Source organism: Peromyscus maniculatus, chromosome 1 (genome assembly GCF_049852395.1).
Source record: "Peromyscus maniculatus bairdii isolate BWxNUB_F1_BW_parent chromosome 1, HU_Pman_BW_mat_3.1, whole genome shotgun sequence".
NCBI classification, from domain to species: domain Eukaryota; kingdom Metazoa; phylum Chordata; class Mammalia; order Rodentia; family Cricetidae; genus Peromyscus; species Peromyscus maniculatus.
Window position 1 is genome coordinate 99,497,547 of NC_134852.1, and position 144,179 is coordinate 99,641,725.

The 144,179-nt window shown below is 38.7% G+C and overlaps 1 protein-coding gene across 1 annotated transcript; it reads left to right on the top strand.

Moving 5' to 3' along the window:
• Positions 1–18,871: 18,871 nt before the first annotated feature.
• Rab38 (RAB38, member RAS oncogene family) lies at positions 18,872–86,477 on the top strand. The gene is made up of 3 exons (XM_006985673.3): positions 18,872–19,238; positions 41,845–42,125; positions 85,599–86,477. Exons 1-3 carry the CDS (start codon positions 19,037–19,039, stop codon positions 85,749–85,751), a joined length of 636 nt encoding a protein of 211 aa, XP_006985735.1. The 5' UTR covers positions 18,872–19,036; the 3' UTR covers positions 85,752–86,477.
• The last annotated feature ends 57,702 nt before the right edge of the window (positions 86,478–144,179 follow it).

A 144,179-nucleotide genomic window follows, 5' to 3' on the forward strand; every position in this document is an offset into this window, starting at 1 on the left:
AACAGTGGTCTCTTGACAGTTTCTATGAGAGAAGATTTAAGTTGTATTACATCCAAAGCTGGTAAGTATGTGAGATAATGCATATTTAAAATAACTCAATTTAGCCATCCTATTATATGTATGTGTATGTGTGGTGGTATTGTGTTCCCCAAAATATTGTACACCCTAGTAAACTTATCTGGGGTCAGAGACAGAACAGCCACTAGATACAAAGGCTAGAAAATGGTGGCACTCACACCTTTAATCCTAGCACTCCAGAGGTAGAAATCCCTCTGGATCTCTGTGAGTTCAAGGTCACATTAGAAATGGCCATGCATGGTGACACATGCCTTTAATCCAAGAAAGCGAGCCTTTAATCCCAGGGAGTGGTGGTAGAAAGCAGAAAGGTATATAAGGCACGAGGACCAGAAACTAGAAGCATTTGGCTGGTTAAGCTTTCAGGCTTTCGAGCACAGTTCAGCTGAGAGCCATTGGGATGAGGACACAGAAGCTTCCAGTCTGAGGAAACAAGACCAGCTGAGAAGTTGGCCAGGTGAGGTTAGCTGTGGCTTGTTCTGGTTCTCTGATCTTCCAGTTCACTCCAATACCTGGCTCAGGTTTGATTTTATTAATAAGACTCTTTAAGATTCATGCTACATGTATGTGTGCGTATTTCAAAGAATGTGCTGTCCATGATATACATATATGCTATTATATATAATTTTGTCAACTAAAATAACTTAAAAAACCAAGTTCAAGAATTTATATAGTATTAATTATTTATAATATGTCTTTTGAAAAGGAACCTATCCTCTCAGCTTGAGTTTCTACATGAATAAATGGCAATAATCATACTGTTTGTTGTTAAAGAAAGGGTGTACTTGAATTATATATAGGACACAAACATGAAAAATGTTTCTTGGCACATTAAGTGACTTCTCTGAGCTTGCACAGTTAATGAGTGCTGCAGTCTCAGTTCAAGTTCATTGATGCAAAACAGCATGTGCCACCACATGTCAGAGAGGCTAGAGTCACTCTAGTTGGCAGTACTCAGGAATGCCTCCTTAAAGAAGGAAGAATTCTTTAAGTTTTTAGCTTGACTCAGTCAAGTTGTTTTATGCTTATAAGATAGGCTTGATATTTAATCAGGCAGTACAGTATTTAGTCTATTACTTTAGTAAAGAAATTTATTGTGAGGCTAAATATTCAATAAATTGAAGAATTTATGGTATGCTCAACAGAAGAGAAATCCATACTTTACTTTAATATAGAGATTTCTTAAGCTACTATTCAGTAAATTTTCTGATTTGATTTTTTACAGCCAGAGAGAACTGTGGTATTTGCTGCTAAAATGTGAGGTTTATTCCTTCCTGGTCTTTTGGTTAATATCAAGTGTAGATTCTGAGGTTCAGAGAGGTTCAGTGACTTCCCAAGTTCATACTGCAGGCAAGGGATGGAGCTGGTATTAAACTGAATAATATTACTGCTATGGTAGAAATTAAAGTCCCTTCCAAAAAGTGAATAGCTGGCCTCCCAGAGTATGTCTCTGGAATCTGCTATAAGCATTTCCTTCTTTCAGGCAAAATGGCCATTCTTTCCTTTGGTGAGACTCATAATTAAAGCCTTTGGCAATTCCTGCAGACCCAGTGTTCCAAACCTTCTTTTTTCCTAGTTGTGCTAGCTTCTCTGTATAATGAGTGTCAGGTAGTACCATCTAATTAGCAAATGGCAGACACTGCATGTTGATACATAACTCTTACCTTCCAAAGCTCCTATTTGCTGTCTGTGACTTGTGACCTCATTGTGAACTCAAGTTGCAATAAAGCTACCACTGTGATTGGGGTTAAAGTAGCTGTAATCTTCTTAGCCTTAGTTGAAACTGTGAAAGTCTCTTTCATCTTCAATTATTATTTATTTGGCCTGTTTCCCTGGAGGGCAGGAGGCTGTCTAATCCTTTAGACTGAGCCTCAGGAGTCTGCCCCAGCAGAAAGGAATGCTAGTCTTACATACCAGGAGCTAGAAGACAAGGTCTTGACCCCAATAAGGATGGAAGTAGACATGTTTTAGAAGTTCACTTGTCCCATGGCTATTTATCAAGAGAGCTACTTTAGAAATGACTTAAGAAAGAAGTTCCTAGCATTGGAGATGATTCCTAAATCAAGAAGATTTAAAACACTGAAACCTTTATTTTCAAAACAAATGAACAATAACAACAAAACCATAGTAGAACAGAGAACAAACTGAAGTATGGTAGAGTGACTCAGAGGTGACCTACCTGATGGATGACTGATCACCCTCTTAAAGTTTCCCAGGTCATAAAAGCTAACATTATCTCTCTATATATCCACAGACTTCACTTTAGGACTATGGAGAACCTTGGAAAATGTGTCCCAGAGACCATGTGTCCAGACAGGATTAACTTGAGTGCTTAAAGAAGTGGTGACATTTATTTGCAGAACCATTGCATCAAATGGAGGATCAGCAATGCTATGACCACATTCATTAAAAATAACTGTTCTGCCAACAACTCCTGCAAACATTTGTCCTATGTGGGTCCTGGCCAGACTGTGTACAGTTCTGATCTGAGTCTTCAGATACTGGGCCTCATGCCTCTTTTTAGAATTTATCATGAGAGTGTACCTCAAGAAGCCTAGTAGACATGCCTTTTGAGGCATCTCTCTTCCTTCTGACATGAGCCTATTGTGCAACAATACACCTCACTTGCAGAAATTATCATGGGTGAACCGGCTAAGAAGGGCTGGCACCAATCATTTGCACCACAGAATCTGGTGCTACCAAAAAGATTTAAACATACCTGAGCTGAGAGACTGTTCTGATAAACAGCCAACTAAAAACAAACCCTCTCATCTTTCATCATCATTTCCATTCCACCTTTTGCATGAATATTTCTTTACCCAAAGTTCTGATGGTCTTTAATTGACTTCAAGTAAAATGACAGAAACCTGTCATCTCTCACCTGCCTTCCAAGTTGGATGAACATCAGTTTAGCTCATCAGATTTTTTTCAAATGTGTACTCAAAGGAGTTTTGATTTCCATAAATCATCTATTATCTCTATTGCAAAACATCTAGGTTATTGTTGAAACTCAGATATGTCAGGTTTGCAAATCTACAGGCAATATACAATTTCCTTTCTTTAAAATACTGCCAATGTGGCAAGATGGGAAAGTGATGTCTGTAATTGGAGGTTTCTTTCCCACCCACCTGTTCCCAAATATCTGGCAGCTGCTTCCAGATAATTTACTGGAAGTCTTAATATTACTTATAAATTTTGGGCCAATAGCACAGGCTAGTTACTAGCTAATTCGTACACTTAAAGTAACCCATATTTCTCCTTTGCTTTGCCACATGGCAGTACCTTTATTTTATTAGCATGGCACGTTTATCTCCTACTTCCCCTGCATCTGGCTGGTGACTCCTAACTCTATCCTTCTCCTTCCCATCATCTTTAGTTTGGTGGTACCTCCTATACTTCCTGCCTGGCTACTGGCCAATTAGCATTTTATTAAACCAATTTGAGTGACAAATCTTTACAGGGTACAAGAGGATTATTCCACAGCAGATGTCCTTAAGTAGTAAATTTTCCAGTTTGTTTTTTAGGAACCTGAAAGGATATTATTATCAAACATCAACACAGAAAGCTTAATGGTTTAAGCTGTAAATGTATGCGATAGGAACATATTAATTTAATAGCTGCATATGCATCTAGTTTATAGAAATAAATAATCTAGTAAAAAATTTTCTATGAAAGATGATAATCAAGTTGAGTAAATCTTTTAGAAACAATAGAATGTAAAATATATTTTAATGTCTTCATTATGGTCTAGTGTTAGTTAGATGTGAAATATTTTGAAATACTGAGGACACATTAAAATGTAGAGAAAATTGTCAAAGTACTAATGTAAAAGTTCTTTTTTAAAAAAGAAAAAGGTGAGCACTTAGAAGAAAAAATATTTAAGCCAAACATATCACTGCAAAACTTCAAAACACTAAGTGGAGATAAAAATAGAAGATTTTCTTAATAATTATGCACCAAGTTTAAAAACAATACCCTTATCTTGGTATCTTTCTTTCCAGTTATATGCACATACATATATGATAAATATAGATATAGTTAATATATATGACTATATTCTAATATATAATCATGTCCGTATGTCTATAGAATTACTATTATAATATTCATATACAGAAGAGACATGATAAATGCATCATTTAATACTTTTTCAAACTATTGTATATATATGAATGATATAATTGATACATAAAACATATCACATGTAACTTTAAATATTACATTTTCAAATAGCATAATAGGAAGTTTATCATTTCCATTAACTAAATTTTATGAGTTAAATGTTAAATGACTGTAAGTTATTAAATTTTATGGACATGATATTGTTGTCATACCAACTTTCTATTGATGTGTATTCTGGTTGCAATTAAAATTAGTGATATATGAAATATTTTGTGCCACAATTTTGAAAGATTGCTAATTTCTTTAGAGTAAATTCTTAAGAAGACATTGCTTACATAGCTCATACCATTTGTCGGATAATTGGGTCTCTGTTTCAATCCCTTGATGCACACATTTATGAAGGTCTTTATGTGTAACAGGCTGTCACACAGTGTGTGAGGTAGCAAAACTAGGTTGACACTGGAGTCAGTGACAGATTCAGAATGGAAAGATAGCCCTTAAAGCTTCTTTCCCAGCCATCTTTGGGCTTCCATCTTCCCATTGCTTTCTATACATGCCTGTTGGAATGCTCATGTCTTTGAGGCAAGCAATGACAACTGCAACAGCCACACAACCAACAAAAATGGGTATCTTAGTATACTTAAGGCTCACAGCAACAGAATACATGGCCTTTCAGATTTCCTAATTTATACTACTATTAAATGATTCTTGAGCACATGTGCAAGGCAGAAGATCATCCAACATAGCTATACCTGAGTAGTTGTGAAAAATGTCTCAGGCTTCCAGGTATGATGTGACAGGCACAGTACCATGTGCTGAGAGAGTATATGCTCATAATCTCACAAGCAGAGTCAAAGAGCAGTCAGTCAGTGTCTCCAGAAACAAAGTTTGTAGAGAGGAAATGGCGAGGAGCTCTCATGGAATCTGCTATTACACAAGTGTGCTATGGAGGGACAGAACTCTCTTTTCAGACTCAATGGCATGTATCAGTTAAGATTTAGTTTGGCTGCATACAGGGACAAACAGCCAAACGAATGGAAACATATGAACTATGAACCAAAGGCTGAGGGGCCCCCAACTGGATCAGGCCCTCTGAATAGGTGAGACAGTTGATTGGATTGATCTGTTTGGGAGGCATCTAGGCGGTAGTATCAGGTCCTGTGCTCATTGCATGAGTTGGCTGTTTGAAACCTGGGGCTTATGCAGGGATGCTTGGCTCAATCTGGGAGGAGGGGACTGGACCTGTCTGGACTGAGTCTACCAGGTTGTTCTCAGACCTCAGGGGAGGCTTTGCCCTGGAGGAGGTGGGAATGGGGGGTGGGCTGGGGGGAAGGGGAGGGGGCCAGGAGGGGGGAGAACAAGGGAATCCGTGGCTGATATGTAGAACCGAATGGTATTGTAAAATAAAATAAAAGGAAAAAAATAAAAAAAAATAAAATTGCATCACATTGTTAAAAAAAAAACCTCAACTGAACTAATGCTTAAACAAAACAGAATATATTCCCATACATAAAGTAAATCTCAAAGTAATGGAGAAAATATATACTATTTTATTTTTGAAGACTATTGATTTGAGGCTGGTGACAGAGCTCAGGCCTGGGGAAACTAAGTCAGGGAGATTTCTTTAGGAAGCAGCTACTTGGTGAGCTATTAAGAATAAAATTGGGCCAGTGAGACAGTTCAGCTGGTAAAGGTGCTTACTGCCAAGTCTGATGACCTGAGTTTGATCTCCAGAACCCGCATGGTAGAAGGAGGGAAGTGATGTTGCAAGCTGTTCTCTGACATCCACACTTACATTGTGGCATTCATGTACCCCTATTCCTTCCCCCACAAAATAAATAAATGGAGGGGTGTGGGGCGTTTACCCACCACCCCCACAGCTTCCCAGAGTTTTCTTGAGTGCGAGCAGCAGGAAATATTAGATAGAAGGATTTATAGCAGAGAATCTTGTGGAGATAAACAGATAGAAAATAAAGGATAGCCTCGAGAGGGCCTGGAACCTATTCCAACGGGCCCCGACTGTCTCTGGTCCAGGGTTTTTATAGAGACGCCAAGGGGTGGAGCAAAAGACCTCCTCCCCCAGCACAGCCAAGTGCAGACCATCTCAGACACCTGCACTCAGGCCCGTGGTCCTGATCATCCTCTATTTGGACCTGCTGGGTAAAGCCACGAGGAACCCCAGAACGGGCTCCCACAGGTCCCCCCTTCTTAATATATAAAAAAATAACTATTAATGGCTTACAGCAATCTCCATAGCTGTTACACCTCCCAGTATGGGAGTAGAGGATGATATAGATGGCATTTCTCTTTTGAATTAGGTCCAAGGTGACCACAGCAGTCTTAGCTGCCTCAAGCCCTTTCTAAACCAAAACTCTTAAGGCAACTACAAACTTAAAGAATCCCTTAGCTTCATCATTACCATTAACAGGTTAACATAAATATTGCTATACATAGTCACAATTCTCTCAATCTTACAACTCAAAGCAAACTTTTAACAGAACCATTAGAATTAGCATATATGGTGCTATATATAGTTAACAATTTTCTCCGTCTTACAACTTTAACTCACTCATTTGAATTTTCTTGTTAACAGAACATAGGAAAAACTTCGATGTATTCACATCAAACTTAAACATTTTCTTAACTCCACAAAACCAGGGTGCATTAATATCAATAGGTTTCTGCGAACATAATTCAATCTCATAACTCCTCCTTTTCTTTATAATTTTTTAAACAAAGTCTCAAACCTAGTTAGAGGAACCCAAACTTATCTGTTTGAACAGTTCCATTTGTAACACAAAACCAGTTCCATAAGTAATTCCATTTTTACATAAACAGTTCCACAAAACAATTCATAAATCTCCAGTTAATAAAGCATATACGCATACACAAAATTGCATCTTGATTCTAAGTAGAAATACATTTCTTCATTTAAACAGTTTCATTTTTAACCCAATTCCAGAAAACCGTTCCTAGGTCATTACTATAAGTAAGCTCAAAATTGTCCCATTGCAATGAAATCTCTATTGTTCATTTCATTTAAGTACCAAAATTCAAATGATAAATATTGGTACTAGTCTTCCAAATTTGAAGAAATCCATAACCAAAATGTTTTTGTAATTTTATCTCATTTTAAGTTCAAAAAGTTTAAATAAGAAATAAATTCTGGTATCAGGCTTTTACTTCCAAATATGAAGAGACTTTTTTAACCAAAACTTTTTGCAGTTAATAATTTTTGTTCAAACAAGCGTCTCTGCAACTTTTGTTCTCACAGACAGACCTTTTTAGTTATAGTAAGATTTTAAACCGCACCGTTTTTGCTGTTAGCTCAGGTTTTTCTGTGCTGCGTTGATATTCCACGGATCTCAGCTGCGGATGCCTTGTGCTGGTTCTGGCGTCCGCCATTCTTAGCTTCTTAGCGGCTTCTGGAGCTTTTGAAATCATTTAGACTGCCTACTTTGCAGTCTACTAGGACACTATCTCCTGTGTCTCAGGTGTTTTCACCATATACATTAATAGACTCACACTTAACATTTACACTTTTTCACAAACTCACATATAACATTTTTTTTTGCCTTGCAAAGCATTTAGACTCATATTCAACATTTACACATTTTTACAAACTCACATACAACATATTAACATCTACTTATTTATACTTTATAGAACTACTTTAGCAAATATATTTCCTATTAATTCTTATATACTTATCTTATTTCTTATTTAAACTTACATTTACAACTAGCATCTTACAAGCTTATTACTACATGTCTTAAGACTACCTTAGATACTTCTTACAAGCTTATATTCTTAAAGGAACTCTATTGATCTATTTTACAAACTTATATAGGCTACCATTAGCATATATCTAACTTAGCAAACACCTAAAGATTTCTTAACACAGATCTAACAAGACAGAATTTTTACAAACTCACATATCTTATATTCGTCTTTCTACTTCTTACTCTTAATTATTATCACCATCTCTATCAGAAAGATTCTCTTAACTAGACAGGAAGTACGTACATCATTTCTAAAGTTTGCAGTTTATAGTTAGCTTTGTTATAAAGCACTGGGATTTAGTGAGTGTTGTCATTATAGAGTTGTGACACTTGTTGCTAGGGGATTGTAACATTCTCAGGACAAAGCCACACCCCAAAGTTGCGAGTTCTCTCAGCCGTTCCGGACCGGCAGAGATGCACTGTCAGCGGTAGACAGTTTTTAACTAGAGGCTGTCCCTTCCCCCAAATTCATAATGGCTCCCCTAAGAACTTCAATTCAAACAAACGTTTCTATTACAGCAGTACTTTTGGTTTGCTCTACTGAAAAACTTCACTTCACATTGAGGGTGAAATTACCATATTTAGCTGCTGTAAAGCTCTTCACCAAAAACTGCACAGCTATTAGGGGGTATTTTAAGGATTTTAAAGTGACTTGTTTGCTCTTATAGGTAGCTTTTTGCCATCCAACTGCCGTAAAAACTTTGCACAGCTATTAGGGTAAATAAGGCATTTTACCAAGGGCGCCCCAAACCACGAAGCACCTAGTTCCGTATCCTTTCAATTTTTCATTGGAACTGACACTTAAACCCTCAGACGATTTTCCTCATTCTTTTAAAAGTTGTATTTTAAGTTTACCATGAATGTATTTTTGAGCTGACAAAAGTGTTTCAGGGCAATGTCGCCATCTTTAGCGGAAAAACTACCTTTCCCAGAATGCATTTCCCTTATATCAGTCCATAATATCAGTCCCTTATATCAGTCCCTTATATCATTTCCCATAGTTCTTTTTGGGTCTGAGAGTCAACTGGTTCTCTTTTACCAGACTTGCTTACAAATTCTTGCCCGGGAGGTTTGAACAAAGTTTTTTGCTTTTGCAACGGGAGATTTGAACAAGCATTTTACATTTTCAGCTATGGCACATTGGGAGATTCCTATTCTCTCCTCAGCTGGCTTCAACAGGTGTCTCTCCTTCATTTGACACTGGCCCTGGATCAGAACCGCACCTGCCTCGTTAGCCGGCATTGAGGCTGGCATTTCTGATAGCAACTTTCCTCGGGGCTTGTGTTTGTTTTAGCCAGTCAGTGAAAAACAAGATCATTTACAACAGCTTTTCCATAGCTCCTTCAGAGATTTTCTCCCACTGATTTTATTCTCATTTTGCTTGTTCCTTCCTTCCCCAGATGCAGAGCTTCAGCTATCTGTCTGCGGCTCTGTTCCTCTGCTAGCTGCCTTTGGAAGAAGGGGCTTTTTTTCTCCCCCGGAATCTGCCTCAAATTCTAGCAGCTTTTTCAGGTCACATTTTCTGGGGAGGATTATGTCCCTTCTCTGTTTCTTCAGAGTCTTTCTCCCAAACAGTTCTCAGTTTGGTCTCAGTTTATCCCCTCTACCCAGAAACAGTTTCCGACACTAGAGCGGCGACTTTCCCTGCTACTGAAGGTAGGGGCTTTTTGTCCGTTTGTTTTCGGGGTCTGTGTGGTTTGCGTACAGACTGAAAATCTAACAAGGAAGGTTTTTGCCGTTTCTAAACTCCCATTAGGACAGGTGTTTTGCCTCATCAGGCCTTCACCTGGCCCAGTCCCCCAGTGGGTTGTGTTTGCTTGTCTGGGTGCTCAGGACAGAGCTTATGCCAAAGGCAGTCACCCCTTAGGGCTACACTCCCTCATTTCATCGGGAGTCAGTTGAAACAAAGCTTTCTCAAAGAGGTGCTTTCTCTGACAGAAAAGAAAGCTTTACTCCTGGATAGTTCTGTTCTGCCCTGGCTGGGCTCTTTCCCCAGATAGCGTTTTGACTCTGCAGCACAACTGCCTTTAGACACAGTTCAGCTTTACGGTTTTCCCAGAAAGGTCCTTTCTGATAGGAAAGGTTTTTTCTCAGATTTCTTTTTGCAGTTGTGGACCTATCAACCTGGGACTTGTAGGAAAGTGGGCAACTGTGCCCTTCCCACTGGCTTTAGCTTGCTTTGTTCATTAGCAATCTTCCCCTGGGTGCTGCACCTTCCTGCCTCAGCTCTGTGCTCCAGGAAGTTTACAACTGCAGGAACCCTAGTATCCCCGAAATGCACTCCAACTCAGAGACGCTGGCCAGTCGCCTCTGGGTTTTTGGTCACAAGCGAGGATACAATGCTAACAGTTTGCATTGCTTCAGGGGACCTTTGCATTAGGAAGATTAGGAGCACCTTTCCATTCTGAAAGGCTCACTCAGAAACAAAGCACTTGATGCCTCAGCCAGGCTGTAACTGAAAAGCTTGGCTTTTTTGCTTTTCTCAGGTAAAGTTTCTGGCCCTTTTGGGCTCTCTGTAGCTGTTCACCCACACTCTCCCAAGCGTTTCCCTCAGGGTACTCTGACCCACTGTCTTTTACTAGCTTGAAGAGATAGAGCTTAGAAGAGGTTTTTAGGAACTTGTCCCAGCCTCCTGCATTGCAGGGAGGATTGTTAAAGCTTGAAAACTTAGAGGTTTTGCTGTCTGAAGTTTGTTGTTTTCCCTTAGAGCTAATCACAGGTGGTCCCCATACTAAAATCTTCAGGTGATTCTAATTTTTGTCCTTCTGAGAAAGTTAAAGGCTTTAGTTTCTAAGTTTCTTAAGAGAGAAAGATTAAGGCTTTTTAGAGAGTTTTTTTCCCCCAAATTTTCCAAGAAAGGCTTTAGTTTAAGAGAAAGATTATTTTTCCCCAGGAGAAAGACCAACTTTTCCCAAAACTTCCCAACTTTAAACTTTGACTTCTTACACCCCCATTTTTGCCTCAGGGAGAAATTACTTTCTCCTGCAGCTTGGACTTAGCATTTCAGCTGTCCCCAGGTCAAAAGCTTCCATAGGAAACTTTTTCTTCCCCATAGGCTCCAAGAAGAGCTTTTTTACTACCCGAAAAGCCCAAAGAAAGATTTTTTTTTCCCCAGTTTGCTTTCAAAGCCCCCAAAGTTAGAAAATGGAGTTTTTCTGTCTAGTTGCCTTACTTATTTTTTCCTACACAATCTTATAATTCTAAGTTTTTCCTAAACTATATTACTACCCTATACCTTATACTTATCACAGATAGAAATTGAGAAAGGGATAGAAGATAGAATATTTTGACAGAAGAGAATTTCGCTGCAGCATCGGACATCCTTCCAGTCCGCTTTCCTTTTCTCTCGAGGATAAAACCCCTGCCTCACCAAAAATATATATATATAAAAATATATATTTTCCATAACACCGGCATGCCTTTCCACTGGCAGGGCTGACTCAGCACTTTCACCAAAAACTCTGTAATAAAACTATTATTTTCCTTTATCTTTAGTCCCTGTTCATTTGTCTTTAGTCCCCCCTTTTTTTTGTTTGTCCCTTTTTTTCTTTAGTCCCTTTTTTCCCCTTTCTTTAGTCCCTTTTTTCCCCTTTCTCTTTAGTCCCTTTTTTTTAGTCCCTGTTCACGGCGCCATTCTGTGGGGCGTTTACCCACCACCCCCACAGCTTCCCAGAGTTTTCTTGAGTGCGAGCAGCAGGAAATATTAGATAGAAGGATTTATAGCAGAGAATCTTGTGGAGATAAACAGATAGAAAATAAAGGATAGCCTCGAGAGGGCCTGGAACCTATTCCAACGGGCCCCGACTGTCTCTGGTCCAGGGTTTTTATAGAGACGCCAAGGGGTGGAGCAAAAGACCTCCTCCCCCAGCACAGCCAAGTGCAGACCATCTCAGACACCTGCACTCAGGCCCGTGGTCCTGATCATCCTCTATTTGGACCTGCTGGGTAAAGCCACGAGGAACCCCAGAACGGGCTCCCACAGAGGGGTAAGGAGAGAGAGAGAAAAAAAGAGTGAGAATTGGAAAAGCTGAATGGGAGAGGCACTGGAGAGAAGAGTCAGCACACTGCTGCCCATTGGAAACTGGAGCAGGATCAGGAAGGAGACAAGGATATTATCTGATGACATCCATGAGCCTGGGAGGAATTTTAACCCCAACGGGCTCATGGGGATAGCTCCCATCAATGCTTCCTGAGCTAAGCATGGGCTGCTGTGGCAGAGTTACTCCAGGACAGCAGCCAGGCCCTGTCTGACTGGTTCTGAGTGTCACATGAAATGGTGTATTGGTTTGTGGTGAGGGAAATCTTCTCAGCACTGATAAGATCAGTGGGATGAGAATGACAAATGGTGGCTGGAAAAACACTGACACTCAGCTGAGAACTTGGCAGCAAGACTTTGGATGTCATTGTCATTGCACACTGAACCCTGAAACCTGCATTTAGAGTTGCTGGAACTCCTCGTCCGGGGCCTGTTTGTACACTCGGATTCTTATCTCTTTCAAGTCCCAGCAGTGTTGCCTGTACAGGTAACACGGAAAATTAGGAAAGCAGGAGCAGCACAGCTGTCGAAAGGCAGCCATCTCACCACCCAAGCATACACATCAGTTGTTTACAATGGTCTATCTTTTGATCTGCTTCTATGAATAGTATATCAATGGGTTTGTGTAATAAAAGTTAAAAAGTATATACTTTATTTGTAACTGGTGATTATAGGTTGTGACTTGATTTTTTTTTTGCCCATTTTTAAAATAAATGTTATGAGGAAAATATTGTGAATATATTTCAGTGTCTTGTTGGTATCTCGATTGCTTAATTTTCATTCCTTAAATTGATAGAAAATATTTTTTCATATTATTGGATTTTTGTATTTCTTGTGTACCAAGTTGTTTGTTCGCATCTTTTCTCTTTTATTTTTGGGGTTGTTTTGAAAGTAATTTAATGAAAATTTATGTATATATACCATATATATTTATGTATATATACTATTTTTCCTTTCTTAGTTGTAAATTTCCAACCAGTTTCCATCTGTCTTTTGTCATTTCCAAAGACATGCATACATACAAACACACGAATACATATACACAAGCATATACAGTCACATGTACAAAAACAAATACACAAACATGCACTAACACATGCAACCACACACATCATATACACACATCATACACACACACACACACAAATGCACACAGTTTTGCACATGCACACAGAGTATTTTCCTTTTATCATTCCTACCTTCATGTGATCCATCCTAGCAATAATATTGAATAACCACTTGCCTTTATCTGCTAATACTACTGCTGTGGTATAGAGGAAGCACACTCCGGAACTGGCCTGTGGAGAATCAGAGGGATCAGCTGATGGATGTTGGTAATAGAGAGGGAGGAGTCAAATGTGGCTGGCTTTCCAGGCTTTGTATATGATGTTAGGGTGGAACCACAGACCAAAAGCCATGAGTACAGGAAAAGGAACAAGTCTGTTAGGGTAGATAATGAATTCAGTTTTGCCCATGTTGCAGTTGAAATGACTGCCAGAAAACCTGGCAGAAATGCCCAGCAGGCAGTTTGTTAGCAGTGTATGGAATCCAAGAGTAATGCTGGGTTTAAAATGCAGCTGTGGAAACCATCAGCCAAACCTTTGTTAGCTTAACATTTTCTTTTTTGTGTATATCTTGGGCCAGGAATTATGCAAAATGCTTTATTGCATTTTCCATTTAGTCTTCTTAAAGCATTTATTATGTAAAAAGCGTTACTGTTCTCATTGTATGTAGGAAGGAACATAGCTACAGAAATTAAGTTACTAAGGTCTCACTACTAGGTAGTGGTAGAACTTGAATGAAAACTTAATCTTTGGACTAATTTGATAAACCGTAACAGAGTGAATGAGTTCAAGTAAAGAGAAGCAGGATCCAAAAGATGGAAAACAGCAAAATACTAGACAGATATAAAAGAAAGGAATTTGCTATTGAAGGAGTTTCAGAAATGGTCAGAGTAGGTAGAGGGCCATGTTGGTAGCAGAATGGGTGCATTTTGATGGTAGGGACTTTCCTACTCTTTTAGAGAGATGTGAGATCCTTGTTTTGACCTTTACCCTAAAACTGTCCATTGTATGATAGTAGTTTTTGTTCTGTTTTGTCTCTTTGTTTTGTTTGATTTTTGGCTTTTCTTTTAAATTTGGTTTTGTTTGGAAGGGGAGGTTGCAAGGGAAGAGGGCAGATGCGAGGAGATGAGGAGATAAGTGGGATTACATACATGATGTGAAATCCACCAAGAATCATAAAAATTTTTTAAAAAAGGTGTCCAATGTAGTGTTTTACGTGTAAATATCTTTGATGCTTTAATAATGTGTCAATAATTTTTCTGGCATAATTTTGTCCTTCTGGCTACATTGCATGACCTCTTATATCATTACTTGTGCAGACTTGGGACTCACTCAACATTGAATAGCCTCAGGATCATAGTGCTACTTCCTTCTCTGGGAGCAACGAAAGAAGACACCCTGGCACATATTTGCTATGGATACAAGGTTGGATCACTGCTCAAATAAAGAGAATGCTATTTGTATTTTTTGAGCAAGTATGGAATATATATTTTTATCATTAAACTTATCATTTTGTAAGCTTTGTAAACTAGGAATAGAACAAATTCTTTTCTGTATAGCCTGAATATAAGATAGTATAGCACAAAAAAAAATCTGGAGAAGAAATTTGGATCTATATTTTGTCAGATGCCAAAGAAATGTGGTACATACAAAAAGAAACAATTGTTGGAGCTATGTTGACATTCACAGTATGTTACTGTGACTCTGGGGTGATAGTTTCAGTGATTTAATGCCTAATTTGCTCAAATAAAGAGAAGGTACTTTCTCCAGGATAATTATGAGGCTTAAATAAATTCAGCTAAAAAAAAGTATAAAGAACTCTAAATTTGACTCCATTTTGAATGTTTTGATGCATGTACTTCTCACATACTTGCCTTTCCATAAGCTGTTCCATAGCTTATGTCTTCTTGTCCATGTTGAGCAGGTAAGAAAGAACAGAGGACCCAGGTCCCACAGATTTGTCCAATGCAAGCCTAACACATGTAGCTACAAACATAATTCTTTTAGTGAATCTATGACCTAAAATGATTTAAGACTGAATCAGGTTTTCCTGATGTAGACTAACTGAGAGTTCAAAATCTCATCTGAAGTTAATTTCTGATAATAATTGCTAAATGATTTTTTTTTAAGCTTTTGGAGGAAAAACATTCCAACATCAGAATTCTTACTGATGGAAATGTGTTTATTTCAAGCACTTTCAACACTAAATCCACCCGGGCCTCTCTCCAAATAATCTGAATGTTAATGTCCACTTGCAGAGAACTGCTGCATTCCTGAATCAATTCTGGATATAACTAACGCCCATTACAAGTGAGCACAGGTTTGGGAGGAACAGGTTTCAGACAAGCCTAGTGGATAAAAGGGGAACTCTTTGAAGATAACAGAGTAACAAACTGCAACCTTAACTTTGCAGCTTCATTTGTTGAAATCCTGCTTTAGGAGGTTTTCAGATGCCACTGGTAAATGCAGATTTCATCTGAGATCTTTAACTCCCTGCTTTGCCTCAGGAATGAATATACTTGAAGAGTGCCTTGGCTCATTCCTTTTATTTGGTGTAATTATTAGTAATGCACCTTTCTGTTCCCAAGAGGTCCGATTTTGGATAATAAATTATATGGTCATCTTTTCAAAGGTCCCTTGTAGAGCAAAGGTCCCTCTTCTTTATGATATCTTACTTGTGTTAATCTAAGAAAATTTAGCTTACCTTTCCTACAACAAAGCCTCTGGGACTAACTCTATCTTGCAGTCCTTTAAGTATTTCTATGATGCAATAATTAAGAGCTCACATAAGCTAACAACTAACTCCCTGTGGTTCTTTTAATGGCAAAAGCAAATAAAGTAACTTTTGGGAGCTTCATTTAATTTGGTAACCCCAGAGAGAAGCAAAAGGGACTGGCCTTTCAAGTTTATATTTGCAAAGCAATTTCCAATCATTTAAATTAGGTTTTCCATTTAATAAGTGAAAGCTTTTGTATCCACACTAGACAGCATGTGACTGGAGACAGAGACTGCTGCCACCGTGCTTTCTGGAATATCTTGAAGGCCTTGTACTGGTAGTACTTTGTAGTCTCAGAACTTTTTGACTTGAGTCATCTGCCTTTCTGTTGCTGGGGAGAGGGTGTGCAGTGGTTTGGCAAGAGGAACATTGTAACAGCATGAAAACAGTGCCAGGGATGTGTGGAGAGTCACTGAGAAAAACCGGTTTCCCTGATGCAAATACGATGTTGAGACAGTGCCCTTACAGGTTCAGGGACCTAGTTAGGTTTCACTGGACTGCTAGCCTGTACTTCCCATTCCACTGAAGTCTAAAGGGTTTAAAAAGAAACTTAGAGTAATGTTTTCCCATTATGAGGAATTGTCATAAGACTACAATGAATACCTATGGAAACAAATTACACACAAGTCCTGCCTAGTCAGAGTGCCTGATAACTCTAGTTGGGTACAGTTCCTCAGAAGGTCATCTAAACAGACATGGCAGGGCTCCTTCCATGGCCCTAGATCTACTTTTTAAGTTTTAACTTTGTGTTCTTTTGCTTAAAGAACCCCCCCCCCCATTTTCATATACATTGACTCCAGAAGTCCTGAGTCTTGTTCCACCATACATTTTCTTGTTCCAGTCATACATTTGAATATCCAGTGTCCCAAAGTGTTCCTAACCAGGAGAGATCAGATCAAGGTCAAGATGACACAGCTGCTATCTGGCTTGGGAAACAGGCCAGGGCCTGCAAATATGTTGGCCCAGGCATGATAGTGAGGGATGGGCCATATTGTGTCTCAAAATTCTACCAGCTGCTATGTTCTTCCATCAGATCTTTGCCCACAACAAGGTTGTTTTTTTGATTGTTTGTTTTCATATCTACAGAAGTGTGGTTTGGGATGTGGCAAGGGTCTTATTTTGTCAGAATCTCTGATTTTGTTGATGCTAAAAAGGTTTAAGCACTTCCAGTTCCCTAGGGCTCTTCCTGGGAAGTGAAGATACAGTATTGGACAATTCTGTCAGCAGGCAGAATGTTTCTCTTACTTGTTAGATATGATCTGCACAGTGTATATGTGTAAACCAATGGATGATGCTTACCCACATACCTATGCATTTCAACAAAGAAGCCAGAATGGTTCTACACATCTTCCCTTAGTGTTCCATTATGAGCAAAGCTTCTGAATTATCCTGTAAGGAGAAACAAAGCTGAGGAACCCCTACTGACAGAGTTAAAACTTGCCTGTCATTTCCCATTAAGAGCTGTCATTTATTCACAGTTAATCGGCACCTACTACACACACACACACACACACACACACACACACACACACACACACACACACAGAGAGAGAAAGAGAGAGAGAGAGAGAGAAAGAGAGAGAGAGAGAGAAGAGAGAGAGAGAGAGAGAGAGAGAGAGAGAGAGAGAGAGAGAGAGAGAGAGAGAGAGTGCTCAGGTCATTTAGACATTATTACTTTCTTTTGTTCTGAAAACCAAAGTTCATATAGGTGCATCACCCAGGAAAGGATCTCTCTGCTCATGAAGGGCTAATGGAGGCTGAAGGTGAAGGTATTATGTAATTTCAGAGAAGCAGAGCAGAAAGACTTTGGCCATAGCAAACTTTTCATCCACTATTTTACACAGTTTACATCTCATTTCTTATACTCTCTAGCTATATGGTACCTTGGGAGGGCAGCTCTCAATCTTGCTTTCCTCCTTTATAGCTGCACAAATTTCTCAACTCATAAAGGAATGTAAAGATGAAATAAGATTACTAAGACTGAACTCCCTTCCCTTCTGAGTGCAATGAGTACAAAAATTACCCATTTTGACAAGAAATGTTGATCCCCAATATCTGCATGTTCCTTTCCTCACTTCCTTAAGCCGCAGGGAATACTTACCTGCCCAGGGAGACCTTTTCTGGCCTCCCTAAATAAACAGCCATGCCCACACATAGTTTCCACATTCTTTTCCCCATTTTATGGGTGCATTTATCCTGCTGTGGGTCTGTGATTCTTTTTATATTTCCACAAGCACACAAATATCTGCACAGGACACACCATTACATGAATGAATAAGAAAGAAGGTGTTGATACCAGCCGGACTAGGGTTTGAAATGGGTGTTTGCTTTACACTAGTGAGTATATCCAGTTCTCGGGGCTCCTCATTTGTAAAAGAGGAAGAAGAATTATGCTGATTTTTAGGACTGCCAGGATAAATAAGTGGCGTGTGTGAGAGGATTTATAAACATTTGTTGATACTTATAACGAATGATAAGATCTCCTGTGTCTAGTCATAGCTGGGATGCCTTAGGATGGGAGTGGAGGCTGGAAGTTTAGCAAACCCTCAACATTTCATCTCGCGGGAGGGGGGGACATTAAGGTCATTAATGGTTTAACAGGTGAAAAGGTGCTAAGAGCATTACCATTTTACAGACATCCAGGCTGAGGGGCTCAAAGGGTTGCCCAATGTCATTCAGTTTCAGGGGCCTGGCTCAACCCAAACCGAAGAGTTGAGCCTTCGATGTTGGTATTTCTCATGGCCTTCCCCAACCTCACACCACAGTGTGGCTGGCAGTTGGGCTCGGTAACCTCAGAAGACCAGGGTATTTTCTGACACCCAGTTCTCTCCCTGGTAGAATAATGGAAAACAAACCCCACAGCTTACAAGTTTGTGCCCTGGACGAAAGGCGAGAAAAAATCTCTGCGAAAGGTATGAAGTGCTGTGCAAATAAGAGCTGGAATTGTCAATAGCACTCAGGTCCTTTAGCTTCTAGTCCCCGGAGTCGCTCCTGTCTCCTCCCACTTTGGAGACCGCAGTGTAGGAAGGAGGATTAACCCCGAGGGAGGAGTTCCGCCCCAGCTCCCCAGCCTGCACCAGCCTACGCTCCCAGACAGCGCTTGGGTCTCCTCCTGCGCCCAAGCCCCGGCTGCGCTTCCCAGGGCAGGCTCCAGGCTCTGCAAGTCCGACGGGCCTCCAGGATGCAGGCCCCGCACAAGGAGCACCTGTACAAACTGCTGGTGATCGGAGACCTGGGTGTGGGCAAAACCAGCATCATCAAGCGCTACGTACACCAGAACTTCTCCTCGCACTACCGGGCCACCATTGGTGTGGACTTCGCGCTGAAAGTGCTCCACTGGGACCCAGAGACCGTAGTGCGCTTGCAGCTCTGGGACATTGCAGGTGAGCGCTCTGAGCAGCGCGCGCAAAGGGGAGGGGTTGGGGGAGTGGAGAGTGACTTTTCAGCTGATTTCCAGTTCTGGGATCCTGGCGTGCAACCAAGTAGGAGATCCAGATCGCCAGAGTGGTCCACTCTAGGAAACTTTGACTAGTGGCTTGGAAACCTACTTTCAAAGAAAAAGTGTTTTCTTGGTTTTGCTGTTGTTTCTGTTGGATTCTTACCCGACCCTAGCTGCAACTTGAAGTAACTTCGCTCTCACTGGGTGTTCTGCGGCCATGGCTCAAGCTGGTTCTTCCACTTTCCTCTGGGATTCCTGGGTTCAGAGCAGTCAGTCTGTGGCTGGGACCCAGAAGGCTATAGCGCCCTTCTGTTTCCATTCTGGTCCCTTTCTGGACACAAGTAGCCCAGACTCAGTCCAGAGTTTCCCACGTGGCCTTCATTCTGGCCAGCAGAGGGGAAACCCCTAGGAAACATAAGAGGGAACAGGTTGTTTTAGGTTAACTCTTGTTTGTCCATTCTTGAGTTTCAGGAATTTAGGTTATTCCAAATTTCACTACTATGGTCATCTCTTCAGTCAAGAAAATTTGAGATTGTTGATTTCGTATACATCTAGGACAAACTATCTCTTCCCATACCACTCCTTTCTTCTCCATCCCTTTATATCTCTGGCTCTCTCTCCATAGTCTATCTCAGAAAGGAGACTGTGTATGTGTTTTAGGACAAGTGGTTTTTCTGAGACAGGGTCTTACTATCTAACTGTGACTAGCCTGGAATTCCCTATGTAGACCAAGCTGACCTCAAACTCATAGAGATCCACTTATTACTGCCTCCCCAGTGGCAGAGATGGGGGTGAAGAGGGTGGGGGGTTGTGATCATGTTCATGGCATTTGCTTTTAAGATTTCTTGATTTGATCCTGGGTGTATTGTTTGAGAAATCCAAAATCTGGTAAACGTTTTTATGGTGTTTGAAACCAGAATTTGACCAACAGGTATACCAGCTCATAGGCACAGTGAAAACTGAGGAGGCAGTTTTCACTCAAGAGTGAGTCCTACTTTTCTGCTTGTAACCTGGGCATGACTAGCCCCTTATTCTAGATGCTTAGCCACCTACCTGATCAGCAGCATCCCTGTTAAGCTGCAAGGCAGTAATGGCTCAGCATTTTCCTGTTCAGAAGTTTTAAATTCCAATGAGATTCTCCATGGTCCACTTCAAATGGCCCTACTTAATCTTTGTTCATGGTTTGGGGCACCAAGAACCCTTTGGTAGGTGCTGGATCTAAAGTAAACAATACTTGCTCAGAAAATATGTTCATTTCAGCTAGTGCATTTGACTGCAAACATTTTGTCATGACTAGAAATGAGAACCAAGGAAGAAGATTCCTGAAAGGACATTTCTGGTCTTGAGACCCAGGGCTTCTGTAACCATGAGCTTTGCCAGGTCTTATGATAAGGCTAGTGTAGACAAGTTCATAGTTTGGAGTCTTTAGCAGATTTAGAGAAACATGAGCTGTTGGAGACTTGAAGATGGCATCAACTAGAGTCTTTTGAAGTTTTCCTCCAACTCTGTGGACTCTGTTGCTGCGTGTTTTAGTGTCTGAGGTGTCTTCTGACTGCACCAAAGCCCCCAGGATCTCAGGTTAGAATAGATTACTGTTTAAAACATGGAGCTGTCACTAGCACTAATTTCAAGTCCTAGTAATATTATGTCTCCAGCCTTATTAAACATCTGTGAGTTTTAGTTTCCTCTTCTAAATGGGAGGATGAGAAAGGTATAATGATTCTGAGCTCAAATTCTAGAATGGGATACCTACTGTGGAATACCTCCTTCTGAATCTTGCTTTATTTCATATGTATTATGTGATTATTGACAAATCCCCCAATCTCTTTTATTTTTCTTATCTATAAACAGGGAGTGTGTTTTATTCCACCAAATGAGAGAAGAATAACCAATAGTTCAAGGTAAAGACAATAATGCCTACTATCCAGGAGCTCATTAAGTTACCACTCTCTGAAAAATTACACAGATGAAACAAGAGGAACATGGTATACATGTAGCAATTAAATCCTCATAAGATGCAATTCCTATACTCCACATATATCCTGTCCTCAAATGCCAGTATCATTTTTTAGTCTCACCCATTTTGCAGCAAAAAGCAGGTTAAGTTCCAAGCTTGCTGTCAGAACAATTTAACTCCCAGACTTAGGAATGCTTTCCTAAGCTATAGTTTCAGACCAAAGTTGTGGTGAAGGCTATAATCAGAGAAGTCTGTGCAAGTAGAAAGTCTGAAGGATCTGAGATCCATTTGGCAGGCAGAATGGCATTCATCCTTGTGGTAATGCCCAGTTCACTCTTTCTTTGAGAGCCTCAAACTCAAAGGCCCTGACCTACTGAGTTAGAGGCTGAAAGCTTTTTTAGGTAAAAAGCTAGGTAACTGGGGATAGGATGGTTGTAACATAAATGTTTCAAAATATATTGGGTTATACAGTAATGTGAAATCCAACCTCATCTCTTCACTCAGATTCAAGTTAGGTTAGTATGTCTTCTAGTACACTCAAGTAACAGAATGCCATCCTGTTTTTCTTAACTATGCTGTGTATCTATAAAGAAGCAAGTTTTGAGAATGTTCAAATTCTTTTCTTTTAACTTATAAACAAAAACATTATTTTATGTGTATGGATGTTTTATCTGCACATAAGTCTGTATACCATGAGTATGCATTGAACATAGAAGCCAGAAGAGAGCTTTGGGTTCTCTGAAACTAGAGTTACAGATAATTTTGAGCTACCAAATGAGTGCTGGGAATTGAACTCAGGTAGGTCCTTTGCAAGTGCAGACAGGGCTCCTAACTGCTGAGCCATTTCTCTAGTCCCTCCCCTTGTTTTGTTTTGTTGTTGAGACAGTGTAGTTCAGATTACTCTTGAATTCACTGTGAAGCTAAAGATGATTGAAACTTCTCATCTTCTTATATTTCCCAAATGCTGAGATTACATACAATTGCCACCATATTCGGTTTATGCAATATTGGGAATAAAATTAAGGGACTTGTGCATGCTAGGTAATTACTTTGCCCACTGAGATTTGTCTTCAACCTTGACACTCTTGATGAGATGGAAAGGATTTACTCTGGCCCAATATGATACTAGCTTATGATAAAGGTTTTTATTTTTTTCCCCTAGGTAGACTCTTGCGTTTTATTTGGTTCAATGATATAAGGCCTTATTTGTATTCCCGTGATATGTATCTTATAGTCACTTTGAGTAGCCAATCTGAAAGTTTCAAGACATTAGGGGCTTGTGAAACAAGATGATAATTTCCCTCAAACCACACAGGGAACAGTGTTTGCTCCAGATCTGAGCAAGTACACCACAAGGGAGCATCTGGTCAACTCTGTTCAGATGTTCTTGGTAGAGTCAAAGATGTTATTTTGTCCAAGATGAACCTGTTAACAGTGGAAAGGCAGGATTGTGCCTATTCTGTGATTTAAAATCATACTATGTTCTGCAAGTCCACCAGCCTGTGAGTACCTGACAAGCAATGAGTTCTTGCAGATAAGGCCCTCTTCCTTTCTTTGGTTGGTAGATAATCCTAGCCTTCTTCTTTCATTTTTTTCTTTTATTAAAAATAGATTTCTTCATATGATACATTTTGCTTATCCTTTCCCCTTCTCTACTCTCCCACTTGTTCCCCACCTTTCCCTTTCTTTAGTTATTTGGTAATCCTTTATTTTCTTCCATAATTTTTTGGATGTTATTAGATACCAGTATGGAGAAAATGGAAATAAATGAATGAAAAATTTTTTTGAAAATTTTATTATTGGCTCAGATGTGAGTTTATATTCCCCCTTATCTATATACATCAACCAAGAAAAAAACAGAGTTTACACTTGAGACTTCTTTTCTTACTACTCTCCAAACCTGATACCAGCAATTGCCACATTAGCCCACTCAGAGACATGAATAATTCTCTTTGAAGCATCTGATGTACTCTGGGACACAGCTTTAGGACTTAAGACAATTGCAGACCGAGCAGGTACCATCCTTTAAGCACCTATTCTTATGGTTGTCCAAAGACATTCAATTTCCTAGTAAAATAGCTGGCATATGGTAGTGTCACAATTTAAAACATGGCTGTTGACCATGCCCCTCCCCACCTTTCCTAGTAGCTTCTCTCTACTTCCTCTGGTTTAACAGTACAGTGTTTCAGATACATTCTATATGTAGTATGGATTACATATGATGAAAATATAATACTTGATATTGGTCAAGTCATGAAATCTTACTGGAGCTCAGGTGTTCCACCTATAGAATAGCAATTATTTTATTTGTCTATGATATCACATTTGGAAGATGTTCTTTCTTTCAGTCTCCACCAATGTTAATATCATAGCCTCACCTTGCCTGCACTGAAGGTAATACATGATAGTTTTCCCTAACTTTCTTAATTGTGAGTCTTGACATACAAGTTTCATATCCTCTGCCTTGTCTATAAGATGAGGGCAACAGAACCTGTATCTGTTAGAGTTGTTATAAGAAATAAATGAGTTAAATCATGACCACTCCTGATACATAATAAACACATTAGTACTTTTATTCTTATTATGATAGTTGCCATTAGTATAAACTACTTTTACATACATTTCCTGCTTGATCTTGATGTAGATAGAGAAGATAGTATCAAAGTCATTTTATACTAATGAAGGTCAAGAATCAAAGAAGCAAGGTACTTGCTCATAGAAGAGCAGAAATAGTATATTTGCCTAACAGAAATGCGTGTGTGTGTGTGTGTGTGTGTGTGTGTGTGTGTGTGTAAAACTTGACTGAGTCTGCTAGTCATCATAAGACCCAACTCCAAATTCAACAAATGTAATGTAAAACACCATATTTGCAGACAGACTGTTTCTTCACCTTGGAGAAGTTTCATTGCAGTCATCTTCTACATGACAGTGACATCTGAGAAGACCCAACTTATGAGAACAGCATTTCCATTTCCATGCAGGACTCAGCTATACTGTCTGTTCTAATTCACTTGGGTCACCATGGTAGGCTGCTTTATAGTTTCCAAACTCTCATGTTGTGAACTAAACTGAAGGAAGGGTTTGGACTGGGCCATTTCCTTAGTATTTATGTGTAAAAATAATTATCTCATGAATTTTATAAGGTTTAAGTGTCTTGGCAAGAGATATAGATATACAGAAAGGCTAACTTTTGAAAACAAGCATGTCAGGTAAAACAAAAATGAATCCAAGGATGGACCCATTTCTGCAGGAGAATTTGTTGCCTCCTTTCTGTCCTGCATAATTATAGGTTTTCAGATCACTGTGTGGAATGACATATTGTGAGCTTACAGTTAAACAGAGTGTACAGTAAGCAGAAATGGAGAATTTTCAATATTGTGCAGGAAACATAAAAACTGGGGAATGAGCTTAAATATGACTATGAAAGCTGTGATTCTTCATTTATCAAAATCTCCATAATTTGAAGTAAAATGTTACTCATTTGAAGGTCAAGTGGAAAGCTATCTTCTTTGTGATTTTTCAATATATTAAATGGAGCAATAACTTGTTAAAAGTAATTTTATAGTTACATCATCTTGTAAGTACTCATCTAAACCATGCAAATCCTTTTAGAGACAAGGCAGCTATGATTTGGAAGGGAGTTAGCACTGGATTCTCAGGCCCATAGAACTTATTAATAGTAGAAATAATTCCATGTTTACTATTGGTGCACTCTGGAGAAGTAAACCCCCCCCCTTTTTACGTTAGATGTCTGATGTTATCTTAAGCACTGAAGTTCAATGGTCATGGAATTGGATAGGCAAGAGGGGTCCGCAGTTCAGTTGCTAACCATACATCTTTTTTCTATAGTTCTAGGGATGGAACTCAGAACCTTGTAAAGGCTATGCAAGGAATATACCATGGGGCTACATCCTCAGGCACTTTAACAACAATTTTAAAATTAAAACGATCCTACTGACTATCCATTGAGATATTTATATTTCAGTCATTTTAACTCCTCGGCATTCCCTGTTTGGTCCAATGTTAATTGTCTCTATTCTTTCTTTGTCTAGTCTTCCTACAGATCTATGTGATCTTTCCTTTTTTTGTTTCCACATATCATAGTCCTTGCTAATATTTGACTCATTTGAAAAGTAACTCCTCTCCGGAAATCCCCCAGTTGTTTTTTTTTTTTTTTTTTTTTTTTTTTTTGTCAGCTGTAGCTTCTTCCTCCTTCAGTCTCATGTGACTTTTTTTTTTTGCTTTTATTACCCTGTAGTACTTCTCTTACCAAGTCTGGTATAAAAGTTATTTTGTTCTTTTGTAGATATCCTTTGCAAGTTTCAGAAGACTCAGCCATGAGTTTTTTGGTATACAATTTAATTAGATGATCGTGGTCAGCAAAGAAGTAGAGAAAGAGAAAATGCTCCTTAGGAGGGTGTCCTAGTTATTTTTCCTATTGAAATAAAATATTCCAACAGCAGCAATCCAAGTGAGAAGGGGGGTTTGTCTAGCTCACAGTCCATCAAGGTAGGGGAGTCAAGAGCAGAAGCCTGAAGCATCATATTCACAGTCAGAAAGCAGAGAATAACAAATGCATGTTAATGCTTAGCTTGCTTTCTCTGTTTTATACAGTCCAGGCAAACACACAGTCAAGCTGGGTCTTCCCATGTCATTTAACATAATCAAGATAATCTCCCACAGGTGTGCTCAGGGGCCCATCTCCCACATGCATCTAGATTCTGTCATCTCAGAGCACAATCAAGAAAAATCCTAATTATTTTAAGCTATGATCATGAATTTAAGAAGACTGAATTGTTTTAGTGTTTTGTCATCTTTTTCCTTGATTCTGTAATTTTTGTAGTATGCGTTATCCTGATGCATTAGTTAACCTTTGTTCCCTATATTTATACTCAAATTTAACTTTTAATTGGTTTACTACTCTTGCATAAAATTGCTCTCCCAGGAAGAATGATGAACTTTCTTGTTTACTTCCCGAGTCTAATACAGATGAAATATTTATAGTGTAAGGGGGATTCCAAAAATTTCTGTCTAATTCATAGGGGGAAGTTCAAAACAAATTGATTCAAAGTCCTTGCAGAGACAGCTGCTTTCCTCTACAATAAAATGTGTTATTAATAGCTCTATTTACTGAAGGTCAGGCATATTGTAGGCATATGCATCATTATATTTATTGCTCACAATGAGCTTATCTAGACACTATTACTACACGGAGACAAGAAAACTCTGCTTATTTAGGCTATAAAAATGAGAAGCACATAAAACCTTTTGAAAGACATACAGATAAGGAATTCTGCTGAGTTACGATTTGTGATTTATCTGGCCACAACTCCTATTTTCTGACTAGTCTATGATAATCCTTCCCAATATATGATGAAATGATACAATAGTTTTTAAACTCATAGATTGTTTAAATTGTGCCTATAGGGTAACTAAATTCTTTACAACCATCATCAATGAAAGCTCATGGTTACTGGCTTTAATAGCAACCATCCTCATATATGACATTTGGGCTGGAATGCTGCAGTACCTGAGAGGCAGAAGTCTCTCATTTGAGAAACATAGCTAAGAATAACTGTGCAGTATCCAAATAATAACTAATTCCTATGGTGACAGGACAATCTCTCTGTGGATATGTATTTATGTATGTGTTCTAAATTTAAGGAAAATAGACTAGTATCTAGAGGCTAAGGCAGAAAATCTCACACTCTTCGCTCACCAAATTCTTAGTGTCAAAGTAATTTCGTATTATGCCCTTCAGCCAAAAGAAATACCTAAAAATTCTGTTCCTTAAAAAGTTAACACCAGCTGACTTAATAAGCGTATGTTTTGAGGTTAGGGATATAACTCAATCAGTAGAGTGTTTACTTGGCACACATAAAGCTGTAGGTTTGATTTCCAGCACTATGTACAACCAGGCCTGGTGATGTTGCCTATAATCTCAGCACTCCAGAGGTGGAGGCAGAAGGATCTAAACCTGAAGGTCATCCTGTGCTGTGTAGCAATTTTAAGGCCAGCCTGGACTACGTGAGGCTTTGTTATACACACACAAAAAAGTATCTTCTAGCAAATAATTATCCATTTGAGAAAAGTAGTATAACTTATAAGAGAGAATTATTATTATTATTTGATTTCTAAAAACTACAGTTTAGGGATATGTGTGTGCCTTTGGTTATAGAATGATCTCTTAAAACCTTGAGACAGAGTGGCCCCACTACCCTCATTTCCTGTTTACATTGATTCTTTTCATGATTCTTGTTTTCTATGACAGAAATTTTAAAAATTAACCCACCCTAAGTTAATAGTGTCTGATATATCTGCCTGACCACAAATACTACTGTGTTTGCCCCAAGATTTTGAAATATCACATGGGTTTCCTGGGAGCATATTAGAGCATTTTTGGCATGTGTTTGGGGGAATTTGTATTCTAAAGGAGTCTAGAAATCCTTCAGGAATCAAGAATTAGGAATTAAGAGAGTGTTTTTGTATGTTATGTATTAAATTGTCTTTAAAGGCTACTTAGAGCTACGATTTTGAATGCCAAGTAATTCAAAGCTTGTTTTCCATTGGAAGTATTAAGCTTATTATTTTATGAACATGTTTTAGGTTGACTATTAATAATTATAGAGCAACAAAATTTTTAGTTACAAAATTGTTTGTGTTTAATAATTGTAATGAAAGGCATCATAAGATTTTAAAAATTAACATCAGGGAAGGTAGTGTATACTTATGATCTTAGCACTTGGTATGTGAAGCAGGAGGATCACAAACTCAAAGCTAGCTTGGGTTACAGGGTAAAAAAAAATTTATGGAGTCATATTTTCTTGCACATTTTGGTTCAGTTAAATATATCACAGATAACTTATTTATTCTTGATGGATAGATTCAAGAAATGTTAACTACCAAGAGAATGAAATTAGAAGACGTGTTGTTTACAGAGGACCTAAAATGATGAGAAGCGCCTGTGTAGTTCTGAATTACACGAAGGTTGAGAACTTTATGAACAGTTTAGTAGGAATAGGCAGTAAAAACACAACATCTAAGATTCTGCTCTATTTGGTCTCCTCCTTTCTGTGCCAGGGCTCCTTCTCACTAATGTAATATTCACTTTGTTATACGAAGTCTCTGTATTGCTAGTTTCATGTGTTATGTAAATCTATTAGGAGCACACACTTAGAGCCTCTTAGGGTCTACATACTGTGCAGACATGGGTACTGTGATTGAGTAATTGAATACGTGGTTTGAAGAGTCTGCAGTGTCACTGGGGACACACTGTAGAGGCTTGAAGAACATGAAAAATACTACAAACAGGTGTTGAGTTAAATAGCCGAGAGGGTGATATAATGAGTCACTGCTATGGGAATCTACAGAGAGATGAGTGCAAAGGCAGATAGTCATAGTTTCCAGGAAGGTTGGGCTTGGGTTCAACATTGAAGGCTGGGTAGAATTTGGTTAGGAGAAAGATACGGAAGAGGTTATGTTGTAGTGAGAGTAGGTCACCTTAACGTGAAGGTTTCAATATTAGACACAGGATTTAGCAGAGACTAACAAGGCATAGTTTGATTTGCTCTTAACATAACTCTTAGGTAGACAATCTCTAAATTCCCACAGGGGACCAGAAGGCAAATGTTCATCTTTTAAAAGACTTTCTGAAAATGTATTCCCAGTTTTGGATAACTCAAGCAACTGCTCCCCTTCCCCTAAGAAATGGGAACCAAGCTTCTACACGGCCTTGGGTCTGTGCTATTCTATTTGAATAAACTAAAGTATGTTCGTGTGCTTTGATGAAAAACAGAACAAAACAGAAACCACCAGGATGTCCTAAGTAATCCCTAATTGGAGCTATACAACAATGGACCAGTTGCGGTGGTTTCTGAGAAAATAAAATTGTATCTTTCACTGATTGCTACATATTTTGGTTAGAAAGAAGGTACTTATTTTATTATGGATAAATATTATGAATGCAAAACTTACATTTAAAATGTTTTTTTCTTGAACATGACTATATGAAGGAAGTAGTTGTCTCAGCATATTTCCTCCTTAAAATGGAAATTTAGGAGTTTAGTATTGGTTAGTTCAAAAGTGTTCACAAGTGAATCATATATGGAACTAGTTTATAATTAATATGAGTCCTGTATTTCCAAGTGTTCAGAAATTTTCAAATATTCCAATATGTGGATATTTATGATACCGCTTCCTTTCTATTATAATGGTCTGAAGGGAATAATTTAAATTGTTTGAAACCTGATGTGGATCACATCACACATTAGCAGTCTAACTTCTAATTATGTACCTCAGCTCTAGGTTCAAAGCATATGAATCTCTACAAGTGTTGATACTGAGACACAGTGCCACAGAAAGTGAATTTTGTAGTAATATACATAAATTAAAACAGAATAAGTTAAATCTACAGCCCTGACTGCCTCCATCCCTATCCTAGCTGTGGTAAAGCCATGTTTTCTTTGAGGGTCTAGGAGTCATACTTGAATTATCTCTTGCACAATTCCTCTGCTATCTCCATCTCCAGTTGTATCCAGGAAACAAACAATCCTCACAACTACTATTTTAGTTCAAATAATAATCTCTCACTAGTCATTGCAATACCTTCCTAACTGGTGTCTCCAGCTCTGTCTTCACTCCCACAAACCATTTCTCAATGCGGCACCCTTACTAATCCGTGATTTCTCATCAGCTTGCAATCCTTCAGGATTTTCATGTCTTGCCCAGAATTAAAGACAATATCAATACAATGGCACCAAACTGTTTATCCTCTGGACCTCCTGATCTCTGTTTTATCCCAGTGTACTCTGACCCATGAGCAGTCTTTGGTATCCCACCTAATCCCTTTACTACTTCCCAAAGACTTGACAGACTGACCTGTGTTTCCAGGAATTCCCTCTGTTTAAACCTACAAAATGTTCATGTAGTTTCTTACTTTACGCTTCTGGTGTTTGCTCAAATGATATAGATTTTTCTGGAAGGTTCCTTATCCAAATTTTAAAATTCTGTCCCCACCCTAAGAATACTTTTTTCCTCTTTTCCTGCTTTATTTTTTTCCCTCATGATGTTTTTTAAAACCACATAAATAGTATTATCTCAATTTAACTTACTTTTTTAAAAATTTGCTGTTTACCTCTTACCAGTGGAATGTAATCACCATTGAGTCAAAGAAATTTTTTCTAATTGCTGGAATAATTCCTAGAAAAATCATAAGGATTACAATATTTTGTTTGTTTGTTTGTTTATTGTTGCATGATGAAATAGATGGTTTATTCCAGTTCAAGTGGAAGGACAGTGCAGAATATACAGACAAGATAGGCATGTTTAAGACTTGGTAAGCTTACACTCGTCTGCTGGGAGGGAGCTAAGGGATTAGGGCTATTAGCTAGCTTTTCTGGCACTGTGACAAACTATCAGAGGGGAAAATACTTAATAAAGTAAAAAAAAGTTTGTTTTTTATCATCTCATTGCACCTAGAAAACCTAGGAAAGAAAGGTAGGGAAAAGATCACACACACACACACACACACACACACACACACACACACACACACACACACACCACTTAAATATGAAACCTCAAAGCCCACTTTCATTGACACACTTCCTCCAACACGGCCACACTTACTCCAACAACCTCCCCCCCTCCCCAAACACACATGCAGACATCTTAGTTACTTTTCCATGGCTGTGAAGAGACCATGACCAAGGCAACTCTTATAAAATAAAGCATTTAATTGGAGGCTTGTTTACAGTTTCAGAGGTTTAGTCCATTATCATGGCAGAGACCATAGTGGCGGGAAGAAATGGCACTGGAGAAGTAGCTAAAAGTTCTACATCCTGATCCACGAGCACAGAGAGACTAGTCCTGGCATGGGCTTTTGAAACCTCAAAGTCCACCTCCAGTGACACACACCCTTCAACAAGACCACAACTCCTCTACAAGGCCACACTTGCTAATCCTTCTCAAATAGTGCTACTCCCTCATAACTTAGCATTCAAATTTATGATCCTATAGAGGCCATTCTTATTTAAAACATCACTATATACATGGAGAGAGAGGAAGAGAGAGAGAGAGGGAAAGAGAGAGAGAGAGAGAGGCCCACAGAAGGTCTTCTTCCAGCCAGGTCTCATCTCTGTTCAGTGTGAAATCATCATTGGCTATATGAAACCAGTAACTTAATGATCCAGTCTCCTCAGCTAGGGTAAAGCTCAGGCTTTCAGTACTTGAACCTTTTTAGGAGACTCTTACTGCCCAGTCACAACATAGAGTGTCTGCTTCACGCAGCAGATGAACCTTAATGAACTTTAACTATACAGAGTTCAAAGCTGGTCATGGGATGATAGAAATTTGATCATGGTTGTGGATCAATTGGTAGTGTTTCAGGGGTGACTATAAGAGGTTGGTACTAAGTATAACCTATGCCTAAATGAGGAAAACTAGTGATTAATAGATACCTGTCTGTCACTGGCATATCAGGGAAAAATAGTGAGGAGAGAAGAGATTAAAATCCTTCCACCAGATGATCACTGAGGCAACTAAAAACAAGAAAACTTTCATAAGATGTTATCTATTGGAGTACATGGGTTTCTCTAAGCCTTCAGAACAAGCTTTCTGTATTGACAGCTCAGTGTTCTTTTCACTACAGCAGGAACTAAATAATTTGATTATTTTTCTTTTAGAGCATTGTGAAATAGCTATATTTACTTTTGATTTTTTATATTGGTTTCCTTCTTTTCACATACTAGCCATATAAGTACAGAGAGCATATTTATGTCCCCTTTAGATCTTATGATTGGACCATAACTCCCCCAAAATACTGTTTATAGTAAATTCATCAAAGGGACAATTCCTTAAGGATGAGAATGGCTACAAAAGTATATAGCCTTCTAGTCTAAAACTTACTGTAACAGATATGAACTGACCTTGGTAGAATAATGTTGATTTTTCTCCTCCAATGAACACATTATTTATTCACTGGAAATGAGAGTTGACTATGAAGTAAGTATGCCAGCATGTACCAGTGGCTTGTGAATATATGCTGATGGATTGTAGAAAAAATGAAACTTTCAACTCAATTTATTTTCATTATCGCATTCTGTTCTCTCACTGTATCCAAAAGAGGAAGAAATGGCCCTCGAGCTTTACAGCGTCAGAACACGACTAACCTGCTCTCAGAGATTTTCAGTGCCATGAGAGAGGTTGCAGCATGAATACACACGTGAATAATAGGGAATCACAATGTAGGCTAAGACAATGATGTGGGCCTGGGGAGATGGTTCAAAGAGTAAGAGAGCTTGCCGTGCAAACATTGGGGCCTGAGTTCAAATCCCTAGTGCTCACATAAAAGCTGCCTAAGACTCTTAGGGAGATGAATTTTCCAATATGATTGGGCCAGACTGCATTTTGAAGGAAGTGAGATGAAGTTATAAAAGTAGATGGAGACAAAAGACATACAGTATTATGTATAGTGTTAATAAAAATATTTTTTCTTAAATTTGTGTGGATAATGAACAACCAAAATGACAAAGAATAAGGGTAAGAATTACCTTTTGTGGGTAGTTCATAATAAAACTGGAGTTATAAGACTTGGGCATATGTTAATGTCACCTAGAGGGTATTTAAAAGTGGAGACTTCTAGGCTCCACACTAAATACTTCTCTAAAGAGTGTAGGACAGGCCAGGTGGTGGCGGCAGCACATGCCTTTAATCTCACATGAGGGAGGCAGAGCCAGGTGGATCTCTATGAGTTCGAGGCCAGCCTGGTCTACAGAGTGAGCTCTAGGAAAAGCACCAAATCTACGCAGAGAAACCCTGTCTCAAAAACACAAATACCAAAAACCAACCAAACAAAAACAGAGTATAGGACAGGAATAGGTATTCTATAGATACTTCAGATCTTAAAATTACTACCAGATTGAAATTGTTGGAAGACTTGTATTGGTACAGTTAAACTCACACTTACTTATATTTATACCTTGGTAGCGAGAAAGTGATGAGGGACAGTAAAAGACCTACCAAGGATGCAGGTGATGGTCTACGTGGCTCTGCTGAGCAGTGGCGATTTTGATGGATAGGGGGTGGCAGAGTTAAGAGCCACTTCAGAAACAGAATTTGGGGTGGGTAATAGAGACTCTGTGGATGGGAAAATAAAGTGTGTTGGAAGATAGCCTGACAGTTCGTTGGGATGGTTGTGTAAGTGACACCATGAATCAGATGGGCGAACAGGGGTGCTGGGAGGGGGGCAACTATGCACCTGCTGGGTCAATTGCTTGTCTCCTTCCTCTGATAAAATACCTGATCGAAGCGACTTAAGGGTGCATTCATTTGCATCCACTTCCATGACATAGAGTTCAGCTTGGCACACGTGGTGGTAGGAGCGGAAGGTGGCTGGTCACATTGCAGTCCCACTCAGGAATCAAAAAACAGTAAATACCAGGATTCAGCTCACTTTCTCCTTTTGAGAGCAGGACCCTAGCTCTTGTTATGGTGCTGTCCTCAGTTAATTTGTTGTTGTTGTTTCACCTCAACCTCATCCAGATAATCCTTCATAGACAAGCCTAGATTCTTGTATGGTGGGCAATTTCAGTTCCTGTGAACTTAATCATATTGGCTCTTACAGCTGTCAGATTGCCAGAAACAGTAACAAATGTAGTTTGCAGTAAAGAGTGAGAAAACTGAGACCCATTATGGTGAACAGACTAATCTGGTCACAAACTGGTGGGTTAGGGTCAGTTGGCTAAAAGCATCTGCTCAGTTTGGGTGAGTCTCTGTACTTTCTCAATTCAGCCCTCCTCATCTGAAAATTGTCTATAAGAATATGGAGACCATTTTGTGCAGATAAAACGCACCCAGTAGACAAAAGTAGACTAAGCACTCAGCAGTCACAATTTCTTTACTATGTTAAAAACCTAATAGAAATATGATATAAAGCTCTAAAAACAGTTTTGGATCAGAGTTTAAGACAAAACATTATTACAGGTACTTAAGAAGAGACAAGAAAAAGTGAACAAAATCCTATTACCTCTAACTTGTCTACTAGTAATTGCTGGAGGCAGGGACTAATAAAGGGCATATTTTTATTTTATGAGCCCAAACCTTTATTTACATTGAATCACAAAAGTAGGTACACATCACTTTTCTTAGAAAGAATAAAATACTGAAAATGCAATGTATTTAGGGAAATGCATGCTAGCATAACCTCAAAAAATACTTTAGATAAATTTTGAACACAAGATGATGTAATGGTGAAATTCAATATGAAGTAATGAATGTTTTGTAGATTATAACCTTCTATACTTCTGTATAGGTTTTATGCCTGTTTAGGAGACTCACTGCTTGGCTGTTCCTAGTGAGAACATCTAGGGTACTAATTGTTAGTTAGCTTTAGCTGTCAACTTCAAAGAAACCTAGAGTCACCTGGGAAGAGGGAACTTCAATTGTAAATTGATGTAGGAGGGCCTAGCCTACTGTGGGCAGTACTGCCTGATCTGCAGGCAAGTAGGCCCAGACTTTAAAAATGCTAGCAGATTCAGAACCTTAAAGCAAGCTGGTAAGCAGCATTTCTCAGTGATCTCTGCTCCAGTTACTGACTCCAGATTCCTGCCTTGCCTCCCTTCCTTGACTTCCTTTGAAGATGAATCTAAAACCAAATAAACCCTTTTCATCTGGTTGATTTGGTTAGTATTTTATCACAGCAACTGGAAACAAACAAGAACACTCATTATTAAGTAAAAATACCATTAAATACACATTATGGTTGTGACATTTGTATATATTTTTACCTGAGCTTGTGACACCAAGGAAACTATTTCAGGCTGTTAGAAAACAGAGCCAAGGTTTGACTAAATCTTTAAAAAGAGAGCAGCTGGGGGACCTTAACGATGAGCCCTATCTAGATTCAGAGAGAAACATTTGTTTAAAGTTATCTTGGTTTGTTTAAGACCACTAGTGATAAAATTAAGGCCCGTGTCTTTTGACTTCTTAAAGAAATGTGTTTACAATTTCACATCCCTCAAAGCAAGGAGCAGAATCATGAGCCATATCCATATTATGACGGAGTGTATGTGTTCAGAGGGCATAAGGAAAGTGTTGTTCCACCTGGTGAAGTAGGCTTACAGTAGAAAAGCCAAGTATGACTCTCCTTGTTTAAGAAATTTCTCATGTCCAGAAGCCCTATGTATTAGTGGCACAGAGTTAAGCAGCTGTCCAGTAAATGTGTGTTGAGTGAGTAGTGTTATGTAGAGATGGGTTTTGAATTATAGTCTTTGTTTCGTTTTAAAGTAAATTTGCTTAGGATAGATGTGACAAGTTTCTGTTCTACCTACAAGTAGGCACTCGCTGAGGCTCACATGATTCTCATTTTTAACAAGAAGTAGCAGAGAGGGTTGTCAGCTGACAGAGGAAGGGTAAGATGTGAGAGCCAGAACTGCTCCGGTTTGCCTGTGACCCCTTCCTGGAATGTCAAAAATACAAACTTTCCCAGTGGGTTGGCCCAGTGACCTCCACATACAAAGATCTTTTCTGTCTAGAAAAGTCGCCTTCTACTTGTTTCTGATCCATTCACTCACACACTTTCTTACACTCATTGTCCTTTTAAAATGCCAGTCAGGGTAAGATACAGTATGTTGCTTTTTGCACAGTATGAATATAATCCTCGTCCATATGTTAAAATGTAAAATTTTCATTCTTGGGAGCCACATATTTTGCAAACCCCTGGACAAGTAGATTGTTGAATAACCCATGACTGCCCTTCATCTGGTTAGATCTCTAGAGAGATCATAAGACAGCCTTAACAAGCCTAGAGGCCCTCAGAGTTCTGAATGATCACAGAAGGCTTTTTTCCCTTTTGTTCTGAAATGTCATACCCCACCCTGAACAGTATCAAAGAGATCATTATTTGTATCATGCATTAAGAAAGAAAAAAAGAGAGGTCATTTGGGAAAAAGGGAAGTTCATCCGAGGGTTGTGTGTCATATGAAAAATGTTTTACCCTTCTTCTTCATTGACTGAATGACTATGAAAACAGCTTCAAATTTCTCTGTGGTGCAACCAATGTAAGAACTATCAGACTGTCAAGTGCAGATCCTGATGAAATGCTGTTCTCCAGCACACATTCATGAGCAGGTGCTCAGATACTAAGGCAAGAGCCGTCGAGTTCCATGCGGTCCCATGACGTGTTTAGGAAAGCATCCTTTCTTTAATCCTAGTGTGAAAACAATCTACAAAACATTCATTACTTCGAATTAAAATTTGCCAGCACAAATTCTTGTGTTCTAAATTTATCTAAAGTATTTTTGAGGTTGTGTTGACATTCATTTTCCTAAATACATTGTATTTCAATATTTTATTCTATATAAGAAAATTGATGCATACCTATTTTTGTTCTGGTTTATATAATTTTATGATCAATTGTAAATAAAGATTTGGGGCTTATAAAATAAAAATCCATCCATCGTTAGTCTCTGCCTACAGAAATCACTAGTGGACATAATTAAAGGTAATAGGATTTTTCTCACTTTTTGTCTCTGCTGAAGTACCTATAATAGTGTTTTGCCTTAAATTCTGAACACTGTTTATAGAAATTATATCATATTTCTATTATGTTTTCAGCATAATATAGAAATTTTGACTGTTGAGTGCTTAGTCTATGTTAATGCATTCCATCTGCACAAAACTGGTCTTCTACGTCTTAGAGACACTTTCCAGATGAGAAGGGCTTAATTGAGAAAGCATAAGAAACTTGCCAGTACTCATTAGGAAGATTTTCAGAGCAAAACTGATTCTGGCCAACTGCAACTAATTCCCAAACCAATCTATTCTTTAAAAGAAAATGATTTTCTTCAATACCAGGCTCATTTCTTTGTCTAATGGGTTGCAGACTCCTTAATGGAGAGACTGTTTGGTTCACTGTTATATTGTGAGGACACAGACCAGAGCCTGGCACAGATTCTAAAGATCCCCAGCAAGAATCTGTAAAATTGGATTGAGTTGGCTCTTTCTGGAACATAAATCTGGAGTCAAGTTAGCTCAAGAGTGTGGTTTAGAAGCTGAAAGTACTTGATGTTGGTGGATAACATGGCTTTGGAATCAGGCAGCTGAGGTTTGAATTCTGACTTTGCAAACTCACCATCTGTTTTAATTGAGCAAACTACACAGATGTTCCCATTCTCAATTTTCTCATTTTAAACTAGGGATAGTGGTTGGGAACATAGTCCTGTGGTAGAGTTACTTACCTAACACTCCTAATATAGATTTGATCCTAATCTCCATAGCATGAATAATGATAAGAAACTAAACAGTGAAGATAATAATTATACTTTCATGGTCATTTGTATAAATTATATTTTTGATGGGATGTAAACATATAGAGTATACTAACTAGTTTTATTACATTTGATAGAAATAGATTTTGGATATTTCCTTATAATACTACATACTTTAATTGTTAATCCGTCTTTCCACTAAAATATTAACTCCCAAGAACACAGATTTTTAACATCATTGCATGTCAAGTGTTCAGAGCACTATAGCTCAGTACAATGACCTGTGTTGATTCAAATATTCTGTATTGTCATCATATAATGTAACAGCCACTAAATATAGTGGTTATTAAAAAAATTTGCTCTCTTTAAGAATTTAAAAAATGAGTACATAAAGCTGGTTGATGGTGGCGCATGCCTTTAATTCCAGCACTCGGGAGGCAGAGGCAGGTGGATCTCTGTTGAGTTTGAGGCCAACCTGGTCTACAGAGCAAGATCCAGGAAAGGTGCAAAGCTACACAGAGAAACTCTGTCTCGAAAAACAAACAAACAAACAAACAAAAAAATGAGTACATAAAGTAATGGACTTTATTATTGATTTTAGCTGAATGTTGTTTTTAATCCATCAGTTGACCTATTTCTTTTCGATTGGTAAGTTGAGTCTGTTTGCATTTCAGGTTGTTGCTGAGAGGGATTTGATATTCTCATGCTTTTCTTTGGCTGTTGGTTCTTCCTCCTGCCTGTTCATTTTGGGGTTTTCTGCTTTACTGTGTTGTACATGATTGATCCCTGACCAATTCTCCATCTTTTATCTATTCCTAAAACAAATTGTATTATTTCCTGTGTGCTCACTGATGAATCTGTTTCTTCTTTCACTGTGTAGTTTCCCTTTTTAACCTCGTTTGCGCTGTTGGCCTGATTGTCTTAAGTAACTTAATTTGTTCTTATCTTGAAATGGTTTTTAATTGTCTGTCAATTTTAAGAGATGACTTTCTTGTGTATAGCAATTTTTTTTTTTTGCTTTAGGGGCTTAAAACATAGCATTTCATGCTTACATGGCTTTTCTTTTTAATAACTCAACCTATATTGTAAAGCACTTGCAAGTAAAAGATGGTATGCAATGAGATTAGTAAGACCCAAAATCTATAAATCTCAATGAACATATTAGAATAATATTAGAATAGCAATTCTGAAGTGATGAAGCTTCACACTGGGTCTGAAGGTTGCTGATGTGAGAGCTGATGTTATTCTGATATATTTGTCTATGTAATGAGTTGACATGTTTAACTTTCAGCTTTCAATGTTCTTTTGGGTTTTGTTTTTTGGTAACTTTGACATTTCAGCAGGTATATTCTGGTGAATTCTTCTCTAGTCATATCTATTTGAAGGTTCTAAATGCCTCTTACGTTTAAATATCTCTCCAGGTATGGGAAAATTTCTCTTATAATTTAATATATTTTCTATTTCTCTAGGCTTTACCAGATCCATTTTGTACCTCATGGATTCTTAGATTCTGTATCTTGAACACATCCAATAGTTCTTGGGAGTTTTTATCATGTTCATTAATTTCATCTTTACATAAGTGAATTTGTTATTTTCCCAGCTCTGTCCTTTGTTCCTGAATAGAATCTTCTGCTTGGGATTCTCTGTTGAACATACTTCTCACTGTTCTTTATTTGATTGATTTTGTTCTTTAATTTCTAAAATTTCTATTTGGTTCTCTTTTTGGAGTTTCAATATCCTTTCTGAAATTGTTCTCCGAGTACTTGATATTTGAATTTCTTCTCCAAGTTACTGTTTTATCTACTTTAGTATCTTTGTTGTCCAGGTTCCGATTTCCTTACTTCATTCATATGCTTTCTTCAGCTTTCATTGTAGTCTCTAATCTTTTTTTTTTTTTAACATAGGACTCTGAGCTCTTTCTCTAGCATTTTTTGAATCTCATTATCTTTGGTTTCTAGTATTGAAGAGTTGGGAGCTTGTGGAAATGTCAGAGTGGATTGTTTCATACATTTGTACTTCACACTTCTGTTAAATTAGAGGTATTCTCAGCTTTTATTTTTTTCCTATTTTTTCTATTGTTTTTATTTTTTTATGTTTGTTCCCTGGTGATCTGTTTTTACTTAGGTTTATGTTCTAGAATGTTGTTTAGAGGGGAAACCAACCACAGTCTCAGATTTAATAGTAATATCAATCTTAATGTTCAGAAGAAGATAATTTGTTCTCTTGCTTAAGTTCTGATAGAATTCAGAGACAGGGCTTCTCGGGTACTTGTTAAAGGACTATATTTTGTAATGCCTTTAGAGGTAAAGGTATCAATATTTAAGAGTGAGGTAAAGAGAGAGTGTGGAAGAGGGAAAGATAGAATAATAAGAAGGAAAATTATATGAAATATAATTATGAGAATTACCAGAGAAAATATTTTAGAGTAGGTATAGAGAAAGGAAGGACAGTTATAAAAGCTTTAAAAAAAACCCTGAGATCCAGGTTTAAACAATTAATTTATAAAAGTGTAAATAATGATGATGATGATGATAATAGCTCTTCAGTGAAATAGAAGAAGGCATTATGAGTACTAGTTGGGAAGATATGGTTTCTTCTTCACCTTGTATTGTCTTTTGAACCAGTCTTCATAGGTGGGTAGGGAAGATTTATAGTGTCAAAAATTCAAACAAGGTATGTCAGTTTGTCCTTTCAAGTGAGGAAAAAAATGTATAGCTGAAGTCCACTTTCTGCCAAGTTTCCAGTCTGTGACACCTGCTGTCCCTTTATAACTTTGTCTCTGGTGATTTGAAGATCATTCTTTTTGTCAGAACTTTCTGTGATTGAGATTGTGAAGGAGTTTGGGAGACCTGCCCCTTGTTTACCTTTTATGGAGTCTATCTGAATACCATACCAAGTTTCATAGCTTATCTAGGCAGTGGCAGGAGTATAGGTTGAGGACTCTTGAAAGGTTTCAACTTCAGGTTCACACTCCTGATGCTCTCTTCAGCCTGTTCTGCTTGAAGCTTTGTTGCACCCATCAGGACACTGCACTAAGTTCCACTCTCAAGGTCCTTTGAGCTTTAGTTCATTCAGGCAAAGGGCAGGAGTGGGTGTAAGAGTGCTGAGCTCCTCTCAGCTTTACACACCTCTGCCACACTTCCTCCACCTCCGCAGCTGGCTGTACTCTGGCCATCTTTCCCTGAAATATATGTCCACCCTCTAGTTTCTAAAATCAGGACTGTCTCTCTCTAACTCTTACATTGTTGGTTGCCTGTGAACCCTCTTCCAAGGTAGCTACAGTTGAATTTGCCAGGGTACATACAGACAGTGTGGCTTGGCTGGAGTGTTGTCTGCTTTGTGGGCAAAAAAATCTACCAAAGTATATTTCTGTTTTCCGTAGCTCTTTCTCTTATAGGAACAGGATCTATTGCTTTTTATAGTAATTTTTTTTTCAATCCAATCTCACAGACAGAGCTTCTTGTTTTGTTTTTTGTTTGTTTGTCTTTGTTTTTTGTGGGGGTTTTTGTTTTTGTTTTTGTTTGAGAAAGGATTTGTCTGTGTAACAGCTCTGACTGTCCTGGAACTGCTTTGTAACAAGGTTGGCCTCGAACTCATAAAGATATGCCTGCTTATGCCTTCCTAGAGTGCTGGGATTAAAGGTGTGAGCCACCAGCAACTGGCTCAGACACAGCTTCTAATCTGTCATCTTACCCTGAATTTCAAAGAAGACTTTATGTAGTTACTGAATATTTGAAATGTAGCTAACTACTGTGACTCGTAGACTGAATTTCAAATTTTATTCATCATTAATTAATTTAATGTAAATAATCACATACACCTACTAAGATACTATATAAGCAGATTTATAGAATATTACATACTACACAGTACTTTCTCAATAAATATTTCATAATTTTCACAGTTATTTACTTTTATATGCATGTGTTTGAACACACAAACACACACATACAAATACACATGCACACGTACTATAGCACACTTGTGTAGGTCAGAGGATAAGCTGTAGGAGTCTTTCTTCTCTGTTTTGCATGTAGGGTCTGGGGACTGAATACATGTCTAGGGCTAAGCAGCAAGAGCCTTTAACTGCTGAGCCATCTCACAGACCCAGTATACAAAACCCCATGTTTTTAAATGAAAGATTCCCTTCTGGCTGTAAAGATTAACTAACACAGCTACATAATTGTATATTTATCCACTCCAAATTAGCAATAGAACTCTCTATTGCATCATCTTTTCATTTTGAAGGCCCCATGAATCTCTAGTGTAGTGTGTAATTATGATTCCAATTTTAAAAACTCTCTGAATTCTGTTCTTTTTGGTGATAGGTCAAGAAAGATTTGGAAACATGACAAGAGTCTATTACCGAGAAGCGATGGGAGCATTTATCGTCTTCGATGTCACCAGGCCAGCCACATTTGAAGCAGTAGCAAAGTGGAAAAATGATTTGGACTCAAAGTTAACTCTCCCTAATGGTAAGCCAGTGTCAGTGGTTTTATTGGCCAACAAATGTGACCAGGGGAAGGATGTGCTTGTGAACAATGGACTCAAGATGGACCAGTTCTGCAAGGAGCATGGTTTCGTAGGATGGTTTGAAACTTCAGCCAAGGTAAGGCCACATTAAACAATAAGTCTAATAGACTAAGATTCACAAAGAGCCCAGCACATAACCATTATCATTATCATAGATTACTGTGATATTTCTGCCCAAAGATACAGTTTGCAAATTGCTTTATGCTCTGTCTCATAGCAAGGTAATGAGAGGGTGGGAAAGAAATTACTACCTATTATTTAAGATGATTATGACTAAGGAAGGAAAACCACTTGTACATGGCCATACTGATAATAGTTTATAAACATCCACAACTTTTGTGAGCTAGCTATACAGTGGTGTGTTTCACAAGCATTCTTGTACTGTGCACAACTCTTATGAGCTCACTATATACCAAGTGTGTTTCACACGCATTCTTGTGCTTAGTCCTTACAAGATCCTATAATTTCATAGGAAATGAAAGAAATGGATGTGACATTCTGTGTCATTGCCTTATTCTTAAATTCACACTGTGACTGTTAAATCCATTCACCTGCATGTCTGGAGCTACACTTTGTCATATGAATGAAGTAATGACAATGATATAGGACCACCATGTTGGGAATACTGAAATGATAGGGTAAGAAAGGGAATAGTACAAATGTGGAGTAATTAGCATAGCTTGGTACTGCTGATTCTCCTGGGAGACTGGGAAGTACCAGGAAGTGGGAGCCTAGGCAAGGCTGCAAGACCCAGCATCCTTTGTGGTACAAAAAGGCATTACACTTAAAATTGGGCCTTTCACTGATCTCTGATTTGTTAGTACAAGTTTTCTTTTCTATGCTCACTCTCAGCTCCCTTTTTGGTTTATATTTTAAATCTCAATCTTAAAAGAAAATATCATTGAACATAAATTTATTTCATTCATTTTACTTTTAATTGGCATATAATATAACACAAGTTTATGACACACACTGTACTGCCTTGACTCATTTATTCATTGGATGATAGTCAATGTAGGACACTTAGCATATTCATCACCTTATCTTGTTATAGTTTTCTGTGTGAATTTAAATATATCTTTTAGATCATTAGGATTTCAATCTGTATACTTTTTGTCATGGCTGTTCTACTTTTGTTAATTAGTTTAAAACAAATATTTAGATATTTGTGAAGGCCAAGCATTAATACTTGTTTGGGATTCAGGTGTGTATAAGACAGGTATTGTCTCTTTACTTATGGAGTTCATATGTAGACTTCATTATAGACATTTGTACACGTCCCCAGAAAATTGTGGGTGAAATTTCTTCAATAGCCATCATTTAAAGTGGGTTGGGGGTGTTCTATTACATAGTACTCTGACTATAAATATGATAAATATTGTATATCTTAAATATAGCTATATATGTTAAAATAGGGAGAATAATACATTTCATTAAACAGGTTTACTTTGATTTCAACCTTACCTGGATTCCTATGGGAAAATGACCTTCCTCAAGATCAGTGGCTAAAGGAATAGAAAAGAAAAAGCTTGTTTGAGAGTATCTCTGAAGTGTAAACCCAGCAGGATTAAGTTGCCGCTTAACTCACAAAATGAGAAAATGGGGAAGGGAGTTGGTAGTCTCTGATGGGGTTCTACCTGAAACATTGTCTATTATATTGATTTCCAGGACACTCTTATTACCTGAACCACCTACATACTGCCTTGAAGCTTTCCTGTGTGTAGAGGTTATTGTCCCCCAGTTCCCAGTGTTGTCTTTTTAAAAAGGCTCTCCTGTTCCAGAGCACGTCTCCAGTTCTTTTAATCCTTAATTGCCTATTTCTTATTATTCTTCCCTTGGTTCTTGATTAACTTACAGAAGTTTCACAACTACAGTCTTTCCCTGGATGTTAGCTTGGATTTTCTTTTTCATTCCAAAATATAAGCTAACTTACTCACTCTTTTTCCCCAAGTCATACACTCCACCTTAATATCTTCTGCATTTTCCTTCAGATTTTTTCTTTCTTCCTTCCTTGCTTCCTTGCTTCCTTGCTCCCTTCCTTCCTTCCTTCCTTCCTTCCTTCCTTCCTTCCTTCCTTCCTTCCTTCCTTCCTTCCTTCCTCCCTTCCTTCCTTTCTTTTTCTTTCTTTTTTAAACTCATCAGCTAGGCATAAGGAGACATAGGGTTCTGGATTACTTTTTGTAGCTATGGGTAAACTGGACCAAATGATTTCTATGGAGAAGTGGTCTTTTATTACTCTTTCATTGCATTAAAAACCATCAAGTATTTCTTACTTACCAGTCAAGAATTCTGTGAGTGAAACTGCTAAAGCTTATAAAACAGACATAATTTTGTCTTCATAGAGAGCCATAGCGCAGCATAAGTAAAACCTATAGTGTGCTGAGTAGTGATTGACAACTAATAAGAAGAAAGAGAGGAGGCTACGAGCTATGGGGAGGGTTGGAATTACTTTGGGGCCTAAGAACTTTCTTAACTTCGTTTTCCTCACTTCACTCTGACGTTCTTGGTTCATTCACTGCAGTGCCAAACTGTGTATGTTTGAGAACACCATGCTCATTAACTTAAGGTCTGGCTGACCCTCCCACTTAAGGACTGCATTTCTAATCCTTCAAGTTCCCACTAGTGTTAAGTCTGAAGAGAGGCTGTGGACAAGTGTGGGAGAGCAGGGCATGGAATTTCACAGCAATATGTCCATGAGAGTACAAGACCTTGTGGTGAACCATGGATCCACACTGTACTTCCCTCTTTTCTGTAAACAATGCAGTTGGAGTTGCCCTTCTGAGTGTCCTCAAGCAAACGGCTGACTGCCACTGGGTTAACTTTCCCCAGCAGTATTAGGAACCTCTGAAATAATAAGCATCATGGACACAGTGAAGTACCAAGCTGCTCACAGATCTGAGATAAAGGTCTGCTAACTTTTGAGTACAGCATTGCACTCTTTAAGAAGCTGAGCCCCAGGTTAGACTGCTTTGGTTCCTGAGATGACAGCATTTGGGAACAGCAAACAGTTCCTTCTTTGATTGCATTTGGGGTCAGGGGACATGTCGAGTAGAAAGCGTTTTTATAAAGGAAATCTTTAAACAGTTAAAGATCTCTTGCATGACATCATAATCAGCTGGCAATGAACATCTGATTTCCATTCTTCTCCTTTTACATTTCCAGAACTACTAAGGAGCCAAAACCACACGCTCTGGCTTACCCTTATGGACACTTCCTGTTACAGATCCTGTGGAAAGCAGCAGCGGCAGCCTTGCCCTTTCTTAAATGAAACTAGAGCTTGTGATTGAAACCACTGTCTGCCCTGCTGCTGACTCCATCCCTGAGTAGGACTTCCTGTCTTAGCCTTCCATTTTCTGTAGCAACTTTGTGTTATTATTATTGCTGGAACAATATGGTAGCCCCTGGCTGACTAACAAATTTTAAAATGAAAACAATATATATCTTTATTGTGGTACATCTATCTCTTTTTATACTAAATTCAAAGGAAAGACAAATGACCTTTACTAAATCAGATTTTCTGTGCAGCCTGCCTGAATGGATTCTCTAGGTAGCATATGATTGTTTGCTCAAATGTCTCAGTTTCCCCCAAACATTCCTGGTTTATGCTTGCAATTTTAAAATAATTATTAAAATTTCCTACACTTATATTTGTACATTGCTCAGGAGCCCAGTCTATCTTACTCTTTCAATTTACTCTAACAATGAATGTTTTATGCTTTCCTGTGGTCATAGATAATCTTCTTAATGTGCTTTCATACTAAAAGTTTGGGGTCCTGCCATCTGGGCTCATCTCAAGTGTTGACTGAACCCTACTACCTGCTAACAGCTAATAGGTTCACCTGGTGCGTTACTGGTGCCTTTTATCTGAGTCTTCCCTCTTACAGCTTTGTGATTTGCTTTCTCTCCACCTTCTAAAGTTGTTGTAGTCATTGTGAAAATGTATTTGGATTTCTCAGATGCATTAAATCTGATTCTACTATATCATACACACACACACACACACACACACACACACACACACACACACACACACACACACACTCCTCCTGATTGTTACCGTAGCCCAGCAGCTAGTCTGGTTTTTACTTTCTGTGTTTGTCTCTGAGACACACAGAGCTGCACTCTGTTGAGAGAAGTCCTCCTGTATCTTAGCCCCTGCCCCCACTCACTTCCTATTGCTCTTCAAGTGTAGTGCTTCAGGTGCAGTTGTGTTCACAAGTAGGACATTAGGTGCCGACAGTGTAGCCGGGAAATAATGAAGCATGTTGTACCTGTGTAGTACTGAGATGAGTCGAATCCACAGAGGAAAACCTGCAGTGTCTTCATTCTTGTTTTCCTTTAGCTCAAGCCCCATTTCTGACAAATTTCCTCAACTATTTCTATTCTGTGTATAGTGGCTCTCTAGACCCACATCTCCAAGAGTGCTCTAGGATCAATAGGTACATTGGGAAGCAATTATTTTAAATTAAATCTCCCAAATTTGGCTTAAAAGTAAATATGCCTGTGGATGCCTTCTGCTCAGAGAATGAATGTGCTTGACTGTACACCTTCTGAGATGGTGCGACTTATTGTAGTAGAAGAATGGACATTTTACACCGCAGCGGTTTTTGGAATTTTAGTAAGTACTAAACATTTATTATCTTTAGGGATTTTTTTTAGCTCACCTATGCAAAAAAATTCTATAAATCTTTTGTTTTGTTTTGTTTTGCTTTGCTTTGCTTTTCTTCCTTCCTTCCTTTTTTCTTTCTTTTCTTTCTTTCTTTCTTTCTTTCTTTCTTTCTTTCTTTCTTTCTTCCTTCCTTCCTTTCTTCTTTCTTTCTTTCTTTCTTTCTTTCTTTCTTTCTTTCTTTCTTTCTTTCTTTCTTTCTTTCTTTCTTTCTTCCTCTCTCTCTCTCTCTCTCTCTCTCTCTCTCTCTCTCTCTTTCTTTCTTTCTTTTCTTTCACTTTTGAGACAAGTCTTGCACTTCCTAGGCTGGCCTCAAACTCACTGTGTAGCCAAGGCTGACCTTATAGTGTTGATCTCTCTGCCACTAAGTCCTGGGATTCCAAGCATGTGCCCACAGATTTCATGAGTTGATACAAATTAGACTGAACTCTAAGCTTTGCATAGTCTTGACAAGCACACTTTAATATGCTATTTATAACAGTTTTATTACTTTTATCTGTTTTGGTGTGTGTATCTTGACACACGTCCAAGAATAACCTTTGCAAAGGAGCAGGTCTTTCCTTTCACCATGTGAGTTCCAGGAATGGAAGGTTGTCAGACTTGACAGCAAGCACCACTACCCATGAAACCATCCCACTTCTTCATATTTTTTCTCAGTTGCTTCTTCTGGAAGTAGGACAGGAAGCACCTCTAACCATTGAGCCATCTCTCCAACCCTTGAGGTTACTATGTACAAAGATTTTTGTGTAAGAACCCACTCAATTATTTGTAAGACTTAATGGGGTAGGCGTTATTATCATTCAAAAGAAATAAAAATTGAGGCATAGGTGACCACCGAAAGTTGCCTAGTTATTTTATTTCTTTATTTTAATACACATTTCTTTATATCTAATTATAGTGTATTTTAAAATTTAAGGTGTGGCCTGTAGTCTGATGCTCTGTCATAACACGCAGCAGGGTTTTTTTTCCTGTTTCTTCTATTAGACAACTGTATCGAGTGGCAGTTCCTAAGTGTTTTGCCCCATGTAAAACAGAGCAGTGGGAATGATAGCCTAGAATTATGTTGTTGTTGTTGTTGTAAAGGGAAAGTTTTCTGTGTGTTTCATTAAATTTAGTGAGCTCTTTTATTATTTTTAAGCTATTCAGAAGCTGGCATAGAAAGCAGTTAAGACTGGCGAGTTTTCTGGAAGCCTTTTCAAGGGTAGTCTCACACATCATTTATTTTACAGGCATGTAGAAAATAAACAGTTATAAAACTTGCATTTATACAAACTGGAATTGCATAGATAATTGCACTTGGGTAGGGATAAATAGTTACTCTAATTTCCTTTTTAATGAGTTGAGCATAACACATTATTTTAAAAATCTTTTTCTATTAAATCAAGTAATAAGCCATCTCTGATTCTTTCTAGTTTTCAAATGTCAAAATGTGAAAAAAAGAAACCTTGATAGTCCCTTGTGTATTCATTGATGAGCACAATTTGTATCGGGTGACTTCTTTCAGGATCTGTGTTTTGAATGGTGTACCCTAAGAACATAGTGTGTTGAAAGAAACATTATTTTTTTTTAACAAGGTCCTAAGGAAAATACAACAGTTTACACACTCAGCTCCCATGGATTTCGATGGAGTTAGAGGATGCAGCTAGACTGACTTCTCTGGCCATAGCTTTTAACCTGGTCATACATTTTACTCTGCATTTTTAGTTCTTCTGGTTGGAGCTGTTAGAACTTGGGAACATAAAAGAATGAGACCCATTTGAAATATAAAGTCAAAGTGAAGTTAGAAGGTATAATTTAAAGGAGATTATGGGTATGTTTAATAGTCGTGATTGGTTTCATAATGACTACCAGTCTGTATTACCATCATCTGAATAATTATTTCTGACAGAGTCTTAATGCCTTACTTGAGAAATGGAAATCTTTTCCTGAGTTTGAGAGTGGCTTATGCCCTAGTCACAAACTCAAGCTACCCATCTGCTTACAGATCAGCATAAATTAATAATAACACTTCCATTTTTACCTAATTAGTTCTCTAAATATACTCTGGCTATGTGCTTACAGTTCACTAGATAGCCTAACATCCCATTTCAGGATAGTAGAAAAAGACTATAAGCAAATATAAACCATGGTTTGGTGATTAGAAGGCACAGTATTGTACCTGTCACTCTGTCTTTCATATTTCTTGATTTTATAATTCAGACTTCCAACCTTTACTTTTTCCACATTTAGAAAACTATAATATCTCATCTTGAGACTTGTTCAGGGGAGCCCAGTTTAAGTACCATTGCTGTGGAATATCTTTCTGTATGCTGTGAATGTGTGTTGCTCTGATTAGTTGATAAATAAAGCACTTATTGGCCAGTAGCCAGGCAGGAAGTTAGGCAGGATAAGCAGACAAGGAGAATTCTGGGAAGAGGAAGGCTGAGTCAGGATTGGCCAGACAGGCACAGAGGAAGCAAGATGTGAAGGCAGACTGGAAAAAAGGTACCAAGCCACATGCTAAACATAGATAAGAAATATGGGTTAATTTAAATGGAAGAGCTAGTGAATAATAAGCCTGAGCAAATGGCCAAGCAGTTGTATTAAGCTTTTCTGTGATTATTTTATAAAAAGCTGTATGACTGTGGGTGAGTGATTTGTCCCAACCGCGGGCCAGGCGGGACACAGAAAAACTTCCGACTATATGCCATATGCTGAAACTCATCCTGAACAGGGGTTGTTTTTTATTTATTTACTGCCAAGATCAATAATCTCCAATAAGGTCCATTTATTAATGATTAATATTCAGACAACTTAGCAAGTGTCAGTAAACTTTGACCCATGGGCAAAATACAAGCCCCTTCTGTATTAACCTAAGCTTCTATTAGAGCAGAGCTGTTCTCCTGGTTTACAGGTTACTGATGGCTCCTGTACTGTTCAAGTACAGAGGCCCTGTAACCTGCACATCTAAGTTACACAGAGGCCTTGTAGACTGCAAACCCTGAACTGTTCAATATCTGTCCCTTTTTAAAGTTTGCCATGGAGTTTTATTATAAAAACAGCTTCTCTTATCAAAGTATTATGGGTTTACATAAAATACTTTACTATTGATTTCCTTCAAACAAGTTTGTAAATAAGCTGGTGTTAGTTTTCTGTTTTGCAGATGAGGACATTAAAGTTTAAAGTAGAAAGTGTAAATGACTAGCCACAGTACTCATGCTTAGCATGTAAGAAAGGTGAGATTTCAATGCAGGTATCTCATCAGCGCAGCTTAATCACCCAAGCACCACATTTTGCTACCTTGTAGCTTTCCCCGATTGTGGCCATCTATAATAACTACTTACTGAGGAACTGACACTTGCAGTTGTAAAGTCTGAGCCTGTTTTCCAGAAGATTAGGGTCTAATGAGAGGACACATGCAATGAAAATAGGCCTTTCTTTCACCATGACAAAATGCCTGACAGAAATACCGTGGAAGAAAGAGAGGTCTACATAGATTTCTCAGTCCATGGTTTCAGAAGTTTCAATCCATGGTTCTTTGACTGAGGTGAGGGCAACATCATGTGAATCAGAAAAAGACAGGAGCAAGGATAGACTGGGTAAGATCAGGGGAAAAGGAAAAAGAGAGAAAAAAGGGACTAGGAAAGAGAGAGTGAGGCTAAGAAGAAGGGGAAACATGGATAAGAAGTATTCTTTTAGGGTACATCCCTGTAGCTAGAGTTTTCATGCCTGGCCCACAGGACAAATCTCTCTCACCTGCCAGTCCCACAGCCACTCAGACCCAACCAAGTAAACACAGAGACTTATATTGCTTACAAACTGTATGGCCGTGGTAGGCTTCTTGCTAACTCTTCTTATATCTTAAATTAACTCATTTCTATAAATCTATACCTTGCCATGTGGCTCGTGGCTTACTGGCTTCTTCACATGCGGCTTGCCATGGTGGCAGCTGGCAGTGTCTCTTTCTGTGTTCCTGTTCTTTCTTTTTTCCTCTCTGTTAGTCCCGCCTATACTTCCTGCCTAGCCACTGGCCAGTCAGTGTTTTATTTATTGACCAATCAGAACAACACATTTGCCATATAGAACATCCCACAGCACATCCCTCATGACCTACTTAACCTAAGTATATCCCAACTTTGAGAACTTCTACTACCTCCTAATAATGCCATCAAATTATGAATTAGGCTGGAGATTTACCTCAGTGTCAAAGCATTTACCCAACAAATACAGGTCTCTGGGTTCAGTCCCTAGTTCAAACAAATAAATAAATAATTAAAATCCAGACATTATGGGGAAAGAGAGTCTAAATTGGAGGTCTCCATCATGTCCCTTCCCTAGGAGAATGGGTAACCCCCTGCAAAGAGGGAGAGGAAAGATTATAGGAATCAGAGGGGGTGTAGGACACCAGGAGAGCATGGCCCAGTGAATCAACTAAGCAGGGTGGCAAGGTGGGCTTTCTTGGGTCTGCATCAAGTCCTCTGCATACATATTATGGCTGTTAGCTTAGTGTTTTTGTGGGAATCTTACTAGTGGGAGCAGGTATATCTTTAACTCTTTTGCCTGCTCTTGAGACTTTTCCTCCTATTGGGTTCCCTTGTCCAGCCTGAATATGAGGGCCCTTTGCCTCATCTTATTGTACTTTGTTTTTTCCTATTTGACTGTTGTCTCTTGGAGGCTTGCTGTTTTCTGAAGAGGAAATAGGGGTGGTGGATCTGGGGGAGAGGAAATGTGAGGGTTAGCTGGGAAAAATAGAGGAAGGGGAAACTGTGGTCAGGATGTATTTTATGAGGGAAGAATCTATTTTCAATAAAAAATACATTGTAAAAAAAAAACTTCTTGCAGTGGGTTACAATTTATACAACTGGTCAATATGCAGAGAATTTGGAGTGCTCAGCCCTAATTGGGACATCTCTATTACTCCTCTTCCTCTTGTGACTCGGAGTCATTGCAGAAGATGGAATAGAAAGACTTTAAAAGATAGAGATAGTGGGTAACTACAGCAAAATAATATTTTCTGAACACAAAAAAGCAGTTGGACATATGGACTCAGGTTGTGTCAGCATGTACAAGACCTATGTAAGGATCGAGCCAGACCAAATCTCAGCAAGGAGAGGGAAAGTGGGCATGAAGTCTTACTTCCAGTTGAGAATCTGTTGGCAATTGATGGCTTCTGGGAAAGGAAGTGTCAGTTTTCTTCAGGGATTCGTCTCTTGAGTGGCTAACTGTACCCCAGTCGACGTCCTTACACCCCATGTATGTACAGACAGTACTAAGTGGACTCAATGTTTGTGGTGGTTTGAAAGAAATTGGCCACCAAAGGGAGTGGCACTATCAGGAAGTGTGGCCTTGTTGGACGAGGTGTCACTGTGGAGGTGTGCTTTGAGTTCTCATATATGCTCAAGCCACCCCCAGTGAACCAGACCACTTCCTATTGCCTGTAAGTCAAGATGTGGTACTCTCAGCTCTTTCTCCAGCACCACATCTGCCTGCATGCCACCATGTTGCACCATGATGATAATGGACTAAACCTATGAAAATGTAAGACACCCCAATTAAATGTTTGTCCTTTATAAGAGTTGCCATGGTCATGGTGTCTCTTTATAGTGACATAGACCTTAACTAAGGCAGTGCTTTTAGCATTAATTTTTTTTAATGAACACTTGGAATTTGGAGAGAATAGGGCAGATGTGGGCCATAGATGAAGGATTAGAGTGGTAGGAATGGGGAATGAACTTGACCAAAAATGTTATATTCAAGTATGAAATTTTCAAACACCATACATAAGACATAAATAACACTTCTCCATGCAATCACTGTACCTGGATTCCAAAGGCTTTTCTGAAAATCCTGTTAATCAAATCATGGAATTCTCTGTAGCTACTCCCTTAGTGCCTTGAATTTCTTAAGTCTTCTTTGAAACACATTCAGAATGCAAGAGTATGATTTGTGGGGAGAACTTAGTATCAGAATTGGGGAGGAGAGAATGGGGGAGCTCCTTTAAGCAAAACTCAAAGAACTTTCCCAGAGACCTTGGTAGATGGTCCCACTGCCTCCATCCTTCGCCTGAGAGATATATTGTATGGGTGTAGAGATTGTTCTTGTGGGAATGAATTCACTGTGGGAAAGGGAACAAAAGTTATATGCTAATGAGCTTATCTAGAGGAAGGCTGGAGTTAACAGGATCTGTAAGAAGTGGATTATTTTTTGTTTTGTTTGCATGCGTGTTATGTGCATGTGTATATGTGTGTTCACAAGATGTGGCTGCACAAGTGTGAGGGAGTGCATATGCATGTGTGCACATGCATGTGGAAGCCTAGAATCACTATCAAGTGTCTTTTTTACAATCACTTCCCATCTTATTTATTGAGTCGGGGTCTCTCTCTGACTCCAGCTAGTCTCATTAATCAACTTGCCTAGAGGATCCCCTGTTTCTGTCACTCAGGTGCCAGGATTGCAAGGGGCTCATTATACCTGCCAAGCTTTTATGTGGGTTTGGAGATCTGAACTCCATTCCTTATGATTGCAAGGCGAAGTGCTTTATCCACTGATCTATCTCCCTACACACTCAACATTTTATTTTGCACTCTCCTTTAATCATTTCCCAAATCTACATCATACTTATTTCAGTAGCTTTTTTTTTTTTTAAGAAAATAAGAGCTATGCACCTCTTTTTGGAATTTCAAAGATTAAAGATCCTCCCAAAGCTCCACCTAGCTCAAGCTTCGTATGAAACACAAAATCACTACTTCATAAAACTGTAGGTAATAAGAACATCTCATAAAGCTCTGGGGTGTTAGGGATGAAAATACTGCTTCTGTGCCGCCAGGTGTAAGTTATAACTAAATTTTGAACTCTAGACTCCACCAGTAGAGCACATTGGTCATCATCCTCATTCAAGAGATGATTAAATACAACAATTTGCGAATGGATTCTTGTTTCTGTCTGGATATCTACCTCCAGGCATGAATTTTTTTCCACTCTTTAGATTTCCATCTCTTTATAGATCTGTGCCTTCATACCACCCAGAGATCGCAAAACTGATGTGTCTAGACTGCGGTGCATTTCTACAAATACCATCATCTTGTTTGGATATTAGCTAACTTCACATAGAGCTAGCAAAACTAATCTTTACTATAACATCTTACTCATCCTTTAGGATCCTCTCTCCTGAACATCAAAAACTCCCATAGAGAGCCTCTTACCTGCTTCCCCAGAGCTTTGCTGTTTATTTATTTATTTATTTTTACTTCATCTCTTTCCATAATTATGCTGCATGACATGAAGTCTTCTCTTGGTCTTTGTACCCTTCTGCTTGGAAGAATCTACTTCCTACCTTTATGCACCTTGTTCTCTTCATTCAGGACTCAGTTTCATATCCAAGATTACTGACCACAGGTTATCTCTTCATTCACTTCAGACTTTATGTAGTAATCATTTCTTCTATAGTTTGGGCCTTACCCTCATCTGTGAGTGTCTCTGTTTGTCACCCAATACAATGTCTATTACAGAGAAGGTGATCGCTTTGTCAGAAGCTACTGAGTAGAAGAACATTGTTTACTGCCGTGCATTTCAAGACCACACCCCGAAGATTAGTCTACCGTATTATTCTCTCCCTGCCATTTATGGACAATTTCTATTTTTAGAGAACTCTGCAGAGGAGAAAAATTGAATTAATTCTGTGTTTTCCAAAAGGACTCTACAGTATGCAAGTCCTTTCATCTAGAAAGCTCTCCAGACACTTAGCACAGGAAGCAGATTGCTGCTGTGCCCTGCTGTGTGGATGGGGAATGGGATCAGAGGGGAGAAATGAAGGTGAAGGAGGCCTCCTCCTCCCTCAATGCCCTCCATCCTAAACTGGGATTGCAAACTCTGATAATGCTACTAGATAATCCAATAAGAACCTGACATTATGTGGTTTTTTTCTTTGAGTTTGTTTATATGGTGTATTACATTGATGGACTTTCGCATGTTGAACCACCCTTGCATCCCTGGGATGAAGACTACTTGATCATGGTGGATAATTGTTCTGATGTGTTCTTGGAGTCTGTTTGCCAGTATTTTATTGAGTATTTTTGCATCAATGTTCATGAGGGAGATCGGTCTGTAGTTCTCTTTCTTTGTTGCATCCTTGTTGGTTTAGGAATCAGGGTAATCGTAGCCTCATAGAAGGAGTTTGGTAATGTTCCTTCTGTTTCTATTATGTGGAACAATTTAGAGAGTATTGGTATTAACTCTTCTTTGAAGATCTGGTAGAATTCTGTGCTGAAACCATCTGGACCTGGGCTTTTTTTGGTTGGGAGACTTTTAATGACTGATTCTATTCCCTTAGGGGTTATTGGACTATTTAAATAGTTTATCTGGTCTTGATTTAACTTAGGTATGTGGTACCTATCCAGAAAAATGTCCATTTCTTTTAGGTTTTCCAGTTTTGTGAAGTAGAGGTTTTTGAAATATGACCTTATAATTCTCTGGATTTCCTCAATGTCTGTTGTTATGTCCCCCTTTTCATTTCTGATTTTGTTGATTTGGATTCTCTCTCTCTGTCTTTTGGTTAGTTTGGATAAGGGCTTGTCTATCCTGTTGATTTTCTCAAAGAACCAACTCTTTGTTTCATTAATTTTTCGTATTATTCTCTTAGTTTCTAATTTATTAATTTTACCTCCCACTTTGATAATTTCCTGGTGTCTATTCTTCCTGGGAGACTTTGCTTCTTCTTGTTCTAGAGCTTTCAGTTGTGCTGTTAAGTCATTAGTGTGGGATTTCTCCAACTTTTTTATGTGGGCATATAGTGCTATGAATTTCCCTCTTAGCACTGCTTTCATAGTGTCCTATAAGTTTGGGTATGTGGTGTCTTCATTTTCGTTGATCTCTAGGAAGTCTTTAATTTCTTTCTTTATTTCTTCCTTACCCCATTGGTGATTCAGTTGAGCATTATTCAGTTTCCATGAGATTGTAGGTTTTCTGTAGTTTTGTTGTTGTTGAAATCTAACTTTAAACCATGGTGGTCTGATAGAACACAGGAGGTTATTCCAATTGTTTTGTATCTGTTGAGATTTGCTTTTTGGCCAACTATGTGGTCGATTTTAGAGAAAGTTCCATGGGGTGCTGAGAAGAAGGTATATTCTTTTTTGTTAGGATGGAATGTTCTGTAGATATCTATTAGGTCCATTTGGGTGATGACATCAGTTAAGTCCTTTATTTCTCTGTTAAGTTTCGATTTGGGAGATCTGTCCAGTGGTGAAAGTGGGGTGTTAAGATCTCCCACTATTAATGTGTGGGGTTTTATATGTGGTTTAAGCTTTAGTAATATTTCTTTTACATATGTGGGTGCCCTTGTGTTTGGGGCATAAATGTTCAGAATTGAAACTTCATCTTGATGGATCTTTCCTGTAATGAGTATGTAATGCCCTTCGTGATCTCTTTTGACTGATTTTAGTTTGAAGTCTATTTTTTTTTTTTTTTGGATATCAGGATGTCTACAACCACTTGTTTCTTAAGACCATTTGATTGGAAAGTCTTTTCCCAGCCTTTTATTCTTAGGTAGTGTCTGTCTTTGAAAGGAAGAAGTCAAGCTTTCCCTATTTGCAGATGACATGATAGTATACTTGAGTGACCCCAAAGATTCCACCTAGGAACTGATAAAGCTTATAAACAACTTCAGCAACATAGCAGGATACAAGATCAACTCAAAAAAACCAGTAGCCCTCCTATATACAATGGACAAAGAAGCTGAGAAGGCAATTAGAGATACATCACCCTTTACAATAGCCACAAATGACATAAAAAACCTTGGGGTAACACTAACCAAGCAAGTGAAGGACCTATATGACAAGAACTTTAAGTCCCTGAAAAAAGAAATTGAAGAAGATGTCAGAAAATGGAAAGATCTCCCATGCTCATGGATAGGCAGGGTTAACATAGTAAAAATGGCAATCTTACCAAAAGCAATCTACAGATTCAATGCAATCCCCATCAAAATACCAACACAATTCTTCACAGACCTGGAAAGAATAATACTCAACTTCATATGGAAAAACAAAAAACCCAGGATAGCCAAAAGAATCCTGTACAATAAAACAACCTCTGGAGGCATCACAATCCCTGACTTCAAGCTCTACTATAGAGTACAGTAATAAAAACAGCTTGGTATTGGCATTAAAACCGACATGTGGACCAATGGAATCGAATTGAAGACCCTGACATTAACCCACACACCTATGAACATATAATTTTTGACAAAGAAGCCAAAAGTGTACAATGGAAAAAAGAAAGCATCTTCAACAAATGGTGCTAGCATAACTGGATGTCAGCGTGTAGAAGGCTGCAAATAGACCCATACCTGTCACCGTGCACAAAACTTAAGTCCAAGTGGATCAAGGACCTCAACATAAATCCAGCTACTCTGAACGTGCTAGAAGAGAAAGTAGGATGTAGTCTTGAACGCAATGGCATAGGAGATCACTTCCTAAATATAACACCAGCAGCACAGACACTGAGACAAACAATCGATCAATGGGACCTCTTGAAACTGAGAAGCTTTTGTAGAGCAAAGGATATGGTCAATAAGGCAAAGCAACAGCCTACAGAATGGGAAAAGATCTTCACCAACCCCACATGTGACAGAGGACTGATATCCAGAATATATAAGGAACTCAAGAAATTAGAAATCAAAATGACCAACAGTCCAATTGAGAAATGGGCTTTAGAACTAAACAGAGAATTCTCAACAGAGGAAACTCAAATGGCTGAAAGACATTTAAGGAATTGCTCAACATCCCTAATCATCAGGGAAATGCAAATCAGAACAACTCTGAGATACCACCTTACACCTGTCAGAATGGCTAAGATCAAAAACACTGAAGACACTTTATCCTGGAGAGGATGTGGAACTAGGGGAACTCTCCTCCACTGCTGTTGGGAATGCAAGCTTGTACAACCACTTTGGAAATCAATATGGCGCTTTCTTAGAAAATTGGGAATCAATCTCCCCCAAGATCCAGCTATACCACTCCTGGGCATATACCCAAGAAATGCTCAATCATACCACAAGAGCACTTGCTCAGCTATGTTTATATCAGCATTGTTTGTAATAGCCAAAACCTGGAAACAACCTAGATGCCCTTCAATTGAAGAATGGATAAATAAATTGTGGCACATATACACAATGGAATACTACTCAGCAGAGAAAAACAATGACATCATGAGGTTTGCAGACAAATGGATGGATCTAGAAAAAAATCATCCTGAGTGAGGTAACCCAGACTCAGAAAGACAAATATGGTATGTATTCACTCATAGAAGATGCTAGATGTGGAACAAGGATGACTGGACTGCTACTCACATCACCAGTGAGGCTACCTGGAAAACGGGACCCCAAGAAAAACACGGAGAAATGGCTGAGATCTACATGAACAGCCTGGACATGAGTGGGAGCAATGAAGGGCGAGAGTCGAGGGAACGAGATCGGGAGATCCTAGCTGGATCAAGAAAAGAGGGAGAACAAGGAATAGGAGACCATGGTAAATGAAGACCACATGAGAAAAGGAAGAAACAAAGAGCTAAAGAGGCCCACAGAAATCCACAAAGATACCCCCACAAAAGACTGCTGGCAATGGTCGAGAGACAGCCAGGACTGACCTACTCTGGTGATGGGATGGCCAAACACCCTAATAGTTGTGCCAGAAACCCCATCCCAGGACTGAGGAATCTGGATGCAGACATCCACGGCTAGGCCCCTGGTGGAGCTCTGGGAGTCTAATTAGTGAGAAAGAGAAGGGTTTATATGAGCGAGAATTGTTGAAACCAAGGTTGGATAAAGCACAGGGACAAATAGCCAAACAAATGGAAACACATGTACTATGAACCAAAGGCTGAGGGGCCCCCAACTGGATCAGGCGCTCTGAATAGGTGAGACAGTCGATTGGCTTGATCTGTTTGGGAGGCATCTAGGCAGTGGTACCAGGTCCTGGGCTCATTGAATGAGTTAGCTGTTTGAAACCTGGGACTTATGCAGGGATGCTTGGCTCAATCTGGGAGGAGGGCCTGGACCTGCCTGGACTGAGTCTATCAGGTAGATCCCAGTCCTCGGGGGAGACCTTGATCTGGAGGAGGTGGGGATGGGGGGTGGGCTGTGGGGAAGGGGAGGAGGGCAGGATGGGAGAGAACAAGGGAATCTGTGGCTATTATGTAGAACTGAATAGTATTGTAAAATAAAAAAAAATAAAATAAATAAATAAAAAAGAACCTGACATTAGTCCGTGGATCTGATCACCCAGGGTATTCTACATTTTCTCCTCACTGATTTTCTTTTGCAAGGTCTTTCTGGTACTGCCATTTATGGCATACAAAATGGCTATCATATTTGTCTGTTTTTACTAATAAAGAACAGAATTCTAAAAAAGCTTTATAAAATTTCTTTAAAAAGTTTGTTCATTCATTTATTTGTAGGTGTGCTTGCTTAACTGAGTTTCTATGAACTTCATGTATATAGGAGTTCGAGGAGGCCAAAAGTGGGACAGATCTCCCACTTTTGGAGATAAAGGCAATTGTGAGCCACAATGTGCATGCTAAGAACAGAATTCAGACCCTCTACAAGAGTAATAAGCATGCTAAGCCACCCCTAGAGCTCCAGGAAAGTTTTTCAATGATGTTTATTGAACATATCAGGCCTCATCTTCAGATCTAGGCCATTGATCTGCCCACTGACAGTGAATGAGTTTTGAAGAGGCTTTCACATCAGGGACATCTAAGGGGCTTATTGAAATTGTAGGTGCTTTGGTCTCATTTTTAGAAATAATTGTAGAAAAATGCAATTTTTTTTTGTTTTGGTAAATACTGCCTTAGTGACTTTGATTTGGAAACTAATTAACATCATTGTATTAGTGTTCATTCATTCATTCCTTCCCAAAGCATTCTGTGAATGTCTGCTGTGTTTGCAGGTGGGCCCTTTGCTAAGTGCTGAGACACTGAAAACTGAGGTCAGTGTCTCTTAATCAAAGAGCCCCCCCATCCCCTAGGGGAAAGCCCAGAAAACAACTTTGGTACAGTGTGAAGTTTGATGAAAAAAAAAAAAAAGTCCTCTCAATAAGAACTGTGAGAGAATTTGCTAGTAAAACTTCTACCCACATCGTGGCGAAGCACCTTGCTTTCTGCTTGATCCGGGTCACTAAGCCTAAGGAGGTGCTAAGGGAAGACTCAAGGGGAACTCAGGATAACTCCTTTTTCATGGGTGTAGAGTGGAGCCTTAGGAACCACATTAGGGACCCAGGGATTGTTGAAGGCGCTCAGACTTCTCATCTTAATGTCAAGTGTCTACGCAAGAGCATGTCGCTGCTACTCCAGAGTTATCTAACTTTACAAGTCCTTAGAAAATTGTCACTACAAGGCCACAGAGAATTCTGATATTAATGAAACTTTATAAACATGCATGTTTTTTTTTAAAGGGACTTTCTCCTAAGTTATTCATCCTACCAGCTCCTCACCAACCTTTACAAAGCACAAGTAGATGCTAGAGAAAGTAACTTATTTGCCTGGGATCATCTGTTTAGCTTATGGCAGAGTCTGAATTAGAATGCAGCTCTCTTTATCCAACCCTCATATTCCATGTTATTTTCCTCATTTCCAAAAATATAAATAGAAGTTTCCTATTATTTTGTCTTAGTAGGTGGTACACAGACAAACCTACATGTTGTCTGCTATATTTGGTGGCTTCCTGTCCATGTCCGTTTCCACTTCAATGACCCCAAATCTCTCCAGTGGTTCTGCCACTGCTTTTAGTTCAATCATAATTAATGACTCTATCTGATATAATTAAACATGACAACTTTATTTCCGTATGTAGTTTGTAATTTGGGATGATCCTCAGTGAAACTTTATTCCTTAGTGTTTTCAAAAATTCTCCCTCATGCTGATTATTCTGTTGAGAATAGCTTTGTTCTAGTAGGCTCCATCCCAGGCTCCTCTATTTCCCACTTCCTGTTTGTTTTGATTGCTCTGAAGACTCATCATACAGTTTGGAATTCTGGAACTTCGCTCTTCTCCTCTATGGGGTCACCTTTGCTCTTCCACTGTATGACTCACCCGCTCCCTGGTGCCCTGTGCTACGGCTCTATTTTATTGGAACACAGGCTTCTGAGATTGTTTAGGGAAAGCTGCATGGACATTTCTGATTCTGATAGCTTCAAGTAGGAGTTTTCTCAGCTTCACACAATTTTGGTTCTCTGGATGGGTATCAAATTTTACATTTAAAACTATTTCCCTTTGTTGCTGGACAGTCTTGCTCCACTGTTGCATAACACTCTGTGTTGCTGTGTAGAGGGCTCCTACCTTCTGATTCTTACCAGTTTATGTTGAAGATATTTTCCATTGTCTGTCAGGTTTCGGGGTCATATACTTAAGTCTGGTAATCTGTAATTTTACACATTATTGCTTTCTATGGCTGTTGCTCATTTATCTTCCTGGACTCCGAGTCCTTTAAACATAAACACTTATAGTCTAAAAAAAAAAATATTCCTTTGGTAGTTTTTCTACTCTTTTGTTGTTCTTTCCTTATGATTTTTTCTGATTTAGTATAACTTCATTTAAGCCTGTGAACTTTTCACTCTTCCACATAATTTCAATGCTTTTCAATCTTTTTTTATTGTATTCATTTTGATTAAACATTCTATTCTTTTATTATTAGGCTATTTGGACTATATGGGTATATTTGATTCAGACTCTAGATGTTGCCAATGTTGCTGGTATTTTAGATAGTAGAATGGAATGCTACATTCTTTCAGGCTGTCCCTCTGACTTTAGCTACCTTAATATGCAATTCTAGGGATGGTTGGATCCTGTGAACATGAAGTTTCTCTCATCTGTATCTCTCTCTACATGAACTTCAGACTATGCTATCTACATGCTAACCAACTCATTACCAATTTTCCATTACTTCCAAGTTTCTAAAATTATGTCAAGATCTCATAAATGCACATTTTTCTTATTCTAATCATTAAGATGCTATTTAATGTATTGTTACTCTCAGATGATTTTTTGCAGAATATTGGTAAAGAAAATAAATGGGCACATTTCCTTGTCCTGCCATACCTAACTGAAATGTGTGCATGTTCTTGTTTACTTGGTGATTGCTTTCTCACTCTAATCCTTGTTAATATATAACAATTATTGCAATTGAAAAATAGTATTTTTGTCCTAATTTTATAATGTGGGAAGTAAAGTGTAGCAGTGGATGAGTAAGTAGACTTTACTTCCAGTCATCCAGTTAGTATCCGAGCTGGGACTGAAATTCATGGCAATTGATTCACCAACATGCTCTCCTTGCCAGCTTCTTACTTAAAAAAAAATGGACAAAAGCTGTGCCTCCTCTGTCAGAACCAATGTCTCTCTCCTCTTTCTAAACCTGGCAAGGGTTTTCCTGTTTCAGGAGGGCTTCATTGTTAAGACCTGTTTGCTTTCTCCCTCCTTGTGCTACTTTATTGTTTTCTGTATTGACTTTGTTTGCCCCCTGTTTTGTGGTGCTTTGCCTTCTCGGATGGTGTCTTGTTTGCCATCTTTGAAGCATTCTTGATTTGTTGGTGACAGCCTTATCATCCTAAGGCCTTCCATTTCATCTCTGTCTGCTTCACTGCAAGTGAGATATTGATTTCTTGCAAGAGCCTGCTGAGATTGGGGGAAAATCAATATCCCATTAGACTTAAGTGAGGAGTAGCAGAGCTCCTCAGCCACCAGCCCACTGACCTGACATGCTGGGACAGTACTCAAAGGCTGGCTTAGCCTGCTGTGCCCAGTTATATCCTAAAACAATGAGAATGTCATAGGGAGAAGGAAGGTGGCCCAGTAGGGACAGGCAGCACTTTCCTATGCCCTGATAAATCTGAAAGAACACATCTGTGACTTCAAAAAGAGGTGAAAAATGTGGAATGGCGACAGACGATCACAGTAATTTTCGGACTGTAAGAGACTAGATAAAATATAGAAATACTGAATGGTAACTTTATGAGGGAATTCACAGCCGAACCCAGAACGCTGAAGAAAGCAGGAGGGAAAAGAGAGAATTGGGCTTGCGCCAAAAGAAAGCAATGGAAAATCTGTAGATGTGAAAGCAAAAGACCTGTAAGACCCGTAAAGAGGCTGCTGGGTGAGGATGCACCCACTGTCAGTCATGCTTCATTACTGCCTACAATGCTGGAGTAAGGAAGGAACAGATCCCAAGAGAAACTTTCCAATCAAGCTGCTCAGCAGGAATGGGGGGGGGTGCTTAGAGAGACAATGCCGCACCATGGTATCACTAGAACACCAAACCCTCATCTTCCCATTCACAGTGTGAGGCCCGGAGACCCTCATGGGAGCCAACCTAAACTCAAGCTTAGGAGAGCAAACTTATTCAAGCTAAGGCTAATGATGCTGACACGAGCAATCCAAGCATAAGCTGAGAATATAGGTAAATAGGGCCTGCCACATCAGAACCTTGGGTGCTGATATCTCCTCAGGGAAGTGTACCAGTCTTGCACATTAGTGGGTAAGGGACTCTGGGCAACACTTAATATGGATGTCTGGGAACTCCAGAAGGATGACCCACTCTTTCTGATGTTTGTGCAGAAGTCCAGCACAGACCAATGCTGACCAATCAAATATACCAGGTTTCATCTGGAGATACAAACAGAATGTCCCATCATCAATTTGCTCTAGAAAATACTTCATTGTGACACAAATGCTAAATATTCTTGTTAATAAAATACACCAGGGGTGAAAGATGAAAGATCAGAGGAATAGAACAAGCCAGCCACAAGTTCTTTCCACTAGGAAATCCTCAGCCCAAGAGAGCTACTTCATATATGCTCATGCCTTATATATCTTTCTGTGCCCTGCCATCTTACTTCCTCTCTCCACCCAGCTACACCACTTCCTCTTTCTGCCAAGCTCTATTTCTTCTTGTCTGTTTGTAGAGACCTCCAGACCTCTATGGCTAACTAGTGCTGAGATTAAAGGCATGTGCCACCATGCCTGGCTCTGTTCTCGTGTGGCCTTGAACTTATAGAGATCCAGATGAATCTCTGCCTCCCAAATGCTAGGATTAGAGGCGTTTGCTACCACTGCCTGACCTCTACATTTAATATGGTGGCTGGCTTTGTCCTCTGATTCCCAGGCAAGTTTTATTTATTAGAGCCCAAATAAAATATCACCACATTTCCTGGAGAATTTGGATCTAGCATGCATCTCAGCAAAGTAGGGATATTGACTGAAGCTGTATATGCCACTTTGGCTTTTACTTGTTTGAAATTTTGATTTATTGTGGTGGTTGAAATGAGAAATGTCCCCCATAGGTTCCAGCACTTGGGTACTTGGTTCCCAGGTGGTTGTGTGGTTTAGGGAACTTTGGGGTGTATGGCTTTTCTGGAGGAAGTATGTTGCTAGGGTGGACTTTGAGTGCTCATAGTCTTACCTTAATTCCAATTTGCTCTCTTTGCTTCATGACTGAGGTGGAAGAAATGAGTTCTAAGCTCACTGCTATAGCTGCTTCCCTTCCATGGTGAATTCTCATCTAGAAACATAAGCCAAACTAAATCCTTCTTACATAAGTTATCCTGGCCATGAGATTTATCACAGCAACAGAAAAGTAACAAATACATTTACATATAAGTGTTTCTTATTTTGTTTCTTATTTATATTGTTCAATTAGTTTGTGTGATTATTCCATTTGTTTCTATACTTCTTTTGTTGTGCTCTTTCTGCTATTTACCTACAATACATGTAACTCTCTATCTCTCTCATATCTTATTTTCTCTCTGTTTTATCCACTATCAAATCATGATTTTACTTCTTCAATATAAGTATCTGTAGCACTAATAATTTTAAACTATTTAACCAACTTTCTCTTTTCTTCTTTATTTTTTATTATTTATAAAAATTATTTTTTAAAAATTCATTTATTTAAAAATTTATTCTTTATTTCTTATTTCTTTTTCTTCTTTAGTTTTCTCTTTTACTCTAATATTAATGCCTAGTCTTACTAAGCTTATTTTCCTTCAATTCTTACCCTTAGCAATGAATATCTTCTATATATCACACTTTCCTGCTCCTTTATTCCCTTGAAGTTAATACAGTTGAATTGTTTGTAATTGACCATGGCCACATGGGTTTATTATCTGTAATTGTTTCACAGTTAGTATTCTACTCTCAGAATGCTACTGGAGATCATGGCTAGTGAACTACTCCCCTAATCCAATAAAAACAGAATGGCACTTTAACCCTATTACAGCCTAGACCAAGTTGAACACTGTAGTTACTTTCATTGAAAGAATATGGGTTATTAAAGAAAAATCCAACCAACTACACAAGCCCAAGCACTTAAGCCTTGCAGATGCACAAGAAACAGGGTACAACAGGAAAGCAAGTCTTGACTGCAGATACATAGTGGCATGGTCAGCTATTCCAATTAGAGTGGATTAGGTGAAATCCCAAAGAAAGTCAGAAAAATAACTATAAGCCTACTTAACAAAATCAAGGACACAAACTCCTGAATGTATTCAAAGAGAATACACATCAACAGCTGAGTGAAATAAAGAATTCAATAAAACATATAAAGAAAAATTTCACACAGTGTTAGAAATACTAAAAGCTAAGTTTAAAGTTTAGAAATGAAAACTCTAAGTCAAATAAAAATCTCAGTAGAACCAGCAGGAGTAGAATGAAAGTTGAGTAGAATGCAGACTGTCAGGGTTTGATGACAAAATAAATGCATTAGATAGAAGAGTGGGCCTTTGAAAAAAATCCAACATCTCTTCATGATAAAAAACCATAACAAAACTACTGGTAGAAGAAACATACCCCAACATAATACATGCTATATACGACAGGCCTATCACCAATATTATCTTAAATGGGAAAAACCTGCCAGCGTCTTTACTAATATCATGAACAAAAAGAGGATGTCTACTTTCACACTAGAAAGTATTTTCATTTATTCTTTGAGAATTTTATACATACACTGTATTTGGTCATGCAAACACCTGATTCTTCTCATGACCTCCTCCCAGAACCACCATGACCTCCTTACTCTCTCCAACTTCTGCTCAAAGTCATAAGATGACTGAAGGGAATAAAAAACATACAAATAGGAAAGAAAAAGAAAGACATCAAAACATCCTTATAATTGTATATGTAAGAGACCATAAAAACTCTACCAGAATAGTCTTAGAGCTGACAAACACTTCCCAAAAACAGCAGGATGAAAAATTAACTTATGAAACCCTGCAACTTTCTTTAAAATATAATGGTAATAATAATATATATTGTAATTGATGTAATAAAAGAGATATCAGGAAAGCAGTCCCGTTCACAATTACCTCAAAACAAAACAAGTAAACAAACCCCAGAACAAATTTAACTAATGAATGAAAGCCCTCTCTAATGAAAATACTTGAACATTGAGAAGAAAATTGTAGATACTAGAAGATGGAAAGACCTACCATTCACATAAACTGAATTAATACTGTTAGAATACTATACCAATGAAGGTAATCTACAAATTCAATGTAATTCTCATCAAAATTCCAGTCTTGTTCTCGAATGAACTAGAAAAAAACTTCCAAAAATTCACATTAAAGACAAAAGACCCAGAACAGTCAAAGCAATGCTGAGCATAAAATATCATACTGATGATATCACCAGACCTGATTTCAAGTTTTCCTACAGAGCCACAGTACTCAAAACGACACATACTGGGCCTAAAACAAAATTGTAGGTGAACAGAATAAAGGATTCATGTAAAACCCCAGATAACAACAGCCACCCAAGATTTAATAAAAATACCAAAAACACACATGGAAGGAAAGGCAGCCTCTTCAACAAATGGTGCTGAAGAAACACATAGAAAATAGAACTGGAGGCCCATCTATTCTCCCTTGGAGAGCTTCACTTTAGTGAGTCCTTCCCTTCTGTGAGTTCCTGCATTCTGTGCCAGTACTTTTGTTCTAAAGTACCATTAACAGTTTCTTTAATCATGTCCTAAATTTTGGGTTTGCTTCGTGACTTTATTGGTACAAGTTCATACTAATTCTGAATCTGTTCTGAGTTCAGATACCAGACTGTCTGTCCTCGGTACAAGTTCATTTTAACCTGATCTTTTTATACTTATACTGATTTTTTATACTACTTTCCTCTTTATTTCTCTAGTTCCTGCATTTTATCAGTGTGTTCTTTCTTTCATATTGTCTGCACTTTAGGAGTAAAATAAACTTTAAGTGTTCTTATGTTGTTTATGGCTTAAAACTTATTTTCTTGGTTCTACCTTTAAGTGGGAATATTATCATACAGGTATCATATGGAAAACTTAGAAGATAATCACATTAAAAACACAAGATTAACATTAATTTAAAATCTAAAGACTAATTGAATTAGCCATAAATATTTTATTTTGTTTCTTACCAATAAGGAAATTGTTAAAAAAAAAACACCTCTAGCCTAAGTTTCTATGCATGTTTATTCCTTTTTATAACTTTACTTATTCATATTTATGTGTAAGTGTATTTTGTATGCTTGTATGTCTGTGTACCATAGGCATGCCTGGTGTCCATGGAGACCAAAAGCGGGTATCAGATATCCTGGAACTGGAAGTACATGTGAACCACCATGTGGTTGCTGAGAATCAAATCTAGGCCCTGTGGAAGAGCAGCCAGCCCCATTAACCACTGTCCTATTTCTGTTAGAACTACTATGTTTATTTTGACACTTCAGTCCTCAGGATGGATTCATTATCTATAGGCACATAGTTGCTATTTATCGGTGTATTGTTGCATGTACAGTAACAGCTGCAATAAGGAGAGAAGCGAATATGCTTAGTGACAGAAACTCCCTCTTCTGAATAAGGCTTGATGATGTGGACAGTGTGTATATACCTTAAGATGTTCCCAGCAATAATGCTAAAATTTTAAAGTTCACATCTGCAGCAGCAGCTTCTTCCACTTGGCAAAGATATTGTTCATTTTGTTCTAATAAGTTGATAAAATCCTATAAAGCAACCAGAAAATACGAATTAGGTTTTAGTTAAGTTTCAAGTAGGTCATTTTAGTACTTTATTGTTATTTCTATATTATTATTATCATTATCGTCTTACAAAAGATATATTGAGAAATAATAGCTTTCTGATAAAGGTAATTCTTTCAAGGCATTCCTGTTTTATTCTCTTTAGCGTCTCTGTCACTATGCCTAGTAAAGTAGCCCAGCACATGGTGAAGTTATTGGATGTCCCTGTAATTGCTGGAGAATGTAGCTTTGTGGAAAATATTTTTCTTGTTCATGTTTTGTTTAGGCTATCTAAAACACAAGTATGTACCTTATCTACACTGGTGTTGATGGTATAAATGTCTATGAAGTGATATAACATGGACAACTAAAGATTTTCAAGTTCAAAATTATTCTACCATGTCAGGTTTCCTATTCTGCTCATATCCATGTCCCTCTTTCCCTCCCTGCATGTTATAGAAATATGTTACCATTTTTTCATGCTGGGCCTATCAAATCACTGTCAATTGCTAATCGTGTCCCATGAGATCTAAATGAGGCCGCTCCTGGAACCCCTGGGCTGGAAGTTGCTCTAGCCTTGAATGTGAACATGCAACCAAATTTAAAGTCATCTGAGTTATTCTTCAGAGATTTTTGCATCTGAAGTTGAGGACTTGAAATCTTTTTCTCAGACATCAAAATGATGAACCAATGAACCTAGAAGCTCCAAGTCTCTTCATATACATAAAGCCACTACAGATGGAGGAAATGAAGCTGGCCTGATAGCATTTGAGAGTCTAATTTTATTGCCTTATGTTCATGGAATAGCCTGAGTCTTTCAGCAATTCTGTCACTCCCAGGAACTAAACTCCAGATGCCCTGGACAATTCAATGGGTTTCTAAATTTTATAGCCAAAAAACTTATGGCTAATCAAGTTGATAGAGTGTACTTGCTCTAGTAAGTGATTTGTTAAACAAATGTCTCCTACTTAAAGCCTCAATATGAGAAATCTTCCACATTAAAGGAGCATTATTCTAAGGTCTCCCAGAATTTTCACTGCATTAGTCAACAGACAGAGATGGTCTCAAGGGTCATCTTCAAGTCTGTTTGGAAAAGACAGAGTATAAAGTATAAATTCTCTGCCTTAACAGTTAGTGAAACTGACAGAGAGAGAGAGAGAGAGAGAGAGAGAGAGAGAGAGAGAGAGAGAGAGAGAGAGAGAGAGAGAGAGGAGGGAGGGAGGAAGCGAGAGAGACAGAGACAGAGAGAGAGACAGGGAGACAGAGAGAGAGAGAGAGAGAGAGAGAGAGAGAGAGATTTGACATGCCTTTAATGACTAGAACAGTTTGCAGTGACACCAGTGCCAAGATGAATTCCCTGTCTTAATGGGTCTTGAGTTTAAAGGAACTGAAGTATAATGGATATCAACATAGGCAGCTCATACTTTCCCCCTCATTTTCTTTCTCTCTCACAGGATAACTTACCTAAAAATGACATTTAAAAACTGTTTCCCTACATAACAGGTAATAGTACTGCAGGAGACTACTAGGAAGCACCTAGAAGAGATATCTAGTCCCACTTCTTTTGATTGGCAGGGAGTACCAACCTATCAAAGTACACAATGTCTTTTCATAAATAATCAGGCCCACTGTTTTAAGTGTTTCATTATGTGGCTCTGTTTTGTTAATATGATATTTGCATGCATGTGCACACACTCACGTGTACACACACACACACACAAACACACACTTCATCTTCAACTAGACTCAGAGGAATGGAGAAAGGTGAAAATAGAAATAGTATATATAGACAGATTTTTCTTTGGGTCTCCAGCACACCAAAAATATGACACAGAGACTTATTAATTATGAAAGCTCACTCAGCCTTAGCTTAGGCTTGTTTGTAACTAGCTCTTATAACTTAAATTAACCAATATTTAAGTCTATGCTTTTCCATGCACTCATTACCTCATTTCCATTTTGCCCATCCTGCTTCCTCAGCATCTGGCTAGTGACACTGCCTCTCTTCTCCCCAGAGCTCTCTCTGTCCAGAAGTCCCTGCTATACCTCCTGCCTAGCTATTGGCCATTTAGCTGCTTAGCTTTTTATTGAACCAATCACAGTGACATATCTTTACAAAATGTAATCAAATATCTCACAATAAGTATTCCATAGATAAAGGTTAAATAACATAGATAAATGTTAAGTATCATGTTATATAAAAACAGTTGGTAAATGTCTCCCTTGGTCCATCTTTTCCATCCACTACTCTCCTACATACCACTACTACATCAAGTTAGTAGCTACTAATTGTATAAAGATAAGCTCTAAACCTGAGAGATACAGCATTATGCAATAGTCCTATGGTCAGATACAGGTATGACTGCTTGGTACTCTTTCCATGTATGAGCACAGAAGGAATTAAATGGGGTGGCAGTTCATTTTGCTTTTCTCTAATCCTCCCTTTTCAAATGAAATCCACCATGGCTTAATGATGCACTGTGGATACAACCCTTCCTGTGTTCTCTGCATGATGTTCTGAATGGGCAAGTCACCTACACAGAGAGTTGGAATAAGAATAACCAAGCCAGATTTGTATTGTTGATCTACAGCCTGAAAGGGAAGTATGACCAACTTGGGCAGAGGGCACAATGAGTGCTCTAGCCTTCAACAAGTCCTATGATCTAGTTCAGCTGGGCTTTGCTAAGCAGGGGAGTCAGTGGAAATGAGACAGAAGAAACAAGCTTGGCATGCTTTAGTAGCCTGTACTCATTCAAGTAATCGGTCTGAGCCAATAAAGTTTTATAAGCTGATAATGAGGATGAGGTATGAACAGAATGATACTTTCATTAAAATAGCCTGGAGACAACCTGGCAGGAAAAGGAAGGGTGACTGTAAATGGATAGAAACTGGAGGCATGAAGCCCAAGAGATTATATGGGGCATGAACTAGGGGGAGAATAAGTGTGGGAGGAAGGCATATCATGTCTGTCATTATCTCTAAACATAAACAAAGACTCCTGGACTATGGTGACAATCACAGTGCCTGACCCAGTGTGCTTAAACACAGCCTGAAATAAGATGTATCCAATCTGTTGAAAAGCTCATGATTGTTTCCTGACTAATCAATTGTTTTTCATTATTAATTAATATTAGCTAATCATTTAATTAATAGTAACTAATCATTTATTCTCTTCAGTGATGCTATATTTCAAGTCCTGTAGTGTCTAATTTTCTAATTATAAATTTATGGAATAAGAAAGGAATATATGACTCTATATCAGAAAGAAATAAATTATGTAGCAGATGCTATATGCTACTTCAGAATGTTCACAGGCTGTAGATGACCCATTATCTGACTGTGGGACTTAGTAGTTAGAACTCAAGGATTTGGAAAGGGAGGTTGGTGGTCTTAGTTTCCAGGGCGCAGGCTAGGGTTCTGGTAGTTAACTAACATCACAGACATTCCAGATATGAAAATGTGATTAAAGACGAGTTTCTTGGCTTTTTCCAACATCCCCACTTTTACACACCATTCTTGGTCTTTTTGTGTTTTGACCCTAGTTAGCATTATTCTGATTATAGTGGTAAAGATAATTTTACTTACACTACCTGAAAAAGCAAGAATTTCAAAGTATCTATGTCTTAGTGTTCTATTGCTGTGAAGAGACACCATGACCACAGCAACTCTTATAAAGGTAAGCATTTACCGGGGCTGGCTTCCAGTTCAGAGGTTGAGTCCATTACTGTCATGGTGGGCAGCATGGTGCTGGAGAGGTAGCTGACAGTTCTACATCAGATTGGCAGGCAGCAGGAAGAGAGTAACATTGGGGCTGGCTTGAGCATTTGCAACTCCAAAGCTCACCTCCAGTGACACACTTCCTCCAACAAGGCCATGCCTAGTCCAACGAAGCCACACTTCCTAATCCTGTCAAGTAGTGCTGCTTTCTAATGACCAAGCATTCAAAAAATGAGGCCCATTCCTACCACCACATTCAAACCACTACTCGCTACTAAAGAGTTAACAGATGAACAAACCAAAGTATAATATATAAAGAAAAAACAAACTGAAAGACTGAAAGGATATTATCAGGCTTAAACTGACCACTCATTTAATTTTATTAAAAAATGTGTTATAGAAAGATAATACTAATTATATACCTATATAGACATATGTACGATGTTTGCATCTATTCATAAATAGCTACACTTACATATATACTATGTATGTATAATGTAATAGGTATACATATTGCCAAATGTAATATTTATAATTCTTATAGTTCTGTGCACTTGTTAGTTTTTAACTGTCAGTTTCACAGTTTTTTCTTAATTAAAATTGATTTATTTTTATTTTATGAACATGTGTGGTTCACCTGCACACACACACACACTCTCTCTCTCTCTCTCTCTCTCTCTCTCTCTCTCTCTCTCTCTCTCTCTCTCTCTCTCTCTCTCTTTCTGTGCTTGACACACGTGGAGGCCAGAAATAAGTATCCAATCCCTCAAGACCAGAGTTAAAGACAGTTGTGAGCTACCGCGTGGGTACTGGAAACCTAACCCAGGTCCGCTACAAAAGCAGCCAGTGCTTTGAACAGCTGAGATGTCTCCAGCACAAAAGAAGTTTTGAATGAGGAATGACCTAGATCAAGTTGTTCTGTGGCTGCGGCTGTATGAAACTGTCTTGACTGTTAACTGATGTTGAAAGACCCGGCCCACTGCACATGCCACTGTTTCCTAAGCACAGCACCCCGGGCAGGTAAGGGAAGAGAAAGCGATCAGAGCAAGTGAGCAAGGAAGGATCCATGCACTCGTTCTCTCCCTGCTCTTGACTGTGGATGCAATGCTATAAGTTTCTGCCTGGTTCCCCCTCAGTAAAGATCTCTAGCCTGGAACATAAGCCAAATAAACCTTTTCTTCCCTGTTTTGTCAGGATATTTTCTCTCATCCGTGGAAATGTAACTTGAACATTCTGAGAAGTGGGTTTTATTAACTAGTTCTATCTTATATAGGTAAGGCTCAAGAAAATTAAGGGTTTTTTTTTCCTAAATAAATTGAGTTATTAAGCAGCAATGGTTGGTCTAAGCAGTTAGAAACAACAAATATAAATAATTATTTCTAAAGGAAATAAATATACAAGTTAGGTCAGATTGAGTGAAAGTAATTATCTAACTGAATCCAGCTCAGTGATAACAAACTGGTCCAGTCCATCTGCCCTCCACTTCCTCTGGATGGAGTGATGTTGGCAACTGGGAACAAATTAGAATAGGCAGCGTGGCTTGTGGAGTAAATTCTGTTGTGAGCATGTTTTCTTTCTCACTCTCTGCTCAAATCACCCATATCTAAACTTATTTTCATTTTGGAACCAGAACTTGTCACTCTTCTGAGGATATGATCAATCATTTAGTCAGTTGATTGGCTGTTCATTTACTTACATGCTGTCTACAACCACTGTGGTGGACAGTGGAATACAGCAATAGCCCTGGCATCTCAGTGAAGGATGCATACAAATAAGCCTTTTTCTGCAGATCTGAAGTATGTGACAGTGTTTGAAGGGCTTCTGTTCCAGCCAAAGCAAATCACAAGATGCCACACAGAATATGATAACCAAAGTATGACTTGAAGCAAGATGAGAATGAGCTAGGAGTAAGGACTTATATTTGTTGAAGTGCCAGTGACTGTATTGGAGTAATGTCTGGGTGCTTCATCTCTGTTTATCATTTAACTCTATCAAGAGCCCTGTGAAACAGGGTTATTTCTGGTCTCATTTTGCAGACTAAGAAGTGGAGCCAGAACCTTTCGAGATAATTCACACTATAGATCTTGAAGCTGAAGCTTTCTTTAATTCTATTACACCCTGCTGCTTCCTGAGACAATGATGGTCCTGTTTCAGTCTGCCGTCTTAACACACAGAGTTACCAGAACAAAAGCATTTAATCAAGACAGAAATAGATTTTAAGACAGATCATTTTTTGCTCGTGGTGGTAATCAATAACACTTGAAATTGAACCAAATACATCCAGCACATACTGTGGCTAAGTGTTTATTCTATATGCGTCTCAATTTTCTCTTCACTAAAGTGGGGTTAATAGTATATTACTTCTCAGATGAGTTGATGTATGTAGCAGCATGCGGAGCAGAATACTGAGTAAGTATTCAAGCAGTATTAGCAATTATTACTATTAATATTTGTGTCTATTGGGTCATTTGCCTTCCAGAGCTGACAAATGAGAAAGGATATTAACTGAAGCTATTCTTCATGAATGGAGTTATTAAGTCTGACTAAGTGATAGCATTGAAACTTGGGTATTCTTTTTTTAAAACTGATTATTGGGTGTCTTAACACTGTGTTAGCAAAAGACTCACAGTAAGGGTAATTAAGACATGACTAAATTAAAAGTGAAGTGTTAATAGTAGCAGAATCCAAGAGTGTTCTGACTGAGTGATCATTCATGGTAAGTTACACATACTGAATTTGGAAAATATTTCTCAGGAATGGCAAACTCAAAAAGCTGTCCTCCTAATTTTAGGGTTGTAGGCATTTGATGAAAGAGAAAACAACAGGTATGATGCCATATTTCTTCAGGTTCAGGAATTTAATGGAAATGAATGAATTAGGTACCAAGCTAGAGACAGTATGCATATGCCATTTAAAGGCAGTAAGCCTTTGGAAACCACCAAATTAATTACTAGCCATGGATCAAGTAAAAAACATTGTAGACTGCCCATATCTAATCATTCAGGTTTATAAAGGAAGCCATAGAGCCAGAAGGAAGGCGAGCTGATGCCTGGTGCCTTACATAAGCATTTATGGAGAAGAGTAGGCTAAGAACAGGAACTCAACTGGTCTGTGGTCCCGTCTTTGATATAATATGTTTCTGAGTCATATATGGGTATGGATAATGCTGGGAAAGTTTTGTAATCTCCTTTTTCTTGCTTAGAGTTTTTCTGGGTGGAGGATTAACTTAGCTGACACAGGGAAAGGATGTAAATGGTACATGATTTATAATAGCTTGTCCATAGGTATTAGTAATATTACATAATATGATATAGAGAGTCCTTGTCATGTTGGAAGCCAGTAGCACACAGCGTGTATTGTAGTTAAACATAATTCTGTTGTGGGGACACCAGCAAAAGGCATGAAAGACAAAGTCCTCAGGGTCACTTGAGGAGGCTAGAAAGAGCCAGAGAACATAGAGGAAGCATTTCACAAAACAGAAACAAGGCCGCTCAGAAGATAAAATGTTTTCAGAAATGAGGATGCGAATAGGCAGCAAAAGCTAAGAGGGGTTCATGTCCCCCTGTGCAGTCCAATAGCCTGTGTAATGTACGGATGTCACCTTTCCTTCAGTTTCTGGGGTGTCAGAGGAGGGCGAAGTAATGATGACTTCTTTCCCTTCCTTGTTAGTGTTTGGTGACTCTGTAAATCTAGGGTGCTTTCAGGGCTAAAGTGGGGTGCATGACTGCCTGGGTGATGGAGGAAGCGTTCATTGGCAGATAAGAGAGGCCCCGAAGCTGGAGGAAAGCACACAAGAAGGTTGAATTGGACTTTCACACCTAAAAGGTAAAGGACCCATGGTAGATGATGTAGGAGAGCAGTGGCCTCAAATGCTGGAAGCCCAAGGTTCAAACCACAGCATAGAAAAAAAAAATAACCATTGAAAGTAAGGAACAGTAAGACAGTAAGAACAAGGAACAGTGTTGGCCGAAGATCATCATCCTCTTAGTTCAGTGCATTTGAAAACTTCTCTCTGCCGACAGCATGGTCCTTCTGTGCCCAGATGAGTAAGAAGTGACACAGCCCCGTCTGTCCTTCCCAATAGCCTTGGACTGACGCTGGGTAACTTTTAGTTTCTCTTTATATACCACATGTGCATTCTCATCCAGAAATAGGAGCAGAGTACAAAGCTTTGGGTGCTTGTGACTGATAGCTTGGACATCAGTGAAGGTAGTCAAGCATTTTCCAAGCAAATGGAAAATGCAGGCTGTGAAGGCAGGAGCCAGGTCCCGCACCTTACTGGTCCAGGATCCTGTGTACATTCTACTTTCTCTTTTAAAAAAAATCACCGAGTATTACTGTGAAGATTAAGTGAAAAACTTCATTCTGAGAAAAGGGTGTGAGGCATAAGTCCCAAATGAAGGAAGTCCTAGTCAAAGCTTGGGATCCACAAGAGTCAGGAAGTCCCAAACAAAAATGGAGGAGAGGAAGAAAGGGCAAGGCAGACACAAATTCAAGTCTGTCACCAGTGTTCACAGCGACCACAGAAAAGAAATATCGACCAACAAGGAGCAAGAGACCTTTTGGCACATAAGTGTTCAATAGACAAGTGACGCATGTTCTCCTTGGAGTAAGGAGTTTTAAGTCCCTGTCGGTGTGAGACTTCTTACTGTAGTGTTATTACCCACCATCCACCGGCTCTAATTAGAACATCACAGTGCTGAGGAATTTGGTGCCCTAACCTAAGGCCTCTGGTACATTTGGTATTTTGTTTGAGGTTGATGTATTTGGAAAGATTGTGGAAAGTGAATTCCTCGCCAGCTTCTAATGAGGCAGATGTGAAAGTTTTCTACTAGTGTTCCCCACCCCACCCCCTCTGGCATCGGCAGTCAAAGATTAAATAATTCAATCTCAGACAGATGTCCTAAAGAGTTGATTAAAAAACTGACAAGATCTCCTGACCTCACATAGACTTAGATGCTTTACTTCAGGGAAAAATCAGAATCACTCCAGTGTAGAGCACTTACTGAATTATATTTTCAGAAGTTCCAAAAGAAAAATAAAAAGGACAGAGTATTTAAAGATATCTGTACTATAAAGATATCTTTACTATGGGTGTCTTATAACTGGATGCACATTTTATTTCTAAATGTTTGTGTGTGTTTGTTCATAAAGGAGGTGCATGTACTCTGCCTGTGTACATGTATGCATGTATATATGGAAGCCAATGGCTCACATTAAGGGCCTTCCTTAATCAATCCCCCGCTCCTTTGTTGGGACAGGTTTTCTCACATAATTTGGAGCTCACCAGCTTGGCAGACTGGCTGGCAGGCAAGTCCCAGGGACCCTCCTGTCTGTCCCTCCAGTGCTGCGATGAGAGATGCCTGGCACCTCAATCCGTTTTTGCATGGATGTTGGGAACTGAACTCAGGCACTTTACCAATTAATCCACCTCCCTGGTTTGAATGTGTGTGCGTGTTGTCCATATGTATGTGTGTGTATGTATGTATGAAGGAACACATATTTGTGTGTGTCCATGGGTGCCCACACCCTAGTACTTGTGCATGTAGAGGCCATTGGTGTTTTCTTGTTCTGCTGCCTGCCTTATTCCCTTACCACAGCATCTTTCACTGAACCAGAAGCTCAGTCTTTTTCAGCTAGGCTGACTGGCTAGTGAACTCCTCGGATCTGCCTCTCCGCCCTTCTGATACCCAGCTGTTACATGCATGCTGAAGACTTGAATGCAGATGCTCAGGCTTGCCCAACAAGTGCTCTTACCCGCTGAGTCATCTCCTCAGCCCAGAATCTTTTGAAGCATGTCCATGTGGGTTATTATGCTAGATCAATTGAATCCATGCCTGAGAGGGGGAGCCTGGTTATGTACATTTGTAAACTAACATGGTAGACAGATGTAGCCATGACTGAGAACTCTGGGTTTAGAAGTGAGGCTATGTGTAGCCTGAGAAACGATGTGGAGTGCTCGGAGAGCAGCACAGAAGTTGAGTCTGGGTGGAAATGACAGATTGAGCAAGGGCAAGCTCTGCTCTGGATGAGTTTTCCTGGTCTTATGGCTTCCTTACCTTTAGAATGTGGCTGTCAAGTTGTTTTCATAGATTGTGTGTGTGTGTGTGTGTGTGTGTGTGTGTGTGTGTGTGTGTGTGTGTGTGTGTGTGTGGTGAGTTCATGAGAACATTATTTGGTAAATAACCCACTTGTCTAACCACACCACTCACACCATTTGTTTTAGTGAAATGCTTTGTTGGCAATTTTAAGCCTTTATCTATTGATACAGTGAAGCAAACCCGTAGCAGTGGCCTCAGCCTGAGCCTTCTGACCTGAAGCGGCCAGAACAGCAGACCATCTCCTCATACTGCACATGTGTGAGTGAATCAGCCAGATTCTGCTAGCTTGTGTGTGGCTTGGGAGTTACAGAATGTATTAATTCCCCTTCAGGCATAAGATGCTCCTGGGATGCTGTTACTGCTCTGAGTCACATATGGATACAAAAATCCCCAGACAGCACTTTGCAGTTTAGCCAGCAGGTCTATTTCTGCACAGTCACTTTCAGTATGAGCCTGACTGTGTCTACCTGAATGCCAACTAGCTCAGTGGTACCCGAAACATAACTGAAGTTTTAACAGGCAGGGGTTGATCATCCACCTTGGCCTTGAGACAAAAGGGGAGAGAGTTTTGATCTATATTATGCTAGAGAGGGGACTCAGAAAGTAAGCGTACCTACTCTCAAACCTGGTGATCTGAGTTCAATCCCCTGTGGAAGGAGAGAACCGACTTCCTCAAGCTGGCATGCATGGACACACACACACACACACACACACACACACACACACCTGTTAAGATCAATCCACGTGAGTCAGTTTAATGGGTAATTGGTATTTATTAAGAGAGACAGTTGTGTAGCAAGATCTGCTTAAGGGGCCCCTTGGCAGTAGGGTCAGGATCCATTACTGGTGCATGAGCTGGCTTTTTGGATCCCATTACCTATGATAGATCACCTCACACAGCCTTGATGCAGGGGAACGGGCTTTGACCTGCTTCAACTGAATGTGCCAGGCTTTGCTGACTTCCCATGGGAGGCCTCACCTTTTTGGAGGAGGGAATGGGAGTGGTTTGGGGGGGGCAGGAGGGGCTGGAGGAGAGGGAAGAGGGGGATCTGTGATTGGTATGTAAAATGAATAAAAAGATTCCTTAATAAAAAAATAAATTAATTTTTAAAAAAGATATAAGTTGGAGGAAATATACTTATGGATACAAAACCGAGTAAACAGCTGAAGTTGTCCTCTGTTCTGCCCAGGAGCTAATGCACCTGGCCATCTAATATCTGATCATGCCAAGAAGAGAGCGTGACCCATCTCTCTTTCCTTTTAAGAGGTCACATATACAGGCAAGAAGCACTGCATTTTTCTGGCTGTATAGCCCACGGTCATGGATGAAGCAATATCACTACACTTCCCCTTTTTGTCTAAATAAGAAGGTTTTAAACCTAATACAAACCATATACAATAAGAATGATTGATTATCAAGTACTTTCCAGGAGAAAGAAGGGTAATAACATAACAAAAATGGAACTACAACCCTATTACAACTTATACCCAAACCCTAGCAGATGACAATTATCCATAACACTGAGAAAACAAAACCTGTTGGGAAAAGGGGGCGTCATTTTCTTAAAATTCCTTCCTGATGTCTAGGGAGGGATGATATCTCTATGGGGTCCTGTAAGAAAGTTAAAACATTGGAGAAAAGTTCTATGATGACAGTTAGGGTATTCACTGATCTGATCACTGGGGCAAGCCAGTTCAGTTCAGGTACCCTCTCCATTATTTCTAGTAGTCCAAGCTGGTGTTATCCTTGGAGATTCCTGGCAATTTCCCTAGCATTGTGTTTCTCTCCATCCCCATGATATCTCCCTTCATCATGGTATCTCTCTTATTGCTTTCCCACTCCATCCATGTCCCAGCTCTGCCATCCCATTCCCTTATGTTCTTATCCCCCATCCCCTACCCTCCATTGCCCACCCATCACCCCAGCTCCAAGAGTCCAGTAGGAGAGAGAGAAGAGGGATTCTATGAGCAAGCGCATCAGGATCATGATGGAGAAACCTGCAGAGACAACCAAACCAAACTAGTGGGAACTCATGAAAGTTGGATTAATAGCTGTGGAGTCTGCATGAGACTGGCCTAAGCCCTCTGCATGGAGAGACAATTGTGTAACTTGATCTGCTTGGGGGGCCCCATGGAGGTAGAATCAAAATCCATCCCTGGTGCATGAGGGGGCTTTTTGGAGCCCACTACCTATGATGGGACACCTTGTGCAGCCTTAAGACAGGGGCAAGGGCTTGGACTTTCCTCTACTTGATGTGCCTCCCCATGGGAGGCCAGCCTTCTTGTGGCGAGGAGTGAGGGGTGCGTTGTGGGGAGGCTGGGTGGTGGGAGGAGGGAAGAGGGGGATCTTTGGTGTGTAAAATGAATGAAAAATTTTTCTTAATTCAAAAAAAGAAGAAAAAAAGAAAAAGAAAAAGAAGCTAAAACAATGTAGCCAGTCTCAGAGTACCCTGTCCATTTTATTCCTGTTTTCACTATGGAAATCTTGAGTAGAAGAGTTGAAATGAGTTCAAGCTGGCTTTTGACACTACATGCACACTTCCTTCACCTTTCAGCAGTAAGCATGTGGTCATTATCACTATTTACTATTTTCCCTGCACTCACACCTGTGGCTTGGGGCTAGCTACTTACTCTTTTTCAATCTCAATGTCCTGGGCTGCCAGATGAAGGGATAGAATTCACACCTTACTGTTCTTCAGATGCTGAGTCCAACCTTACGAGAGCAGAATACAGATGCTGCTATATCCTTCACTGCTCCAAGTATTCTGCTTGTTTTAAGCATTTAATATGATTCACTTATATTCACCTGTGGGGCAGATTTTTCATCTTTTCAAGCAGAGAAGAGTGTAGTATATTGGTTACTTTTCTGTCATTGTGACATATCATTCCTTAAAGCACCTTAGAGTAGAAGAGATTTATTTTCGCTGACAGTTCCAAAGGGTACATAGTCCACCATAACTAGAAAGACATAGCAACAAAAGCATGAGGCTGGCCTGGTAGTTAGGAAGAAGAGAGGACATGTTTCATGCAGACATGGGAAGTAGAGAGAAAGAGCGGGTAGTGGGGCCAGGCTGTAAGACCTTAAAGCCCACCTCTAATTACCTGCTTCATACAGCAAAGCTCCACCTCCTAAGGGTTCCATAACTTTCCCAAACAGCACCCCCATCTGAGCACCAAGTGTTCAAGCACATGAGTCTGTGGGACACATTTCTCACGCTTACTCGTGAAGCATCTGATGCTTTGAACTTTCCTGGGATTACTCAGTCAAAAAGTGAGTGGGGCCTAAGATAAGCATGTGACTTCAGATACCTTTCCTACCCATTGTATCCCTTCCTTATTACAGTAAGTTTATGGTGAATATAGTGATAAATGGGAGCTCTCAATGCTTCCTGGCTTCATCTGTAAGTCTCTGATCGGAATCAGGCATGCTGCCATGATAAGTAGAAGCACACAAGCACAGGTATTCATGAAACATGTACTGATGGATGGTGAAGGCAGAGTGCTCAGTGTCTCTACAGTCTTGCCTATAACAGGATTGTAGAGAATTGTACTTATTAGCACTTCTGCTCCAAGAGATCCCAGCGATCAAACCTCTGCAATAAACTGGCCCCCAGATGCTCTTTTCAGACACTTTACGCCTCTGGGGTTCCTACAAACTTTTCTAGTGCTTACGCCCAGACCAAAATGGGACTTTCTCATCTTCATCTCTATCCTAGGACTTAGCAGGAATGCACATAATACTGGTTAAAATAATGGATGTGGCTCAGTCACCATGAACTGCCACTTGGCTGCTATCTGGGGCCTCAGTGAAGATCCCCTTACTCCTTTGCTCTGTTTGTTTCCCCTGTAAGGAGCCCCAAGGCCCACCCCAGTCCTAACCCAACTTACCCTGACTTGATCAGCTACTCTCCAAAACCAGTTCCTCTTTCATCATCTTATGTTTTACAGAATCCATCTTACTAGGCTGCCACTGACTGGACAGATATTTTAGTAGTTTCCTCCTTGTGATGAACAGATTTTTCGTTTAATTGTCACATTGTTAGCATTTAACCCTACTCTTTAAGAAATTTTCCACATTTTACATTAATGACTGAAAACCATATTTAACTGCCATGTTAACCTATAAATGGAAATTTTAAAAAATTGACTAAAAAGCCTAAGTTATACTATATGTGAAGGAGGAGCCTTCTTAAAGTTTTTCTATCATATAAACATAATTTTATAGAGTATAACAAATTAAAAGAAGAAATATTTAGTACCTATTGTGTCTAATGCTGGGTAAAATACTCTCTTACTGCATTTGATCTTTAAAACAGTTTGACAGCATTTTGTCATGGGTCAGGGAAGAACATGTGAGACCCCACCTCTCCCTGAGGGACTATTAGCAGTGGCTGGTTATTGGGAAAGGGGTATCATTTTCTTCAGTAGTGTAGTCCCAAAAAAGTAGTGCAATCCGGGCAGTGGTGCATGCCTTTAATCCCAGTACTCAGGAGGCAGAGGTAGGTGGATCTCTGTGAGTTCCAGGCCAGCCTGGTCTACAGAGTAAGTTCTAGGACAGCAAGGGCTACATAGAGAAACCCTGTCTCAATAAACAAAACAAAAAAGTAGTCCATGCTTCAGTAAATAACCTTTCACACAAGCTTATACAAACAACCCTAATTAAACTTAGTGGGTCACACAGAGCAAAAGAAGTGAAAGTGTGAGGGTTTTTTTTTGTGAAGAGGAAGCATTTCTGTGGAAGAGGGAGGGGCTGAGAGAGGGTATTGGGGGTGAACAAACATGACTAAAGTTCATATATAGATGTAAAATTCTATATAGTTTATATAGTTCTATATATGAACTTTATATGGCTCTATATATGAACTTTAGCCATATGAATATATAGTCAAAGAATAAATATTTCAAAATTAGAAAAAAATGTCTTAAAAAGAAACACAATTTGCTCTAATGCCACGGAGTGGTCTGGCCTTCCAGTCCACCTGCTGTGCAATCATGCTGAATGTCTGTAACCTTTCTAAACTTAAGGTTTCTTACCGCCTACATACGATAATAACTCATGTCTGGCATTTGAGGTGAGATTATAGTGCCTTCATTTCTGACACACAAGCAACAGTTAATAAGGAAATGGTATTGGCTTATTAATTACTTGAGAATATACTTTAAAGTCCCACTAGCACATAGGATTTCTTTAGTGGGAGATGCTGTTCCACATGCTGAGGTCCCATAAGGCTAAGTGAGGTTACCCATTCTCAGCATCAGAAATGTAACATAGTAGAGAACCAGTAACCAGGTCCTTCCTTAGTGACATAAACAACTGGTTTGATTCAGAAGCAAAGCACTGAGCCAGATATCGCCTAAGCCCAGATTATTGCCTAGGAGCAAGGAGTTCAGTTGTGACCTCTGGGAATGATGGTGGAAGCAGAGAGTGTGAAAGGTGTACCAACCATGGACTGTGATCTCAGGGCACAGTGGTCTTCCCATCAAGAAGCAGTGGCCCATGTATACCCTAGTTCCCATAGAATGGAACAGCTGTTGGAGCTGCTGAAGAGAGGGCACCCACCTCCCACCCCAGCAGCAACAACAGAATCAATAAGAACAAAAGCTAATGTTTATCTTTCAATATTCTAAAGAGAATGAAAGAACGTGAGCCTAAAATGTTTGGCATGTGGATATAAAGTGCATGGACCAGTGAGTGACCAGTCAAGTGATGCAACTTTTTGTTAGTTCTGTGTTGTTGGAAAGACCCCTGTGTACTTGACAAAACAGAGGCTCAGAAACTACTGTGACGACTATTCCAGCAAAAAACAGTAGCAAGGTGTGACAGTATGTGCATTGACAGTAGATAAACAAGGGGTCAGGTCTGAAGGATGTGAAGTATGGTAACATGTATTTTCATCTAGTGCCATTGGTCATGGATACATTTGGTGACCATCATCACCCTTAGCATTTTCTAGGTAATAGGACTTCGAGTAAGGATTTTTTTTTTAATTTGCACTTTTTAAAAATTTTATTTTATTTTTTGCAAGGATCTTAAAGTAGATCAATGATTTTGAAAAACAAAGTATTAGGAATAAGTCATTTCAGTTCAAGTCGTACAAAAAGACAGTGATGTAACAGTTTGACAAGACAAAAGTCCTTGGCTTTTAGCAATGGAATGTCTGAAAGTACATTTTTAAAAGTTCTATGAATAATGACTTAAAACAATGAAAGTTTTCTGGAGATCTTCATTGAATTTTGCATGAGAAAAGATTTTTTTTTTCTAGTGTCCTGGTAATAAACTCCTTGTTACTTTTTTTTTTCTGTTCAGAAGGAAAACTATTATAGTAATTAAATATCTGATGTGTATTTTAGATTAAAATATCTGTTCCATATTTTTTTAAATTAGAGCTTGTTCTACTATTGTGCACAACATTCACTTCTTGCCTGAGCATGTGTGTGTTGGGGGGGGGGGATGGTGGTGCTGCCATGCCATGCCAAGGTGTCTGTGGAAGTCAGCAGACAACCTTGGGCGTTGGTTCTCATCTTCCACCTTGTTTGACGCAGGGTCTCTTTGTTGTACTTCTAGTGTAAGTGGCACATTAACTGGCTCCCGAGTGCCCAGCAAGTCTGCTGTCTGTGTCTCACATCTTCCCAGCAGGAATGCACTAGCCTTACAAACACTTGGGGTACTGCATCCAGGTTTCCACGTGAATTCTGAGGCTCTGAACTCAGATCCTTAGGTTTGTTCAGCAAGTGCTGCTCACTGGGCTGTCTTCTCAGCCCTGGATCCACTTCTGATTTTACATTCTCCTTTAAAGAGTTACCTCCATCCGGAGTGGCTAGGTGATGCCACGATAAAAATGTTTTCTAATCTTAGTGATTTCAAATAGCAAAGGCATAATTCCCAACTATGCTGCGTGTCTCATCATGAGCTCATAGGAACTTAGAGTCTTAGAATCCTCACCTCAAAGTTTCCGTGAATTCATATGAAAAGAATGCAGGACAATTAAATCCTAACTTTGAATGTTTCTAGCTAAGAAAGTAGGACACATACCTTTTTGTACTTCTCTTACTTAATTGGCTGCCAGCTATCACATGTTCATACCTGAATTCAAGGAGGCCAGAAATGTGGCAGTTGGACCATTTATCTGGCAGGTGAAAAGATAGAAATATTGGTTAAACTACTAATGACTGCTGCAAAAGACTGCTGTCCTCCATTCCTACTAAGACTTTAAAAGTAATATGCATTGGTGCAATTATAAATCTAAACTACACTGAAAGCTTATTTTTTTTCTTATAAGATTATATAACGGGTGAAAAATAAGAAAATTGAACTTTTTTTTCTAAAAAAAAGTAACATTAAATAAATCCAGCAAACAATATTGTTCCTATTTGACAAAATAAAATCTATACCTTAACATTTGTGAAGAACCGAGAGACAGAAAAAGAGAAAGAAAAGAACAAAATAAGGAAGGAAAAAAGGGAGGGAGGGAGGGAGGGAGAAAGGAAGGAAGGAAGGAAGGAAGGAAGGAAGGAAGGAAGGAAGGAAGGAAGGAAGGAAGGAAGGAAGGAAGGAGCAGTAAGAGTAAGGGAAAATAAGAGGATGTATAGATAATGTACAGAAATGATTTTTACATGAATCACCAAAAACACTGCCCTGGCTTGGGAGAAAGCTCAGTGGGTAAAGTGCTTGTTTTGCAAGCACAGCAAATCCCAGACAAGCTGCTGCAAAGATACCTTTAAACCCAGTGCTGGGGAGGCAGACACAGGCAGATCCTTGAGCCCCCCTGGTCAGCTAGCCTAATCTTTGGCTAGTTCCAGGCCAGTGAGACACAAGGTCTGAAAGTGAGGTGGAGGTACCTGAAACACAACACTTGAGATTGTTGTCAGACCTCTACATGCATATACACACATATGTATGGAGACAAAAGCAACACACACACACACACACACACACACACACACACACACACACACACACACACACACACACACACTACTTTAAATATTGGATTTTGTCTTATATAATACTATTATTTTACAATGTTGCATTAAAAGAAAATTGTTTTTTTTTTCTCCCCCTCAGGAAAATATAAACATTGATGAAGCTTCAAGATGCCTGGTGAAGCACATACTTGCAAATGAGTGTGACCTTATAGAGACTATAGAACCGGACATTGTGAAGCCCCACCTCACATCACCCAAGGTTGTCAGCTGCTCTGGCTGTGCCAAATCCTAGAAGGCGCCTCTGCTGGTATATGCCAGACAGAACCCCATGGCCCTAATGAATTGTGCTTCAATTTTTCTTTATTACCATTTTGGGTAAGTGTCAGGATAGAGGAGCACACGTGACAAGCCAAAGACGTATGACGGCATGTTTCCTGTCAGAGAGGAGCAGCAAATGTTCTTTATATGTTTTCCCAACCATCAGCACAGTGTTTACAAAGCTTTTTAAATATTAGTCTATTGTGAAATGCTGTTTTATCACTGAGCAAAGTCACTCAGGGACACATCCAGCCGTGATACATGTTCCTTTAAATCAGCCGAGGTCTCTGGTCTTCTTGAGAGGGGCAATAAGAGGGCAAAGCAGAGGTCAAACTAAGTGTGGGATTTGCCTTGCCCCGGTGCGTCTCTTTGTTCAGGTTTCAATTTGTTTCTGGGTGGTCCTATGGGTCTATTAAATAGAAACGGTATTTTTGCCGTTCTTGGCAGACCTGAGGGCTGTCTGTGATGTTGCTCTTCAGAGTCGTGAGCACAGGCGGCCTGTGCTTTTGTTGTCATTACTTGCTGTGCCCCGAATGCTGGTTTAACTGAAAACTGTGTGGACAGATCTGCTCCCTGTATGTGCCTTTCTTTTAGTATCCTCGGACTCAAGCTGTGGGACTTCTCTGTACATGTAAGATATATATATAATATATATATTTTCACAAGTGGAAAATAAAACATTAAAGATGCTGTTTCCCTATTTCTGATATTGCCTTCAATTTCTTTCTTAGTACTGTGGCCTTTTTGACAATGCAATTGTGTTTCTCAAATTCCATTTCTACATTTGATTTTAGAAAGGAGGTGAGGAATTGGGATGAGTTCATTCTGTCTTCGTCAACTGTTTCATTCAGTATTTAGGTCAAGGAAATAGCCAGTGTTCATGCATTTTTGGCTAATCACAGAAATATATCTCTATACATTCTGATCAGGAATGTTACAGAATAGTGAATATAAAACGAAAAACTGGCCATATTGTTGAAATATTGCAGGTGGGTAACATTTTTAATAGAACTATTTTCCTTTGATATTCACAGTGCACTCACAAAAACTTCATATTTTACAACATGTATTTTTAGTGTTTACTCTTAACATTCATTATTTCTGTAAGCATCACACACGTGTTAGTATTGTGTTTCTTTTTCCCTTAAGAGGTGCACTCACCTCTGATGCAGTTGGCCCATGAGGCAGATAGTCCAGAATTTTCTTGGAATTCATGATTCTTGAACCAGCTCTCACATATAAGAGCAGAGAAAGAGCTAAATGTACCCTCAAATTTCTTTTCAGTAACGAGGAATAGTGCCAAGGCATGTTCTGAGGGCTGTTCCTAGTGACATTAAGTACCTGTTTTTTATAGAGAGAATTTTCCATTTGATTTATCCAAAATGATGACCTTGTTCCTCTACTGATCTTCTTGGGCTAACCTTCCAAACAAATTACATTCATGAAAATCCAGGTCTTATTATGTAGAAGGCAACCTAAATTTGTTAAGTTGGAGGTGAACCGAGGAGGAAGAGTCTTAGTATCAGATGCTTGAATTGACTCATTTCCAAACAAGGCACAGCCATGATGGACTCACTGATGGGTGAGAAAAGCTGTAAGCAGTAGTACCAGATTACTAAGATTCTCATGAGGTGGGTAGAAGACAGCCGAAGAGTAAATATAATTCTTTCAAACTCAAGCTTTTGCACAGCAAAGGATAAAGTCAAGAGTACGAGGAGACAAATTACAGAATGGAAGACGTGTTCAAACTATTCACCTGACTCTAAAACCTCATTAACATTAATAATAACCCAATAAAAATGATCTGAAGAGATTCTCTTCCAATGTGAAAATGTCAATGGTCACTGAATAAAGGTAGAACATAACTAGACATCAAAGAAAGGGATGTAATTCTACACTATGAGATATAATTCTACTCTAATCAGAATAGCTAACATCATAGAAGAAAAAAATAACAAATGCTTGTAAAATATAAAGAAAATGAAAGTCATACACCATTGATAGGGATGAAAACTAATACAATAGCTATGATGAACAATATAAATGTCCTTAAAAATCTAAAAATGTATCTACTACATGGTTCAGCCATACATTTCTAGGTCTATACTCAAAAGGAATTGAGAAAAGCATATCAAACAAATATTTATTGCATCATTATTCACAACAGCTAAGGTGTGGTGTCAAACAAGGTACTCATCGGCAGACAATTGGATAAAGAAAATGTGTAGATAACTGTGGAATATCACTTACCCATAAATAAGAATATGATCCTGTCATTTGTAGCAAACTAGAACTAGAAATCTTGATACTTACCCAGTGAACATAGGAAGGATTCTACTTCATTGTCAGCTGCTGCTTGATTAGTTCTGAATGTTTATGCTCATAGACTAGTACTTAGGAAAGCTACTTAATTCAGACAGGATAATTCATCATGATGTGCAAAAGGAAACAGGATTGCTGAACACCAATGGATCAGGGAGGCATATGTCCGGAAGTCTGGGCTCACTGGGATCCTTCTGATGTTTCCACGCATAATGATAGCTGCTGGAGCAATTGCAATATCCCTGGTGAGGATAACCAGGGACTCACATTCCTGGGGACAAGTCTGACCTGTAGTGTTATATGGGATACTTGGTCTAGAAGCACCTGAATCAAGAGAATGAGAGTGGTAGAGAAATATCATGAACATCAGTTATGATCTCAAAGATAAACCACAGGAGAAGGTAGCGGAGATTGTTCCACTACCCTTCCTACTTTTATTACTCTCTCCTTTTCCCTCCCCTTTTCCATATTAATAAGACTCAAGCTTCATAAACTGTGGGTCAGGACTTTTTAAGGGGCAAAATAATCAAATGTAGGGATTGTAAAAATTCAGCAACACTAAAAGATTCCTGACCACACTACAACTGAACCTTATTTTAAAAACAAACACGTCATGAATACAGAGTGTTTCTGGCTGCACTCAACCTGTGCTGTATCACAAGGTCTTACTGAAGCCTTAGTTCTGAATATAAAACACATGCTCTTTTCACTGGGTGTGTAATGCCACCAAATGCTGCCTGAAGCACTTTGGCTCAGATTGGAGATTATCGTGTGTTGAGAATTGCAGTGCTTTTATTGTACATAAAGAGTTTTCTCCTCTTACAAAAGTGTAGTGTTGTAATTCTGTAAAGAGAAAACTTTTAATGTTTTCCTGACATTCATGCCTCAGCATGCACATATAAAATAAATATTTGAACGATTTGAATTGCATCATGTCAGAATATTTTATTTGAAAAGTTGCAATTTAAATTTCTGAACTGAATTTCAAAATACCATTAAAGGAGTTTTGACTTGGGGTTAAGATAGACTTTTAAGCAATTGCTGAAACGACCCTAAATGCACTTCTACCATTTCGTACTACATATTTATATGAAGTAGAGTTGTCAACATTAATGACTACAAAATCAGGACATCAAACAACTTGAAATATCTTTGAAAGATCATCCATGTCCTGAAAAATTTAATTCTTTATGAAAAAAAATAATCACATCCCTCTTATTAGGATGCAAATAGACTTTCATCTTCAATAAATGGTAAAATCGGATGTACAGCAAAGAATTTTTAAAATTTATTCAATTATCATTTGTTATCTGTAAATATTTTAGATCTATACCCAGTCTATACACCTATATGCTCACAGTTTTGTAAAAGTTTCTCTGTGAGAAGGGGTCACAAGTCAAAAAATGCTTAAAACTAGTGACTTTCTTGAAAAACTCATGAAAGACCAGAGTGTTCTGAAGATGCAGAATGAGTACATACAGAGTACGCAGACAATAGCAAAGGGTGCCAAAGATGTTCTGTGGAAGATTTGCTACAGTCTCCTGTGCCATTGCCTACAAGCTTGCTCTAGATGCCTAGGGTCAGAGCACCACAGAGTTCAGACCTCCTGGACAAGCCTCATGCAAGACTAGCGTAAATTAGTAAATAGTCAAGCTTTCTCACTTTGGCTTGAATAAACCTCAGATTTCCTCCTCCAGAGGCCTCCAAAGACAAAGTTACACTGAGTGGAAAACTGATTATTGCAACCTGTTTGGTTTCCGTTTGTCCCTGCCTCCATTTTCTGTCTTATCACCAGTGAGTCCCAGGATCTGTAAGTAATTTTCATTTTATTTGAGCTCTGAGTGCTTGTGGATCTTAAGACATCAGGGCATCTAGTCGGTAACTATGAAATTTATAAAACACTACATTTCTTGCTTGTTGTATTTGTTTTGATTTGTTGATACAGAGTGGCCTCAAGCTCATGTTATCCCTACCTTAGTCTCCAGAGTAACTGGAATTTTAGGTGTGTGCCACCCCACCCGGCTATTACTACTTAATTTCTAAAATGTTTAAATTTTATTGTTTTATTTGTAGGGGTTTTTACCTGTTTGTATATCTGTGTATCATGTTTGTGCATTACTCCTGGAAGCTGGAACTGGGCTTTGGGTCCACTGGGACTGGAGTTACAGACAGTTGTGAACTGAATTGTGGATACTGAGAATAGAACATTGGGCCTCTGGAAGACCATCCAGTGCTCTCAACCATTGATGCATCACTCATCCTTCATTACAGCTCCTACATAATATATATATATATATATATATATATATATATATATATATATATATATATATTACTATCAACTGATGCGTAGGGCTGACACATGTTTTTAAAGACAGAAGCTGTCATCTAAATTTTTATAATCATGATTATTTATTATTTACTAATTATTAATATTATAAATCAGCACAAATTTTAAAATTGCATTTATTTATTTTATATGTGTGTATACATTCATACATGCTTGTTCTTGAAAACATGTGGAGACTGTAAAAAAAAAAAAACCTTCAGAAATCGGTTTTCTCTTACCATCACATTGTGGGGCCCAGGGATCAAACTCAGGTCATCAAGCTTGGCAAGAGGCACTTTTACCTGCTAAACCAGGTAATTCATTGGCCTTCTCCACAAACTTGTATTTATTACTCAATCGCTGTGTTGCCACTACTGCAGCTGGGGCTGTTTCTGGAGAGATAAATGATTAAGTCGTGGACTTAGACCTTAAGATGCTATGGTCAAAAAGGCAAACACATGAGCAATTCATTGTGTGCTAAGAAAGAAGGTAAATGTCCAATAAGGTAAAACATTTTTTATTAAAACATAATTTGTTTTTAGATGTTGGGACATAAGCTATAATTGTAATTATTGTAATTAATTGTAATTAATTATAATTGTAATTAAGTGGGGGATAAAAAGGTGTGTTTCTATGATTCTCTTCCTAGGACACCAAGATTTAGACACCCTAGAAAAATTTGTTTGACTATCTTTTTCTGTTATTTGGAATATTCTGGTTTTTTTAGGGTTCGGGGGTTTTGTTTGTTAGTATGCTCCTTTTTTTGTGTGTGTGCCTGTCGGGAAGGAGGGGGTGTCTTTGAATCAAGGATCCAAACAATGGTGTAGTAATATGAGATCACTCATCTCTGTAGTCAGTGGTCAACTTTCCAAAGCTCATACAGCTACTTGCAGTCAGAAGAAGGACTCACACCCAGAAAGCCTGATGCCAATGGCCATGTTGTTAAATGTTATGGTAAACTCTCTTCTGAGATGTTTGCAGGATGCAGTGCTACTAAATACCAGCTGCTACCAAGCACTTCTTTTCAGCACTGAGAGAGCTGCTGCTATACACGGTCTATACAAACACTTAGCACCGTGCCTAAAACATGGTAAGTAGTAAAAAAGTGATTGCTGTGCTAGTCTCCTGTTGACTTAGTTATTACTAAGCTAAAGAAGTGCAAGCATAATCACCAGATGAGATTATATATATATATATATAGTGCCTTAGAACTCACTCACTGGTACAGTTTAGTGACTGGTTTCAGTGACAGCTGAAAAGAATGATTTTCTTTGGGAAAAACAAAACCAGTAGAATATTAATTGTAATGATAGACACACAACTTCCTGAATATATTAAAATACAGTGAAAGGTGGGATAAATAGTGAGCAAATAAATTACAGAGTCCTCATAAGAAACAAAGAAAAGCCAGAGAAAAAGAAATACAAAGTTGTTTTTTTCTGAAGCATTAATGTAGTTCAGCTGGAGGAAATTGTCGTGATCTGATGCCATAGGAAGGTGTCTTCTGAAGTGTGCTCGTATCACTGTTGGTATCTGTCTCCCCAGCCCACCCTGCTGAACTCACGGCTTGCTCTCAGATGCTGGGAAGTACCATTGTGCATAGCTTTAAATTTAGCTGCTTCTGAGCTGTCCCTGTCCCCTGATATTCTTTGTGGCTCTGAATTCCCCTAATCAATAGGACACCTTCCAATACTGGAAGGAAAGGAACATGAGAAACTCCAGATGCAAGGTGAGAAGAACAGACAAACTAAAGCGAGAGTCTGAAACACAGGAGGAAAGTGCCTCTGCAAAGCATGGCTGCACATACGTTTGTTAGCGTGGCTGCACATACATTTGATAGCACGACTAAGTCTGAAATGCTCCATTTCAACAACCAGCTTATTTTCTTCAATCGAATTAGTTGTCCAGACACAGGCAGTATATTCCTAAATTCAGTATGATAGCTGACTTTAGACATAAGACCCAGGAAGTTAACAATGCAGAAGGTCTGTATCATGCTTTCCATTAGAACATGAATCAACCTTATGCAAATGTTTCTTTTGCTTTTGCTTTTTCTTTTCCACATCAAATACCAAAGGATGTGCTGATACTTGTAATACATTCTTGTATTTTCTGTTGCCTTGAACCAAAGTTTTAAGAAGTTATGTTGGATGTGCAACATCAATCAATTTGTATTCATAGAAGTCTTTAATCAAATAGCTATCAAGTCACTGCTCTGAGCATGTCTCTGTATTTGTATTAAATAGGCCACCTGTCAAGGTTTGTAACAAAATACATAGTGCTTAATATGTGTTAGTTTCTTTTTTTTTTCTGTGATAGCTGTTGTCATGGAAACCTGAAGAATAAAATGTCATGGTTCTCTGCACTTTAAGTTTGGAATTTCCTTAGAGGAAGAGAGAGTGGTTAATAAGACAGAGAAGAGATGGAACCAAGGATGGAGGTGAATCTTTCTGTTTCTACTACATGGCACTCTTCATTTTTATAGTATTTTTTTATTACAGTAAGAGGTAATAGATATTATTTATTGCTAGACCCTACAATATCTCTCCTTCAAATACAGTGCCATTTAATAATCCCTACTACTCTGTTGGTTGGAAGGTTTCAAATCATATAAATAAATAAATAAATAAATAAATAAATAAATAAATAAATAAATAAATAAGCTTATAGAAAAAGAAAGATATTCTTATCATGATTCTGGAGAGATTTGTAACCAGTATATCTGCCTTTATGGTTAATTTGAGTTCTCCCTCCTTAGCTAATATGAGTTGCAGAGATGTATTTGTCATGCAGGCTGTACTGTGCAGTCCTCTGTGCCCCCCCCTCCAAAGTTTAGTAAAGCAGACTACAGGGCATGTCTATCATTTTCTCACTCCAGAAGTAGGTCAGCGAACTCCTAGCCTGTATACAGTGGGGTGAGAGCCAAGCACTGGGAGTGGGCCAGCAAAGACAATGGAAGAGACCGTCTAAGTCTCTGGGTTTTAACGATGCAAGAATCCTGATTTAACCTTTAATATCTTGTTATAAGAAATAAGAAATTCTCATTTTGTTTCTTTGCATTTTTGTTCAGTAAAGATTGAGCTGATTTTCTACTGTCCATAAACCAAATGTCCCTGACTACTATAGCAGGGTCCAAGTTCTACATAGCAAGAGTGGGTTAGACCTGTATCCTGTTGTACTGGCTGGCTTTGTGTGTCAACTTGAGACAAGGTAGAGTAATCAGAGTGGATGGAGCTTCAATTGAGAAAATTGAGCTTCCATGATACCAACTGTAAGGCATTTTCTCACTTAGTGATCAATGGGGGAGGGCCCATCCTATTGTGGGTGGTGCCATGCCTGGGCTGGTGGTCCTGGGTTCTATAATAAAGCAGGCTGAGTAAGCAAGGGAAGCAAGCCAATAAGCACCTCCCCTCTGGCGTCTGCATCAACTTCTACCTCCCAGATGCTGCCCTGTTTGAGTTCTTTTCCTGACTTCCTTCAGTGATGAACAGCAATGTTGAAATGTAAGCCAAATAAATCCTTTCCTTCCCCAACTTGTTGTTTGGTCATAGTGTTTTCAAAGCAGCAATAGAAACCCTAATGAACACACCTGTTAATTGTATTCATGGTCCACAACGCCCATATTCCTGACCATAATGCTCATTAACAACTACAACTCCCACTTTTTTAATTGGGCTTTTACCTTCAAATATTCTAGTAGTATAGAAATATAAAGATAATGTTGATGAAGGGATGGGTACTGCATGCTAATAGAAATCAGTTGGTCTCACAAAAATAAATAATAAAATGGTAAAAGTGGCCTACCTAATAAAAACAAGTATATTAAGATTTTTGTAATTAAATTACTTGGTAAGATTATAGAGAACAGTATGATAGACATAGAGCATTACGCACTGTGTATCAATTTGTATTTAAAAATTAGTGCAGAAATGTTTCAAGTATATTTATATATCCATTAGGGAAACAGATTTTTTTTTAAAAAAAAAAAGCCTATGAACGATAATTTGGGAGTCTATTTTAAAGAAAGGTGGCTAATTCTGAGGGGAATTAAGAAAGGATAGGAAAAAAATTTATGAAAATATGGAATTATATGGGCCCGTTGAATATCGCCCAGAGAAGTGTGAGAGGAGCCGGCGTGGTGGTAAGACCTGTGATTCAAGCACAGGGGACCAGAGGTAGGGAACTGCCGAAAGCTCAGAAACCACAATTTGAACATTTCTTCAAGTAATCACAGCTATTTGATAGTAATGAAATGATAATTTTCAAATTTACTTGTTTTGCGTGTGAAACTGTAGAATTTCAGTAAAGAGAGAGACATACATGAAGTTGAACAAAGAACATGTAATAGGAGAATTTCCTTCTTAGAAAGTGGAGATTAATTAGGAAGAAGTAGTTAATAAATACAGAGGAAAGCCCGCACTTCTGAGAGAACATTTCCTCAAGGGAGAAAACTTAGCCAAACCTCCCCACTTCTCTCCCTCTGCCTGAGGCTGATGGGGGACACTGCTAGAAAGAATCTGCTGAGGTCCAGAGAACCCAGTGGATAAACGTGAAGAGATTTGTGCATGAGTAGATACACGGGGACCACTCTCTGGAAATCATTGTCAAGGATGCTACGGAAACCCACTGGTAGGTGAGTGGCACTACCAAAGTCTTCTGAACTGCTAGCCAGGACAGAAACCTTTGGCATCAGACTGTAGAAGACCAGCACTGGATCTAAGCAGAAAAGTCCCCTCCTCCCATTGGGAATCTTTCTAGCACCCTCTACTGGCAAGGCTGTGCACTGTGCATGCTGGCAAAGGACAGAAGATTAGAAGGCTCACCTTTGGAACCAAAGGAAAGACAGTGCAGACCTTAGCTTCTTACTGTTAACTGCAAGTATTAAGTGGCAGTAGCTGTCAGGAATGTCTAGGAAACAAGAGAATAAGTGAGAATAAAGAAAACCCTAGAATCTAAGAGAGGAAGGGGTGGACAATAGAGCACATGAGATACAAAAGTGGAGGGACAGAAGGGATGAACCCCAACAAAGCATGCATGAAAATGCCATAAAGAACCCTGGTAACCTGCAAGAAAATTAGAGAAAATTTTAAAAATAAAATAAAGAGATAAGGCAAGGACCACAGATCGAATTTGGAATAGAAATGCAATAAACCAATAACCAACACAGTGTGGTAATTATGGTAAGCCACAATAGCTCAACCATAAAAGACTCCTCGTGTTTCGGGCTTAACTTAACCATTTCCCTGTCACTGAAATCATGGTGTGGAGCTTGCCAGATGAGGTTATTCCTGTCTTGAGTTTCTCCTTCAGCCTGGAGTCCTTTGCTTCTAGATATGCAGACAGAAGTGAATGAGAGCAATTCCCAAGAGTAGAGACAGTCTTACAAGTGTTGTATTGACCACTTGTTCACACTGAGCTGACCAGAATTCAGGCTCCTAATTCTATAAGAATTTGAGAATGTGCCAGAGACAATGTAATCTCATCTTTGCCACACTAGATTTTTAAGTAATTGGTTCATTTTAAAGTTTCATCATGTCCAAATGTCCCAAATTCAGTTATTGTATATATAATTTAAAAAATGATGATACTTACTGCATGTATTGATATTCAGTAAATATTTGATTAGTAATTAGGAAGGCTGGAAGAGAAATCCATACATGTGTAGATATCCAAAAGAGGATATGATGATAAGAAAAGTATTCAATTTGTGGTTTATAGTGGGAAACAGTAAAGCCTATTTTTTTGTAGTGATCAAATTTACAGGTTTTTTAAAAAAAATCATGTGTATGCCAGATAATGGTTGCCTTGCCATGAACCTTGTATTTGAAGAAATTCTACATGTAGAAGCTTTGATATTGGTAAAGCCTAGCATGAATTTTCCACATATACTCTAACCCTTTGGCTCTTTATTATGCAAAATTGAAGTGTTGCTAATCATACCACAGTCTCTGGTTACTGTGAAGATTCCACAGCAACAACATGGACAGTAGAAATGTTGAGAGTATTGCAGTGCATGCTTTGTTGCAGGCACAGCAATGAGTGCTTTGCATGGAGAGAAGTATTTTAAGCATGTAGAAAGCTTTCGTTTTTGTTAGTTCCCCACTTTCTCCATGATCACAATAATAACTATTCCAGTTCATATTTCAGTCTGTCTTCCCTGACTTCCATGAAAATTAATTGAAATAGTGCCCAACTGTTTCCATATGGACAGCAATGTAAATATGCAAATGATATATAACACTACAACTATGAATATGTAGCACTTAGTTTTAATTTGGTTAACTATGTACATTATTGTTTCTTTGTTGGTATTCTGATAATCAGATGCTAAAGATGTTGTTAGGAAGCATGTGGTTAAAGAAATAAAAATGTTTTTAGTTCTACAAAAGAGTGATTAGGTCTTTATAAGCTTCTGTATGTTATGAAAAATAAAATGAATACAAAAGTCATGAGTGATTTCACTTCCCAAAGTAACCACCATTTTTCTGTCTAAAGGGAATTAATGTTTAAGCTGATGATAGAATCTGATTTTTTTTCTCTTTATGATGAATCTTTGTAGTTTGTGAACTTCTTATATATCACAAATTTCGAGTGTGGATAGAAATTATACACATTATAATCCAGTATAGTTTATGTATGCAATCACATCACTAATGAGGGACTTATTTGTTTTCACCAATAATTTTAATTTAAAATATCTCAAAGATAAGTCTTTATATATAGTCATGATTAATTCATCAGAATAAATTTCTGGAAATGAAACTACTGATTCATAATTTATGCAAAATTTTAAAGCCACCTAAAAATTGTTTTGCATAAATCATGTACTGATCTCTCCTTCTCATGAGGATATTTGAAAATAATCAGTGAGCAGAGCAACAGAGGTCCCTCTTTTCTGCCTGAACATAAAACTGTTGCAGATTCTTTGCAGAAAACCTCCCTGTGTGTGTGCTGGGTGGACTGGAAAATGTATGAGTAGAAGAGAAATCCCTGCAGATACCAAAGGCATCATGTAATTTTTTTTACTGGAGACCGGATTAAACACAAACGTAGACACCTCCCTCCTCTCCTCGGTACCCTTGAAAAGGGCCAGTTTGCACTCAAGTCCTTGGGGAGAAGTGTGATGGCACTAAATAAAAAAAAGATAAGCACAAATTGGTTTTCCTGGGAGTCTTTTATCTGCTAGGGAGATGTAACCTGTAGGCTTCAGTAAATCTGCTTGCTAATAATAATGAAATCAATAAGTCAAGCATTGTGTTTTATGGTATTATATTTATTCTACCAAAGCATTATAAATTATAATGCTTTTGAAATCATAATAGAATCTTCTTAGCTTGCTTTCAATCTATGACAAAAATGCATTTTAAAAAACACTATTGAGTCTGCTTTAATTTTAACCTTGTAAAAAACTGAATTATAGTGACAGAATAAATCCAAGCATAAAACATGTCCCCAGCAAAATTTAGGTTTTTATTTTCTTTTGTCTTTTACCTTAATTTATAAAGGTTTGTGAGCCCTCATGTCATATGTCTGTAATCTCATCCCAGCACTCAGAAAGGCTGAGGCAGGAGAATACGGCATTGGACATCACTCTGCTCTGACTCTATGTAGTGAGTATCAAAAATATAAACAAAAATCAGGTTATTTGGTTCATTAGATTGGAAATTTACAAAATATTAGATACAAAGAACCTCTGGATTATGGAAAATAACATTGATCTACCATGTTTAAGACTTGTTTATGTGATTTTTTTTCTGTTAAAGCTACACATAGTCACAACATCCCCTTTGGTACTTCATACTTTTAATTTTCAGTTTATCTTGGCTGACTTTGAATTAGAATTAATGATTTGTTAATATCATACCAGTTACTCTCTTCTTTGAAATTTAGATTAGGAGACAGAATGACTTTTAAAAAACTTTTAGGTACCCTGCACACAAAGAACTATAGGTAATTGAGTAGGATATGTGGTTTTCCCTGAGAAGAGCACAGCAATTGGTTGTCCAGTGCCAGGTGGTCAGCCCTGAAGACATACATACAAGAAACATTATACAGACTCAACAGGTTATATTTAGGAATATATACATATTCATGCATGTATGCATGTATACATATGTATGCATACAGTAACAATAAGAAAAGAGATTATGAATTTGAAGAAAAGCCTGGAGAGGTATATGGGGAGGCTTGAAGGGAGAAAAGGGAATGGACAAATGCTGTATTTATAATCTCAAAAATGAAAAAAAAAATAACCTTTTAGGTAATCCCCCTGCTCTCCTCTCACTTTCCTTTTGCTCTATGGCCTGTTTGAACTTTAATTTCTTCTAGGGGAAGCCTTCAGAAACAACTCATGATTAAACATGTGATTGGAATTCAAATGTCACACAAAACAAAAGGCATTTGTGACCTTCTGTGCTGAGAGCATGTTCTACAACAACTATACAAATAAATTTGAGACATTTGACCCTAATCTTTGTTTTAAGAGTGTAACAAACACTAATGGTATTACAGAAGTTCATTTGACACTTCTAAGTATATTCTCTTATTCACTGGAATCTCTTGGATGAAGCTCTGTGGGTTTGTGCACACATGTGTATACTCATATGCCTGAAACATTTTCAAAGTTTATTTTTATTATTTTTAATGATGTATATGTGCATTATGAATGCATAGTCTATGCAAGTCTAGGCAGGTGCCAGAAGCATCAGATGCCATGGAGCTGGACTTATAGGCACTTGTGGGTCTCCTGGAAAGTGAACTCCATTCTTTTGTAAGAGCAGTTCACACTCCATATCTATTTCACTTAAACTTTTCCAGACATGATATTTTTTTTTTTAATAAATTTGTTTCTTTTACATCTTGACTACAGTTTTCTCCCCAACCTCTCCTCCCATTGCTTCCCTGAACCTCTTCCCCTCATCCATTTCTCCTTTGTTTCTGTCCAGAAAGGGGCAGGCCTCCCATGAGTATCAACAAAACATGGCATATCAAGGTGCAGTAGGACTAAGTTCCTCCCTTTTTATTCAGGCTGAGCAAGGCAACCCAGTAAGAGGAATAGGTTTCCAAAAGCCAGCCAAAGTGTTAGGGACAGCCCCTGCTCCCACTTTTAGGAGCAGACATTATATTTTATAATATATATATATGGTGATATTTTATTTGTACTGAAATGTTATTTTAATTTTATGTTAATAAATAAAGTTGCCCTGGGGTCAGAGCTATTAGAGCCATAGCAAGAGCGTGGTGGTTAGAAGAGCTAGGTAGATTTCTGTGTGTTCAGGGATACAGCCAGTATTGGAGACATACGCCTTTAAGACCTGGAGGGCGGTACTTACAGGCAGTGATGAGGCAGTCATGTGGTTGGGTTTACAACCAATGAGAAGGCAGAACAGAAAGATTATTTAAACAGGGACACAGGAAGTACCTCCCTCTCTCGGGGAAGCTAGGAGCACTGCAGGAGGTAAGATTTTATCTCTGAGCTCTGACCTCTCGGCTTTCTCTTTTACATTGGCTCTGTGTTTCTTATTTTAATAATACGATTGGTTACATCTACATCTGGCGCCCAACGTGACAAGAATCCATTAAAAACTGCTTGGGGCCGGCTCCCTAGCCGGAGCAGCCGGCTCCCTAGCCCCGGCCCAGGTCTGCTTGGGCTCAGGCTGTACTGTGAGCTGCTTGCTTAAAGCCAGTGCTACAAACAGCTCAGGCCTGCCCTGCTAAACAGGGCCCCTGCCTGTAAAGCCAAGCCTTGACTTGGCTCAAGAGGGAACAAGTGGCTGGCTTTAAGCTTTAGCCGGCTACCCCTTCGCTTTCACTTTCGCTTTCGCTTTCACTTTCACTTTCGCTTTCACTTTTGCTTTCTCTCTTGCTTTCTCTCTGTCTCTCTGTTTCTGTCTCTCTCTCTCTCTCTCTCTGGATTCACACCTAGGACACTAGGTGGCTCTTTTGAAATTCGCTCGGATTTCTACTGTTCTACGCAGATTTGGTAAGTCATAAAGGAAACTATTTAAACGACAAATTTTTTCCACATTTAAAAAAAATGGGTTTTCTGTGTACATTAGAAGAAAATTGGGTTTTTGAAATTTTAGGCAGTCTGACAATGGAACAACTATATGAAAAGATTAGTATTATGGGAATTATTCATTTTATCACCATGCTTATTCTCATTTTACTATTTAAAAAGATAGTCGATTTAAGTGCCAGGATAACAGCTTTAGAAAAACCTGTTAATTTTAACAGTGAAGTTGGTTCAAGTTTGGATCATAAGGTTACAGAAAGAAAGCCTGTTTTCACACAATCATCCTTAATTTATCCTGTAACCGTACAGCAGATGCCTGAACAAATGGCTACACAAAATATCTGGGCTCCAATTGAACTGATGGATTTTAAAAGGTTTAAGGAGGCAATAGTATCTTATGGCATGCATTCCCCATATGTAAAGCAAATGTTAAACTCTTGGTCAACATATAATAGGATTATACCACAGGACTGGCGGGACCTTGCACAAGCTGTTCTGGAACCCAGCCAGAGAATTCAATTTCTAACGTGGTTTAAGGAGGAAGCTAGAAATGTAGAAACACAATGGAGGGATAAAGGAATACAAGTTTGTCAGGATCAGCTTATTGGAGAAGGCCAATATGCTTCAATACAAACACAATGTTTATATGATGTTCAAACCGTAATTTTATGTCGAATGGCAGCCTTGAATGCATGGGACAGAGTTGATGAACCAGGAAAAAAACCTGAGTCATTCACAAAGGTTATGCAAGGCCAAAAGAATCTTTCACAGATTTTTTAGAAAGACTGGCTTCAGCAGTAAACAGAATGGTCTCAGGATCAGAAGCTAGTAAGGCAATAATTGAAGCTTTGGCATTTGAGAATGCGAATGCAGCATGCAAAAGAATAATCAGGCCGTTAAGGGCAAGATCTGCACCTTTGGAAGATTGGATTAGAGAAACAATTAATGTTGAGGTTGATGAGCATGATACGTGGGTAGGAGAAGTAATTTCAAAAGGTTTGAGGAGTGTTAGATGTTTTGGGTGTGGAAAGCAAGGACATTTTAAAAGGGACTGTAAACAGGTCATTCCTAGAAGCAATGTTTCTTCAAGGAACAATGGCAACAGAATGCCCCTTCCTTCTGGAGTATGCAGAAAGTGTGGTAAGGGAAAACACTGGACCAACGAATGTAGATCAACAAAGGACAGACAGGGTAATCCTTTGCCTCAGTTTTCGGGAAACTCCCGGAGGGGCCTCATGCAGGCCCCCATAGCAAAACCAGTTCAAACCTTTCCTGCAGCTGTAGAGGAAATCCCTGCTCTGAGCGATTAAATAACCAAATGACTATTGGAATAAATCATGCTGGTCAGGATGATGAAACAGAGAGAATAGAAAATTCAGGAGAAAACATAAAGAAAATTTTTTGGCAAACTTCTATTAATGAACAGAGACCAAAATTAACGATAAAAATAAATGGTGTTTTGTTGTCTGGTCTGGTAGACACAGGTGCGGACATTACCATAATTGCACCAGAATTTTGGCATCCAGCTTGGCCTCTTCAAGAGGTAAACGTTCAACTGTTAGGAATTGGGACATTATCTGGAGTGAAACAGAGTGCAAGATGGCTGGAATGTATAGGTCCAGAAGGACAGAGAGGAAAATTAAAACCATATGTGGCTAACATAGCTATGAACCTGTGGGGTCGAGACTTGTTGCAACAATGGAATACTCAGATTAAAATCCCTCCAATCTCAGAAACAAATCATAAACTAGCACATGTTTCTGAGAGAAATATTAGAAGGCATTATTTTGAGTGGTCACCAGCCATCCATATTATACAAGAACAGGGCACAACAACTGATAATCTTCCAAAAATACCAACAGCTCTACCTTTAAAATGGTTAACAGACAAGCCTGTATGGGTTCAGCAATGGCCTTTAACAACAGAGAAACTCCAGGCTTTAGAAGAGCTGGTAGAAGAACAGTTAAATGCTCAGCATATTGAACAGTCAACCAGCCCTTGGAATTCTCCTGTATTTGTTATTAAAAAGAAATCTGGTAAATGGAGAATGGTAACAGACCTTAGAGCAATTAACAAAGTAATTCAGCCAATGGGCTCTCTACAATCTGGAATTCCTTTGCCTACTCTGTTACCAAAAGGATGGCCTCTCATAGTTATTGATTTAAAAGACTGTTTCTTTTCAATACCCTTACAAGAAAAAGACAGAGAAAGATTTGCTTTCACAGTGCCTACTTATAATAATTCTCAACCGGTTAAAAGATTTCAATGGAGGGTCCTCCCACAGGGAATGTTAAATAGCCCAACTCTGTGCCAATGTTTTGTACAACAGCCATTGGAAGTGATACATAAAAAATTTCCTAAATCTATAATTTATCATTATATGGATGATATTTTACTAGCTGACTCAAATGCAGATACTTTAGAAAGAATGTTTGAAGAAGTAAAGAAAATTTTGCCTTGCTGGGGATTACAAATTGCTCCTGAAAAAATACAAAGAGGAGATTCTATTAATTATTTAGGATATAAAATAGAGCTACAAAAAATTAGACCCCAAAAGGTGCAAATTAGGAGAGATAGACTACAGACTCTTAATGACTTTCAAAGATTATTTGGAGATATTTCTCATCTACGAACTATTGTTGGGGTAAAAAATGATGAACTGACTAATTTGTTCAAAACCTTAGAAGGTGACAAGGACTTAAATAGTCCAAGAGAATTATCACCTGAAGCTGAGAAAGAATTGGCCTTGGTAGAAAAGAAAGTACATGAAGGGCACGTGGATCGTATTGATCCAAAGCTGGATTGCATTTTGGTTATTTTACCTTCTAGGCATTCCCCTACTGGAATATTAATGCAGAGGGAAGATATTATATTGGAATGGATATTTTTACCAAATAAACCAAATAAAAAATTAAAAACTTATGGGGAAAAAATCTCTGACTTGATTTGGAAAGGAAAATTGAGACTTAGTCAATTAGCAGGAATAGACCCAGCAGAAATTGTCGTACCTTTAACTAAGGAGGACATTGAAAAATTATGGACAGAAAGTGAACCTTGGCAAAGAGCTTGCAGTAATTTTTTGGGAGAAATTAACAGCAAATATCCCAAAAGCAACAGAATTGATTTTATAAAGAGAGCTGATTGGATCTTGCCTCGAATTGTACGGCAAAAACCCATATCTGGAGTTCGTACATTTTATACAGATGCCAACAAACAAGGAAAGGCAGGTTACAAATCAGAAAATTTAAGTAAAGTGGTACAAAGTCCTTATAATTCAGTGCAAAAATCAGAATTGTATGCTATTCTGTTGGTATTAATGGATTTTTCAGAACCTCTCAACATAGTAACTGACTCTCAGTATGCTGAAAGAGTGGTATTACATATTGAGACTGCAGAATTTATCCCTGATGCTTCAGAATTAACTTCACTATTTATTCAATTACAAGATACAATCAGGAAAAGGAGTCATCCTTTATATATAACTCACATCCGATCTCATACTGGTCTGCCAGGCCCTCTAGCACAAGGCAATGATGAGATTGATAAATTATTGATAGGAAATGTGCTGGAGGCCTCAGAATTTCATAAAAAACATCATGTCAATAGTAAAGGTCTAAAAAAAGATTTTTCCATAACCTGGCAACAAGCCAAAGAAATAGTAAAGAAATGTCCTACTTGTTCCTTCTATAATCAAATGCCATTACCAGCAGGATGTAACCCAAAGGGTACTCAGAGGAATGAAATCTGGCAGATGGATGTGTTTCACTTTGCAGAATTTGGAAAATTGAAATATGTACACCACACCATTGATACTTATTCAGGATTTCAGTGGGCAACTCCTTTGAGTTCTGAAAAAGCTGATTCTGTAATCACTCATTTGCTAGAAGTTATGGCCATCATGGGTATACCTGCACAAATCAAAACTGACAATGCTCCATCATATGTCTCTGTTAAAATGAAACAGTTTTTTGCTTATTACAATATAAAGCATATTACAGGTATACCACATAATCCTACAGGTCAAGCAGTTATAGAAAGATCAAACAGAACTCTAAAGGATATGCTAAATAAACAGAAAGGAGTAACAAAAACCCCCAGAAATAGACTGCATAATGCTCTATTAACTTTGAATTTTCTGAATGCCAATGAGAAAGGAACAACAGCTGCAGAGAGACATTGGGTAATAGAAAAAACTACAGAATTAAATCAGCCTATATACTTTAAGGATGTGCTGACCTCAGAATGGAAACCAGGGTATGTATTACGTTGGGGACGAGGTTTTGCTTTTGTTTCTACAGGAGAAGATAAGCTGTGGATACCATCAAAATTGATAAAGGTTCGATTTGAACAAGAGAAACCTCTTAATTAGAGGAGGTGATAGTTCATCAATCAGCATGAACATCCAATTTAAACTAACTTGTACCTGTAACACATGTCTTTTCATTTAATCAGATAATAACTTGCCAAAAAGGAACATCCCCAAAATTAGTCTTGGGGGAAGGTTTTTGTTTTTGTCTTTTAGGAGAATGAAGGTTAAGGAATCTGAAGGACACAAGACAAATGAGACAACTGAAGAAAAGGGACAAATCATCTATCCCAGGAAACAGAGTATATGGGAGTATATGGCATATGGGTATATATTATCTAAAAAATTTTATGTCTTCTTAAATGTTTGTTTCTGCTTTTCTCTAAAGATTTAACACTATTGGTTTTCTAATAGTCCCAGTTCAATTAAAATTTAAAGCTGACTTTGGAGTTGGAGAATGGCTCTCTCCTTCTTCAAACTCAAGCATGTTGTTAAAAGGAAAATGCAAACTCCCTGTATCATGCCAGAAAGAGCCATTTTCTGCTATGGGACAGGACAAAAGCCAAATTAATTAAGGGACTATTCTATTACTAATCTCAACTCTTTGATTCTATTCTGATTCTTTAAACTTTTCTTAAAGTATAAATTTTATATCAAAATTTACATGATATATATATATATATATATATATATATATATATACATTTTAAACTTTGTTAAGATATGAATGGTCATATAGAGTACTAACTAATTCTAGAAAAAAGGTTTCAATTAGCTGCATATATATGTCTTTGTGTTCGAGTCTCTTATCAGTTTTCTGCAGGAAATCATGGCCAGGCCTAACATCAACTGAAATCTCCAGGAGGAAGATGGGGCCCCACAACAACAAACACAACAACAACAATTCCACGTGGACAATAATAATATCACTAAACTGACAAACATCATCTACAGATCAGCTTTGAACTACAAGGTGCTCAGAGCAATTTTGAGATGACTAGCTGAGATGATCCAGTCTCAAAGACTACTTGAATAAGGACTTGAGATAAACCCTGAACTTTGGCTTTATACACAGACTGGATAATAATGAAGGATATAGTTACCTTTCCTAGAATTTGACAATTAACCTAAATTTTTCTTTCAGGATAAAGATAACTTCGCCCATACCCAGCAGGAAGCAATTTTAAGAATATGACACCCACATTGCCAAAGAAGTGGTGTGGGGCGGGTGGTTTTTTGGTTCTTTTAATGGGTTTTGGGTCTGGGATAATTTTCATTATTTAGGGGGGTAGGTTACAAGTTGTCAAGGGTTAGGAAAAAGGCTAAGCAAAGGAGATTAGATTTAAGGTTCTTGTTTAAAAAAAAAAGAAAGAAAGAAAAGAAAAAGACAATTACTAGTTTTAAATACTTTACATTATTACCAACTATTAGGATATAAAGAAATGAAAGTTAGTAGTTAGACATTACAATAGAAATTGTAGTCATATTAGATATGTTTTAAAAATTGAGCAGATGTATTTTAGACAGGTCATCTTCAAACCCTTCAGAGATCTACAGAATATGGCATTTAAAATGTTTTAATAACTTAGAAATTTTTCTTTTTTGAGACATGTCGGCTCCTGGCAGTACCAATCTACTTCAGAGAAAATATGGGCATTGAAGAAACTGCATATGGAATTAATTTTCATTGTGGCAAAAGTTAGCCACTGGACAACAAAGTATCCTCAAATCAACAGAAAAAATGGACAGACAGAACATGAAACAAAGGACTACCAATTCCTGCCAAAACAAGTGTGGTTATGACTTTATCAGACGGCATCTTCTGAGGCCAGGACAATATAGCACCATCCCTGAAGTGGCCTTCACAATCTGGAAAAGGTACAGTGCCCTTTTCTTTGAAGGCAGCTGAACAGGCAGTGGGCCGATGGCTTCTGTTGTGCAATGGAACAGCAACTGAAAGCTCACGCCTCTCAATAGTAGACTGGCATTTAATAGAGGGATGTGGAGAAGGGCATGCTTAGATGAAGCCATATATACACAGCCAAGAAGAATGGACAGCTGAATTCAAAAACCATCAACAATTTCCAGAATTTAAAATCCTGAATCATGACATGACACTAGTGGAATTCAGGTGTTTCTGGTACATGGACTGCTCTCACCCAGTGTGAGGTTGAACTGTTGACCTTGTGTACAACCTACTTCACAAATGAGTCTGTCAGATACCATAAGCCTATAGGCTGAAGATGATGCCCCAACACTGTGGAGAAACCTCAGGTGACTGTCCAGGCAGCTGGCTGTTTCTGTCAACTCACAAAATTTTTGGAAGTTGCTTTTGTGCACTTCCTGTTTTTATTTTTGTTAGCTAATATTATTTCCTTCTTGGGTCTCTGAGGGAGTTGAAGATTAGTTAGTTATAGTTGAAGATTAATTAGGATAGAAAGTGAATTAGATACATTTTGGACTTACTAAAATAGGATAGATAAGGGAATTATTTTCTCTGATTTGTCAAATACAAATGGACTAGACATTGTTTAGGTATTTGTTACTTGTATATATTGTATATAGTTATTGTACTTTTGTATATAGTTTTTCTTTTGTTAGTTATAACCTTTTGCCTTTTTTCTTTTTATTAAAATAGAAAAGGGGAAATGTGGTGATATTTTATTTGTACTGAAATGTTATTTTAATTTTATGTTAATAAATAAAGTTGCCCTGGGGTCAGAGCTATTAGAGCCATAGCAAGAGCGTGGTGGTTAGAAGAGCTAGGTAGATTTCTGTGTGTTCAGGGATACAGCCAGTATTGGAGACATACGCCTTTAAGACCTGGAGGGCGGTACTTACAGGCAGTGATGAGGCAGTCATGTGGTTGGGTTTACAACCAATGAGAAGGCAGAACAGAAAGATTATTTAAACAGGGACACAGGAAGTACCTCCCTCTCTCGGGGAAGCTAGGAGCACTGCAGGAGGTAAGATTTTATCTCTGAGCTCTGACCTCTCGGCTTTCTCTTTTACATTGGCTCTGTGTTTCTTATTTTAATAATACGATTGGTTACATCTACAATACTATATATATATAATATATATATTATATAATATAATCATGATATTTTCCTCCCTCAGCTTCTACCACATCCTCTCCTCCTCCTTACCCAACCCACTGCTGAGCCATCTATGCTTACACTTTGAATCCATTCACTCGCTTCTGAAGATTCTAGCTGGTGATAATGGAATTCAGTGTGAAAAATTTCCACATAGGTGCACATGAAGTTTCCTTTCACCACCTCCTTTCATTTTTCAGAACATCAATCAAAGAAAACCTGCAACTTGAGAAGTGGTAATGAATTCTGTGAAAATTGAAAAATAAAATAATATAACAAGGAAAGAGATATCCCTGTGTTCCAGGGCATGAATGTCATTGAATATTTAATAACAATTCAGGCTTTATTTTAATCTCAGAGCTTATTTGTCATTATATTATTGCATTTTATACACTATACACAATCAGTTTACATATGAGAAAATTGAATTCAAGTTCCTCCTTATATTTAGATTATGTTTTTATAAAGGCCAGATATAGTTATCTGTAATATTTACGCAATTACTAAAACAATCAGAAGAGACCAAAGAACTTTATTTAAAACCAAAGTGAACACTAAGGAAACACTTGCACTTCCTTGGATCTGCTGTATATTCAAGTGGAAACAAGTATCAGTGGTTTAGGTTAGTATTAACTTTTCTAAGTAAAAGGAATTAATTTTTATTATTTCCTCAAACCTATAAAAGGTGAAACAATAACAAAGTCATATAATATCATCATTGTTCAGAAGACAAAAAATGAAAAGGCTATTTTGGATTTCACAGGGGTTGGGTCTGTTCTCTAGGACATGGTGGAAATGTAAACACAGGATACAGGTTCCCCTTAGCCTGACCTGGCCAATCCAAATTCTAAAGCAGTGAACATGTCAGTATAGTATATTTGCTCCACCCATGGCCTTGTGCTATAGGGCCCTAAGGAGGTGGTGCTTCCTGCTGTTGTATGTGGCCTCTAAAAAGGAGAGGGATATGGTCCCTTCTCCCTGCCTCTGATTGTGAGGTGGATTTGCTCCTGGTCAGATAAGAGGATGACTTCAGCTGTCTGCTCAGTTCTGTATTCATGAATGTATTTCCTCAATTTATATCTTAATAAATCCCTATTACCCATTAAATAGACTCATGTGGATTGATCTTATTAAGTGGTGCCCAACATGGGGCATGAATCCAGGACCCTGAGATTTAAAAGTCTCATGCTCTACTGACTGAGCTAGCTGAGAAAATGGGTATCAACCCCTTGAAGAGGCAAATTTGGATGCCTTGATTTTGGTGTAGTTATAGTCACATCCACACCTGTGTCCAGTAATCCTTCAAAGACAGTGCTATTAATTTGCAGTTTAAGCTTTGGTCTTCATTCATTTATGGAAGTCTGCCAAAAATAATCATTTTATGGTATTTTTGGAATTTTTTTATTCATCTATCAAAGTTGTTATATCATCCAGTGCAGTATCATTTTTTACATTAGGCACTGGGTTATTTAATTATCCTTGGAGGAATTTCCTCTACAATGATTGGAAATGTTTGGACCACGTTTGATTTAGGGGACTGTGAGAGGCTCCTGAGGAGGTTCCCTCTCCTTTTTAGAGGTCACATACAATGGCAGGAAGCACCACCTCCTTCAGGCTCTATAGCCCAAGGTCATGGGCAGAGCAAATACCACTATAGGTCAGCTTCAATGCATAGTGACAGCCCAGCTTTGAGCTTGATTTTTTTTGATTCAGAGATGCTCCTGCAGGGTATTGGTAAAAACAGAACATCCTAATATTTTAATACACCCTTTTAAAAGCTAGGTGGTTTTAGAACTACACTATTCCATAGTTGGTGTTGAAATTCCTTTTATTTTTGCTATTTTATCTGTTGCATTAAATTCCTGATGAGATGCTAGATAACCATCATAAAGATATATCCTTTTGTCTTGTTGGTGTGACACATTTCTAGAATAGCTGATACATACTGGCTTATAAATGGGCCCTGTGGTGATTCCTAAGGTCTTGAATAACTTCTATGACAAATCAAACAAAAAAGAAAGTAATGAGTTTCTGGAAGGATTGACCCCACAAAAGAAAGTCATAAATATTAGCCACTGATGAAGTGATGCTGTTTTGTTGAGTTGGTTGGATGTGTATAACTTTGCCCAATATTGAAAACCATGTCTTGTCCTGATATGAACAGCATGTCCAGATACCCTGCAGCACCCCAGGTTTACCTCAAGAAGTTTCCACTGTATTCTTGTTTACTTTTTTCTCTGTGTTCCTAAAGACTAAGACACATGAGTGACACAGACACTGTTTTATTTCCCAAATGCAAACACTGTTTTCTGATAATTTACACTATTTGTGGGGCATGGGTGGGTATTCTATTACCTCTGTACTTAGCTCAGTCATTTAGGTGCTTGCCATCTGTTTTTGCCCAGAGGTGCATCTGAAGTTGGACCTGTTATAATATATTTCTACACAGTGCAGGTTTTTTTGTACTGTGGATTTTGAATGAAGTCTGAAAAGTCAGAGGAAATGGGAGTAGAAAGGAAAGTCTCTCCCTTGTGGATAAAATGGTTTCTATATCAATTCTAGTCCAGTGGTTGAGCTTTCTGCTTAGGAAGCAGATGGGAAAATAGGAACACAATTCTTCTTTTATCTTCTTTCGGTTTAAAAATATTCAAAGTACCCCAGTCAGTGAAGTACTTACCAAGCAAGCCTAGGAACTTGAATTCCATCCCTAGAATACACTTGAATAAATAAAGGAAGCATGCAAACAACAATACTAACAAATAGGCTTGGTGAAGAGCACCTGCAATCCCAGTTCTGAAGACAGGCAGATTTGAGGGGCTCATAGCCCCCATCTTGGACTACTTAGTGAGTTTCGGGCCACAAGACACTCTACCTGAGAATATGAGAAAAAATTTGAGTAGTGACACCCAAGGCTGTCTTCTAGCATCCACATGCACATGACTGTGCACACACATACACACACTGTTCACAGGGGAAAATCTGAGGGTTTCTTTGGTTTGTTTTCTAGATATAAAATAACAACAAAAAATAGACTCTTATTTCTTTCCAAATATTTTCTCTATAATCACAATGCTGAATTGTATGCTCTGTTACTATTCTATTTATGTTCATGTTTATTTATTCTATTTATGTTTCTATATATATATATATGGCATTTTCGTTCATTTAAAAATATAAATAATATATCAAGTTACACATTCATTTCTACCCCAAATAAGAGAAATTTTTGTGCATGTGACACTTTATTTTGACACTATTCTTCCTTCCTTTCTTCCCTTTGCCTTTATTGTTCTATACTTCATTTATTTTAGTCTTTTTGCTTTATCTTTCATTTCTTTTTTCACTTCTGCATTCTTGCTGAAATAAAATGCTTCCTTCAAGTGTAGTTCATTTATTTAAAAACTTGTTAGTTTTGTTGACATTGTTGAGGCAATGTTATAAATAAAGCAAGATCCCCACTATCACAAAGCTAATACAAGTGTGCAGACAATGTACACCAATAAATATGTGGTATATTAGGTATTACAACATTAATGTTCAAAGTAGAAATAATTGAGTGGAAGACAGTGTGTGTGCTGAGTTGTTTTATAAGTTAGTCAAGGAAGTCTTCTGAGATGAAAATAGAGCAGAAATAAATGGAAAATGAGAAACCAAGATCTGAAAATGCCCTGAAAGACAAAATTCTAGGAAAACAGAAGAGCAAACATAGCAATCTCAAGGTGGAGATGTTTTTGGAGTATCCAAGGAACCCAAGAAAGCCAAGGACATGAAGACAGTATTGGAGATTACCAACAAATGAGTGAATAATGCTGTATCAAGGGGCGTGAAGACACCATAGGACTTCTTACCTTTATTTTGACTCAAATAAAATACGGAACTATTATGAGATAGAGTAAGGCCACCTTCCTGAGGTGGGCACTTGTCTGTGCATAGATTGTTTTTGTGGATGCCTAAGGCCACACTGTGTGCAAGATGGGATGAAGGCAAGGCAAAAGTCATGCCTCCTGTGATGGCAGGTGCCTTCAGTAGAGACTCAGGACTTAGAGTAGGATGTACTGAGATACTGTGATGGTGTCAGCATCTCTGGACAGGATTAGGGTGGTCAGTGGAGAGTAGCTGCTGCTGTGACTGCTCTACTGCTGCTGCAGCCGTTCTTCCTCTTAGGGTGTCCTGGCAAGAGTATCTGATATCATGACTGCTGCGGCAGCATTGCTTCAGATGCCCCATCTCTGCAGCAGGAACAATCACCATTGCTTCAGCTGCTTACTTCCCAAAGACTTGTCAGGGAATATCCTATAGCCTTTGGGGTTTGGATGAGCATCCCACCCCTCTCCTATGACAGCTGAATGCAGAAACACAGCAAAAGAGCAGAGTGCGTTTCAAGTACAAACAAACTGCAGTGCCTAGGTCAAAGATCTGCCATGACTGTACAGAAACGCTGTGGCTGACAGCAGATTGTGTGTGTATTAATCCATACCTTTTGTCTATGCAAGATTCACTCCTCCCATCCTTGGGGAGACAGTACAGAAAAACTGTCCCATGTACTGCATTCCTTGTGCTGCACCATAAGCTCCAATAATGTCTCAGCTGGAGAGTTTGGGTTTAACTTTTTCATGATTTTTTTTTTCTTGAATTGCACAGAAGAACCAAGGGCTGAGGTGGTGACCACTAAGGGCTTGTCATCTGGAGCTGTAAAAACAAAGAACTAAGAGCTGATAACAAGGAAGCTTGAGTCTGCATTTTCAGAATTTCTATGCAAACTGAGTAAAAAGAACTCTCAGATGATTGATAACAATTACTATGAAGAAGAATGACCCAGTGCATGTCTAGTAGAGTTTAGAGGGGTCTGTTTGCCATTGTGGAATGGCAAACTAGTTGAGCTACTCACTGGCTTACAAAGTTTTAAAAGTCAGTGAGAGTTCCTGATAGATTGGATCTGAGATCTGTAAGAAGTCAGAAGAGATTTGAGAGTTTTATCTTGACTGTAAAAGTTCTCAGGTGAATGAGAGAAGTCGTGGTGATGTTGGAGAGGTTAGGAGTTAAATTTAAGCTTGTTAAATTTGACACAAAATAGTTGGACATGTGATACATGACATTAGAATAAAGAAAAAGTGGCAGATTTTATCAAAACTTTGAAAGCATATACACAGTATTTAAACTTATAATGTTAATGGTAAAAACATGTAAATACTATAAAAACAAACAATTCTAGGGAGGTCCTCAGATACTCAACATTTATTTTGGGAGATGTGAAAGAACAGAATAAAAGACAAAGCAAAGCCAGGTCCTTGGTGAAAAAAATAGCCTCCTGGAACACAAAGAAGAGTTTCAAGAGTTGAAGGAAATAATGTCACAAGCTGCTGTCAGGCCCAGAAATGAGGACTGAGAGTGCATCTCTGGGTGTGTCAGTGAGAAAGTCACCAAAGTCTATGAAGTAGCTTCCTAAGGAATGCCTGCCCTTGAGGCCACGTGGAGACTCACCAAAGAGTTTGCTGTTGCAAGTTAGTCAGAAGTTTTCCCAAAGTAGTCTAAAGCTGAAACATACATAAGAAAAATGATTAACTTACCTTGTTTGGAACAAAGGAAGCAGACTTGTTTGATAAGCCATGATGATAATGGGACCTCAGACAAGCATAAAGAAATGCTCTTTATCTTACATGATTTTCAAGTTCCAGAGTTCTTATCTTTTTTAGGTATGGTTACATTAAAAGAAAATCCCGTCTTCTTTTATGATCCCACATGCCCTTAAAATAAATTCTCATGAGTTTAGAGATCTTTTCCCAAACTTTGCTAATCTGTATAGTTCCTCTGAGGAAAAAACATTTAAGCAGTGTCTTTCATATGTTGACTAGTCACTCCTAAACTGTGACTTATATGAGTTTATCATACATGTGACAAAGATTGGAATTAACTACCATTGGCAACCACGGAGCAATTCTTTATGACTAAGTCTTTAAAACAGTAAGAGTAAACGGTAAGCCCTAGTCCATTTCTCAGGAAGGCTTTGCTTTGGGGGACAGGGTAGGTCTTCAGCTTTCACCTCCTCTGACTGACATCAAGTAACAGGACTGAAAAATCTAGTATTTAACTGCAGTAATATCATGTTCAGAATGGTCCGTGATGCCTGTCAGAGGAAAGAGAATCAACCAATGTCTAGTTTCTCTCCACACCACCCCTGCATCTCTTGGCTCTTCATCTTAGTGAGATTTGTGTTGCAAGACCTATGAAAAATTTTCCCATCCTTCTCAATGTTCCAGAACACTATGCAGTCCACATTTTAGTGCATTTGGTGTTTTTCCGGCATAAATAATAAACACATTTTTTGGACATTTACTAGGTGCTAGGAACTGGAACTGTGGTAAGAAGTTTATCTCTAGCCCCCCAAGCCCTGCATTATACAGACATATGAAAGAAGCTTCTCCATTTTGTGCATGAGGCATTTAAAACCAGAGGCTCATTCAGGGAAGATGGTAAAGTCCAAACTACTTTACCTAAATACTTACCAAATCTTTCGTTTATCTATTTTTTATTTGCTAATATTCTGACATCAAAGGCATATATACTATTTACTAGCATAGTGAAGAAATTCAAATACAAAAATGACCATTTGACTGATCTGGACATGCTGAATTGAATTCCTATCCTAGCCCTACCATCTCTCTTTTGGGGTGTTCTGAGGCCGAGTAATTGGATGAGCATGTGTCATAGCTCATCAATTCACATCAGAATTAAATGTTAGCACTTTGCACATTAACAGCTAGGCTCTTATGGTAGAGCATTCTTTAAGCTGTTCATGGTCAAAGGGAAGAGCAGTAGCATTGGCTCTCCTTGGCATGTGTCTCCTTGGACTCTGATATGATATTTTTACCTCTTCATTTCATTTGCTTTTGTGATAAATGGTGCAGTTGGGTTGACATATAACTGCTGATTTCTTCAAGAAAGATGAGAAGTTGTATAAGGAAGGGGCCTCAGCAAGAACACACACCAGAGCAGCCCAGGTTCATATTTTATGCTTTATGCACAGTTGTATTATGCTTTATTCATGACATGGCCTTATAGAGTGTGTTTATTCCTGATTGATTCATCTACTAATCATCAGGCTAGCAAAAAATGTAGTGAAGATGTAAGTACATGATTTTGGAGTTTTGTTAACTGAGAAATTAAAACTCCTTGGAATAATTATTATGATCAATCCATGTGAGTCTATTAAATGGGTAACAGAATTTATTAATATATAAATTGAGGAAATACACTCATGATTACAGAACAGAGTAGACAGCAGAAGTCGTCCTCTGATCTGACCAGGAAAGAATCCACCTCACAGGTTATATTATAATTACATCCTTTCTCCCACTCCTTAAAAGAGGTCATGTACAATGACAGGAAGTACTGCCTCCTTTGGGCCATTTAGCCCAAGGTCATGGGTGGAGCAAAAAGACTGCATTTCCCCTTTTTGTCTCGATAAGAAGGTTCTAGTCTTAATGCAAACTATATACAATAAGAATGATTATCAAATACTGTCCAGGCAAAACAAAGGGCAATAACATAAACAAAAATGGAATTACAACTAACAAGAATAACATCCAACAAGAAAGACATGCTAAATGTCCAGAAATGTCCAGAACATAGGTAAGTGGCAAATTACCAGGATTACTTCAATAACTGTCCTGTCTTGAAGATTCTGACTCTAGTACTAATATGTTCTAGCTAAGATACAAGAAGATTGTAACTGTAACTATCTAGTGCTGTGGGATGTGTTTCTGTATGCTGTGAATATGTGTTGCTCTGATTGGTTGATAAATAAAGCTGTTTGGCCAATGGTGAGGCAGAATAAGGTGAGGCAGTACATTGCATCTGGAGAGAGAGGGAGAAGAAAGAAGAGTGGGGCCTGTATTTTTTTTATTAATTGTTCCTACAACATACATCCTGTGTTTTAATGGGTTACTTCAAGATTGTATAAGGTTTAGAGCTCTTTATTGCTCTATTTATCAATCAGAAAGTACTTCCACACATGAAGTATATAATAAAAATTTAAAAAAAAAGTTTAAAAAACCCATTTAATTGACCCATTATCCAAAGTAAACACAACTAAATTAATAATGAGGTGTTTAACACAATTCATACATAATTTTCTTTTCTTTTTTCTTTTTGTTGAGATTATATTATAATTACATCCTTTCTCCCTTCCAAACCCTCCCATATACCCCCTCATTGCTCTTTTCTGAATTCATAGCATTTGTTTTTTATTTATTGTTGTTTCATGCATATATGGATGCATACATCCATATTTCATATATATATATATATATATCCTGTTCAGCCTGTTTGATGTTGCTTGTATGTATGTTTTAGAGGCTGCTCATTTGCTGTTGGATAACTAGTATCTCTACAAACCAACTCCCACACCTAAGGTTTAGGGAATACCATGGAAGAGACAGCAGAGAGATTTTAAGAGCCACAGGATCAAGGATCGAGGAGCTTGCTGTGAGATTGTGTCTCTTAGTAATGTCAGAAGCTACAACCATAACATTAAATTTGCTTTTAATGAGAGGGTCCACTTATTTAGAACTGATATTGTGCCTCATTTTCCAGTTTTTGTACCTGAACACATTATGTTTGTTAGTTTCTGTTCTTGAAAAGTAAACAATTGACAGTTGAAGCTAAAAAAAAAAATCACATAGATGCTCAGCTCTTTTGCACTGCAGATTCCACACAACTAAAAGGAGGAAAAATGGTATTTCTGATGGTTAGATGGAATAATATTTGGAAAGCAAACACCATTATGATTGTGTTTCTATTTTCAGACTCGACTAGTGTCCTTGTCCTTTCCTGTGCTGCTTTCTAATGCAGGAGTCCCTGTTTTCTAGTGGAAATGCTGGAGCTCTAGAGCTGGGAGAAGGCTTAAATTCGTCCCTGTTGTTAGCATTTAGACATCACCTGGCCCACCCTTGAGGACCTGACAGGATGCATTTGCTAACATTCAGGTCCTACGGTGAACATGCTCTGGGTGGATTCAGTCTATATACACATGCACTGAATCCCGTTATTAAAGGCAAACCCTTCCTCCCTTCTCTTTTCCTCTCTCTTCCCACGAGGTGGCGTCTGCACCTCCTTTCTTCCTCCTTTCCTGTCTCTTCTTCTCTTCTTTTCTCTTTCTTATTCCTCCTCTCCTCGGCCCTTATCTCCAGAGCTCTCCTCTGCGTCCCTTCTTCCCTTCAGCTAATAAAATCCTCTACTTGAGCACTGAGCGCTGTCTGCATGGTGTCTCTCTCTCTCTCACCTGCTCCAACAGGCCAAGACCTGGGCCCGCCATTTTTAAATTATAACACCTGCTATTTAGTGATGTAATGTCTGCTTAATGTCTGTGTCGGGGGGGGGGGAGAAAGAGTGAGAGAGAGAGAGAGAGAGAGAGAGAGAGAGAGAGAGAGAGAGAGAGAGAGAGAGAGAACATCTACTTTGGCATATTATTAAATTAAATAAACTATTGACATAATGTTGGCATCCAGCAGTCATTCAACAGGTGTTAAACAACCTCCTGCTTTCAGTTATTTTTTCAAAACTTCTACCCTTATATAACCCCATTTCTGTTAATCTGGACTTTCTCATGTTTTTACCATTAGTGTTGATGATTCATCAATGTTGTAGTTTTCTCTTTGTGTGGATATATTATTAATAATAAGGGAAATAGTTAAGTGAACATTTACTAGGAAACAACAAATATTCTAAGCACTCCAAACCCATTCTTACATTTATAGTTTGATTCATTTAAAGGAAACCTAATTTAAAATAAAATAAGTCAGAATGGTGGTTGTCTCTGGAGTGGAACAGCAGAGAGTGAATGGGAAATAGCCCCAAGGAAGTACATGAACTTATAAAAATGCACTCTGCCTTGACAGATGTTGGTTACCATTGGATATGGGTGTTTCCTTATTAATAAATTACACCCCAACAGGAAACTGACAGGAGAAATATCACATGGAATTAAGTGATTTTTTTCTTTCATTTATTTAGTTTATTTTGTTTGCTTGTTTGCTTTGAGATACAGGCTTACTATGTAGGCCAGGTTAGCTTAGAATAGTCTGTGGAGCCCAGAGTAGCCTTATAGTCATGGTCTTCTTGCTTCAGTACCTCAAATACTGGAGTTACAGATATTTGCCAACAGGATTTGCTTAGAATTGTGGTATTGGTTTGTTTGTTTGTTTGCCTGCTTTGGTTTTATGTCTACTTTCAGTTAAAAAAAACTAAGGACTTGAATGATCAAATTATTTAATCCACTTCACACAGTATCTCCACTGAACTGAAACCCACAAGTCTTTTAGTGCAAAGCCCTTGCATTTAACTACTTAGCACCACTCCTCTGGACAAAACACGGCATATTGCCCTGTGCTTTCTAATTCTTATTGTCTTAATTTAGACACAGATTGAGGCACAGAAGGAAGCAAGATCTGAAGTAATCTAATTTACTTATTAGAGAGATGGTGTTTTCACATTTTTTTAAACAAAATTCCATAAAGAAAAAAATACCATCCGTAAATGTTTAGTAAGGATGTGAGATGCAAGATACATTTTGTGGCAATAACATGTATTTATTAGAATTTGTAGCAAGGCTGGGGTGAGGTCTTTAAAAGTCACCTCTGGCAGCATTTTGAAATGGCAGCTCACCCAGCAAGAACGAAAGTAGTGAACTGCTGTCAATGCCTCTGCTGTGCAGTGAGCCAGCAAAGAGTCAGGGTGCCTCTTAGAGAGGGTTTCAGCAATCAGGTAAACCTGTTAGATGTCTAACCCTCTGTGACAAAGCACACATTTAAATTCTAAATCATGTCAGTGAAGGGCCCCTGCTCCTTTGGTGATTTTAAAACAAAGCAGTGTCTTTGCAGAGCTGGGTCACTTCAGATTTGTTTGCTCCTTCAATGAGGCAGCAGCTTCTAAATTTATAATAACCTTGCCCCATATGTCACTTCCCAGCTTTCCATCTGTAAAGATACAGAAAACTGAATCTCAAATGTAAATTTCAAACAGGACAATTGATCAAATCACAAGGACATTTTCCTCTATGTCACAGTGATCATAAACTGAAAAGTGCATTTCTGGGCTACAATCTAAGGTCACTCTCCATTACCCAATATCCATACTAACTAAGTACATAATTCAGTTCTCATAGCAACCCTACAAGGACTTACTATGAATATGCCTGTTTGTATATTAGTAAGATATATTAGTTGGGTTAACTGCCTTGCTCAGAGACACACATCACACAGATTTTGAGTGGAAAAGTAAAAATCAAGACTTCCCTACTCCTTTCTTCTCTACTATTTGATATAGTATCTCTTCCCAAGAGAACAGAAAAACATATTGAGATATTCTGTTGCCTATACCTGCTTTTGAAGGTGCAATGATTCTGGAAAGTAGTTTTAGAATTTATCTATTTCTCTCTCCACCCCTTTCAGCAGTTCCTCACTCTCAAACACCTTTAAAATCCCAGAATCTCATGCATTGTATACTGAAGAAAAAGGATTAAAAGTGAGTTCCAAGGGCAAGAAGAATATCTGGACTATTTGATAACAGGAGATGAGGCTTATTGTGTACCACCTTGATTCAATAATTATAGGGGAAAACTTAGTTTCTATTGAACTCATAAAACATGGTTGTTCTACAGAAAGGGCAATATTTGCAAAACAAGCCACAGAAGAGGTAGAGGTAATATTTGCAAAGCGAGCCTTCACAGCATTGTATATTGAGCTGAAAGATAACTTTTTTTTTTTTTTTTTTTGGTTTTTGCAAGGCAGGGTTTCTCTGTGTAGCTTTGTGCCTTTCCTGGAACTCACTTGGTAGCTCAGGCTGGCCTTGAACTCACAGAGATCCACCTGGCTCTGCCTCCTGAGTGCTGGGATTAAAGGTGTGCACGACCACCGCCCAGTGAAAGATAACTCTTAAACTCTCCTTTCATACCTGGAGCTGAGAGGGAGATGCCAAAACTTGTTAAATATTGGATTCAACAGAGCTCTGACCATACAAAGATTGCAACAGGGATGGCAAAAAGAAAAATCAAGAATCATGGACCAATGAAAAAAATATAGTATGAAGTCTTATCTTTCCCTAGAGATTTCAGCAAATTTCTGAATGTGATTATTTCCCACTAGAATATGTGTCATATATAAGGTGGGTATTTATTTTCTGATCAATTCCTAGTATCACGGATAGCATTTGGTAAGCACTAGACCCTCAAAAAAAAAAATCCCAAATACCATGATTAAAGATACCCTAAGCAAATATGTCTCATGTACCAAAAAAAGAGACACCTGGTTTTCAGTATGCTTTTTTTTTTTCAATTTGTAGAATCAGCTTTTATTGATATGCCTCTCTGGTCTTCTTCCACCATTCATAACTTTCTATTTTTCCTCATGACTTAGTGAACAAATTAAACAGTTTTCTGGAATTATTGTTGTTTGTTTGTTTGTTTATAGTTAAGCTTTTGCTGCTTGCAAGCCTGTGGTGATGTTTGCTGTGTCCACCCCACCCCCAACTTGTACTTCTTTACCTTGGTAATTAGATGTGGAGGCCTTAGTCAAATAGAAGGTTTCCTTTAATTAGTTTGTTTTTAAAGAAAGTACACTTGCACACTCAGGTTGATCACCGCCATTCTTATCCAATATTCATGTGTATGTGTGTTTCTCCCTTCTTGAATGAGCTGTGTAATATTCTTGTGCTTTGTTACTAGGAAAACATGAACAATGATGAGGTGTCATGCTTATCATTAGGCAGCATTATGAAATACTGTTCCATAGTGGAATGGAGTGGCAAAATTTCCTTGTGCATTAATGAAATAAGCAGCTATGCTGAGAAAGTTTAAGTCACAAGTGGTCCCTCTTCTCTCTCTTTCTGTTTCTGTCTCTGATTCTAGCCCAATAAAGAGTGTTTAATAATAAAGTGAAAATGATATTAAATAGTCTAAAATAAACTAGAAGTATTTGTTATACGTATGTCCTCATAAGTAATATTTTCAATATCATGTGAAAATTAATAAATCTATATCACCTTCTAAGCATTCTTCTTTTTTCCTGTAAATATTTTCCTTTTTTTTCTTTATTTTATTTTACATACCAAGCACATGTCCCCTTCCTCCTCTCCTCCTGTTTCCTCACCCTACCTCCCTTCAAACTGCTCCCCCATTCACTCCTCCTCCTTCTCCATTCAGATGGGGTAAGGTCTCCCTTGGGAATCAACAAAGCACAGCATATCAAGTTGAGTTAGGACCAAGCTCCTCCCCACTGCCTCAAGGTTGAACAAGGCATCTCACCATAGGGAATAGGTTTCAAGGAGCCAGTTCATGTATCAGGAACAGGTCCTGGTCCCATCGCTAGGGGCCTCACAAAAGATCGAGCTACACAACTGTCACCCAGATGCAAAGGGCCTAGGTCACTCCCATGCTGGCTCCCTAGCTGTCCATCCAGAGTCCATGAGCTCCCACAAGCTGAGGTGAGCTGTCTGTGGGTATTTCCATCATGATCTTGATGCTTCCTTGCTCATATAATCCCTCTACCCTCTCTGCAACTGGATTCCCAGAGCTCAGCCCAGTGCTTGGCTGTGGATCCCTGCATCTGTTTCTATCAGGCATTGGATGAAAGCTCTTTGATGACAATTAGGGTAGTCACCAATATGATTACAGGGGAAGACCAGTTCACACACCCTCTACACTATTGCTAGGAGTCTTAACTGGAGTCATCCTTGTAGTTTCCTGGGAGTTTTGCTGGCACCAGGTTTCTCCCTAACCCCATAATGGCCCCCTCTATCAAGATATCTCTTTCACTACTCTCTCTCTCTCTCTCTCTCTCTCTCTCTCTCTCTCTCTCTCTCTGTCCAATCCCCAACTCAACTATCCTGATCTTCTCTACCCACCCCCTGCCCCCAGTTTACCCAGGATATATCTATTTCCTCTTCCCAGGGAGATCAACACATCCCTTAGAGTCCTTGTTACCTAGTTTATCTGGAGCTGAGGACTGTAGTATGGTTATCCTTTGTTTTACATCTAATATCAACCTATGAGTGAGTATACACTATGCTTGTCTTTCTGGGGCTGGGTTACCTCACTCAGAATGATTTATTTAATAGTTTTATCCATTTGCCTGCAAATTTTATGATGCCATTTTGTTTTTACTCCATTGTGTATTTCTTTATCCATTCTTTGGTTGAGGGACTTCTAGGTTGTTTCTAGGTTCTGGCTATTAGGAATAATGCTGCTATGAACACAGTTGAGTAAGCGTCCTTGTGGTATGGTTGAGTAACCCATTGGGTATATGCCCAAGAGTGGTATTGATGGACCTTGAGGTAGATTGATTCCCAATTTTCTGTTTCCAAAGTGGCTGTACAAGTTTGCATTCCCATGAGCAGTGGAGGAGTGTTCTGCTTACTCTACATCCTCTCCAACATAGGCTGTCATTAGTATTTTTGATCTTGGCCATTCTGACAGGTGTAAGATGGTATCTCAGAGTCATTTTGATTTACATTTCCCTGATAGCTAAGGATGTTGAATACTTCTTTAAGTGTATTTTGGCCATTTGAGATTCTTCTGTGGAGAATTCTCTGTTTAAATCTGTAATAGGGTTATTTGGTATTTTGTTGTCTAGTTTCTTGAGTTTTTTTTTTTTATGTATTTTGGATATCAGCCCTCTGTCAGATGTGGGGTTGGTGAAGATCTTTTCCAGTTCTGTAGACTGTCATTTTGTCTTATTGATAGTGTCCTTTGCCTTACAGAAGCTTTTCAATTTCATGAGGTCCTATGTATTAATTATTGCTCCCAGTGTCTGTGCTACTGGTGTTATATTCAGGAAATAGTCTCTTGTGTCAATGTGTTCAAGGCTACATCCCACTTTCTCATCTATCAGCTTCAATGTAACTGGATTTATGTTAAGGTCTTTGATCCATTTGGACTTGAGTTTTGTGCAGGGTGATAGATATGTATCTATTTGCAGCCTTCTACATATTGACATCCAGTCATGCCAGCACCATTTGTTGAAGATGCTTTCTTTTTTCCATTGTATATTTTTGGCTTTGTCAAAAATCAGGTGTTCATAGGTGTGTGAATTTATGTCAGGGTCTTCAATTCAATTCCATTGATCCATGTGTCTGTTTTTATGCCAATACTGAACTATTTTTATTAGTATAGCTCTAGACTGAAGCTTGAGATCAGGGGTGGTGATGCCTCCAGAAGTTCCTTTATTGTAACAGGATTGTTTTAACTATCCTGGGTTTTTTTGTTTTTCCATATGAAGTTGAGTATTGTCCTTTTGAGGTGTGTGAAGAATTGTGGTGGGATTTTGATGGGGACTGCATTGAATCTGTTGATTGCAAAGCATTCTTTTTTAACAAGTGAATTTACAACAAATGAGTGAAGATCATGATGTAACCCAAGTTTCTCCCTCCTTTCCTCTTAATTCTTGTTCTTTCCCTCATTGAGGGAAGTCGGGGCAGGAACTTAATAAGGAATTTGTAGCATAAACCATGGAAGAATGCATCCTGTTGCCTCACCTACAGGCTCGTGTTTTCTAAATTCTTGTGTAGCTCATGAACACCTGCCCAGAGTGGTGCCACCCAAAAGGGGATGGGCATTCCTTCATTAATTAACAATCAAGACATCTCCCCATAGACATGGCCACAGGTCAGTCTGATCTGGGTAATTCTTTACTTGAGACTCTCTTTTCATATAGTTCTAGACTGTGCCAAGTTGACAGTTAAAGCTAACCAGAACACTCTGCCAGAGGAACAAACTGAGACATTCCTAAGCTACTAATAAATAATTCATCTCATGTTCTGTACTAGTGGACTCAATTGACTATTTTGCTTCTTACTAGAACTTTAAGCTTTGTGTGTAAAAATAGTAAAATGTATCAAGTTATGCCAAGGAAAAGTCATATTCAGATACTATAGGTATTTAAAGGATATGGATTTCAAAAATAACTAATTAAAATTCTAGATTTCCCACTTATAAACTTTTCAATAGGGCTGCCATAACCACTGTTTCACCAGCTAACATTTATTGTGCATGTTGTGGTGGTTTTGAATTTGCATGGTAATTCCATGAAATACAAAATGATACATTTGACTTATAATGACTGCAATTACTGAATTTACATGAACTTAAATAAAGTGGAACCTGTAGGCATTGAACAAACTTATGAGTCCAGTTTTTCAGTTACTGGAGATTTAGGAGATACATAGTATGAGTTGGGTTGGAGGGTTAAGAAGTATTCAATCCAGAGAAACTCAGTCACTAACTGAAGCCAAGCTAAGCCAGTGGGAACTGGGAACTAGAAGCCAAAGTCTCTAAATTCTTTGTTTAATTCTTCTTCTATAATGTTCTTTTGCCTCACTTGGGTTAATTGAAGGCAGCAAGTGTATGCTTACCACTTACTATACAGAACAAATTCAGTCTTCCATAAGCAACTCTGAGACAGTTATGTGAAGATACATTTATAAAGAAGGAATATTTATAGATAGACATGTCGGAGCACCATGGAATTATCACCTAATTGCTAAGTTTAAATATTTTGTCTTTTATTATTTATTAAACACCTCTCCTCAAAACAGGAAAAATACCCATCTGAAGATTCCAGAGAGATTGGTATTTTAAATGAGACAAAAAATATTTTGGGGAATAGTGAAACTGAGGGGTCACAAAGAGGGCAATGCATTATATTTCAGGGTGGGCAGAATCAAGTCTAAAAAGACTCACCCAACAAATACTTGACACTGTTTGAAACCAGTGGCACTGTGAGCTTGACCATTTCCTCTCATAACAGCATCTCTGCATGGTGCCAGATGGGCTCCCAAAGGAACCGACTGGCAAACTCTCTGCTGACATTGTTACTAGATCACAAGAAGGAAAGTCAGGCCTCCCATAGCCATATTCCAGGCATTTCACGAGGGAGAACAAAAAGAACATTATATTAGTGGTGTTTCTTTTCTCCTAACCTATCAAGATTATGTTTTAACGGTTTCTGTCCATTGCCCCAGTGTTCCTAATTTGCCTAAGTTTAATATGTCAATAGTCAGAATCAGCCTTCCATGTTTGAGGCAAACACATACTACAATTTGATTCTTAAATGATCATTAGACAAAGTGATGTCTTCATTTATGCTGCATGAGCAGGCTAATGTCTCTAGACATCTGGGCTGTCTTCCCCAAATATGAATGATTAATATTCTCATTTTGCACCACACTGAAACTAATGCCTAATTTGCTGTTTTCACTTTACTTCTGAGGCTTATGGCAACTGCTTGCACTTGGGTCTCTTACAGCATCTGTGACTGTCCAGTGTTTGAGATGCTTCTGAACTCTGGCTGGAAACAGACAGAAATGAATGCGTATTCTGGCCTTTCCTTTTCACAGATGGGTGATTTGACATACCTGACTATTTCTCTCAGCCTCAACATCTTTATTTTTAAAATCAGCAAAAGCCTGTCAATCTTTTAACATAATTGTTATGATTGTGATAATAACTACTCATATGTTGTCTCATCATTTAAGGCTGTTACACTTGATCTTAGCTCAATGGCCAAGAAACAGTTAGTTAGGGTGTTGATGAAGTTGGTCAGATCATTGAAGAGATGACAGTGGTTCACTTCAAAAGTTTCCCCCTCTTGGTAGATGAAATAGATTGCGATATCTGTAAGAAGTCCTAGCACCTTTAAACTATTTGTTTAATTTATTTATTCATTGTATGGGCATGCATGCACGTGTCATGGCATATATGTGGAGACAGAGGAAAATTTTTAGAAGTTTGTTCTCTCCTAGGATGCTTATCCTGGGAATCAGATAAATTCAGGTTATCAGCTATGACAAAAATCAGGTTACTCCCTGAGCTACACTGTTGACCTCACCCAATTCTAAAATCTTTTCTTTATTTCAATCAGTGTGAGTGTGTGTGTGTGTGTGTGTGTGTGTGTGTGTGTGTGTGTGTGTGTGTTGCTAAGGATCAAACTTAGAGCTTTTTGCATGGTAGACCAGTGCTCTATTACTGAGCTAGAGTCCCAGCCATTTTAATCCCATCTTACTAACATACTCAAATGTAGAATGCTACATACAGCTTTGTATTGCCAGAGTTCCCAACATGCTACCCTACATAAATGTTCTCTGCAATACAGAAAAATTAGGTAATTTAATGGATGCTTTCTTTTAGTCTAGCATATGGTAATGTTTTTTAATTGTGAGATATTTGGAAATATCAAGGAAAAGATATTGACTATCACAAACATTGGAAATGCTATGGACATATCCTTAGTGATGATGTAAGACACCATAAAATATGTAATATATGAAATCAATGAGAATTATCTGTCCCCAAATCCAACAGTATCAACTTTGAAGAACCCTAGTATTATGAAAAACATATAGAGCTTTGGAGTCAAACTGAGTTTTACTCTCAACTCATCTGTTCACTTGGGCAAGTTGTTTGTCTTTGCTGATTTTAGTTTGTCCTTCTACAAAATAAAGATACTATTTCCTATTACTTGGGAATTATATAATTATGTAATTAATCTACTTAAATGCTTTGTCTATAGAAGGTATTAAAACATATATGAGTTTCCTTATATGCTTGAAAGTCTTTCATACTTAAATTTCACAAGAATCTAGTTACAAAAAAGTAGATGAAAATAGATTTTTCGTTAAAAAGACCTAAGGGTCTTAATAAGATATAGGCTGTTCCCTGGAGACACAAAAAGAGGAAATCCCAGTTAAAGTGTGCTCACAGAAAGAGAACCAAAGCAGAGCTTTGAGTCACTCTGAGCTACTTTTTGTCTCTGTTTCCCAAAGCTAGACTGACTGCATGAAGACAAGAAGCATGCCGAAGCATTAGTGATGTCAATTCCACTGACTTCCTGAGCTCAGTAAGTACTTAGAAAATTGAATGTTTGCTGAATTGATTTAATAGAATCACAAAGGCTTTAAAATCACAGTGAACTGGAGCCTCAAGGACACAGCATCATGTAGAAAAGCAGATGCAAACACAGAGGGCAGACCATCACATCAGTTCCCACTGGAATCCACAGCCCTTCCTAACAGCGCTGACCCACGGTGTAGTGTGCCAGACATGGCATGACTTTTTGCTGTTCACACTATGTGTCAAGATGTGATAGACAGGAGCCAAGGAGACCCCGGCTAACCTGGCCTGAAGCCACGTGTGCAGGTATGCTGTTTTGTTCACTGCAGCAGAGTTGGTACCAGGCACAGTGCCTGGGACATAGTAAGTACTTGGTAAATCATGGCCAAATGATCCCAGAAACCCCAGCACAGACTATTCTAGTAACATTTGACTCTGAAGTCTGAAAAGGGAACTCTAGGCAGACATTAAGACAGCCTCCTTCAAGGCACATGTGTCCTACACAGAATTTATGGCTACTATAAATATATTCCTTCTCCAAGATGTGAGGCTTACTTCAGCTCTTTCCCAATGGAATAACTGCCCAGTGAAGTGGATCCCATCCCTTTTATTAGCAGAGGTCCTAGAGAGAACCCATCAAGAATCAACAGAAATTACAAGCCAGGGTGATACAGAACTAGATTCAATGGGAGGAAATAACTAATTAGGACTTAAAGTGATTTCCTCCTTTAAAAGTGACGGGGATTCTGCAGCTACCCCATTCTATAGATGAGAACATGGAGTCATATAGAATTTCACTGCTCTTTTTCATATTCACAAAATTAACAGTAGTCAGATTTGTATGAGTCCAGAGTCTGGATTATTTTGTATGACTTGTATGAGATTTTTTAATATATTTATTGATTTTAATGAACATATTACTCATATATATGACATTATATATATATATATACACAACTACACATATATATTCTGTATATGTGAGAAAGCCTGATATTTTTATATTACTTATCCCCATGACTCTCTGATCCTCTCCTTCCTATTCTCTTTAGACTTTAATGCCCCCCACATTGTTAATTCTGTTTTCATAACACACACATAGGAACAAAAACATGATACATTTGCCTTTCTGAGTCTAATTCTAATTATTTCACTTAACACAATAATCTTCAGTTCCATCCATTTTTCTGAAACACCATAGCTTCATTCTTTACAGCTGAATAGTGTCTCATTGTGTATATCTATCAATTTTCTTTATCCATTCATCTGTTGATGATAGCTAGACTGATCCCATATCTTGTTTATTGTGAATCCTGCATTGTGAAATATGAATATAAGGCAAAAGAAGAGGGGTGATGTCTGGCCTTAAGCAAATCCTTACTAAATCTGAATATAAAAAACAAACAGTGGGCAAAAAGGACCTCCCCCCTCCACTCCACAAGGCCGTCTAAAAGCAGTCACTTGCACAGGAACAGTAGCACAGGACAATATGCCTCTGGCTCATTACAATACCAGAACACTCCTACCTGGAGTCTTAAGACACTAAGGAGAAATGTGATATATGAAGTTGTGTGTAGACCTTCCTGTTGTAGATAGAGCATGCACAGAAAAACCCAGGCCAGACAAGTCAAACAAAAGCTCACATTATGTAGCCAAAAGCCCACAGTGAAGTGATATAAAAACCTCAACTTTTTGTACAGGGAATCCTTGAGCTGCTAAGCTTGTTTCCTCTGACCCCTCTTCTCTCCCTCCCTCCCTCCCTTCCTCCCTCCCTCCCTCCTCCTCCCTCTCTCTCTCTGCATATGTGTGCATGTATGTGTGTATGTGTGTGTGATATGTGTATAATCACTATGTATGTGTACCTATTCCTGTGTGTAATTGTGGGTGCTTGCACACACTCCACAACATGTGAATTGAGGTCAGAGAATATCCTTGGGTGTTAGTCCTTGTCATCTACTGTGCTTGAGGCAGAGTGTCTTTGTTGCTTTCTCTTGTAGTTGCAGGCTGGTTGGCCTGAGAGCTTCCAAGGATTCCCCTGTCTCTGCCTCCCATCTTGCTGTAAGAGCAGTGGCCTTGCAAATGTGTGCTGTGTGTCTGGCTCTATGTAGAGTCTGGAGACTCCCTTGGGTTCTTACATTTGCATGGCAAGTTCTTTACTCACTGGACCTTCTCTCTGTACTTGAAATCATACTCTCTTAATGAACCATGGACTGCTTCTGTGGGAACAATGGTGTGTCTCTGTTGTGGGATGTTCTCTATGCTGTAAAAGTATTGCTATGATCGATTGATAAACAAAACGCTGATTGGCAAGTAGCCAGGCAGGAAGTATAGGCGAGACTAGCAGAGAGGAGAATTGGGGGAATAGGAAGTCGGAGTCAGAGAGACACTGCCACCGGTGAGGAGAAGCATGGTGTAAGATACCAGTAAGCAACAAGCCATGTGGCAAGGTATAGATTTATGGAAATGGGTTAATTTAATATATAAGAACAGGTAGCAAGAAGCCTGCCACAGCCATACAGTTTATAAGTAATATAAGTCTCTTTGTGTTTACTTGGGGGACGCTAGTGGAAGAGATTTGCCCCAACTGCTGGCAGGCCGGGACACAGGAAAACTCCAGCTACATGTCTCTGCTCAGTTCCTTATATGGGGACACAGGAATGTGGAGCCTCTCTGTAGATGCCCTCTGGACCTCAGTATCTGCTTCTATCTGAAGAACAAGTGTCTTTGTGGTATATAGACCTAGATTCCTTTGGGGATATTTGTAGGGGTGATACAGCTGGGTCATGTGGCTGTTCTCACTATATGAACAATTGTATTTTCTTGTGGCTTCATATGTGTGCATGGGCACATGCATATGGAGGGCAGAGATGAACTTTGGGAGTCATTCTTCAGGACTCTGTTTTTGTTTTGTGAGACAGGTTTCTCAGTGTCCTAGAGGTCAATGATTTAGCTAGCCTCCATGGCTAGCAAACCTCAGATGTCTCTCCAATTACCACAACAAATACCTGCTACCATGACTGGCATTTCTAAGATCCTGTTTAGGTCTTTATGCTTGCATGGGAAGAATTCTGTTGAATAAGCCATCTTCCCAGGACACTGAGCTATTTTTCTTGCCCAAGGTCCATTTCCTTTTAGTTGTTTAAGGAGCCTTTGTACTGATTTCCATAGTGGCTTCATGTGTTGACATTCTTACCAGCAGTGTGTAAAGGTTACCCCACAACTCAGCTCTGGTTCTTAATAACTAAACAAAAGTGTTGTTATTTTCTTCAGGGAGTAGATTGTCAAAGTCATGCATTTACCAAATGGACTCAGAAAAAAATAGTATTTATGGATGATTTTTTGAAGATTATGTTCTCCATTTGTTCCCCAGATACAGAACAGTCTCTCTCACAGTTGCAAATGGCCAGGAAAAAAGCTCCCAGATTTCCTGGCTATGGCCTTTTTGGTGTTTGCTGAATTTACAGCAAAGATAGTCTTGCTGGCATTGTTAATTAAATTAAATGCTGTCCTCTCTGTGAGGCCCTAGAGAAATAACTCTCTGGTTTTAGTACCAGGGATAATGATGCTTCCCTAATGCTTGTCTTTGCCTTTTTCTTTCCAACATAAAATCTTGTAAATATTCATATTTTCTTCTTTGTTTTGGCTGCCAAAAGTATGACCACTCATTTTACAAATTCATAGGCTCTCGCTGTGCAGGAAATACTTCCTCTGACTAAGGCAGAGGCTTCTCAAGCAGTCTGTCTTATTAAAGAGGATGCTTAAGATCTGCAAATCTCTGTTGATTTGTCCTCCTCTTAGCAAGGAATTTCCTCCCTGAGCTCTGTGCTCACCTCTTGTTTGTGGAAAAAGTCAAGACGAGTGAGTCCAAGAGTTATTAGAGGGGAAAGCAGCTAAAATGTTCCAAGCAGTGTTATTGCAAGGGGCTTCCATGGACCCAGAAGATATGCTACCCAGCCCAAGCAGGTTGTAGATTGGTGGGAAAGCACTCAGACTGAGAAAAATAGAAAGAATTGAATTTAAGAAGGATGAGAACAGAGGAGACATCTGAGCTCCACAGTCTGCTTAGGGACATTAAGAAAGTGTTAACACATGAACTGACAAATAGATGGGAAGTTGAAGCGTAGGGTAGCAGTACACTGACTGCAACATTCTGTCTTCAATTAGCATAGTAGCTATTATTATGCTCTCATATTAGCATAGGTTAGCATGCTGCATCCTCATCACAACTCTGAATTAACTAAACTTTCCTTTATTCTTCTGGAGAGATAATGAAAATAAGGACTGAAAAATGCAAGTGGCTGTCCTAGGACTAAACCTTCGAGGCTAATATTTCAGCCTAGGTATATTTGACTTCAAAGGTACACTTTCCCAGAGTACATTCTGCTCCCAGGCTTAATGAAGCCTTCACAGTGAGGACATTTACTTGGTGTATGGTTTGGGAAAGAAAGAAAAAAATTTCTCCCAGAATGTCTGGTTGAATATTTGCATCCTTTGTGCCAGCAAGGATTTGACAGAGTGATTCTCAGGAGCGTGGCAGACTTTCCAAGGATACATTTCCCAGGGAAGAGTCTCTACTTCTAACTTGGGATAAGGGTTTCTCTTGAGCTCTCCAGGGGCTGTGGTGATGATATTATACAGCCTCCATTAAAGCTGAATGAGAGAATGGATCAGGTCAGTCTTGTTCAGTGCTCACACTTACAGCCTTGTCCATGTGAGACACTGATATTCCTTGGATTTTCACTTAATGAAGAAAGTAATCATTGAATAAATTGAAGATAAATGTTAGTCTGTTAGATCGGGTGACTCTGAGAAACACTCTTTTCAATGAAAGACTGTCAGCCTGCCAAAGGCCAATTATTCTATACATCTTCCTTTCTTGTAAAATTCTTGTGTGGGGTGGGTGGCTGGAGAGATGGCTCAGAGGTTAAGAGCACTGACTGCTCTTCCAGGGGTCCTGAGTTCAATTCCCAACAACCACATGGTGGCTCACAACCATCTGTAATGGGATCTGGCGCCCAATGTTCGTGTTACGAATTCATGAAAAAGCTGTTTGCCTGTGGCCTTGTGAGCCCCAGCTCAGGCCCAAGCTACACTCAGGCGGTTGTGGTGGCACACACCGGTAGGATTTGCTGAAGGAGACAGAGGCAGGAGGATCCCGAGTTTGAGCCGGCCTAGGAGGCTTGGGAGAAGCTTTGGCCTGGACTGAGCCACAAACAGTGGTGGGACCATGGAAGCAGTGGTTACTGCTCCACGTTGCCAGCTCCTTCTCATCATGTTGGTGACTGCGGTGATGCTGCTGCCTGGGACGAAGGGTTTACTGCTGCTGGTTCAGAGAAGAATTGCCAGGACCATTGTGTTACAAGAAAGCATCGGCAGAGGTCAGTTTGGAAAAGTTTGGCAAGACAAATGGTGGGGAGAAATTGTTGTGAAGATTTTCTGTTCTAGGGAAGAATGTTCATGGTTCCGAGAGACAGACATTTATCAGACTGTGATTGCTCCAAACCACAGAGGAGGCACAAAAAAAAAAAAAAAAAAAAAAAAAAAAAAAAAAGTCTGCAGGAAACCATGACCATAACAGTGACTTTAAAATCTTCAAAAAGATGACAGGATCCTACAACGATGATTCCACATGGACTATGATAAAGCCATTAAGCCGATTAACACCATGGAAAAATCGACTTTGGACTACAAACTGGTCAGGACAATTTCGAGAGGACTAGTTGAGATGATCCAGCCTGACAGACTACTCAAACAAGGACTTGAAACAAGCCCTGAACTTTCCTATTATGCAGAGACTGGACAAACGATACAGGACTTGATGATTAACCCCAAAATTTTCTTTTCAAGATTCCCTAAAGATATCTTCACCCCTAGAAAGCAAAAAGAAAAAGAGAATATAGATATGAGATAGATCATCGAATCTACTCTGAGATAAAAGATAAAGAAATAATAGGATTGCCGGGCGGTGGTGGCGCACGCCTTTAATCCCAGCACTCGGGAGGCAGAGGCAGGCGGATCTCTGTGAGTTCGAGGCCAGCCTGGGCTACCAAGTGAGTTCCAGGAAAGGCGCAAAGCTATACAGAGAAACCCTGTCTTGAAAAAAAAACCAAAAAAAAAAAAAGAAATAATAGGATAAATAGGTAGATCATTGAATCTACACTGAAGAAAAAGGGGAAGATATAAAAATGACAAAAGGTAGATTAATGAATCTATTATGAAAAGAAAAAAGAGAAAATATGAATATGATAAGATAAAAGGGAGATTATGGAATCTACTTTTAAAAAGGAACTACTTGTTTTAAATAAGATAAGTAATGAAAATTTTTTGGTCTGAGTTTATCAGATGTTACTGGACTGGACATTGTTAATATATATAATGGAGTTTTTTGTCTGGACCTGTCAAATGTTAATGGACTAGACATTGTTAATGTAATCTTGACTGTACATTGCATATACTTATTGAAGATAATTTTTCTTGTATTAGTTATAAGCTTTTTTAATTTTAGACAAAAAGAGAGGAAATGTGGTGGTATTGTGTTCCCCAAAATATTGTGTACTCTAATAAATTTATCTGGGGTCAGAGAACAGACAGCCACTAGATACAAAGGCTAGAAAATGGTGGCACTCACACCTTTAATCCTAGCATTCCAGAGATAGAAATCCCTCTGGATCTCTGTGAGTTCAAGGCCACATTGGAAATAGACAAGCATGGTGACACATGCCTTTAATCCCAGAAAGCCAGCCTTTAATCCCAGGGAGTGGTGGTAGAAAGCAGAAAGATATATAAAGCGTGAGGACCAGAAACTAGAAGATTTTGGCTGGTTAAGCATTCAGGCTTTTGAGCAGTAATTCAGCTGAGACCCATTCTGGATGAGGACTCAGAGGCCTCCAGTCTGAGGAGACAAGACCAGCTGAGGATCCGGCGAGGTGAGATAGCTATGGCTTGTTCTGTCTCTCTGATCTACCAGCATGGACCCCAATAACTCGCCTCAGGTTTGATTTTATTAATAAGTACTTTTAAGATTCCTGCTACATTCTTGTGAACATACTTGTTGCCCAACAACCCCCATGCCAGGTATTCTTTTTGTTTGTTTGTTTGTTTGTTGTTGTTTTTTGTTTGTTTGTTTTGTTTTTCAAGGCGGGGTTTCTCTCTGTAGCTTTGCGCCTTTCCTGGAACTCGCTTTGGAGACCAGGCTGGCCTCGAACTCACAGAGATCTGCCTGCCTCTGCCTCCCGAGTGCTGGGATTAAAGGCTGCGCCACCACTGCCCGGCGCCAAGTATTCTTGAGACTTGATTTTCTATCTTACCCTTCCACTTCCCTCTGTGAGCTAGCCAGTCACACTGAACTCCCATCAACTGAATGAAAAACAGTTATCACTCTGGGTTAGAATGAGAACAAAGTGCCCTGGTGTGCTTGCTTGCACAGTTTGGGTTGTGGAGCACCCTTTTGCAAATGTAAATATTGCCTTGCAGACTTACTTTCTCTTTGTTCATGTGTCACCTTGTGACACAGTGGAGGTTCTTTTCTGACAGTGACTTAGTGATTTCTATGGTCTGCTTATATCAAGGAAAAGTTCCAAGTGCTTATGAAATGTTTGGAATGGACAATATAAAAAAATAGAAGAAGGAGAAGAAGAAGAAAAAAAGAAGAAGAAGAAGAAGAAGAAGAAGAAGAAGAAGAAGAAGAAGAAGAAGAAGAAGAAGAAGAAGAAGAAGAAGAAGAAAGAAGAAGAAGAAGAAGAGAAGCTCCCAGGTAAAACTGCATCTACACCAGAAAGCCTTCCTGGAAATCCTTCACTGGTAGTCATTCTGATCCATTGCCACTCTAATTTCTGACAGGATGTTCCTGCCCCGAGATTCTTAAAACTCTGCATCTCCCATATAAGCAGCAAGTGACATTCTTATAAAATCCTCTGAACATTTTCCTACATTGCCTGTAAGCATCTCAAAGGCAGAACAGTGGCTTTGTCACTTTATACTCATAACATCCAGCCTGGCATCAGGAAGGGGACTGATTGAGTAAAAGATTGAATCAGTTGATTAATTAAGCATTTTAGTTTATTTATAATATACCCAGGTGATTAATAAGCTTTTACAAGCTGTCATAATCCAGAGAAGAACTAAACACTATGGTTTCAAGGCAATTTATTACATAAAACATAACCTGCTCCACATATGCACACATGCACACATGTTAGGAAGAAAGAAAAATGTTATAAGTATCCTGGAAGGCTTGTGGAGCTTGTAGAACACTCCCAAACAAAACAACTCAGGCCTTTCTTCTTCATTTGACCATCAAGACCTTCTTTGCAATATCTTGTTGCAGCTATTTTTTCTTGAAGATCTTCTGGCTCCTCCTCCTTGGAGTCATTGCATTTGAATTGCTCAGGCTGAAGCTGTTCTGTCTTGTGCATCTTTCACTTCCCTTTAGTCTCCCTGGGAAGATGCACCATTTTTATTTCCTATACTTTACACTCCCTTGGCCTCTATTTCCTCCTTGTATATTGCTTTATATTTCCATCCTCATTTTTAAGTTTTGTTCAAAGTACCGTTTTACCCCACTAAATCACTTACTCTGCCACAATACTTGTTCCTATTAAAGGTTTTCCTCCAAACTTTGCAGTTGGAAAGTCATTATAGAAGTGATTGGGTTTTTTCTTCTTCTTCGTTACTAAACATTTTGAAAGCTATTCAACAATTTTTGAATTTTATCAGACCAGTCATACTTTCCAGAGTACTTCTGTGGGAGTCATATAATCTGTTCTCATTTTAGTTAGAACACTTTTTTCCATTCCTTTATGAATATAGCTATTTACAATTATCTAATGTTGACAATTTATTAATAATCAGGTCTATGTTAACATTCATTAAAATTTAACAACTGTGTAGATTCATAGGGTTTAAACTTCTCTGTTAGAAGAAGACCTGTAAGAGTTGTTTTTCTCCCTCTACCATGGGGTCCCAGGGATCCAACTCAGGCTGTCAGGCTTTTGTAGCAAATGCCTGTATCTGCTGGTCTATCTCATCAGTGTAGCAGGAATCTTAAAAGTTCTTATTGATAAAATCAAACCTGGAGCCAGGTATTGGGGTGAACACTGGAAGATCAGAGAGACAGAACAAGCCACAGCTATCTCACCTCGCGAGATCCTCAGCTGGTCTTGTCTCCTCAGACTAGAAGCCTCTGAGTCCTCATCCAGAATGAATCTCAGCTAAACTGTGTTGCTCCAAAGTCTGAAAGCTTAACCAGCCAAATGCTTAACCAGCCAAATGCTTCTAGTTTCTCGTCCTCACGCCTTATATACCTTTCTGCTTTCTACCATCACTCCCTAGGGTTAAAGGCTGGCTTCCTGGGATTAAAGGCGTGAGTCACCATGCCTGGCTGTTTCCAATGTGGCCTTGAACTCAGAGATCCCAGATGGATTTCTGTCTCTGGAATGCTAGGATTAAAGGCGTGTGCTATCACTACCTAACTAGTGGCTTTCCTGTTCTCTGACCCCAGATAAGTTTATTAAGGTACACAATATTTTGGGGAACACAATACCACCACACATCAGTCCTAAAATTGTAGTTTAAAGAGTGTTTTCAGGGCAGTAATTCCTTATATAGCTAATAAAGTAGTGATGGCATTTCACCTATTTTATAGGTAAAGAGCAAATCCTCAACAGCTCTTTGCCCAAGGTCATGTTGCTCACCTTGATTTTTTTTTATCTACATGTTGTTCCTTATCTTATGACATAGGAATACAGTTTAGGATGGTGCAGTCCTTTCATAAAACAAACAAACAAACAAAAAGATTCTCTTCCATAGTTTATTATTCTGAGATCATGGCCAACTTAAAAATGTCTGCAGATAACTCAAATTAATCACTTGTTTTTGCGATTTTATACAAACTGTCTTCTGTAGAAAACCTGGACTTACCTTAGACCTGAAAAACACTATATATCTATATCTATCTATACATACACCACACACACACACACACACACACACACACACACACACACACACACACATACACACACACTGTACTTAGATCAAACTTTCTCTGTAAAGCACACTTGTACCCCTGAGTGAAGTTAGTCCTCTCTCCTAGTTCTGCCTGTTCCTTTGGACATTTTCCTTTTATGAACTTTCCACACAGAATGACTAGAAAGAATTGTCTCCCTTGATATATTATAGGCTGACTAGTTTTATGTCAATTTGACACAAACTACAGTTATCTGAAAGGAGGGAACCTCAACTGAGAAAATGCCTCCGTAAGATCCCGCTGTAAGATATTTTCTTAATTTGTGATTGATGGGGGAGGGCCCAGCCTATTTGGGGTGGAACCACCACTGGGCTGGTGTTCCTGGGTTCTATTTTTAAAAAAAAAAAGCAGGCTGAACAAAACACGAGGAACAAGCCAGTAAGCATCATTCCTCCATGGCTTCTGCATCAGTTCCTGCCTCCAGAATCCTGCCCTGTTTTGAATTCCTATCCTGATTTCCCTCAACGTTGAACAGTCATGAGAAAGTATAAGCTGAATAAACCCTTTACCCCCCAAGTTGCCTTGGTCATGGTGTTAGATCATAGCAATAGTAACCCTAACTAGGACACCATCTGATGATAGAGATCTTGTCACATCCAGTAGATGCTCTGTAAAACCAAATGAGCTGAACTAGCTATAAGACTTTGAACATTAAAAAAACATACTTGACACACTCCTATGTAATGGTTATTCCCATTTCTTTTTCTAAAATATAAGACATAATTGCTTTCCTGAGATATTTCAAGACTAGGGAGTTATTTATTTCCCTGTCTTACACATATAGCTTGTGACTGCTAGAAGACAGAAATCTCTGCAGAGATGTGTTTGACTCAGACAGTTGGGTTCATTTGAGCCTGGTTTTTGAGCCTCCAAAATACAGATGAAAACAGAAAATTTCAATAGAGAGGAACTCTTGCTTTACAGACAGAATTGCTGCCTTAATAATAACCAAGCTCTTGAAGCTGTCCCTGTGTGTCCTTGCATGCATTAATCCTCAGGATAATCATGTGATTTGGGTATGATTATCTCATTCATGATAGTTAAGGAAAGGTAGATAAAGGAGAGTTTAATGCTTGCCAAGTTTACAGAGAAAGTGAAATAGGAAATGTAAAATTTGTCAAAAATTCATCTGCCTTACAGTAGGTATCTTTTGTTCTAGGTCGTATAGCCTTTACTTGCTGTATGAACAACAGTGACATAAATTCCAATGCCTTCAAATGTTCATTCATTGGCTCAAATAATGTCTCTCCTTTGTTAGCAGTCCTGCTGTGGGAAAAAAAATTTCCTACAGTCCTTTCTTCCAACAGTGCCCCTGATTGAGAGCTAAAGTAACTATTTACCTGTAAAAGCCCTCTATGTATTTTAGGCTTTTAGTAGCACTCATTTGAAATTTTTGCCTTGGTCACATGGCCTGGCCTCCTGATATGACTTGGGTTTAACTGTACTTTTTCTTGCTTGGTATTAGTAAGACCCCTCACGGTTTTCATAAATGCAGTTTTCTCACAGGAAAAACAGCCTTTGATGACTTTCATGTTGGTCTGATACTTTTGAAAGCATGAGCTGCAGGCATATATATATGCATGTAATCTATGTATAAAATTGAGAAACACAGCACAGTTTGCATATATATATATATTACATAAAAATAGGCAGTGACAGGTAGTATATAAAATTCATATTAACCTCTGTTCATCCTCTTTTAAAGGGACAGCCATGGCTCAGCAAGTAGAAAGATCTCACAACTTGAAAGATTTCATGCTGATTTTCAAAGGTGGCCTCAATTTCTTCTAGGTCACCGGAGATTTTCAACTATTAAAAAGCCAGCTTTGAGGGAAACTGCTACCACCAGCATAATCATAGCATAATGCAGCAATGATAGTTTGCTGTCAGGGAGGGTGCTGGAAATACAGGAAATCACCAGAGCCAAATAGCATTCTGCTTTGGATATTTTTAAGAAACAGACTATGTAGTTGTTTACTCAGACACAGACCAAGGGAAAGATGAGTAAGACCTAAGTAATCTTTAAGACACATGAGAAATATTTATACAGTCCTTGATCAGACAGGACTCACAGTTGGATTCCCGTTGTGTTATATTACCTGTTCATAGTGCTGGGTCTGGGATTCCCACATGCATTGAAATGTATGGGAAAACATACCAACAATTTGGAAGGTTTTCAGGCCATTAATCTGTAGGTGAATTGCTAAGCGGTCTTAATAACAGGAAATCTGGAGCCAGAAATTTGAGTTAATGCCTTAGAGAGATCGGGGAAATACGGAAAGCCACTGGCTAACCTCAGCTCACCAACTCTGCAGCTTCTAAGGAGAGTGGCTTCCTGTCTGCCCAGGGTTATATGCCTTGCTTTTCTACCCTCTCATTGGCTCTTAGCCCAGCTACTTCAATCCCCTTCCTACACAGCTCTGCCACTGTCTCTGTGTATGTATAGACCTCCAGATCTCTATGTTTTGTATTGAGATTAAAGGAGTGTGTCACCCCTGCTTGGCTCTATTCCCTAGTGTGGTCTTGAACACACAGAGATCCTGCTTGCTAAGGGACTAAGGGAATGTGCTGCCTGACTTCTTTGTTTACTTAAAATGGCTGGCCCTTTCCCCCTGATCTCCAGGCAAGCTTTATTTATTAACACACAAATAAAATATCATCACATTTCCCCTTTATTGTCTAATGAAAATTTAAAAAATAATAAAAAGTTATAACTAATATAAGAAAAACTATATACAATAAGTACAATCACTATATACAATATATACAAGCAATAAATACATCAACAATGGCTAGTCCATTTGCATTTGACAAATTCAGTGAAAATATTCCATTATCTATCCTATTTTAGTGAGTTAAAAATGTGCCTAATTCACTTTCTATCCTAACATATTACCAACAGAAAACTACCTTATGATGTCTTTCAAATTTATGCACTTAACATCTTTTAATGAGTTTCTTTTCTGAATTTCTTAACAAGGAAAATTGTAACTATAACTATCTAATCTTCAACTCCCTCAGAGACCCGAGAAGGAAATAATATTACCTAATAAACAGGAAGTACAAACAAGCAACTTCTAAAAAATGAGTTATGACAGAAACAGCCAGCTGCCTGGACAGTCACTCGAGGTTTCTCTGCATGTTGGGGCATCGTCTATGGCCTAAAGGCTTAGCATATCTGACAGGCTCGTTTGTGAAGTAGGATGTACACAAGGCCTACAGCTCAAGCTCACATTCTGTGTGAGTATTCCATGTACGAGATACACTTGAATTCCACCAGTGTTCTGTCATGTTTCAGGATGTTAAATTCTGGAAATTGCTGGTGTTTTGGAATTTGGCTTCCCATTCTTCTTGGTTTATGGATGGCTTCATCTTCTTTATTAAATGTCAGTCCACTATTGAGAGGTTAGACTCTATCAGTCTAGTTACTCTTTCAAGAATAATTGTTTTAGTTACGGTTCCACTGCACACCAAAAGCCATCAGTCAATTGTCTGTTCAGCTGCCTTTGAAGAAAGGGGCATTGTATCTTTTCCGGATTACAAAGCCATTTCAGTGATGGTGCCATGTTGTCCTGGCCTCAGAGGATGCCTGTTGCCAAAGCTACAACCACACTTGTCTTGGCAAAGATCAGTAGTACTTTGTTTTGTGTCCTGTTTCTCCATTTTGGATAGCATACTGTCAGTAGTCAATGCGAGGGCACTTTCTTGCCCAGTGGCTAACTTTTGCCACAATGAAAGTTAACTCCATATGCAGTTTCTTCAATGCTCATATCTTGTCTGAAATAGATTGGTGCCACCAGGAGCAGATGTGTCTCACTGTCCAGAAAGTCTAAGTTTATAAAACATTTTAAATGCCATATTCTATAGGTCTTTGAAGTGTCTGAAGATTACCTACCTAATTGAATTATATCTATGTATACCTAATTGAATTACATCTATGTGTATCTAGAAAATTCAACAGGACTGTAAGTTTGATTATCATAGAAGACTAAATAGTAATCTGTATTTCTTAATTATCCCTAACAATTTAAATGAGCTGCATAAACATAATACCTTAAACAAGAATACAAATATACATACAGTATAACAAAATTAACTTTAAATTTGTACCAATAAACTAAAATCTATACCAATGTAAAACATTTTAAACAAGTTACTCTTTAAAAGTAGATTCAACAATCCACCCTATTATCCTATCATATCTATATGCTATATTTCCATATCATTATTCATTCTACTCTTTGAAGTGCCTCTCTCTCTCTCTCTTTTTCCATTTTCTGGGAATAAGGCTGGTAATAGTAGAACTATCTCTAAGGAAGTTCTTTGTTCTTGTTTCTTTCTCAGTTTTTTTATTTGCTATTCAAGCTGGACAACTTCTACTTATCTGTCTCTGAGTTCTCAGATCCTTTATATTTTTTTGTCATCTGTATTCTACTGTTAAGTACAAATCAGGATCTTCATTTCAGCTACTATGCCTTTAGTCTTGAAGTTGTCCATTGAGATTTGGATCTGGTGATGAGGGACTAAAATCCCAGTTAGTACAGAAATGGAGGCAGGGGAATTGTAAGTTCAAGGCAAGTCTGGATTATAGGGTGAGTTCAAGGCCATCCTGAACAATCTAGAGAGAGATAGTCTTAAATGAAAAAAATATGAAAAGAAGAACAGAGTTATGTGTCCGTGAGAAAACATTGCCTGCTGTACACAAAGCCCATGTTTCAATCCTCTGTGCTACAAAGGAGAGAAATAAAGATTTAAAAAGAAGAAAGATGTCCACTGAGTTTTCTCTCATGCCTTCCAATTCTTTGCTTAGATTTTACATGTTTTTATTTGTTTAAAGACTTTTCATAACTGTGTTGGAAGTAGCACAGACACTGAGAGAAATAATAAATGGGACCTCCTGAAACTGAGACGCTTTTGTAGGGCAAAGGTCACGGTCAACAAGACAAAACAACAGCCTACAAAATGGGAAAAGAGCTTCACCAACCCCACATCTGACAGAGGGATGATATCCAGAACATATAAAGAACTCAAGAAATTAGACATCAAAATACCCAACCGTCCAATAAAAAAATGGGCTATAGATCTAAACAGACAATTCTCAACAGAAGAAGCTCAAATGGCTGAAAGACATTTAAGGAATTGCTCAACATCCTTAATCATCAGGGGAATGCAAATCAAGATGACTCTGAGATACCATCTTACACCCATTGAAATGGCTAAGATCAAAAACACTAAAGACAGCTTATATTGGAGAGGATGTGGAGCAAGGTGGACACTCCTACACTGTTTGGTTGGAATGAAAACTTGTACAGCCACTTTGAAAATCAATATGGTGCTTTCTTAGAAAATTGGGAATCAACCTTCCTCAAGACCCAGCTATACCACTCTTGGGCATATACCCAAGAAATGTTTAATCATACCTCAAGGACATATACTCAACTATGTTCATAGCAGCATTATTTGTAATAGCCCGAACCTGGAACCTGGAAACAGCCTAGATGCCCTTCAACTGAAGAATGAATAAATAAAATATGGTACATATACACAATGGAGTACTATGCAGCAGAGAAAAACAATGGCGTCATGAGGTTTGCAGGCAAATGGATGGATCTAGAAAAATAAATCCTGAGTGAGGTAACCCAGACTCAGAAAAACAAATATGGTATGTACTCACTCATAAGTGGATACTAGATGTAAAGCAAAGGATAACCAGACTGCAACTCACAACTCCAGGGCGGCTACCTAGTAAAGAGGACCCTAAGAAAGACACAGGGAACACCCAACAACAGAGAAATGGATGAGATCTACATGAACAAACAGGGCATGGGGGTAATGGGGGGCAAGGGTTGGGGGAAAGAGAGCTTAGGGGAGTGGGAGGTCCCAGCTGGATCAGAACCAGAGTGGGAGAACAAGGAAAGAGATACCATGATAAATGAAGACCCCATGGGAATAGGAAGAAGCAGAGTGCTAGAGAGGTCCCCAGAAATCCACAAAGATATCTCCACTATAGACTACTGGCAATAGTTGAAAGAGTGCCTGAGCTGATCTACTCTGGTGATTGGAGTAGAACACCCTAACTGTCATGACAGAACTCTCATCCAGTGACTGATGGAAGCAGATACAAAGATCCACAGCCAAGCCCCAGGTGGAGCTCCAGGAGTCGAATTGGCGAGAGAGAGGAGGGATTTTATGAGCAAGAGATATTGAGACCATGACTGGAAAAAGCACAGGGACAAATAGCCAAACTTGTGGAAACACATGAACTGTGAACCAATAGCTGAGGAGTCCCCATGGAACTGGACCAGGCCCTCTGGATAAGTGAGACAGTTGATTAGCTTGAACTGTTTAGGAGGCCCTCAGGCAGTGGGACCAGGACCTGTCCTTGGTGTATGAGCTGGCTTTTTGGAACCTAGGGCCTATGCTGAGACACTGCTCAGTCTTGGTGTAGGGAGGAGGGGACTGGACCTGCCTCAACTGAATTTACCAGGCTGGGTTGACTCCCCAGGGGAGACTTTGCCTTGGAGGAGGTAGGAATGGGGAGTGGATTGGGGGGGAAGGCTGGGGGGTGGGAGGAGGGAGGACAGGGGAATCTGTGGCTGATATGTAAAATTAAATTAATTACAAAATAAAAATATTTTAAAAAAACAAGAAAGAAAGAAAGAAAGAAAGAAAGAAAGAAAGAAAGAAAGAAAGAAAGAAAGAAAGAAGGAAGGAAGGAAGGAAGGAAGGAAGGAAGGAAGGAAGGAAGGAAGGAAGGAAAGAAAGAAAGAAAGAAAGAAAGAAAGAAAGAAAGAAAGAAAGAAAGAAAGAAAGAAAGAAAGAAAGAAAGAAAGAAAGAAAGAGGAGGGAGGGAGGGTAGGAGTGTGGGAGGGAGGGAGGGAGGGCTGCTGTATGGCAGGAGTGGTACCCAGGAAACAAGTGAAGCTGCTGTTTAAGTACTGAGGAAACTGTTCCTTCTAAACATCTTCTGTCAAGTAACATGTATAATCTGCAAGACTCTAACCCACGTGTGCTTCAGAGGTACTTGTGTAAGGAATCCCTTGCTTTCAAAACCATCAGCAGAAAATCATTTGGCATTATGAGGGACAGACAGGCCTCTTATCCACAGCTCCCTTCAGGTCTGAAAAAGCTTCATTGTCAATTGTAGTTCTGACAAGGCCCACATCCAAGTGACAGGTGAAAACACTAGATTGGCAAACAATGCTGTACTCCTCTCTAGCCACATCTGCTTGGCCCTCATATTTATTGTCTATGCCAACCCTATTGAAAAGATTGCTGGCCAAGTAGTTGGCCAGTAAAACTGGCTTCAGTGTAACCTGGGCCATTTTTCACACTTTATTTTGGTAGTTCACATGCATATGCCGAAGACTATTGTATTCCTTTTTATATAGGCAGAAACAATCTGACAAAGGATTTCTCTGTTAGTTA

What these genes read in the sequence shown, in the direction of transcription:
- Rab38 (XM_006985673.3), top strand. Translation starts at nt 19,037, where the DNA reads ATGCAGGCCCCGCACAAGGAGCACCTGTACAAACTGCTGGTGATCGGA. An exon ending in GCAGCTCTGGGACATTGCAG is followed by an intron (nt 19,239 to 41,844) that starts GTGAGCGCTCTG and finishes TTTTGGTGATAG; the next exon opens with GTCAAGAAAGATTTGGAAAC. An exon ending in GGTTTGAAACTTCAGCCAAG is followed by an intron (nt 42,126 to 85,598) that starts GTAAGGCCACAT and finishes TCTCCCCCTCAG; the next exon opens with GAAAATATAAACATTGATGA.